At 33.0% G+C, this 121,896-nt stretch overlaps 10 protein-coding genes and 2 long non-coding RNA genes across 12 annotated transcripts in view; 5 read left to right on the top strand and 7 right to left on the bottom strand.

Annotated features, from left to right (window-relative positions):
- Positions 1–1,411: 1,411 nt before the first annotated feature.
- On the bottom strand, positions 1,412–2,458 carry LOC149901317 (uncharacterized). Its single transcript, XR_016457698.1, has 2 exons — positions 2,111–2,458; positions 1,412–1,709 (listed from the first exon to the last, which is right to left on the bottom strand). It is a non-coding gene; the product is annotated as an uncharacterized LOC149901317 (long non-coding RNA).
- A 56-nt stretch (positions 2,459–2,514) lies between these two features.
- Positions 2,515–4,472, top strand: LOC149901316 (transcription factor A, mitochondrial-like). The gene is made up of 5 exons (XM_090111598.1): positions 2,515–2,693; positions 2,861–3,074; positions 3,224–3,382; positions 3,598–3,794; positions 4,024–4,472. Exons 1-5 carry the CDS (start codon positions 2,620–2,622, stop codon positions 4,130–4,132), a joined length of 753 nt encoding a protein of 250 aa, XP_089967724.1. The 5' UTR covers positions 2,515–2,619; the 3' UTR covers positions 4,133–4,472.
- A 653-nt stretch (positions 4,473–5,125) lies between these two features.
- Positions 5,126–7,188, bottom strand: LOC149901315 (uncharacterized). Its single transcript, XM_090111939.1, has 2 exons — positions 7,054–7,188; positions 5,126–6,967 (listed from the first exon to the last, which is right to left on the bottom strand). Exons 1-2 carry the CDS (start codon positions 7,163–7,165, stop codon positions 6,384–6,386), a joined length of 696 nt encoding a protein of 231 aa, XP_089968065.1. The 5' UTR covers positions 7,166–7,188; the 3' UTR covers positions 5,126–6,383.
- Positions 7,189–7,771: 583 nt separating this feature from the next.
- Positions 7,772–14,026, top strand: Caf1-55 (chromatin assembly factor 1 p55 subunit). Its single transcript, XM_090111551.1, has 10 exons — positions 7,772–7,930; positions 8,072–8,249; positions 8,357–8,472; positions 8,726–8,930; positions 9,329–9,403; positions 9,885–10,067; positions 10,927–11,044; positions 11,476–11,606; positions 11,998–12,175; positions 12,755–14,026. The coding sequence occupies exons 1-10, from the start codon at positions 7,909–7,911 to the stop codon at positions 12,845–12,847; spliced, it is 1,299 nt and encodes a 432-aa protein (XP_089967677.1). The 5' UTR covers positions 7,772–7,908; the 3' UTR covers positions 12,848–14,026.
- Positions 14,027–14,568: 542 nt separating this feature from the next.
- On the top strand, positions 14,569–15,467 carry LOC149901313 (uncharacterized). Its single transcript, XM_090112010.1, has one exon. The coding sequence runs from the start codon at positions 14,571–14,573 to the stop codon at positions 15,465–15,467; it is 897 nt and encodes a 298-aa protein (XP_089968136.1). The 5' UTR covers positions 14,569–14,570.
- A 76-nt stretch (positions 15,468–15,543) lies between these two features.
- On the bottom strand, positions 15,544–19,135 carry hgo (homogentisate 1,2-dioxygenase). Its single transcript, XM_090111925.1, has 10 exons — positions 18,987–19,135; positions 18,668–18,840; positions 18,284–18,380; positions 17,844–18,024; positions 17,505–17,625; positions 17,153–17,283; positions 16,711–16,865; positions 16,406–16,532; positions 16,035–16,216; positions 15,544–15,756 (listed from the first exon to the last, which is right to left on the bottom strand). Exons 1-10 carry the CDS (start codon positions 18,999–19,001, stop codon positions 15,622–15,624), a joined length of 1,317 nt encoding a protein of 438 aa, XP_089968051.1. The 5' UTR covers positions 19,002–19,135; the 3' UTR covers positions 15,544–15,621.
- Positions 19,136–23,627: 4,492 nt separating this feature from the next.
- Positions 23,628–37,327, bottom strand: prd1 (pleckstrin homology domain-containing protein pruning defect 1). Its single transcript, XM_090111923.1, has 9 exons — positions 34,593–37,327; positions 34,300–34,461; positions 30,782–31,000; positions 26,926–27,080; positions 26,085–26,307; positions 25,436–25,613; positions 24,999–25,105; positions 24,622–24,738; positions 23,628–23,955 (listed from the first exon to the last, which is right to left on the bottom strand). The coding sequence occupies exons 1-9, from the start codon at positions 37,161–37,163 to the stop codon at positions 23,848–23,850; spliced, it is 3,840 nt and encodes a 1,279-aa protein (XP_089968049.1). The 5' UTR covers positions 37,164–37,327; the 3' UTR covers positions 23,628–23,847.
- Positions 37,328–37,623: 296 nt separating this feature from the next.
- Positions 37,624–63,171, top strand: Gp210 (nucleoporin 210). The gene is made up of 28 exons (XM_090111694.1): positions 37,624–37,861; positions 37,943–38,093; positions 38,183–38,303; positions 38,388–38,475; positions 38,804–39,034; positions 39,356–39,827; positions 40,143–40,228; positions 40,593–40,769; positions 41,123–41,254; positions 41,569–41,654; positions 42,214–42,377; positions 43,452–43,580; positions 43,869–44,011; positions 44,925–45,132; positions 46,238–46,357; positions 47,595–47,795; positions 48,462–48,704; positions 48,993–49,139; positions 49,486–49,596; positions 49,925–50,120; positions 50,485–50,585; positions 50,845–51,129; positions 53,634–53,806; positions 54,101–54,240; positions 55,348–55,529; positions 60,710–60,899; positions 61,208–61,675; positions 62,091–63,171. Exons 1-28 carry the CDS (start codon positions 37,698–37,700, stop codon positions 62,300–62,302), a joined length of 5,121 nt encoding a protein of 1,706 aa, XP_089967820.1. The 5' UTR covers positions 37,624–37,697; the 3' UTR covers positions 62,303–63,171.
- A 5,427-nt stretch (positions 63,172–68,598) lies between these two features.
- On the bottom strand, positions 68,599–69,678 carry OSCP1 (Organic solute carrier partner 1). The gene is made up of 2 exons (XM_090111882.1): positions 69,554–69,678; positions 68,599–69,462 (listed from the first exon to the last, which is right to left on the bottom strand). Exons 1-2 carry the CDS (start codon positions 69,663–69,665, stop codon positions 68,654–68,656), a joined length of 921 nt encoding a protein of 306 aa, XP_089968008.1. The 5' UTR covers positions 69,666–69,678; the 3' UTR covers positions 68,599–68,653.
- A 6-nt stretch (positions 69,679–69,684) lies between these two features.
- Positions 69,685–73,305, top strand: Smyd4-4 (SET and MYND domain containing, class 4, member 4). The gene is made up of 2 exons (XM_090111881.1): positions 69,685–71,096; positions 71,522–73,305. Exons 1-2 carry the CDS (start codon positions 69,685–69,687, stop codon positions 71,904–71,906), a joined length of 1,797 nt encoding a protein of 598 aa, XP_089968007.1. The 3' UTR covers positions 71,907–73,305.
- A 489-nt stretch (positions 73,306–73,794) lies between these two features.
- On the bottom strand, positions 73,795–99,624 carry LOC149901307 (uncharacterized). Its single transcript, XM_090111884.1, has 7 exons — positions 99,523–99,624; positions 87,754–87,977; positions 86,324–86,477; positions 80,986–82,266; positions 79,246–80,432; positions 77,003–77,969; positions 73,795–76,336 (listed from the first exon to the last, which is right to left on the bottom strand). Exons 1-7 carry the CDS (start codon positions 99,523–99,525, stop codon positions 74,894–74,896), a joined length of 5,259 nt encoding a protein of 1,752 aa, XP_089968010.1. The 5' UTR covers positions 99,526–99,624; the 3' UTR covers positions 73,795–74,893.
- Positions 99,625–120,214: 20,590 nt separating this feature from the next.
- The window catches only part of LOC149901306 (uncharacterized), a 3,230-nt gene continuing 1,548 nt past the window's right edge, over positions 120,215–121,896 (bottom strand). The window contains exon 2 of the long non-coding RNA XR_016457692.1: positions 120,215–121,896. This exon is cut by the window's right edge and continues 113 nt beyond it. This is a non-coding gene — a long non-coding RNA (uncharacterized LOC149901306).

Genomic DNA, 121,896 nt, shown 5'->3' with positions numbered 1-121,896 from the left:
GGCTTTTCTGTTCTGGCATCTATTAATAATTAATATTTATCTGTGGTTCTGACTTCTGACATACACCTCGACCGTAGAGGGAGAATGTACTAGAGACGACATCGGCGTATACCCGAACGAGATGGCGAATCCTTACGTCAATGTTGCCAACTATTACAAAAACTTTTTATCCGAAAAACTGGCAAAATATCTATAAATGTTTGGGTATTTTTTTGTAAGATAGGTTTATGAAGAAAAAGACAGATTTGAAAAGATTTTGTTATTTATTAACTTAACTAGCGACCCGCCCCGGCTTCGCACGGGTGCAATGCTGATACTAAATAGTAAATACACTACAGAAAAACTGTGAACGTTGTATATAAAAACATAGCGGCCCGCTCCGGCTTCGCACGGGTATAAAATATATAGCCGGGCGGCCGGCCGGTACAAGCGCGGATCCAGGGGGGGGGGGGTCATGGGGGTCATGGGCCATGCCCCCCCCTGGGCCATGTGCACGACCTAAGTGGACCACTAATTTAATATTAACTTTTGAAATTAACAAAGTAATATTGTTCAACATGATTTTTTATTAACTTTTGAAACATAAAAGTAATATTATAGAACAATGAAATCAATTTCAAACGGAAGAGAATATAGGTAACAAAAATTAGAGGAAAAGTTATTTACGATCGATCTGAGATCGGGATTAAAAAAACTATAACTGCGGAATAAAGTTTAATGGTAAAGTTGTAGGTATTTAAAATATTTATTACAACTTTTGCTTTTACACTTCTCGCAATTAACCACAAATATCGAAATATCCCAGTTCATATATTTTTTATAAAAAAACAAGGCTAAAGTTTAGATATCATTTCAATCAATGGTAAATAATAATAGAAAATACAGTAAAATTAGGACAAAAAAGGTCAAGTGCGAGTCGGACTCGCGCACCGAGGGCTTCGAACAAACCTAATTGTTTTATTATGTTGTATCTTTAAATGTTGCTTGTAGCAATTTTTTCTTTGTCTGTGCTATAGGACGTGGGGAGTACCTTGTAGGTTGTGATTCCCTTGCAAGTAGTTGCTAGTTTCAGAATATGCGGTTTTAATTGCTATTTCTTCTGATTCAGATTCAAATTGAATTTGAATCAGAAGACAGAATAATATCTTATAAAACAGATACGGGAATAATTACGAAAAACATGAATTTTTTATTACATTATATAAAAAAAAAAATTAATCTTATAACCCCTTTACTCATGAACGCAAATGTAATGTAGGTATTCAATAATTGATATTCACATCAAAAACTTAGGTCTATTATACCTTTAAGCAGTAATAAAATCAAATTTCTATGTCAACGCAATTAGAAGATACAGCCGTAAATGTAGTCTAATAAAAACGTACTGGAAATAGTTCAAATTAAAAGCAAATTAAACGAAATACATTTATTTGAAAATGAACAGCAAAATGACGGTAGAAATAAATGGGCAGAGGGTCCGCGATAATGTGCGCGCGAGTAGCAGACGAAAATGGACGACTCCGCCGCTCGTTCGTTCTTATAAAGGCGCGCCGCACCTCGGTGAGGAAGGCGCGGGGGGTGGCCTTCCGGATTTTACTCCAACACCGCCTCTCCTGACGGGGCAGGGTCCTCGCTGCCTTCAGTGGCAGCTGCAGCTCGTGTGGAAGGGCCAGCTTCGCAGTCTTCAGCGTTATGATGTGCATCGTAACCTGGAATATACAAAAAAACCGACATTGAAAAAAAAAAATACTTAAACCAATGCAAATGAGGAAAGCTGAACCGGAAAACCGAACCGTGTAACAAACTTTACACAAACATTAACATTTAATATTAAAAAAACATTTCACGATTTTGGGGAAAATTTTACCCTGTACTGGTATCCCTAATGTTAATCACATGATTATACCATAAATTTGAAACTACGTAAAAACAAATGGCGTCCTGAACAACAAGAACACTTCGTAATTTAGTCGGATAACACAAAAAAATGTTTACGTCTATTTCGATGAAAATATTATATATTTGTAGATAATTTCACATTAGAGTTAATGAAAATGTATCAACTATATCCAGTTCTATAAAGCAATATACTTCAAATAAGTTTACTTACGTGTGAAAGGTAATATTTGGTAATCTTCGTTCCGGCCGATTTTTACAACCAATCACACTACAACGCACCATATTTTCACTTAAAGTCGGATTAAAACAGATCACTGTCAACGTTTATTAAACTTTGAAGTCACTTAACAGCGAGAAAAAACAGAAAACTAGCAAAACAATGGACTGTAGCCGCTTGTTTGGGACAAACTGCCTTTGTCCCCAACAAAAGAAATCGCATAACATGAGAGAAACAAAAAACAATGTTTCTGTCTCTCTTGCTCTTAGCTTTATAGTCATAAGTGTATTTCTCTCACGCATTCCTTGTCATTTTAGTGCCTCCTCTATGGTTCATTCTCACTCTACGACCTCGACATACACTTTTGAGTTTTGACTTTTGTGTTTTGACATTGACATTCGAGTATTGATAATGAAAGCGAGTTTACTTTCCTACGGCGTCGTTTAATTTTTACTTGATTTGTATATGTAAATGATAACTTCTGTGCTTTAGTAATATAGAAAATGGCGTGTTTAACATATATTTGTCGATTAAGTAATAATATTATAGGAGGTTATCGGAATATTCTGCAGGGCAGGTAAGATTGAGGTTATGATGGTTTACTTTGTTTATGTTGTATTGTTCTTAATTTATAGCACAATTTTAATATAGTGGATGAATAACTATAGTGAATAATTATAATGCCTTTATAATTCAATTGTACATCTGGATACAGTACTGACATATTGATATATTTTAAAATAGGTCGAGTTGGTTATATTCGATCCAAACATTCGATTATTCAACCAAGAAGTCAGCGGAAGAAAGGCTAGGTATCGAAAAACCGAAGCGACCTCTTACTCCATTCTTCAAGTTCATGGCTCAGATGCGGCCTGCACTATTAGCTAAGAATCCAAGCATATCATCAAAGGAAGCTATTTCTTGGACTTCAAAGCATTGGCAACAATTGGATAGTGAAGTAAGTGATGTAATGGAACCATATATTATATACAATAATTATCACATTATTCAGGTTCATAATTCAATAAACAAATCACTTTGCTGTTTCTCTAAAGCTTTTAGTGAAATTCACTTTGAATTTTATGTTACCAATGTTTTTCTTTCTAGACTAAGTCACAAATGACGAAAGAATATGAAAAAGATTTAGAAGACTACAAAAAAATAAAGGAGTTGTATCAGGCATCTCTCACAGAGGAACAAAAAGAAGACATAAGAAAAATGAAAGAAGATATGGCTCTAGCAAAGGAAAAGAGGAAACTGAAACAAGTTAGTATTGTTGCCTTCTTGCATCTTGTCAAATATATACTTTATAGAATTTAGGATAATTATTTTAAGCATCATCTTTAAGCCTTTTGTTAGCTTTTTTCCATTTAAAAATTTTAATTTTCATGATTTAATGAAATATTTATATGAGTAAACTTTGCTTGATAGATGACTTTTTTTACCTTTTTGTCTTATAATATGTCTTTCTTTAATTTCAGGAACATAAAGAGTTAGGTCGGCCGAAGAAACCAATGTCTTCCTATATTTTGTACATGATGTCAAGAAATGACAAATCATCTGGATCAAGGGACTTTAAAACTCACCAACAAAAAGTCAAAGCAGATTGGGTTAAATTAACAGAATCTGAAAGAAATAAGTTTGAAAAACAAGCTGCAGACCTAATGGCCAAGTATAGGTATGTATAAGATATGTAGTTAGGTATTTCTGTATAAGATAATCCAGCAAATTATAAAATCTCCTGCCGTAAATATTGGCATACTGGCAACACCAGTATACATTTTACTTTTAGTGTTGTGAGTTGGTGTTGCCCTAACAGTTAATTTCATCATAATAATAGTTTATATAACATTTTAATAATGAATACTTTATTCTTATGTTTTCATGTGTAAAATTATTGATTACAGGAAAGATCTAGAGGCATGGGAATTGAAAATGATTTCAATTGGCCGTTCAGACTTGGTACGTCAGAAATCCACCCCAAAGAAGAAAGTGAAGGCTGCAAAAGACGAATAGGAACTCGGGTGCTCTGACCATTCAACTGATCCAGTCAAAGATAGTCATGATATATGCAGTGATAAAGTACAACCTTCCAAAAATATTATTATAAGTGAAAAAGTAGAATCCACAAACACTGAATCTATAAACAGTATTACAAATATGAGGTCAGAAGAATGTCAGAGCACGGGTGCCAATAAAATTGAACATCAGACTGAAGCAAAAGTGTCTATTGAGAAAGAGAAAAGTAAGAACTTTATGAATAAAGTTAAGAGCTTCTTTAAATTTTAGTTTTAGTTTATGACTTAGTTGCAATGTAAATCATGTCATTAAGTGCTCATTATAAGATTTGTGTACACATTTTGTTTTATTTATCCTTATTTTTTTAGCTGTGTATAAATCACAAACTTTGTGTTTATTTTATATTTGGAATAGACATTATTATTTATTTTACTTGTCTATAATAATTAATAATATTACAGTTTTCATCATACAATCACAATAGTTCATTAATTAATTTTCTTGCATAGTAAAAATATTTTTATATAATTATATTACATTCATATCATACAAAGCAGGTACAACAATGTTAATAAAAAGTTTGCATATAAGCTGTCTCACTGGTATATATATTTTTTTCTTTTTTAATTATAAAAAGTCTGCTTATTAATGATACCACTTATTGTATATAAATCCTACTATCCTACTAATATTATAAATGCGAAAGTGTGTGTGTTTGTTACTCTTTCACACAAATACTACTGAACCGATTACAATGAAATTAAGCACACATATAGAGGGTAACTTGATTTATAGGAACTATGCAGGGTTTTCTCTGAAAACGCGGGCGGAAATCTAGTCTTATTATAAGTAAAACTATATTATGTAAATTAAACAAGGAATCATAACATTTCATTATTTGTAACATAAACTAACCATATATTTATCAATCACAGTTTCAGATGTCTATCGTCCAGGACATAGAAATAAAACAGGAAGAAACATGAAAATCAATTTAATCCAAATTTTTTCATTCCATAAAAAACATTAACTATGTTTTTGTTACATTTTAAACAGACTAATTTAATTATTGCTTATTATAAGTTGTTTAAATAAAGAAAAATACAAACAAACTATAGGTGGTTATTTATTTAATACATATTACATACAAATAAAATATATAGATACATAGTATATTTTGTGTTATTGGCTTCATCTTTGGTTAATTTAAATGAAGATAAATTAATATTGAGGCATAAAATGTAATATATTGTATTATTATTTATAGATTTGAGACTATCATTGTGTTGGTTGAAGTAATCAAGTTACACATGCCAAATTAATATTCATATATTTTATAAAACAGAATCACAAATTAAATGTTTATTTTAGTATTTGAAATCATCAATTTAAAAAGAAGATAAAATAAATATGCACTATAAAACAAATAGCTCATAAGAAATTGTCAGTTATACATAAAAAATGGCCCTCAGTTTGCCATTTGTAGGAAATTTTATTTCATTGCAATAAATATGTACTAAAAATATTTTTTTAAAGAATGATTAATGACAAATTTGAGCAACTGAAAAAGCACTCTTTTATTATAGTCCAATTCCTAAAATATACAATCGAAATTGTTCAGTCACAGACTGCCATAGTATTTGTTAGTAACAAAAAATTCTACACAATTTAAATGCAATTTTTTTAAATTAAAGATAACTATTTTCATGACTTCAACACTTGCAAAGAACATTTACTAATATGAATAACATTACAAAGATATTTAACCAACTATGTATAATAATGTAAGTAATAAACTATTTAGTAACAATTTGCTAATGTAACAAAGTACAAAAATAACTTGGATTACTAAATCATTATTCTTATAGTAAATGCAATGTTATATTTACATGAAAACTTATACACACAACCCAATGTCGTTGTGGATATCTACAAATAGAAAAATATTGGATTCCTTCAATAATTTGCAATGTGGAGATTGTCTTTGTAAGAAGAAGACAAGGCAGTAATTCAACTATTTTATATATTACAAATAATTTTATTTGTTTTGTATATTATGTACAAACTTACAAAAATTTAAACTAAGATGGCAATATGTGACTAAAACGCACACATGTCACATTATATCACTTACATTAAAGGCACAAGCATAAAAACATACATTCCCAAAACCCTAGCTTACTAGTCCAATGAACTGCTCAGTCAAAACAGTCAATTTTCTTTGTGTATGTAAAAACAAAAACCGGTTCTATGTAATAAAGTTCTGCTTCACAAAAATACATAAAGTTTGCACACAAATTGTAGTGAAGACAAAAATACAGGCATCAAGGCCAATTGCACTAACAATTTGTGTTACACTTAGTAATTTTTGAACTCTTTGTGTTGAAAGCCCTTTAAGAAGCATTAATACATTTTCAAAATTGGAATTAGCTGGTTTTGGAAACCAATATATCTTCGTGCCCGCGTAGGTAATAAGGGGCAGAAAGAAATAAGTACTTTCAATTGTTAAAAGTGAAAAATTGTAGAGAATCTGAAGAAACAAAGACAGAAGTACTATGTCATACTTGTTAGCAACGAGTTTATCAATCAATGACGTTTTCGGTGGAGAATCAGTGTTTGCAGTTGAAATTGTTGGAAATTTAGGTGGCAATAAAGATGCCAAGTCATTGATTACCTCTTCTTGAATGGTTGGAACTTCTTCTGTTGTTGGGAGAACGGATTCTTCAGTTTGTATAGAAGAACTTATTACTCCGTTACATAATGAAGCTTTACTGCTGCACTCTGAAGGATTTATATCCTGATAATCTGGCGTTGAAGAATGAACAGGTGATTCTGCAATAACAACAAAGCATGTTTATGATATCAGTGTATAATTAACATTTAACAAGACCGTATATGAAAGAAGTTGAAATATGTACCTCGGCAGCTATCATCGTTGGCTTTTCCGGATATACGTTGAAGTCTATTATGAGAATTTTCTAATATTTTTCTTCTACGTGCTTCGCGACGTGCTAGCGCTGCATCAGCCATATTAGCAATTTAATTTGACAGTTTTTGACAGATCAGCAGTTAATGTCACGTTTGACTTGTGACTGTTAACCATAAATAATATTCTATAATGGTTAATTAACACTTTATACTAAATCTCATCCATAAAGTTTTGTTCTTGATGAATTTAAATTATTATAATAATTATATATTTAAGAATACTTATTTGATAATTAACATTATCTCAATCAATCATCAAATTATTTTGCCACTCGCTACACCATCGTGCGACTCGACCCAGGATAAATAATACAGCCTGTATAACAGGATTAATATCGCTATATATATTTGTGATGGATTACAAAATGATATTGGTTATAATGAAAATAATACGAATTCAATATTATGGGATCATAGCATTTTTTAAAATATCAATTTAGAATACAATTTTTAGTGACATTATCTTTCGGCACATATAATGGAAACCAACCTTAAAAAATAAATATCCAGACTATTTTTTATAAATATTTTATTAAACAATTTTAATACACGCTTTACCATTTTTAAAATATTGCAAAATAATTTTACTGTAGATCATTTAATTCTAATTTTTTTAAAGAGTTAATAAAAATAAAGAGCCATGCACAACCGGAAGTTTGTGTGTTGTCCACCCGCTAATAACGCCAAAGAGGATTATTGTTTGGCGCCTTTCGAGGCCCGGTCGGTTTTTTGTATTTAATATTATTGTAAATCGGCGAACTTAAAGTTCGCTTTTAGTTTTTAACATGGGTGACAAAGGCGATGGAGGTAAATCATTCATAACAAATAACTTACAGCATGTTTATATTGAATATTTCCAAAGGCACTATCCTGACAAGCGATGGCTTTGATTTTTTTGGTTATTAGCAGTTAATGAATGTGCTCTATTGGTTTAATTTATCGTTCTAGAAACATTTGATGATGCAGTAGAAGAAAGGGTTATTAACGAAGAATATAAAATATGGAAAAAGAATACACCGTTTCTATACGACTTGGTCATGACACACGCTCTTGAATGGCCCTCACTTACTGCCCAGTGGCTTCCAGATGTGACTCGACCTGAAGGCAAGGACTATTCTGTACACAGGTAATTAATCTAATCTAAAACTTGTTCGTTTACTTACTTTAGCTACTCAATGCTGTACAGGTCATTTTGTTTGCAGACCTTTGATGCAATTATTTTATTGTTTTTAGATTAATTTTGGGTACACACACATCAGATGAACAAAATCACTTACTAATTGCTAGTGTACAGCTTCCAAATGAAGATGCTCAATTCGATGCCAGTCATTATGACAATGACAAGGGTGGTATGTATTTATGTTATTCATCAACATATACAAGGTATCTCTAGTGTGCATGTAACATGAATGTATAGTAATAAAGTATTTTTTACATTATCATTAGCATCCAGCACTATATTTTAATATTGTCAACTGCATATCCTTTATGTTCAAATTCATTGTCTTCCAAAATCAGTTACATTTAAAAAATTTTGGTCAATAGCAAATTAATAGTATAAGTAGTAAGTATAAATATTACATTATTTCAATCATCTTTCAGAATTTGGTGGTTTCGGCTCAGTGTCTGGTAAAATTGACATTGAAATTAAAATAAACCATGAAGGTGAAGTGAACAGAGCTCGTTACATGCCACAGAATCCTTGTGTAATAGCCACCAAGACTCCTTCCTCAGATGTTCTTGTGTTTGATTATACTAAACACCCGTCAAAGCCTGAACCCTCAGGGGAGTGTCACCCAGATCTCAGGTACGGATTTTTAATCACTACATAGTATAAAACAAAGTCGCTTTCTCTGTCCCTATGTCCCTTTGTATGCTTAAATCTTTAAAACTACGCAACGGATTTTGATGCGGTTTTTTAATAGATAGAGTGATTCAAAAGGAAAGTTTAAGTATATAATTTATTAGGTTTTAGACAAAGCGGGCGAAGCCGCGGGTGGGAAGCTAGTGTACTAAAAAATATGTTCTTTATGTTACTTCTCTTCTTTCTAAATTAGTCCACAAAAAATATGATTGCTATTTCTGAATTCATTGATCAAAGACTTTTTAATTATGAAGTAACATCAAACATGTTCATTGTTCATAATTGTTATAATATCAATATTTATACAAATTAACATGAGTTAATTTTTTTTTATTTAATAGATTGCGAGGTCACCAAAAAGAAGGATATGGACTCTCGTGGAATCCTAATTTGAATGGATATCTTCTATCTGCTAGGTGAGTTTAGTATGATTTGTCTTGAGAGAACTTCATTGTATTTAAAAGTAAGGAAAATTTTCATAATTTCACATCTATAAAACAACTCAGTGTAGACTTGTAGAGTGACTGATGTTGTATTTTATCTTAATTTGATATTATAATGTATTTATGCAATCTGTTTTTAAAACTTAATATTTCCTTACCTGCATATTTGTATATTACTGACCCCTTTTAACTTGATCCACTTAACGGACATATTTATGTCAAACTTAGTACATGTATCACAGATGGCTTAAAAATAGATTACTTATAGATAAATATTTGTGTGATGAACTCAATTATTTGTTCTTGGGTCTGGGTGTTATCTATATATGTATTTATTAAATATTATATTTATCGTCGCCTAGTACCCACAACACAAGCCTTAATTGAGCTTACTGTGGGACTAGGTCGATTTGTGTAATAATGTCCTATAATATTTATTTATTTATTTATACAGTGACGACCACACAATCTGTCTCTGGGACATAAACGCGACCCCCAAGGAGGGGCGGGTGATAGAAGCCAAGTCGGTATTCACGGGCCACACTGCGGTAGTCGAGGATGTAGCGTGGCACTTACTGCACGAGTCCCTCTTTGGTTCCGTCGCTGACGACCAGAAACTGATGATATGGGACACACGGTTAGTGTCAGTTGATTTTGTTTTCTTTTAGTATAGGTATTTTTGATATGTATGTATTTATTATTAAGCTATTGCATAGCTTCTATCGCGGGCCTTGAGCGCGGGGACCGAATCCAGAAATTCCGTAACAAAAAAACCTCACGCTCCCCACTCCGACGGGCGCGGAGGTGTGGCTTGAAGGCATAGCATGCAATAGCTTTACCGCGGCAGTCCCCGAGTGACACACGTCTTTTTATTTAAATTAGCTGTTTGCTCAGTTTTACTTAGGTAGACTACTTTTTAATTTTTAACAGATAAATTCTTTACTATGCTAACCCAATGGAGATATCTAATCAGCAATGAACGATCTAAGAAATATTATACATATAATATAAATAGTCATTTTTAAGTTACAACTTTAATGTAACCGATTTCTTTGATATAGGAGGATTATAGGTTAATACTAAATATATAACTTTTAAAGTTGTAAGTACTACTTATGTAGTAAAATGTAGCTCAATACAAAAATAATTGTGAATAAAAATGTATTTGATAAAATTAAAGCAGTATTTTTAAATGAAATAAAAAATGGTATTTACAAATATGTATGTTTCAAAAATGTTATTTGAAATGCTAAGTGTAAAAGAAACCCTAAAATACATAACTATACATCTAAAATAGGTGATTCAAAATCATCTTGTAACAATATGATAAAAAATAGGAATGTATTAATAACTTATTCTTATCAAATAAGGTTAAATGTATTCAGCAAAGAATTAAAAACATTTAAAAAATGAATGATAGTTCAGTTTATTCAGATAATAAAATCTAATTTATTTTTTAAACCAGAAAGCAATTTTTTCATGTAACATATTTACAGGTGTAACAATACATCGAAACCATCGCACACAGTAGATGCCCACACGGCTGAAGTGAACTGCCTCAGCTTTAACCCATACTCCGAGTTTATATTAGCTACTGGCAGTGCCGATAAGACAGTAAGTTGCTTTTTATTATTGAAGTGAAAACTTCTTTGGCGGCGTTGAGCACTTTTTCTGTAATGGGTATAAAATCTTAAACTCGCGTCAGGACACGTGACCTGATCGAAAAAGCGTAAGACGGATACCATTCCAAAATATCAAACATGCTCAACGTTAATAATCAAGTTTTCACTTCTGCCGGCACTCCCGGAGTGATACCCGTCTTTTTTTTTCAAGTCATATGTTTAAATGTATTCAGCCATATAATACTTTGCGGGCATTGATTTAAAAAAATTGCCCTACATTGTGTAAATTACTTTGTTCACCCTCATAAGTCATATACCATATATAGAGTAAATAATAAGTATAGATTTGTTTGTTAATTACTTAATTCTTATTGTTACCAGTTTAGTCTATATGTTGTTATGTTGTCATTTTATTTGTTTTAGGTTGCATTGTGGGATCTTCGTAATTTGAAATTAAAATTGCACTCGTTTGAATCACACAAAGACGAAATATTCCAAGTGCAATGGTCTCCGCATAACGAGACTATTCTTGCGAGCAGTGGAACTGATAGAAGGTAGAGTTTTAATTTGTTAATTATTACCCTTATACAATCATAAAGCCTTTATTTTTCCGAAAAAAGTTAACATGACCTGAATTTTATGTTTATATATGTCAACTTTTTTCCCCTTACATAACTTTTTTCTAAATACTATTGATTGTAGATTTTGCTTCAATTTTCTAACCAAAGAGGTTATTTGTTATTGTAAATGAAAATTGTAATGTTGTAAATGAAAGAGGAACAACAGTTACCATTGAGTTTTAAAAGTTACAGTTTCCATTAAATAACAAACATATTAATAGATTTTTGAAAATTTTTTGACAAAATTAATCATGTTGCATAAATTCAGGAGATTTTTGACAATTTTTTGACAAAATAAACCATGTATAAATTATTTTTTTTTCAGACTGCACGTGTGGGACTTATCCAAGATTGGTGAGGAGCAAACAGCTGAAGATGCAGAGGATGGTCCACCGGAGCTGCTGTTCATCCACGGAGGTCACACAGCCAAGATATCAGACTTCTCCTGGAACCCCAACGAGCCGTGGGTCATTTGTTCTGTCTCGGAGGATAATATTATGCAGGTCAGTGTTTTCTGATTTCTATAAATTAATGTTACTTTGTAGGATTTTATGTGTATGTAAAATAACTTCTCGTGGAACCCCAATGAGCCGTGGGTCATTTGTTCTGTATCAGAAGATAATATTTTGCAGGTCAGTATTTTAAAGTGAAACTTTTATTACATCGTCTCAAAGTTTTTGGTCTGTGTAGCGCATGTCGCGTGACGGTCGAAACGTACGTAGCGTTTAGCTACTATTAGATATTCTGTGCCGTACGATAATTATCGTACAAATACGATAATTTTGTGCCTAAGTTTCACTTTTACCGTGGTTTCATAAAACCACACAACATTTTTATTTTTTTGAAAGTAATGTTTTGTAGGATTTTTTGAGTATGTTAAATATAGGCATGATGTTAATACCAAGATATAAAATTAAATTTTATACATATAGGTAGCTTGTGGTGAATGAAGGTGTTCATCTCTTTGAATGCAAAATGTTCTATTCTGATATCACAAGTTTTTAGTCTACTCATCAATTTATATTTTATTCAAATATTAAAAAAAAGCTTTATTATTTTTTAAATGTATTTTTTTCCATCAGGTGTGGCAAATGGCTGAGAACATTTACAACGATGAAGAACCAGAGACACCAGCTTCAGAACTCGAGTCTGGTGTCAATGTGAACCACGGCTAACTAAATCTGTGCCCATAATGATGTCTACATTTCTTACAAACTGTAAAATTTACATTCAAACTTGTTCGGTGACAATTGGTCAAGAAATTATTGTATAAATAAATGTAAAATTTTAAATTATAAAACTGTTGTGCATTCAGAATGTATTCATTGAAATCGTGGCGTCTTGTTTTCATATCGCGTTCGAGCACAAAGTATTTTTAACCGACTTCAAAAAAGGAGGTTATCAATTCGGCCGGTTTTTTTTATACTTTCATTTTAAATGCATGCTGGTATTGATATTATGATTTTGTTTTCTACGTAAAATTCAGTATTTTAATATCCTTAAGTTGGATTCCATTGTGTAATTTAGAAGTTAGTAACTAACCATTTCGTAAACCATATTTAATCTATATAATAATATTTTTGTGAACATTATTTCTGAAGTGATGTAGTTTTCAATTTTTATAAGGTTTGTGAAAGTGTGAGCAATAATAATAAACATAAGCTGTCCTTGCAACCTTTTATCTAAGAATATCGATTTATTTTTATTAAATAGAGCATGTTATTTTTTCAACATTTTTGTTCCTTTTCTTTGTAACCTTTATAATTTACCGTCTAACCATAGGTTGAAATATAGATTCTTATGTTGTTGTTAGCAACATGTGAAATCAGTTGTAATTTAGATATCTTATCACAGTAATTTCAAAGCTTATCATACTAATGAATTTTAAATAAATAAAATGATCTCTCGACTAATTTATTTCTAAGAAACGTCTACGGGATGGGACCTTACTTGAGGATATATCGGGAATTTTTTAAATTGATGTCAATTCACCCGTTCTTTGTTTTTTAGAATCTCGTTTAAGTTCGGTTTTTTCTTGCAAGTGAAGAAGTGCATTATGTTACATAAATGTTCACAAATTAAGTTACGGCGTTAATTGGGCGATCATTTAACATTTTATTGGATAAGTAGAATTTTTAAGGTAACTAATGTGTCTAAGGGTTCAGCATACAGTCATAGTTGAAGATTCCATTTTAATTTATTAAGTTATTGTAAGTCACACCATGTTATTTACCGATACCGTCACATCTATACCGGTGACGCGACTGACCGATTCTTTTTAATGTTAATGCAGTAATTGAATATAATTTTAGGTTCTGCTAATAATTATACGAAATAAAATTACGATGATAATATTTTTTGTTGTTTTATTGTCTAATTTCCTACTCCTCTGGACTCATACTTTTTAACCGACTTCAAAAAAGGAGGAATTTGCTTGCTTTCATTAATAAATTAATAATTATAAATGCATAATTATACATTTGTGTCAAATGATATCCATCCATGGATATGTTATTGGATTTATCAATATCTTCACGTAGTTACGTTATGACTTATGCCGTATATTATCCATTTTAAAATAACGGCATTACACAAGACGACAGAAAATATGTAGCTACAGCCTACAACAGCTATTATCATATTCATAATTAGAAATTCATTGGGGAAGGACAATTATAAAAACATTGTACAAAAGAAAGTAAATATGAGTTCACCAGGACACGCGAATCTAAAATTAACATAAAATCGATTTTTTTATTCATACTAAAAGTAGCTCTTCGTGTCGTCATATGCACCACACCTTTGTCGCTTTTATGGGCTTGGCTTCCAATTGGGATATAAGCAATTTAGCTTTCAAAATAATTAAGTTAGTTCACGATCGAGCGTTACAGCGACGCTATGTTATTCCGCGCGCTTTTTATAAACAGCTTTTTTATCTTTGTTATTGCAAAACGAAGTAGTAGTTATGGCGGTGGAGTCAGGTATCCACATCAGACCCATACGCAATATTCAGGTACCGGGGTAGGTCAATCAAACCGACACTCTTATCCTCAAAGTACAGGCTTATCTGGTAACAGCGCTAGTGGTAGTGGTGGTAGATACAACAGCTACCATAGAAATGAGGTGCATCATCATTATCACTATAATCCACCGCAACAAATAAACTACGGTTCGACTTACCATCCTGTGTATCATGGAACGCCACCTGTTTACGTTTATCAGTATAGAGATTCAGGAAGTCGCTTTGATACTCTTTTAACGGGATTGGCATTATACAACTTAGGCAGAATGAGTCAAAGCCATAACAATCACGACTATTATAATAGAGACTATAGAAGTTCACCGGGAGAGATCTGTAAATTAGGAATAAGTAAGAATAATGGTGAATATGAAGAGACTCGTATCGACTGTAAGTTAATGTCGAGTTTCATTTGGGAAGCCCAGGGGGATACACACAATACTGCATCCAAAACTGTCACTACTGTTCATTCTAGCAATGTTACAAAAATTGTTTCGGGTAATGAAACTAAAGAAACTATTGTTTCTCAAGATACCACTACGGTCAATGCTCTAGATGTAAAAGGACCATCTATAAAAGTAGTTGATGGAATGAGCTGCTTCATGATACGTATATCTAGAGATTCTTCGGTATTAAAAAGAAAAGTTGATTGCGGATTATTGCAGACTTATGCTACGCGCTCTTTATATAGCCATGCCGTTAGGTTAAAAATTTCAGTCTTTCTTGAATTTGGGTGTATATTAACTTTATATTATCTAAGATTTGTACTTTTTTAATTTTATATTTACTAAAATCAAATTTATGAAAATTATTAAATATATTATTTTATAATGTATTCTTAATAAAAAACCATTAATCTTAATCAGTGTTTTATTAAAAGACTAGAGAGTATAACAAACAAAGAGCATATAACAAAAAAATAATTACAATCTAGACGTTAATTTTATCGGAAAACAATTTCGGTAGATTTTGCCAGCATTCATAATATTTTGCATCCAATTTCTGACAAGTTTCCAAACCCCATTTCGTTATGGCCATGCTAAGTGATGACTCAAACATGAAAGCCTGTGGAAAAAATATGTATTAGGTATACTTAACTTCATCAAATAAAAATTGGTTGTCTGTAAATTCGGTTTACTGACGATAGTTGAACGTGACAACGTCCGATTGTGCTTCTTTGTCGCTCGTTCGGCGCTCTCGCTTGCACTTCAAGCCTTACATGGAACGCCTCAGAGCGAGGTAACGCCGCATGAGTCATGTTTTTTCGTGCGTGCAGCCGGCTTTATCGAATTATAAGACGTTGTCACGTCAAAATAAAAGCTTTAAAGCATTATTTAAAATACCTGAGTGCCAACAGCAATCTTTTGCGGTACTAATTCAGCAGAAGAAGCAGCTTGGAAACATTGTGTGTCCGGTCCGTGCGGAGTCATCATCGAGTGGAGAGACGCGCCTCCGGGAAGGAAACCACCTTCCTTGGCCTCGTAAGATCCAAGGATGAGACCCATAAACTCGCTCATACAGTTTCCTGTAAAAAAAGTTGTATTATTTAACTCTTATATCATTAATATTTTTTTATAGTAGTAAGTATGTATATACTATATATCAGGTAGCTGTACGTAGGTACTGCTGTAAGTATTGTAAATTGAAAATCTATTATTTATAATTTTATAGTAACTATGTAAGTTTTGAGAACACTTGTAATAAATGCACTTACTGTGATAGTACGGAGGTCTAAATGTATTTTCTTGAACGGACCACCTAGGCGGGAAAATCACGAAATCCGCAATGGCGACGCCTGGCTTGGTGGACGGACATGTTAAAACGGTAAAAATCGAAGGGTCCTAAAAGAGGAATAGAAAAAAAATCACACATGTTTAATGCAATTTTTTATGAACTTTAAGGCTTAGCCTTATTCATTAGGTTCTTATTGCCTTCAGTTGATATTTGATAATAAGAATAAATTAATTATAAAGCATATACCTCTATCTTAGTAATGAGTAAGTTATTTCAATTACTTACACAGTGATCAAAAGATACAGAATTGATGACCATAAACTTGCTCAGGTCATATTTGTATGGCACATAGTTGCCGTGCCAGGCCACCACGTCGAACGGAGTGTGGTCTTGCTCAGCTTCAAACAGCAGTCCATGATATTTGTTTATTATTTTGAATCCTAAAATTAAATAAATTTTCATGAAAAAGCCTGAATTTAAAACGTGGCACGCTCACACTATTCCATTATTAAATATCCAAGCAATTAATATCTATGTCACTACATAGGTATATATTTTAAATTTTTACGTTTCTTTTACCTATTTTATTGGTGATGTGGGCTCTATATTTTTTTAATTAAAATTGGGACAATTGATACTATAATAAAATCCAACAAATGTGAATAAAAAAACAACATCTGTGTTGAGATGAGGTTATGCAGTATCATAAATAGGGCTTTTTAGGTACCAGGAATTTCTTCGTCATGATAACAAGCCACGGGTGTAAGGAAGTCGCGAGGATTTGCCAAACCATTCGCACCGATAGGACCAAGGTCTGGTAGTTTGAAGTGACCATCGAATACTTCTAGAATATATCCTCTGAAATGTTTAATATTTAATGTAGGTACATTATTTTTTAGTAAATGATAATTTTAATAAATGATAATTAAAAAATTAAGTATTTTCATTGAGCTTTAAATATGTACGTGCAAAAGAGTTGCTGTGCGAAAAGCTGTATGCATCATATTTTTGTCTATTGTAACAAAGGCTCTAAAAATCAATGACGAGCAGATATAAAATTCGATTTAATAATATCATACCTAGTAGGTCCATCAACTGCAACAGCAAATCTCATTCCCATTTGAATCACTGCAATCTCATTGGGTGCCACCTCCATTTTTCCAAATTCAGTAGTTATCTTTAAAACTCCTTTTTGCGGCACTAAAGGAAAGATGTGTATGATACATACTTAGTTATCATGTTTTATTATTATTCAATTAACCTTTAAAGCGTAGGTACGTAGATATGAGATTAGTCGAGTAAGTTAGGTTAACCCTTAACGAACGAAATTTAAACTCAGAATATCTTATTCCCAAGCCTCTATAAGATAAGAATAGAAATTTTGCACTAAATTGAGCTATAAGATGTACGAAAATTACCAATAAGGAAGTCTCCATCGCTGCTGTAAAAGGCGCTTTTGTCCATAGAGGCATTGCAAAGGTATACATGAATAGCAATCCCGTGACGAGATCGGGCGTCTCCAGCTCCACAGACCGTGTGCAGTCCTGCTACGAAGTCCACATTCCCTTCAGATGGAATGTCGAATGGCTTCCAACGGGACTAGAAATAAAAAAGAGTATTTATACCCCTTAAAATATGTATAAGTAGGTACCTCTGGGCACTAAAAAATATGTATTTGAATTTTAACGATCTTTTAAAAATGCTGCCAGTAAAAATATGTCTTGTAATTTCAGTTAGATTTAGATATATTACGCAGAAATTTTGAACATTGGCGTGAAGCATGCGGGTTCGAATCCTGCCTCGTGATCGATTTTTTTCTATTCTTTATATATTTAAATTTATAAACGTAATTATTTACTTGATTTGGATCTGCTTCCACTTCATCCCAATTGTGTGTGAGATACTTAGCAACATTGGAGCGCGCGAACGGCTTATGGACCACTGAAGGACGAATCCTGAATCAACAAGACAATATACATAATATATAGATAGTAAATAGTCAGGCTTGGCTGTCGCCTGTCGTGATGTATGTAATCGGTTGCATGGGTATTTAAGCTGCATCGATAGTAAAAGCGCATATTACCTAAGTATATACCCACCGATTGCAGATTAAAAGTTTAGTCAGTTTTAAAGTGTAGAAATTCAAATCAATAGAGAGAATTTACAATATACATGAGAATTTCAGAAAAATAATTTACCTATAACCTTGGTATTTGTTGATTGAAAAATATAACCGACTGACCTATATAACCATGACCTCTTATTCTCAAGTCTTGGAGTGGTGAAAGCACTTCCCGAAAGCTGCTCAGCATATAATCCGTAGGCGCACTTTTGTGGGCTGTTCTGACCTTCAGGCAAGGCGCCTGGCCTACGAGGATCCTCACTTGCAAACTCCGAACCGAAGCCGGATAAATACTGAGGTGTAAAGAAAAATAGTTCTAAATAGCTTTATGTTATGAACTTTTATTCCATGGAACTTATTTGAATATAACGATTAAAGTAAATAAACAGTGCAAAAGTTAAATGAAAACAATATGATACATAATGATAGTTTAGCTTACCTTTAATCCCGACATTTTGTGAAGCTCGCGATAAAGATAATGCGAGAATGGTGTGATTTAGCTGAATAATAAAAACCTTTGCTAGTATGCTAATCAGTCCGGTTGGTACGATAACAGGTTTGAGTTCAAAACAACATCACAGGTACCTACGTAGTAGAACTATCCAGTAAATATCAATGCTACATTCCTGTTTTAACGTCGCCACATTATGTACTGTTGTTGGTAAGACTATGAGAGCTATCAAAGATCAAATACTTTGTATACCTACTGTTTATTAAAAACATACAGATAACCAGTCTCTTGAGAGACATAATTATCTGATAAAGATTGTTTTAGTTTATTTTACAGCTGGATACCTATTTTCTTTTTACTTTCTTATCCAAAAATGTTTGTTTAAAATTGCTATACCTTGATGAGTTATGACTTATGACGTCGAAAAGGGTGAATGGATTTTGATATGATTTTCGATATAACGAGCTTAATACTCTCGTTATTTATTATTATGTTATGAATTTCCTAATATGAAATAATAGACCTGAAGAACCCGTTGAGGATATGAACCTTCTAGAATTTTCGATAAAAATTGTAGAAACGACAATTTTTAAATAAATTGTAAACATAAATATAAAATTATATATATATTACATAAATATAATATATATATTATAAATTATAATTATACCTGTTATAAAAACAAAAACAACTTCTTCCGCAAATATTTATTATGCAATTCATGAACAATATAATGTCAAGCAATTAAATATGTATGATTATAGAACAATTATTATCCTGTACACTTTATTGATATTGAATGAGACAAAACAAAAACAACACAATCAAAAAAACAAACAACACAATAATTATATTCATATATATTGTACTGTATATCGGAATGCTATTTATGTAAAACGTGTATAACATTTAAAACAAGAAGGATATGTAAATTAAATGCTCCTAAAAGATTAGGACACGTCATTGAAATGAACAGGATTTGAGTATATGCAACACACCCCCTTCAATTTTACGGATAACAAAGTATTTTTCCTATTAAAACAAAAAAATAATCTCAATAATAAATAATAACATATTTCATTATATAAAATAAAATTCGTCTCATTCAAAAGCGATTACATATTTTGGTACACAGTAAACAACGTTTTACATGGAATAATATAATATTGTGAATTGCGAAGTTAAATCACATTTACATCAAAACTATGAGCGAGATATTAACATCATTCTTGTTCTTATTAATACTTGAAACTTAGTTCGGAAGATATTGTCATACAAATTCGCGCCTAAGTGATAGCATGTTGGCAAGAAACATAATCATAGCCGAAAAATAATAACTTGAATCAATAATGAAACAATTTATAAGACGACAAACCGCATATTACCTCCTTCACACAGTAGTTTTCTATTAATCTATGAGTATATTTATTACTTTAGAATACCTATATTTTGTTTTCTTTTACACAAAAATAATTTACTCAAAACAGTTTTTCTTTGTATTACTTGGAATGCTTGTAAAAATAATTAAAATTCTTTCCAAATATAGCATTATGACAAATTTTATAGGTGTTCTAAAAGTGTGAAAGTATGATTTACGATAAGTCGCTATTTTTATAACGTCCCAATAAGATTCAAATAATATTAACAAAAGCGTTTGAAAGTACTCCAAATAATTCGACACCAATAATAATAATTTCGATGCGAATTCGAATAATACCAAAACTGATGACATCGAGAAGCTTATAATTATAGCACAGTTTTACAAGAACATTTAAAAATGAATGTTAAAAAGGTTCATATTTTTTGCACAAAATTGTTTGGACATCTTTAGATTAAACAAATACCGATGTATCAAAGTATAAAAAGCGTTTGTATAGCAATTCCCTCTCTTCTCAAAATCATTAGTTTTGATCAAACTTCAAACTCAGCCAACAAATATTGCAATCACCATTTATAAACACCAAATAAGCTAAAACCAAGCTTAGAACAATTAAAACTTAATGGTAAACACGAATCACAGTCGCGTAACAATATTACATACAAGCGTACACACAAACAAATTTTATAATAACTTATATTAATTTGACTATATTTGTAGGCAGTAAAAATTAATGTGCACCTTGTAAATTAAATTTAAAGTACATAATCATAATTTGGAATAGAATCACTGAGATATTGCGTTTTACATATGAATTTGTTTCATTAAAAATAGAAAATTAGTTACAAACAAGAGATAGCACAGACTAAACAATATTCACAAAATTTCTCAAAAATGTTTGGTTTTGTCTTTTTATGCAATTCTCAATTTCAGTAACTTAAAATTTCATTTTTAATGAACCAAGTTATATAAATACATTATAAAAATCAAGTGCCCCACAGCTACCATAATGAAAATATAATATGGAGCGAATTTAACGTATTGTCACAGATTAAAAACATATACTAAATATTGAATCCGCGAGGCACTTTATCTAAACCCTACCTATACACAGATTAATATCACATTGCTGAAAATTCAGCCCCGAAACATGCACAATGATATTATACATTGATATTTGATCTATGATTATGAAATATATAAATAAATAAAAATATTAAGAGAAATTTGCGACTATATTACCCCATTCGATTTCTCACACGCAAAGTTTAGATCTAAAAACGACGAATCCATTAAATATAGCTTTAAAAACTAAAGCCAAAAAAGGTTTCGCGATGGTAAAATTTCACCAAAATATCTACAAAGCGCAGCCACAACACAAAGCGATCTTATTCTGCAAAACTTGAAACGATTTCATTCATAATTCATAAATTATTTCATTTGATAAAAGTCAAATCATAAAATCAAGTTTCAGAATAACTAACGTGCTGTTCTAATTAGTTAATATTCGTACGAAGTTTCAATTATGCTGAAGCAAATGGTAGCAATTATTAATTATTATCATTCAATTATTTATTTTCACGATCTATCATATTTTTTACTATGGAGGTTGCCAAAGAAATAAATTAATAATAATATAAGTTATTAACAAAGTAATACAAAAAGTGTCGTAACAACTTTTGGTCTTAATTTTTTCCCTCTAGCCTCCTTTCGCTAAAAAGATAGATAATGAGATTTTTAAAATAATTTACGACGTACGAATATTCACCCATTATGTAAAAAAACTCAACAAAAATCAGTCTCTTCAATCCACTCCATCGAAATACAAATGGGGATACTAAAATTAAGCAGTTACGAACCAGCGTATTCGGAAAATAACAGTCTATACGTTTACATATTATACCATACGCTCACTTGGAGAAAAGAGATCCGATATCACGAAAACAAATTACAAAAATAAATAATTTTAGCACATTATTATCTTTGGGATTACATAAACTACTGAGATATTAAGATTTCATTATAATAAGAATACTCTTTAATAATTCAAGTATAATAGAGAACGGATATAATACAAAACGTGAATGTTGTCTCTCAACAGGGTTGAGACAGACATTCACACTTGAGAATATATTTTAAGAAACATTTTTCCTCTTTATAGAGTAAGATGATATAATTTTCTAAATACATTCGCAAGTAATTACTTGTACCTACGCAGCAACACTAAGTACGTCGCTATTATAATATATCGACTACTAATAACCTCAAAAGCATATTTAATTAACTATACTACATTGTGCTCTGACCGTGGTTAAACAATCATAACTTTATCCAATATTGCACTTAATTGTGATACAATTAACGTCGATTATTGAATATATTACAATGTTTATTAATGTCAATTTGAGTAAAGTTGGCTTAAGAAACGCCAAAGGACATAACAATATTATAGATTTTCTAATATCAATTTTACTTTTCAATAATATTCAGTTCAATATCATCCATGTGATAGGAGAATGTTTCAAAATATAAAATGTAACAAAACGAACACCTACGCCGTTTTCTTCCTAAAACAATGGAGTGTAGTTTAGGTTTTATGATTATAACAAGTTTTTATTAATATAATTTTAAAATATAATTGAAATTCATATGATAAGATTTCAAATTTTTCACAATTCCAGTTTTTAACCATATTTTGAAACATATCCTTTTTACATGTACAAATGTTTTAAGAAAGTTTTTTGATTAACTTTTTATTTTGACGTTTTTATTGATTATATCCTTAATTAGGAAAACAGGTATTATTAACGTATATTGTTCTTAAACGTCTTTTAATGATTCCTATTCGCAAATATCCGAGTGAAGCATCAAATATGTCACATTATTTGATTTAAAGAATTTTTTGTGAAATTAAAAGGGTAAATGCTTATATTAAGTACCCTATAAGGCATAAGTATCTCACAATAACCAAAGAGTTTGAGTTTAAATAACATATAATTAAAATTGTTATATAGATGGTTAATTTTCTATTAGATAATTTAGATAGAGAGTTTACTAATTATTTATTGTTTCTCTACACGACTCTCTAGACACGACTAGAGTAACATTATTAATGACAATCATTTGTGTCGTTTCGCATCTTGCCAACCATTTTTTTACTGAATTAAAAAAAATCGTTTATTTAGAAACAATACAAAAAATTGTAAGTTACATTGAGTTTCAAAATATAAATATTAAATAGTACTTATACTATTTAATTTAACAAAAATTTTGAAATCTCAATCACCTTACTTTACTTTGTGACATTTAACCTTGAGAGCAACTCTAGTAGATAATTATTGCAACTCAAAATTCTAATTTTACTCAAACCTTGTGATACATACCTTAAGTCCATCAATTTGTTACTTCACTCGGATCTTGCGAAGCTAATTATTATGTTTTATAGAGTATTTTTGATAATTATTATAGTGTTTATTGATGTGACGGTAACATATGCGACCACGCGGTTTCGTATTTTGCATGCGCGGCACTACACGCTGACTTTGACGCTTCTACCACACTTAGCGGGAAAGGCTCACTCTGTAAAAAATAGGGTGTTAATTATGTTTTGTTTCTGCAAATTGAATTAATTTTTATTATTTAAGTTTTTGACGTGACAACGTCTTATAATTCGATAGAGCCGGCTGCACGCACGAAAAAACATGACTCATGCGGCGTTACCTCGCTCTGAGGCGTTCCATGTAAGGCTTGAAATTCGAGCGAGAGCGCGGAACGAGCGACAAAGAAGCACAATCGGACGTTGTCACGTTCAACTATCGTCAGTAAACCGCCTTTACAGACAACCAATTTTTTTTTTAAATAAAGTCTTCAGTTTCGGGTAAGTTAAAAAGACGCGATGTTTATTGATAGAGTGATAAGAACCATTGAAATCAATGGTCTCTTACAACTTCTTTTGTAAAAAATATTTTATATTTATAATTAGTATTCCATTATTGAAACCCATAAAGCGATTACACAGACACTCAAAACGATCACATATATTAAAAAAAAACATTCTACAGTACTCGGGAAACCTTAACTTTCTAATAAAACTTTAAAAACTTTCTGATAGTACAATCATGTTTAGACTCGTTTTTTTGAGATTTTCTGTTACATAATAAAATTAAATTCTTCTCTTCATAGAATTTGTGTATAATAAATACATTTATTATATTAAATATACATAATTACCACGTAGGTACATACCGTAAGATCGCAGTACGCTCGTTCCACAGCAGCAATGAGCCTCTCGAGCTCATTACTACTCGACAACACTAGTGCGAGCCCCGCGCCTCGCTCGCGCGCTTCGCATACACTCCATTCCTGGATAAAACATATAATAATAAAATTATTTGCTTACATCTAAACAATCAATAAATAATAATCAGATGCACCTTACTTATTATTGTAAATATATCATTGTAAATATATCATTTTTCAAGAAGAATTTGTATTGTATTTACATATTGTATACCTATATATTTTACTTATATTTATTATTTAACAAATGTATAAAAATTTACTTTCACGGTACATGTTTTATTGAATAATTTATGTATGTATTTAAATAAAATAATATTTACCAAACAACACCAATTTTCATCAGTGTCCGGTATTTTAAAGGCGGTCAAATTCTTGATGGAGCCGCACGCCAATATTTCGATATCTGCATTCATTTCTTCGATATACTCTGAAATTAATTATGTCACGTGAGTTATTACCTTAAATTATCTTAATATAATAGGAAGGAAGATGAAAATCGACAATATTTTTCGCAAAAACAAAAAAAAATTACTATAAACATTTAGTATCTCTATTTAGTATGATATTAGTACTTTCCCTACCAACTTAACTACTTAACTATCATCAAAATAATTATAAAATTACCATATCTACCTAAAATCAACATTCACAAGTAAGTACATAAAAACACCTCAAAAATAAGACGGACTAAATAAATTGATCATATTAGCGTTTACAGTCATTATGTATAAAACACAACTAGACATATAAAAGTTACCTTTAAGCAGCGCTTCCGAGCCTCTATCCTTCAGATACGCAGCAGCTCCCGCCACAAACGCGAGATCCAATGTATCTCGTAAACTGATCACTTCGTATGGCGTCACTAGTACTGTGCACGCTGGTGGGGGCCCTGTACGCGGGTCGGCTTTCTTTGGTGCGTCTTTTTCTTCTAGAGACTGGAAATGGCATTGGTTGGGTTAACCATTTAATAGTATAATTTATAAATAGATTGGGTTAGATTAGATCCGGCTCGAAGGACCATCATGTGCGAGGTTAAGAGAGCAAAATCCTTTGTATGATGTGTGATTGAGAACAGGTAAATGAATATAGTAACTATATTATAAATAGAAGTAGCTTCTTATATTGTAAATATGAAAATAAATAGTTTAAATTTTTAATGGATAATTATTCCGTCTAAAAAGCATCTCATTATGTTCGGTAATATTCTAATTAGAAATAAAACATGACAAAGCACTTTTTCTCCCGAGTTTGTGTTTTAGAAACCCTTTGTCTTATAGGTAAAATTATAATTTTGCTATGCACATCAACTGCTATTATTATATATTATTACATTTAAAAATAACAAACAACTTTTAAAATATCGTTTTAAATAGAAAAATATCTTACAAATCTTAAAAAAATCATACCTGTGCCGCATGCAACAACAGTGACTGCAACCACGAGGACGCAGTTGGATCATCAGGAGCTGCCAATAGCAATCTACTAGAATCATTTAGCGCTATTTCGAAGCAATGCGGCCGTTTTGACGCGTCCACGTGTCTCCGTACACCCACTACGGATTTCAGTGCTATGTTATTTGGTAGGGGTGTACCGTCGGGCGAATGTGGCCCCCAGTGGAGTACGCCCGCTCTGTAATAATTGTTGTAACGTTATAATGATGATAATATGTTGTATTATTGGAGTAAATTGTATCATAAAAAGGGTTCAAAATGAAATCGAACTCATTTAATTTTGCAAAAAAAATGTTTGACAGATCTTATAGAGACTCACAGAATATTTTACTTTTGAAAGATTTGTTGTTATTACACAAAAATCTGTGTGTATTAAACTAAAAATAGTTTATTTAGAGAGCCTATTACATCCAGCCATAAGTACGCACCTCGTTAACTCATTAATAACATTAACTCATGCATATCTTATGTTATCTATAATACATTCTGAAGTCCTTATTGTGTGTGAATAAAATATAACATTTATAATAAAACTAGCTGTCCCGGCAAACGTTGTTCTGCCTTACTCTTCATCATTTAGGGGTATGAAAAATAGATGTTAGCCGATTCTCAGACCTACCCGATATGCACACAAAATTTCATGAGAATCGGTCCAGCCGTTTTGGAGGACTATGGTAACTAATATTGTGACAGGGGAATTTTATATATAAGATTTTCGTGCAATACATGTAATTTACAAAAAAATATGCAATATCTCACTTCAACTACACTACATTTATAGATACAAATGACTCACCGCAGCAAAAAGTAGCAGGGCTCGAATCTCCGTCCCCTGTCGGTGCGGCACATGAGGTACCCCTCGAGCGGCGGGGCGAAGGCGCCGGGCGCGTCCACGAGCCGGTCCTCCGCGTCGCCCGAGCACGCGCGCCCGTAGAATAGTATGGGCGGCACCTGCGTTATGTATTCAATTTATTTTTATCTTAATACTATTATAAAGGCGAAAGTTTGTAAGTATGGATGTTTGTTACTCTTTCACGTAAAAACTTCTGAATGGATTTGAATGAAACTTTACCACAATATAGCTTATACATCAGAATAACACATAGGATAGGTTTTATCCCGGAAATCCCACGGGAACGGGAACTATGCGGTTTTCCTTTGAAAACGCGGGCGAAGCCGCGGGCGGAAATCAGTAAATAAATATTATAGGACAGTATCACACAATTTGAATAAAATTTTGTTTTGTGCTAAATGGAAAGATTATATATTAGTTTTATAACAAAACTATTTTTTTTAAATTTTTTTTGCAATAATTCAAATTTATTTCAAAATAAAAATTAGTCTTTGAATCCAGTACCGAAAACACACCGACAACTCCCGAAGCGTCACCCGAACGCGTGTGACGTCATAATGTTAGTTTTCACTCATTGCAGTTGATAGAAAAACGTATACAACTATAACATTTTGACGTCACATCTATCGTGACCAGTCATGGCGCGTTTATAGTCACGTGACTTTAATTTAAATTTCATCAATTTTTAATTGCTTATAATTAATTGAAAAATATTTTATTGGAGTTTTTTGCATGAAATATCAATATTATTAATAATAAAGTTTTAAAATACATTAAAAAAATATTTTTTTTTTATTATTCAAATACTCAATTAAGGCTTGTGTTGTGGGTACTAGGCGACGATAAATATAATATTTAATAAATATATATATAGATAACACCCAGACCCAAGAACAAATAATTGAGTTCATCACACAAATATTTACCCTGATCGGGGATCGAACCCGGGACCGTCGGCTCAGTAGGCAGTTACTTTACCACTGCGCAAACCGCGTCGTTTATAAATCACTACATTGTATAAAACAGCAACTGTTGCTGTCTGTCCGCTGTGTGCTTAAATCCTCAAAAATTACACAGCGGATTTTGATGAGGTTTTTGTAATAGATAGTGGTTCTTCAGTAGATATACAGGGTGTAATCGTTAAGTGTGCACAGGCGATTTTTCCGTAAGTATTACAGATAACAAAAAACTTTAAACTGATATCGAAAGTACTTAACCTAATGAGTAAAATGGCGGTAATAAATTTTTAAAAATAAATCGAGAAATATCAAAAAAATTATCTTTAAACCCTCCCATACATTAAGTATGAAATATGAATATCCCATATACATTTAATATGAAAGATTTTAGCTTTCTTTTTCTTTTTTTTGGTTTTCTGCTTTAATTACTTCGCAAATTTGAAGTGATATTTTCCACGTTTTTCCGGACATTTCCACGCATTTTCCGTACATTTTCACGCATTTTCCGGGTATTTTCCAGATATTTACCAGGCATTTTCCGGACATTTCCCTGACATAGCCTGTAAATGTCTAAAAAATGTCTGAAAAATCCCCGGGAAATAACCGGAAAATGTCTGGAAAATATCCGGAAAATGCCTGGGAAATGTCTGGAAAATATCCGGAAATTGCGTGGAAATTTCCGGAAAACCCGTGGAACCTGCCTGGAAAATCCCTGGAAAATGCGTGAAAATGTCCGGAAAATATCCGGAAAATGCGTGAAAATGCGTGAAAATGTCCGGGAGAAGCGTGGAAAGTGCTCGGAAAATCCCCGGAAATTGCCTGGGAGATTCCCGGAAAATAACCGGAAAATACCTGGAAAATGTCTGGAAAATGCGTGGAAAATTCCGGAAAAACCGTGGAAAATGCCTGGAAAATCCCTGGAAAATCCCTGGAAAATATCCGGAAAATCCGTGAAAATGTCCGGAAAATATCCGGAAAATGCGTGAAAATGTCCGGAAAATAACCGGAAAATGTCCGGAAAATATCCGGAAAATGCGTGGAAAATTCCGGAAAAACCGTGGAAAATGCCTGGGAAATCCCTGGAAAATATCCAGCAAATGCGTGAAAATGTCCGGAAAATATCCGGAAAATGCGTGAAAATGTCCGGAAAATGCGTGAAAATGTCCGGGAGAAGCGTGGAAATGTCCGGAAAATATCCGGAAAATGCGTGAAAATGTCCGGAAAATATCCGGAAAATGCGTGAAAATGTCCGGAAAAAGCCACTTCAAATTTGCGAAGTAATTAAAGCAGAAAACCAAAAAAGAAAAAGAAAGCTAAAATCTTTCATATTAAATGTTACATATGGGATATTCATATTTCATACTTAATGTATGGGAGGGTTTAAAGATAATTTTTTTGATATTTCTCGATTTATTTTTAAAAATTTATTACCGCCATTTTACTCATTAGGTTAAGTACTTTCGATATCAGTTTAAAGTTTTTTGTTATCTGTAATACTTACGGAAAAATCGCCTGTGCACACTTAACGATTACACCCTGTATAATTTGTTAAGTTTTCTACAAAGTGGGTGAAGCTGCATGTTGAAAGCTAGTAAATAAATAAATAAATAATTGTTTTAAGGCATATGGTTTTCAAATAGGTTCTATAAATATATCCTAGATTCTTCGCTTTGTAAATACCTATGTTCAACTATTATTGAGATTTGAAATGATAACTAGGTTCTAAACGACGACGATAGATGACATTTATTTACAAAAAACCCGAGATATATATTTACAAAAAATCCGTGTACAGATATCATACTTACAAATAAAAAATAACTTTGTACTTTTTATAAACATAATTCCCGGAACATGCAAATGTACGGAAGACGGAACTTAAATATGATCTAAACATAATTTCAGAACTAAATGATTAGCTAAATTTATTAATACTGATATGTATATTGTATGTGTACTATAGATTTGAACTTTTTAGAACATCAATCCCAAGTTTGTACCATTATTAATATACCATTAATCAAACAAAATTCTGACACATTAAATCTCTCTAAACTTCTAGCAATCAACATTAGCTTACACACAAACACGCAACAGATAATTGAGTTTAAGTTTTTGTGTATAATCACAGCGCCGCACGCAATCATGCGGAAATGTATGCACTATTGTGAGAAATCAACGTCATCTTTGCTTACTACTGTATAAAAATGTATTTGCGATTGCTTTCAATTTCGTATACTATTAAGATTTTTTAAGTATTCTAATTTGACCCTATTACCTATTTTTAATAATTCTAACAATTTACTTATTAGTTATTACATTCCTAATGCGTTATATTACGTTAAATATGGAACTTGCTTAACCTGTTCAAGAACGTTGTTAGTGTATTTCCATGAGCTCTTACAATGTTTAACTAAAGGTTGATTCAACACTACTATAGTAAACATAAGTTTTTCACATTATTACTCCACACAGTAGGTTGCCTGGAAGAGATCACTCTTAAGTGATAAGGCCGCCTTCTGTGCTGGACTAGTTATAAGTTTTAATTTTAAGGATTTATTTGTATGCCAGCACAATAAAGTGTAAATAAATAAATAAATATGATCATTGATAAGTATGTGATCGTAAAAGTGTTTATAAGTAAGAGCGAGCGCGCACGAGCAACTTTGTCTCCGCAACTATTTTGTCTCTCCCATCAATTTGTATGGGGAGTTGCGTCGCTACGTGCGCGCACTTTCATACTAGCCCATAGGTGGGAGAGACAAAATAGTTGCGGAGACAAAGTTGCTCGTGCGCGCTCGCTCTTAAACAATAAACAGAATTTTAAACAGTCAATTTACCCGTTTCTCATGCCTCTGTCTTGTCACAGCTGAGGCCAAATGGTGACAATTAAACGGCAACATCGCGGGTGGGCGGGGGATCCGTAACGGGGACGTTCGCGCGCTCCATTCCAGTGATGACGCTAGCCTCGCACCGAGCGTCGACTCGCCCGTGACAACCGAACAGGCGATGTTGCCAGCTACGTCGATTATTTGGATGTATTGGGCCTCGGGACCGACCTGGAAATTATTTTTTTATGTAAACATTTGTATTAACACACAATGTTATGCCATTAATCATTATTATGGGAATATTTTTTTGTTTGTTTGAAACAAACAGTACAAAATTTCATTAGAATATCTGCAGGATGTATGGAGATATAGTAAGCTTATTTTGCTATCGCACATCAGCAGTTACTAAGTATAGGGGTAACATAATTTCGAAGTAGGGGATTTGAAAACAATGTAAATTTATTATCTGTAAAATTCTTTCAATTTTCAAAGTGAAATGTTATTTGAAATAAAAGAGAAGAAAACCCATAAATTTAAAATTTTGTAACATGAAATATTTAATCGAAATGAAAAAACGGAAGTTTTGGGCAAAAGTCCAAACCATAAAACATCCCCTTTCTGCAAAAATAAAATCAATATTAAAAGGATGCCAAACTCAAGGATGTTTATTCTTATTCACTTTTCTTGGCACTGGCAGAACATCATTCAGGCCTAGGCATTGAACTTCCTAGATTTACTACAATGACGTCACTGAAGCAATGGCCTTTCAAGTATTGATGGAGGCTACGCAAAGTACGAGATCCCAGTAATCTTGTTACACAATTCTCTACAATTGTAAAAGTATTTCTCTAACAAGTATACAAAAATATTTATTCTAAAGGAACTTATGAGAAAATTTTATTTCATTCTATAAACTATTGGAAAAAACCGCCTTTTTATTTAAATCTAGCCTAAATATCTTTGTTTTAAGATTCACATTTTGAAACAATCTCCAGAGCAATCAAAAGGTACCCAATTGGGAGATTACGTATTCCTAACTTTTGCCATGTTTTGCTGCTTGAAGATACTTGAAATTCTTAAACTAATTGTTCAAGAGCAAGACACATAAATAGAATCTCTGGAAATGGCTAGCCGTATAACTGAGTCACCACATTACTTATTATTCATTATTTCTTTAGTATACCGACTTCATTTACAAGTCGCGCAATAGCAGTTGCGTGTTTCCGTCGTTGACACTTGTTAATGTAGGGATATATGGATGAATAATGCTGAGTATAAATGCGTTTAAACGACGCATAAAATTATACCATATCATTTTATAATAAAAAGCTTATACAATATACAATCTTCATAAGAACTACTTGGTTAGACTTAGAACTATACTTTTAGTAAACTTAATTAATTGTATATCTGTGAATATTTAACTAAGTCTGGACCGGATGATATATTATAAGGTTACTGCAAAAAAAGTATTTTTTAATATACTTGATAGGTACATAAATTTAATGCGCAATTTCAATGTATCTAATTTTATAATGTGTTTTCATAAACAAACTGTTTAAAGCTATTTATATCAGAAGTAAATATTTTCATTTACGGCATATATCTATGAGCTTTCGCTATCACATTTACTTTAGTGAGTATTTTTGCCAACTCTTATAAAGGAGGTCAACTCATTTCAAATAAAACCCATATATGCATCAGATCTCTATAAATAACTTCCAGATGTTATTTATAAAGACTTGACACGCGTATGGTTGCCCTTGTTTTAAACTTCATTCATCTATTCTAGAAACGCAAGAATGGGCATTACTCGTATGAAATACTCTTTAATACTATTACGATTGAAAGAAAACGTTTTACAAAGATAATTACTTCTTATTTCTCCTTCAAATCGTTAAGCCCATAAGCACATAATTATACAATACGTTCACATTTCGCGGTCACTTCAGAGTCTAGTTAAAGGTTGGTTAAGCAGGTTAAGTACTATTTTTAATTATGGCAACCTTCCAAATAGCTCAATTAAGGAGTCCTTTACAGTCTTTTGGCAAAGGTGCTTTTGCTAAGTCATCACTTTACCTGAAACTTTTAAATGCCTTTGTTTATCGCACCTCTTGGATACGACTGGTTTAAGTATATTTTATGGTTAATTTGGCGAATTTGAATATAAGTTAACTATGGAATCGGTTATGTACAATAGGGCGGGCGCGGGATTATCATTGCAAATTTAAATATGGTTTTCCAAGTAATGGTTCAGTTAGCATAAAAATCAGTCACCAGATAAATACAGTTTAAAAGGCTAATGGTTACATGAAACTTAATACTAACTGATATTATGATATAGAAGATATCAGTACAGTGATTAATGAGGCAAGGAATATGCAAAGTAATGCATGTTGGATTAGAATCCAAGCGTAACAACTAACAATGTGGGTAATTAAGCCAGTCGGAAAGTATGCCGACCGTTATATTACTAGGTAGATATTACATGTATTATGGAAATGAAGAGCTTTGAAGATTTACTACATGTCGAAATAAATTTTATTTTTTGCTATAATAGCTGCCCCAGCAGATGTTGTCCTGCCCTATTGGCCCTATTTCGTGTTTTCTATTTAACCTTTCCTTGCGCTTTAGCAAATACGCTTAGCAACACATTTGGCAAATCCTTCTATAGTTTTAGTTAACTCCCGGTCAAGAAATGATATGATGAAAAAACAAATGTTACTTAATTTACTGGTTTTGATCGTAACTCGTACCTCCATGATACAATCAGTTGGATTGCTTTAAATGTTAGCCCTTGGAGATAGAGAACGTTCCTATTTTCATAATCTTGCAAGTAATAACCATCCATCATTTTTGAGATCGAAAATATTTTTAGACACAAAATTCGAATAACGATTTACTTGCAAATTTTGTTTGTAGCATGCATACCTATTTGATTTATATATTGTAATGATCATATAATTTTTTATGAGATAATATGCAATTTATGATACTAAATAACTGTCTATTATATAAGCTAAATAAGATCTTTGCAATAATAATGTTTCTTATAATGACTAATAATGGTCCTACTATCTTTTAATGTTTTTATGTATTTTTCCAATGAAAGTACATTGACTGACCTGTATTAATATATAAGTAATGTTATAACCTTTGGTCCATTGATATCAGAATCTTTCAACAACAATAAATGGAAAAATAAAGAATATGAAATACAAAGTAAAACTTACTTTTACTTTACATATCTACCATTTGGTTTTGACCTACTTTCTAATGTGCGATGGAGTTATTTAGTAGAAATTAAAATTAGAAAAAAAAAATACTCATTTAAAATTGAATAAGTACAATGGAAATGTCTTGATTACTAAAATGAAAAAATGTAATTTTTTTGGCTCTTTCTAAAACTAGAAAACTTAAAAAATTACGATTTAATATAAGATTCGACTATAAACAAAGTGCAGCAGTTCGTAAACGGAGATAATAAAAAGTAAAAGTCATAATAGGCGAGCATTTTGCTCACTTACCGCTATCGCATCTAATTCGTTATGTGGTAATCTGCATAAGATGTCGTATTCGGTTCCGCCGGATTTAACGCTTGCTACGTAGAGAGCGTAGTCCGTTATGAAAACAAGAAGTGGGGTCCACGATCCGTCTTCCATGTTATACGGTGATTGCACCTTCATCATCTGAAAGCATACATTATAGTTTAGCGGAATATGGAAATACGCGCACCGTATAAGGTTAACGCGATAGTAAGTACGTTCTAAAGAATTACGAAAGACCGTTAAGGTTTACGCAATAAGTAGTCAATTCCTACCCTGTTCAATGTTTCATTGGGATGTGAAAATATCTGCAGCCTGAGTTTCTCGTTACATTCGATTGCGACATTGTCCTCGAAGCTGTCGAAGTACGAGGGCTCCTCGGCCGTCAGCAATCTAACAGAAAGCCTTTTATTCTCTATCACCTCCTTGTCAATGAGACGGGACATCCGTTCGGCGGAAATGTGGTACGTTTCCGACGCGTCTTTGAACGGATATATAATACTTGGAAAATGCTTTTCTAGCCGCAACTTGGTCTGATAAAACTTATTGTTCCTTATTTTCAATTCAAGGTCTTTTCTCTGACACACATTCTTTAAATATCTATTTAGTAGAGCTGACTTATTAGATTGCAACTTTTGATTTGATGGGCTGTCGAAAAATTCGTCATTGAAATCATCCGCACCCTTCAAGGTCGAGTTATCTGTGTTGGAACAATTATCGCTAATTGCCTGCTGCGTTTCGTCATTTTTCTGTACGGTTGACGCGGATTTTCGGCTGTATCTATTAACATTTTGTTTTTTCGGCGACGACAAATGTTTCGAAACACCATTCTTTTGCTCAGTTTCATCTTGGACATTTTTATTGAATTGTCGTTTTGGCGTAGACGTTCTGCTGGAAGAATCGCCATCCGGTTTTTGATTGAAGTCCGATCTACTCGAACTATTGACTAATTCATTCACTGGTGTAGATTCTGGTATAGGCACAAAGGATTCCTTTGGTGCCTCAAAGGCTGTTTGGAATGTATCATGGACATAACTATATGATACGCCTTTGTGTTCATAAACTGTACTTTCACAATTTACAACATATTTGCTTAGAGGCGGTAAAGCTTCAGGTTTAATGTGAGATTTCTTGTCATTTTGAGCTTGCATATTAAGTGTAAGTTTATGCCTTGGTGAGCCTTCTGGTGTTCTTTCATGTTTCACAGGATTTTTGGATGGTGTTAATATATCCTTTGGCTTTTCTACATCTGAACATTGAGAATTGAGATTTATCTCTACAAAATCATCTTCATCATCAATTTGAAATCCAGAATCTAGACTTTTGGAAAGCTTTTTATTTTTGTTCACATCACATGGTAATGCTTCAATTACATTATTTAATTCAAAGCTATTTTCTGGCAATCCTTTTTCAGGGGCAAAATTGAAATTGAAATTTTTGTAGAAATTTTTTAAAGAGTCAATTAGATTATTGGTATCCAAAAGGTTTAACACTTTACTGTTTTGTTTCCTTTCTTCAACAATATTTGTTGTGATGTATCGTTTCTTTTTCAAAACAGATTTCACAGTAATAGGACTCTGGGGCACTTCAAGAGGTTTCTTCCTCCGATCATGAGATTGATCTATATCAGCTTCGGAAAAGTAGGTTTTTCTCATAAAGGCAACATGTCCATTGTTTTCAAATTCATCACATGAATGTGATTTTTGAGTTTTTTCACACTTTCTATTACCTACTGGAGCTTCAGTTTTATTAGAATTGGAGGATGAAGATTCACTGCTGGATGATTCAGAATCGCAACTAAAATTTGAGTCTGAACTATTGGAATCACAGCCATACAACTTTCCATTTGGCCTAGTTTCATTGTTATTGTCTTTGTCTTTATTACCATTGTTGTCTTGATTGCGTTTTCCAAAGTCTTGGCAATATTCAAAGATTCCACTTCTATCCTGTTTGCAATCGCCATATGTGAGGATATCTGACATTGTTTGCTGTGCCACATCTGCTGCATACTTTGGAGACCTGTCTCCTGAAGCACACCATGAGAACCTATCACTTGCATTGTTTTTCTGTCTAAACCTATCACAATATGCACTATCTGGGCCATAGGATATAAAACCTCGCTCAATGTGAATGTTATCAGTTTTGGTATTGTTCAATATGTCTTCATGAAAAGATACTCTCTTTTTTTGTGAACTTGGTCCACTTTGAGACTTCTTCCTGCATCTCCTCCTGTACACAATGTCCTCTGATAGTGATTTCTTTGGCTCACTGGTTCTTAATGCAGACTTTTTTACTTCCTCTGTACACACTTTCTCACTTTCTAATGCTTTCAGAACAACATCTGGTAAATTTTCATATACAGGCTTTTTATTTGTTTCAACCAAGAGCTCAGGCACAATATCATCTGGGGCACCTATATTTTGATTATCTATGTCACTTCGAGTCATGATACTGCTGTTGGTGCTCTTTATCATTTCCTGTGAGCCAGAAGGAGCAGCATCGTATATACTATCACAGGCTAACTCTTCAGCACCAATTAAACTATGTGACATAAGAGCTTGGCTTGTTGCCTCTGAATTATCACTGTCCAAACATTGCACACCAGAATCTCCAGGAGTATCAGCCAAACTACTGGTTGTACTTGATATGAGATGGGAGTTCCCTTGAAGGTATAATTCAGTTGGCTTCCCAGTCTTATCACTTAGATTTTCCATTTTTGCAAAACGAACCGTATCTTCACTACCATTAAATAACCCTGTTGCAACAACAGTGTCGTCAGGTTTATGACGACGTTTGATTTTATCGATCTCCTTGCTTTTAATATCAGCAGCTTTGTCGACAGACATTATTGCTAAGGGATACGCGTCAGTTTATAACACAATTTCTATATTTGATCTCTTATGTTGCTGGTATTTCATTGTTTATTGCACACATTTTGATTTAATTCACTTAATAATCGCGTAGAATACTGCTCAAAACAAGACAAACACATAGCAGCCATTTGTAAACTTTTGACAGTTGTCAGATTTGATTTAAGAAAATAAAAATTAAAATGCAATTTTTTTTTAACTGAATTCCATCGACATGGTTACAAGTAATTTTAGTCCATATTGCATTTTAATTAATAGATATTATTTGAAATAAACATATTTCATATTAAATTACGTTTTAAGTTGACATGTTCTATTATAAAAATAATTTAGTTTAAAAATTATTCAAGGATTATCTTTTATGAAATGGCAATATCTTGCTTTGACAAATGAAAGGTAAAAAAAAAATTATAAATAACACTTTTCAAAGTTCAAACCGGAGTCGTTTTTGAGGTTATCGTATGAGATAATTAATATATTGTTATTTATGAAATTAATTTGTTTAGAAACATGGGTACATCTGTAAGGACGCTGTCCTGCATGATACTAATACTAGCAAGTGGATTTATATGTGAAAGTGCTAAAATAAACACCCCACGAGTGTTGCTACCATGGTTTGAAAATCATTACGTGAATTTTACGTTTGAAATAATTGAAGGAGGCTGTTATACATGGTTAAATTCATGAATATATAATTATTGTGTTAATTATTAAGTTTGCTTTGATTTTAAATAACACACTCAACAAATTTTCAGGAGTTTGTCTCGCGATGACATCATCGATTTGGAGCCTCTTTACGACGATGCTTGGGGTCATTGTTCACGCAGTGCACGAGTATCTGTTTCCAAAACATGTATACCTCCAGGTTCCGTCATAATTCTAGCGGAGGAAGTGAGCACTGGCGAGGTAAGATTATCGAAAAAAATTGGCGGGAATAAATTTATTTGTATCTAATTCAATAGCGTATTCTGTATTTATATTTGTTATGTTTGTAGATTTTAAGAGGTGACGTTGATATTGATAAAATAACCTCATTGAAAGTTTTGAGTACTACATGGAAGTTATATTTGGAAGAGGCACCGGAAGCATTTGAAGTTATAGCGTATGATGATTCAGGTATGTCTTCACAAAGTTGATTATTTATTAAAAGAGGTATTATTCAATATTTACATGTTTAAATAATCATTCTTATTTTTGCAGGCAATAAGTTTTCAACATTGGAAGGAATAAGTTTCAGTTGGACAGTTGAAAATATTGGAAGTACTTATGGAGATGAACCTTTAGTTATGTAAGACTATTTTCCCTTTTTTTCACATTTGTTAGTACATCACTACTTTTTATTACTAATAAATGATAATTTATTGAAAATTCATTGATTTTCATAAGTTTTATATATAACAAAAACAATTAAAATTTAATGTAACTAGAAAAATAAATGTTATCCTAAGACTATAATGCTATATGCTATATACTTATAATGCTATATACTTATAATGCTATATACTTATAATGCTATATACTTATAAGTTATAATGCTATATACTTATAATGCTATATACTTATAAATGCTATATACTTATATTATGTAAAGTTTCTGAACAATATTTTCATTTTAGGCTAGTTCGATGGAGTGACACAGATTACGAAGCTCCCAAAGGCATTACAGAAATAGAAGCTAAAGGTCAAAGAGCACATTCTGTACTGTTATATGGACAGGCAATGGGAGAGTCGAGAGTTACAGCGTGTCTCGGTCGAATATGTACGGACTTTAAACTGCAAGTAGTTGCTAGTGTTGTGTTGACTCCTGCAACGGCTTATATTGTACTTGGTGATGCTCTACGTTATAGGTAAGATCTTTATCAATGTGGAGTTCATATTATATTAATTGGCCTATGTAAGGAGTGTAATAATTGAGAATGTATTAATGCAGATGAAGACGAACATGATTTGATAGCAAATTTAAATTTACATGATGCTAGATTAATTTTCTATAGTAGTTTAATGTTACAAATTGAAAATTTCTATGAAAACATGAAAACTTTAATTTGCTCTGGTAGTTTAATGATTTACCTAAATTAAAATGCTTCTGGGTTATGTATTGCTATGCATTGATTAATAAACATAATCATTTTGAATGGAAGTTGTAATTAAATTTTACTTTCTTTCAGAGTTGTCAGAGCTAGAGCTGGAAGGCTCACAATCCAAGATGTAGCAGAGACTCTATACACAATGGCCATACAAGATTCCTCTGTTGCACAATTAGAGGACACAATAAGCCTTGTAAGGGGCACAGAATTGGGCACAGCTCCCATATACCTAATGTCTGGTTCTACAGAAGTCACAACCGCAATCCTTACAGTAGTTGAACCATATTCTATAAGAGTGAACATTCGGCCGGCAAATTTAATCATACAAGGGGACGAGTTTACAGTGCAATGTGTGGTTTATGATCAGGATGGTCATGCTTTAACTGCGGGACAGGATATTTTGATCAGATTATCGGTAGAAGGAGAGGCTAATGTTGATTTGCTAAGGTCTACAGAGAATGGCACTATTACTGATGCAATTGCACACAGTTCAGGGACGTTTACAGTGATGGCTAAGCTTTATTCAATAGCTGGAAGGAGTGTGTCGAAAAAGGTAAGTTATTTCTTTATTGACTTGTTTTATCATGACATTTCAAAATTATTTACTAAGTACTTGGTTTTTTATTTGTGTAGGCAAACTTAAAATAAAAATGTTAAGCTATTGCATAGCTTTTATCTCAGACTTTGAGCGCGGCGACCGAATGTAAAAATTCCGTAACGAAAAAACCTAACACCCTCTACTCCAACCGGCACAGCGATGCGATGCTATGAAATAGCTTTATGGCGGCAGTCCTCGAGTGCCACACGTATTTATTTTTTTCATTCTTTTTGTTTACTTTTTTGGCTCATATTCTGGTTTGTGTTCTAGGTGGAAGGACAAGCATCAGCTGTTGCTGTTAGTCGAGTAGAGATTGTACCTCCAGAGCTTTATGTTGCTTGGACAGATTCTATTCAGTGAGTTTTCATATAAATATATATGTATATTGTTAGATGTAACTTTTGATTTAATATTTTTGTGGATGAATAATTGTCACTGTTTCCTGTCCGAACATGTTTAGCTGTCAAATACTATAAATTTATTGTCATATGACATTTTCTAATCAGATAAACTTGCTATGTATATAGCATACATTTATTTGTAGAAATTATTTTTTTAATTAAATGATTTAATTATATGAAAGTAAACATTGTTTATTGCATTTTTATCTTATGATATTTTATTCAAATGACATACATAATTGAAATAATTAATTATTGTTTTTGTCCAAAACTCTGTTTTATTATCCAGTTAGATGAAAATTATCTTAAAATTTTACAGGGATATAAAACTAAAACATCGCGGCGGTGGTGACGAAGAAGTAACTTGGACAGAAAATGAAAGCGGCCATAGTGCTCTGTCTCTGTCTGACACGGGTGTAGTGACCGTGCGCGGAGTGGGACAGATAGATGTTAGCGTGCACTTGACTAAATACTCGTATATACGAGCGACGGGAAGGTATGGAATAATTTTTGTGTACATAAGATAATATATAAGATTTTTTTAGTCGGAAGATATGGGAAATCTAGAGAACAAATACAATTATTTGTTGTACTTTTTTTAGGAAACAGTATCTTCCAACAATATATAATATTTATAGTTTTAATTTTCACAGGTAACATATTGGTCAATAAGTTAATAGAAAAAAAAAAAGAATACTTCATTGATATTCTATGTAATTTAACATCAACACTCAATATTTGATTTGCTCCAAAATTGCCAATTTCAAAATTAATTAATGTGTTCATTAATTAGTTCTTTGCAGGGTTTGAATAAGATTCTTTGCAGTTAAATTATAAATTTTTTGCCAGGGTCTGGTCAGCAGTACCAGAAATGGTGCAAGTATCGAGTTCTGGTCACGCGCGAGTCGGAAGACCGCATTATTTGCACATTGCACTAACAGCTACACATCCATCTACTGGCGAACTTTATAATTTCCACACGTAAGTCATAAATATTTTTTTTGAAGTGAAAACTTCTTTAGTGGCGTTGAGCGCTTTTTCTGTAATGGGTATAAAATCTTAAACTCGCGTCAGGACACGTGACCTGATCGAAAAAGCGTAAGACGGATACCATTCCAAAATATCAAACATGCTCAACGTTAATAATCAAGTTTTCACTTCTGCCGGCACTCCCGGAGTGCAACCCGTCTTTTTTTTTGTTTTGTTCATTTCAATCGCAATGAGAAACATTTTAAACAGCTTTTCAGTAAAAAATTCTATAAATTTCACATATTTTTTTAATATTCTCTTCTCAGGTGTGATTGCAACTCATTTGCAGTATCTTTATTGGAAGGGCCAGAACCATTCAATGTAACTGCAGTGCCTTGGGTGCAGCCTGTTGGTAAGTTATTTACTATTTATGTAAATATTTTTATCTGAACTACTGATAATAACTGAAATAATTTATTTACGAATATATTGTACTGTATTATTAGGTGCAAAGCTTTTTGAGGAGTTTTCAAAAGCTAACACCACGGAATAGTGCAATTAATTTTGAATTAAGTAGTGTTCAAGTATTATGTCTTTTTGAATCCCAGAGGTAGATTTCATGCACAACGTTAGTGTTTTCGACAGGCAAGACATGTCAATAGTGTTTGACGACGCGGTTGGCGCAGTGGTAGAGTAACAGCCTACTGAGGCGACGGTCCCGGGTTCGATCCCCGGTCATGGCAAATATTTGTGTGCTGAACTCAATTATTTGTTCTTGGGTCTGGGTGTTATTATCTATATATTATGTATTTATTAAATATTATATTTATCGTCGCCTAGTACCCACAACACAAGCCTTAATTGAGCTTACTGTGGGACTAGGTCGATTTGTGTAATAATGTCCTATAATATTTATTTATATTTATTTATTTAGTGTTTCAAACATTAAAAAAAAAATTTCCATTTCCCAGAGGGCGCGTGTTGTGTAATAGAATGCTATTGGAAATCCCGCGGCGTATCCGCGGTACGCGTGTCCCGGGGACGCGCTGGTGACGTAGCACGTGTAGCTGTGAGAGCGGCACCTTCACTGCTCTGGCCTATAAGAGCAGCCGCGCTTGTTGGTGCCACGCTACCCGTGAGTGGAAAGCTTTATGTTTTTGTTTTTTAAATTTGGAGTGGATAGGTGAGGAAAGTGAGTGGCGACCTTTACATGTATTCTCTTTTAAAATAAAGCATGTCGCCGCGCTCGGCATCGCTATGCTGACCATGAGTTACTACTCCACAACAACACATCATCTTAGAGCGGCCGTACACGGGCAGCTCGAGCAGTTAACGGCTGAGCGACTTACACGGACGGCTCGAGCAGTCGGTCGTTGACTGCTCGAGCTGTCGCTACAAACCGCGCAGTTGACGGTTTGAAGCCGTCACGACGGCTCGAGCAGTCCGTGTACGACAGTGAATGATTGTCCATAGTTCACTGCGCGTTCGCAGCTTCAAGCCGTCCGCGTCGGTCTCAACAGCTTGAAGCGGTCCGTGTACGGCCGCCCTTATTATTAAACTAGCTTCCGCCCGCGACTCCGTCCGCGCGGATGTCGGTCTTCGCGTGGATGGTCTCCATTTTGATTAACTCTGACAATGACATCTTATAAATATCTATTGGACCCAAATACCTAGGCCTATAATAATACGCAACGTGTGTTCGCGGTTCTACAGAACAACGTCTATGGATAAAACTGAAAAATTAAGATTAATTTTTTTTCTACGTATTTTTCCAGGATAAAAAGTATCCTATTTTACGCCCAGGATACTAAGGTATAATTATACCAAGTTTCATCGAAATCGAACCGTTAGTTTTCACGTGATGTCTTCACATACAGACAGACAGACAAAAAATTTTTTAATCACATATTTGGGTTCGGTATCGATCCAGTAACACCCCCTGCTATTTATTTTTTCAATATTTTCAATGTACAGAATTGACCCTTCTACAGATTTATTATATGTATAGATAATATCGAAGTTTAAACATTGAAATGACATGCAATTAATTTGATAAATATCCAATAATTTTAAAACAAATGAATTCAGTAATTCTCCACCCAGATATTGAACTAAGTTCCTATAGTCAGATATTTTATTGACTAACCAACAGATTACAGATTAGTTTTTATTGACACTTACATAATTATTATGTTATAATGAATTGCAGGTACTCGCGGAAGGAGAAGCCCTAACGCCTCTATCACTGGAGCCCCGTACGGCAGATATTGTAACCAGAGATGGTCAGCCGCCACACAAGTATCCTGATGTGCAATTGTTTACAATGAAATGTCGTAGGGTATGTTGAATCTCGATTACTATTTCTTATAACACATAATTTCGATTAATGTTATCTCACTTCTCTTATAAAATAAACTTTTTAAACTATAAACCTTTTTATATTGATAATGTAGCAACACCGCCTCTTTGAATCAGTTTTACAAACTTTTAACAAGCATTTTAAAGTTTTTTTTTTTAATGCGGAGGTATGTGAAAAAAAAAGAAAAAATAAAGTTTTTTGACTATTTTACCCTACCAATAATTGGTATAACACGCATTTTACATTGTAATTATTTTTAACCCACAGAAAGGCGAAGCTCGTCTTGAATTGAGTTCAGAAGTGGAAGGCGAGAGAGAAGTAAGCGAATTGGAAGTTTCATGCGCTCCGCATGTATCCCGGGTCAAGTTGGAGCCCACAGAACCGCCGGGCAATTGTTCTGCTAGTACTAGGTAAGTGTGATGAATTAAAAAAAATGTGTGCGTGTTCTAGTGTACACACGGAAGAAGTGAAACTTCTTTATGACCTTATTTTTCAAAAAATAATTTACTATACAGGGTGTCCCACTATTGGTATACTAAGCGCGAAGGAACTTGTAGTTTTGCATACACTGATCACGTAAAAAATACATAAACAACAAAATTACGTTAAAAAAATTTTGATAATTTTTTCCTGAAAATCCATGTTTTCTTCTCTAGCTTCGCGCAGCCGTCATATACCGCTTCTCTAATGCTTACATTTTGTCTATGAAAACCTAATCATAAACGATAGCTCACGTGCTAGTGGCAAAAATGGGCGGGTTGCTTGCTAAGGGTGTACACTGTACACATAGAGTTTAAGATTTCATCTATTTGAAAAAAAATGCGTAATTAAGTATTTTTTACGTACTCAGCGTATGCAAAACTATAACCTCCTTTGAGCTTAGTATACCAACAGTGGGACACCCTGTATATGCAATTTTACAGAAATACGTCAATCACGCGTGGTAGGGATAAAAACAAGATGGCGCGTAACGGAAAAATGTTACACGAAATTTTTTTCCAACCCCGATAAAGAAGTTTCACTTCAATAAGATTTTTTTAGGATAATGGAATATGTATGAGTAATTTTCATATAAACTGCACTATTCATCTATACATACATTTGTCCTTGTTGATTTAGTTGCCTGCCAAAGATCGCTGTTAGCGATATGGCCGCCCTAGTACATTGTTAAATATATTTTAATTGTTTCCTATATGGTGTATAACAAAGAATTTTTAATTAATTAATTCATTTAATTTTTTATCCATTATAAACTTTTGGTCCATGTAAAAGTACCTTCAAAGTTCAAACGCAAACTAAAATAATTTAACATTTTTTTCACAGAGTATGGATACGCCCCGGCCAAGAAGTGTCAGTTAAAGTGACATTATTCGACGCAATTGGTAGGGAGCTATTAGATGAACAAGGTCCGAGGATGTCATGGGAAGTTCAACCTAATCACATTGGAATAGAGTACAAAGCTAGGGATAGAATGTTTGTGGAAACCAATCCGGAGTATGCGCCTGTGCCTGTACCTATGAAATATTTTCAGGTAAAGAAGGGAAATTATAGACAAATCTTTTTTTGTATAGTTAATTGGAAACAATGACAACATTTATTCCATTAATTAATTAATAGTAAAAAAAAAGGTAAAAAATTATTTATTCTTTAAGACACGTACATCAGTCATAATACATACATTATTACATAGTGCTTAATACAGTTTCTTAAAGAAAAACGTTAAAATACAGGAAATAAAATCATTGGTTCCCGCACTAGGCAATGCCTGTTCTGCGGGACCGTGAAATGTTTAACATTAGAATTTTATAAACAGAGCGGCGATTATGTTATGATAAATATTTAAAATTCAGATTTAAATTTAATACATAAACATAATGCAGATTAAAAATTAAATTAGATTAAAAATTCATACAAACAATAATTAAATAAAAGTGAAAATAATATTAAGAATAAAAGGAAGGTCATAATATAAAAAAAAATGATATGATTTCATAGCAATAGTCAATAATTAGGCCTGTTTCATACCGATTACAATCACACTGGCTTAAACAAATGCCACAAGAAATATTCAAAAAAGTTGAAGACGAACAAATTGCTCAGTCTTAGCATAGTCCCAGGAAAGAAGCAATTTTGTTAGCATGTCTTTAGTTATGCAAGTATTTTTAGATAGGTTCAAGTGTCTGATTATTTTATTATGTAAGAGTGGCCACATATAATTAGGTGCACGTTTTGCAAAAGAGGTTTTTAATTTGGGAAGTGGTAAGTAATTTCGTCTGCTATGGGAGTCTTGTGTAGATGCAGTTGCTTTATTAATCCTGAGGACTGAATTTAAAATGAAAAGGCGTCTAACACTAAGAACTTTACATTCAGAATAGAGGGTCGACGTCGGGTAAATTAATTAAAATCCATGTAACTTCTTCCTTTATGAAAATTATAGGCATAATTTTCGATAGCTTAATATCCTATAGCTACAACTATGAACTAGTCTGTTACACAACACAATATTAATTCCAAAAACAATCATTTTATTGTTGTTGTATAAACTTTGATGTTGTTGTATAAACTTCAAATATTGTGTAAAACATACTTATACAATTTTTTTTAATACCGCAGTAATAATATGTATTTGTTAACAGTTAGTATCAGCGGAAGAAAACGCGATTGGCTGGTCTGGAGTGTTAAAAGCAGATATTCCAGAAGCATCTGCCACTATACAAGCGAAGGTTGTGGCACCACTCAAATGTGAACCTAATAAGGTATGTAGTTAATCAATTAACGAAACTTACAGTCCCCGGCACGTAAGTTGGCAAGGTTTTGGCGTAGTGGGGGCAAGTTCGCGCATCCTACACTTAGTGGAACAAAAAACTGGTCACTTTTATTGATTGTTATTATGGTTATTGCCATCATTTATTTTTAATCTTGTAGTTAAACAAAGTGGAGGAATTCGTGACATTTAATAGGTGTTATAAATAAAACATAATATTAGATATGCATTTTTTTATTCAGTTTTATGCATTTTCAGTTTTATGCATTCAGTATTATGCATTTTTTTATTAAAAATTATAAGTTCTCGTCGTCACTATCGTATACATATATACACATCGTATACCATTTTTCTGGCATGTCTGCGTAAAACAGTATTTGGTCCTGGCATTGTAATACACGTTACAAAAACTAAAGTTAAAACAACAACTATAACACTAACAAAGCCAAAACAAAATCAAAACTTAATTTAAAACTGAACTCGTAACAAAAAGTCAACAAAAACAAAGGGTACAACTTTCGTGCACGCAAGTGTAATCGGGAGCGAACGTAACGTAGACGCGGTGCGGGAGGCAAGGGTCGACTGACGCACCAATAGCGAGTCGTGATCGGCGCTACGTTATACCCCGCGTCCCGCTTGACCACCAAAGAGACCTAAAGAACGACTTCTGCGCATCTAACGACTCTTGCCAAGTTACGTGCCGGGGACTGTACATAGAATCCTTATAGAATTCTTTTATATGATACATTCAAAAGTGTAACTAAATTGTGTAGACAATAAAATACTACTATCCTACTTCGTACTAATGAAGTTTGAAAAAAGTGTGGATGTATATTTGTGACCCTTTCACGTGTAGACCGCTGAACGGATTTATTATACTTTTGCCCACGGTTTCACGGACGAAACCGCGAGCAAAAGTAAGCAAAAGTAAACCGCGGCAGAGCTAATAAAAAATCATTCAAATAATTATGGGCTATTTTTTCATGTAATGTATTATTATTACTTTTTAAAGTGAAACTTTTATTACATCGTCTCAAACTTTTTGGTCTGTGTAGCGCATGTCGCGTGACAGTCGGCTGCCGAGTAGGTATAAAGCAGTGTTCGGAACCGTACGATAATTATCGTACAAATACGATAATTTTTTGCCTAAGTTTCACTTTTACCGTGGTTTCATAAAACCACACAACATTTTTTTTAGTATTGTAATTGTTATTTATTTTAAAAAACAGGTGAACTTAGCTTGGGAGAGCGAAGTGGCCCCAAACATAGCCACTATAAGCGGGGGCAGTGGACGCTATGCAGTCGACAGTCCCAAAGGAGTGACCGCTACAGTAGATAAAGGAATACTAAACGCTGTGTTACCAGCCCCTGGGTCTTATGATTTGACCGTGGTTGATCTGTGTGTGCACGGCGAAAGGCAGACTGTTGAGGTGAGTTAAACTCAAACTCAAACATTCATTTATTCAATTAGACTACTATTTAGTAGCACTTTCGAATCGTCATTACATAAGTATCTTTAACATTTACCACCGAGTTATAATAAAACAAATTGTTTTTGACGATTAAATGTTTTCATTTGTTAACATGTCTTGTTTGTTATTGTAAAATTATAATTGAAATAAATGTTTCTAAACCCAATTTTAAGATAATTGATTTGAAGATATTTTGGTGTGTTGTTTGTTAATCAATAAGGAACCTTTTGATTATTTTTTTAAACTTTAAGTAATTTATGAAAAACTCAATACAAAAATATTTATTCATTCATTTACTCCACCATGTGATAGAAATGCGACGACGCAATATACTGATAAAGATAAAATAAAGTTCTTTAAATTTTAGTGATAGAAATGCGAGGTAGCAAAATAAAATACATCTTATTACATTTCGCATTTTAATAAAAAAAGACGTGTGGCACTCGGGGACTGCCGCGGTAAAGCTTTTGCATGCTATGCCTTCAAGCCACACCTCCGCGCCCGTCGGAGTGGGGAGCGTGAGGTTTTTTCGTTACGGAATTTCTGGATTCGGTCCCCGCGCTCAAGGCCCGCGATAGAAGCTATGCAATAGCTTAAAAAGTGATAACAAATAAATGTTTTCAGGTGAACATCGAAGAAGTGCTAAGCGTGGAGGTATCAACCGCACGCGCTATATGCGAAGGCGCGTGCGTTCCCATCAGTGCAATTGTACGCGGAATATCTCATAGATACTTATCCAGTAGCCGGGATCCCGAGTGGAGGACCAGCGGCAATGTGGTTGTGAAAGGAACCAGTTTGTGTGGAGTGAAGGAAGGTTCTGGAAGGGTCAGGGCATCGCTGGCTGGTGTGTGGAGCCCGGAACTTGAGGTTAGTGTTCGATAGATGCGAGAAATAGATGATAATTTACTGAATTGGCATTTGAATTCAATGAAAAGAATAATGTTATGGCAAGACCACCACAATTTGCATAACTAAAAACATGTGGAGAAATTAAGAAAGCTGAAGATGAAACAATTTTTTTGTGTAATTCTGCATCTACACAGGCGAATTGGTCTTTTGAAGTAAAAACTACTTGATAGTATAACATCATAAAAAATATTTTTTTTTTTAATTAAATAGCAATAAGTTATCCACTAAATATATATTTATACGCAGGTCACGGTGTTCCCCAGTCTTCGTATAGTGCCGGAACGATCCCGTTTACCTCCCGGAGCGAGGTTACAGCTGCGCCATGCGGGCGGACCTCCCATGCACCTCGCTAGTTTGACGTACAAACTTAAACAGGGAAACACGTTTGTTGAGGTAAATATAATAATAATATGTTGATAGTACAAAAAATAGATTTTTCACTTATATTTTTTCCATATATTTAACTCGAAGGACCAATACGAAAAAAATTGCATGTAATAAAAATTTAAATTTTTGTATTGCATGAAGATTATTGTTATATTTTGTAGCATTTAAAATGCTGTATAAGTCGCGGGCTTGAATACCGCCTCGTGATCGATTTTTTCTGTTGTTTTAACATTTCTCATTATTGTCCTACTTAATAATCGAACGAACAAAGCTAAATAAGAAAAAACAATAATTATATACGGAAATTTTAACACATGAATCTATACTTACGTTGTGCCTAATTTTTTTGCAGGTATCGCCAACAGGAGCAGTGCAAGGTGTAAACTTAGGTTCAGCGCGTATCGTTCTTATCGCCTCCGATATAACTAATGTCGAATTGGCCACTGCGGAAGCTGAAGTTGAGGTATTGTTTTGACTGATTATATTGTTTATTGTAACAAATATTATTTTTAGATTTTTTTTTAATTTTTAATGAATTAAAATGTTTAATTTTTATTTTTTTACTTACATGGAGAGTGCAGCGGCTTTTTTTAAGCAAACTCATTTTAAATCTTATGCATGTGGTTTTAAAGTTCATAGTTGCTTGAATGGCTCTGCGACGCTGTACGGAGCGACATTCACGTTATGTTTTAAAGCGCCTTTGCAGCCGCTACGCGCCGCTGCTTATAGGTGTGAATTGACCCATTGTCTCGCGGAAAGCGACATATTTAATGTATCTATCTTTGTTTCAGGTGGTACCTATATCGAACCTTCGCTTGCGGGCTTCAACTCAAACACTGTTGGTGGGCAAACCTGGTCGCGTATGGATAGAAGCGGCCGGGCTGAGCACAACAGCGCTGTGGGCGCTGCACCCGCCGCCGCGCGCCACCTGGACCCTGCGCGACCCCAGCGCTAGAGCCGCCACGCTGTACACCACGCACGCTATGGGTGAGTGTGCGTGTGGATACAAGCGGCCGGGCTGAGCACAACAGCGCTGTGGGCGCTGCACGTACGAAACGTCGTCGTGACGTAACAACCGCTGTTAGCGGCAACCTGGGTTGCGCACGTGTTGCGCCAGGATCCTGCGGGATCCTGACTAGACTCACGACATTGTACAATAGGCACGTTAATATTTAAAACTACGAGTTACCATAAAAAAAATTACAGCTAACCGCACTTTTTTAACGACTTACTATTACCGTGCCAATCGATTAAAGATAATCGAAAAAAAAATACTAAAAACTGCAATATTTCTCTTTGCAGGAAGGAAAATCTGGTTTTAAACATGAATATTTTTATATCGATATTTCAGATATGTTGGAAAGAACAGCCGCAGAGGGATTGTCGATACGCGTCGTGCCTCTGAAAGCGGGCGTAATTACCATCGACGTTCGAGTGCGGAATATGGGACAGGTAACATTGGTCATGATTTATAGCTTCAATAAATACATTTTTACAATGAAAAATGTTTAAATGTAGATATTTAGTACATGTGCGCTTATTAATAAAATATATCGTAGTGATTATTTGAATAATTTAAGGTAAAATAATGTGTAGTGTAACACTACACATTTTTTTACCTTAAATATCAATATTACTCTTAGGAATAAAAATATAAAAGTAATATGTGTCACAATTTTTACGCATATCCATAACATAAAAATCCTTCCAGGTATCCGAAACACGTTCCTGGGATAGCACAATCGAAATCCTCGGCATTACCGACATCAAGACATCCGTAGACGGTTTATCCCGAGACATGGACTCTGGAGAACGCCTGGCTCTAGCAGTAGGAGCCACTGTGAAGTTACATTCAGCACCCAGAAGTAACTGGGTGTCGTATGACGATGGAGCGTTTGATTTGCGACCGAGCGGTGAACTGGTTGCTATGCGACCGGGGTATGGGGTTGCTGTGGCAAGGCATAATGATGAGAGGAACGGAATTAATCGGGAGAGTGTAAGTTTTGTTGTGCTTTTTTATTTTTATTTAGTAACTAGCGGTCCGCCCCGGCTTCGCCCGTGGTACATATTTACGTTTTCTCTACATAAAAACCATCCTCGTACTTCAAGGAATATAATAAAAGAAGAATTATCGAAATCGGTTCAGCCGTTCTCGAGTTATGCGCTTACCAACACATTTTGCGATTCATTTTTATACAGGGTGTCCCGTAAGTAGTGGACCAACGGGTTATGGGGAGTAGAGGGACTTATTATCTAACAAAAATACTAAAATTTATTGTCCTAAACCATAAAGTTTTTGATTTATGCTTTATTTTCAAAATTTGATAAAAATATCATCCACGTAAGCTTAATATGAACTTTTACCATTTCTGTTTTTATTTTATTCTTATTTTTTTGTTCAAGGTTGTTAAGAATACATAAGTCTTCCTAATTAAAATGATACTCAAGCATAATTAACAACAACAACAAAATTAGACCAAAAAATAGGTAAGATTTTACGTTTTAAAAATTTACGGACTGAAGTTTGAACAAAGCTGGTGTAAAAAAAATGTATGGTGACCCTGTGGAACTTTATTTTAAAAACTTCTACATCTCATACAAATTACAAAAAGGTATAATTGTGTGGTATAAAGTATTTAAAAAAATGTTAAATTGGCGTACAACATTCAAATTAGAAATTATCAGGTAGTCAACTCATTAAGTTATTCTGAGAATTATTGCCTTTATGGGCGCGCGCTGGAATTCTTTTGTATTGTTTCTGGCCAATCATAGACGATACTTGAACCCACTATTATTTTCTTTGACTTTCAACTATTTCAGTGATTTGCTTATAGCTCGGAACTACACGCGTGTTTAGCTTGAATCCGTCATTACGATATTATTCTTTGTTGAAGTGCGATTGATTGGACACTGATTTTGCTTGTGATTTGGATGTTGTTCGACTTTGGTTTTTTGAAGAAAAATGCCTAATACATACACTCCATGTGAATATGCAGAAAAATGTTTTTTTATTTATGGACTCAGTGATGGAAATGCTCGACAAGCAACACGTGTTTATCGTGAGCGTTATCCCAATCAGGATTGCTATCCTGATCACCGATTTTTTCTCAGAGTAAATAACGCATACCATGAAGGTCGTATTCCTGGAATTAGAAATCGAATAGGAAGGCCTAGATCAGTCGATGATCGTCTAATATTGACAGAAGTAGAAGAAGATCCTTCAACTAGTACTCGCCGTATTGCTAGACGCACTGGTGTACCAAGAAGTACAGTGCATCGCATATTGAAGAGAAGTGATTTACACCCGTATCATGTACGAGTGAGCAAGCATTAATACCACCTGGCATTAATCACCTGATTATCAACGACGAATTAATTTTTGTCGAGAGATGCTTGATTGGATCTTTGCTTGGATCAAAATTTTTTTAACTCAATAATTTTTTTTACATTTCTGCATATTCACGTGGAGTGTATGTATGAGGCATTTTTCTTCAAGAAACCAAAGTCGAACAACATCCAAATCACAAGCAAAATCAGTGTCCAATTCAATCGCACTTCAACAAAGAATAATATCGTAATGACGGATTCAAGCTAAACACGCGTGTAGTTCCGAGCTATAAGCAAATCACTGAAATAGTTGAAAGTCAAAGAAAATAATAGTGGGTTCAAGTATCGTCTATGATTGGCCAGAAACAATACAAAAGAATTCCAGCGCGCGCCCATAAAGGCAATAATTCTCGGAATAACTTAATGAGTTGACTACCTGATAATTTCTAATTTGAATGTTGTACGCCAATTTAACATTTTTTTAAATACTTTATACCACACAATTATACCTTTTTGTAATTTGTATGAGATGTAGAAGTTTTTAAAATAAAGTTCCACAGGGTCACCATACATTTTTTTTACACCAGCTTTGTTCAAACTTCAGTCCGTAAATTTTTAAAACGTAAAATCTTACCTATTTTTTGGTCTAATTTTGTTGTTGTTGTTAATTATGCTTGAGTATCATTTTAATTAGGAAGACTTATGTATTCTTAACAACCTTGAACAAAAAAATAAGAATAAAATAAAAACAGAAATGGTAAAAGTTCATATTAAGCTTACGTGGATGATATTTTTATCAAATTTTGAAAATAAAGCATAAATCAAAAACTTTATGGTTTAGGACAATAAATTTTAGTATTTTTGTTAGATAATAAGTCCCTCTACTCCCCATAACCCGTTGGTCCACTACTTACGGGACACCCTGTATATAAGAAGATGATTATTTTGATAAAAGTAAAAACTGTATTAAAGTGATTTATTGATTGTAATCGATTAAACAATTGCTTCATATTCTTTTGATGGGAGTGGTGTCTCAGTTCATACTTAACCATTTACAAAAATGTACATTATTCCCCTTTAAATTATAAGTATAGATAATAAACGTAAGTTCTAACTGGAACTTTTTTTTGAAATAGAAATACATATTTTAATTTATATGTATACGATTCACAGATAATCCACGTAGAAGTGGCAACGCCGCACTACTGCACCGCGGAACCGTCCGGTGAGGACGAAGCCGGGATACGCGTTGTATTGCGCAGTTCTATTGGACGAGAGCTGATTGGTCCTCAGGCTAACTGCTCTGTGTCGCCGCCGATGCATGCGCATGCTAGACCCGCTGTGAGGTAAATTATAAAAGAAATCAAATATATACACGCACACACGCACGTACGTACGCATACACGCAAGTGCGCACGCACACATGTACGCACGCACGCATGTATACGCGCATGTATACAATAATACCGATATTTACACTAAGACAAACTTTTGCTTTAATACTTGATCAATCATGTAACATAGAAATTTTGTTACAAGAAACGGTAATCATTATTTAAGCCTTGTATCTAAATTGCTATTTAAATTTCGATTTTGAAGATGATTTTGCTTTCCATACATTGAATTGTTTTATATTTCAGTGGTCTCGGAACGGAACTTTTACTGTCGAATATAGATGGTACTGGTGCGTTTATGGGATTCCATAGTACTATTGGCGGACACACTGTCTCCGATGAAGTATGGGTTTCCGCTACGGACGCTAGCGTTAACAGGATATTGGGTAAGTTATAACATTTATATTACTTATTTATTTTTTTATGGCAATGTAAATTAAAATATTTATAATTTGTACTGAGTAAGTATTGATAATATTGATTGAATAATGATTATATAGTTGGTTTTGTAGTGTTTTTATATAAAGTTGTTGTATTATATTGTTCGGTTAGCTTTTGTTGAACAAAGTTGTCTGTCTTCGTTCTACTATACTATGCCAGTTGTTGATAACATAGCGCTAGAGAATCGAGTGTCGATATAAATTAACGATGTTATTTAAACGAGAAGCCGCACGCTTTGTTGCGTGCCAACTGGCAACGTCGCATCGCGCCTCATGTTGCGCGTTATCTGGCAACGTCGTGACTCGTGACATGCACATCAGCGCTCGACTTATTACCGTGCAAGGTTGTCGTGCATGTTGAGCGTCACGTGTTGCGATTCAAATGTTGCTTTGTGCAAACGCGGCTTTAAACAAAGATTCTAGTAATATGTTATGAATACAATATGGCTAAATCCATGGAGGGTTATAAAATTTATTTTGTAGTGAAACTTCTTATTTGTCTTCAAACAAGGTTGCGTTAAAGGTTTAATGCTACCATGTCTCCTACATGTGATGTGATGTGTATGATGCACTGATGCACTGATGCGTTACGTTCAACGCTTCTAAGAATAGAAAGAGTCAGAGCGAGAGAGAAAGCGTTCATTTCACCTTGCACTATTTTTTTAAATTAAATATTATTTGTTTAATTTAATTATTATTTGAGAAAAATTCCAAATTTTTAATTACTAGCAATCTAATATTAAGTTGTAATTTGATTTGATTTGATTTTTTGTTCATATGATGTAATATAATTTATGTAATGTGCTATAATTAAGGTAATTGGTGTAATACCGTTTTAATTATAAATAAAAAAAAAGACGGGTTGCACTCCGGGAGTGCCGGCAGAAGTGAAAACTTGATTATTAACGTTGAGCATGTTTGATATCCGTCCGTCTTACGCTTTTTCGATCAGGTCACGTGTCCTGACGCGAGTTTAAGATTTTATACTCATTACAGAAAAAGTGCTCAACGCAACTAAAGAAGTTTTCACTTCAATAAATTGTTATCTTCCAGCGGTGGGCAGCTGGGTAGTGTGCCTGGAGGGCGTGGGTTGGCGCGGCGACAGCTCAGTGCGCATAGCGGCGGGTGCGGGCGCGTCGCTGGCGCTGCTGGCGGGCGCCGCGCCCGCGCGCCACGCGCTGCGCCGCGACCGCCCCGCCGCCACCGCCAGCGTGCACCAGCTGCCGCTCACTGAGGTATATTCTTAACTAGCTGTGCTCTGCGGTTTTACCCGCTGTGCTCCGCTCATGTTGGTCTTAGCGTGATGATATATAGCCTATAGCCTTCCTCGATAAATGAGCTATCTAACACGGAAAGAATTTTTCAAATCGGACCGCTAGTTCCTGAGATTAGCGCGTTCAAAAAAATAAAGAATCTCTTCAGTTTTATAATATTAGTATAGATAAGTTGCAATGGGGCTGCCATGAACATTCGTTCAAAAGCCCAGAAATAAATGATTGAAAAAAAAAGTATAGATAATTTATAATAATACGGGCATGTTTCCACAAATCGATGTTAAAACCTATTTTTCACGGAAAGAAAAAAGAGAGGGGGAGGGCAAAAGGTTAAAGCTGCAAACACAGTTTAACGTTAAATTTTAATACCTAAAAAACGTACACACGAATTTAAAGATTCATTAAGGTCTGTAAAGTATGTAAGCTCAATGTCATATCTTTGAAACCGTCTCTTTGTGACTCCGCCGTGACATGCGCTGCGCCACGATGGCCTCGCTGCGCGTGCTAATGTGCAATAGCGTGATGTTATTGCATTTCTACATGACACATAATATCTGGAACGTCAATGAAACAACGAGTGTGGAGTCTGACTGGTTTATTAAAAACTGTTAGAACTACCGACAGTGAATTATTACCAAACCACCCTCCATTTTTCCCCTCTTTAAAATACATACATATTTGAATACAAAATACAACTTTAAATAAAAAGAACTTAACAAACTTAACATTTTAATTTTTTTTTTACTCGTTACTAAACAACTTACGAGAACGCTCGTAAGCTCGTACAGCTCGAGCGGATGCACCGTCAGGAGGAGGGGTGGGGGAGCGCGTGACTGAATTTGCGGTCGATTTACCTGTATCCTTATCGGTCGCGTCCTGGTCCGCCTCCTCCTCCTCCGCCACATCAGCACATGTCCCGTCAGCACCATAGCTTGCGGGGGCACAATCAGTCGATTTATTCAAATTCGGCCGGGATAAAGAGAATCGACTTTTACGGTTCCCGCTATCCAGTGAAATAATTTGATCTTGATGCCTACGCCATTCGACCCCGTCATCAACCTTCACCTTATAAGAAACAGGGCCGGTCTTTTGCGTCACATTACCCTCGACCCATTTAGGCGACTTACTGGAATAACTACGTACAAGTACGGGATCCCCGTTCTCGAAATTCCTATCCTGACCTCCCTTGTTAGCCATCTGCCGCTGCTGTGCCGTGCGCACCTCTGCAGCGACGTCCGGACGTAACGCGTCTAAGCGACCGCGCAGACGGTGGCCTAAAAGCGCTACGGCCGGCGAAACTTTAGTCGTGGCGTGCTCCACGTTACGATATTGAAATAAAAACTTCGACAGTGCTTTAGAAATATTTTCGCCTTCATAAATAGCCCTTTTAATTACCTTCTTTACCGTCTTAACCGCATTCTCCGCGGCCCCATTACCTTGTGGTCTGTACGGTGCCGACGTTACATGTTGTATACAATTTTTATTACAGTAAGTTTTAAAATCTATAGACGAGAACGGGGGGCCATTATCAGTAACTAGCTGTGACGGTAATCCGAATCTAGCAAAGATAGACCTCAACACTGACACCGTGGATTCAGTGTCTGTTCGTTTCATTGCAATTACCTCAATCCATTTCGAGAAAGCGTCAACTAATATAAAATATTTTACACCCCCACATTCAGCAAAATCCGCATGAACCCTTTGCCAGGGCCCTAGGGGAAACTCCCAAGGATGTAAAGTGGCGTGGGGCGGAGCGTCCCGAACCACTCGACATGCCTCACAAGATCGACACAAATTCTCTATATCTGCATCCAAAGCAGGCCAATAAACGTAATTACGAGCCAGACTTTTCATTTTGTTCACTCCTAAATGCCCTTGGTGAATTTCCTCCAGGACCCTCGCGCGTAGCGGAGGTGGAACAACAAGCCTGTATTTAAAGATCAGACACCCCAATTCGTGTATGATTTCGTCCTTACGTGCGAAATAAGCCTGCTCCTCCTCACAGCTGGCGCGAGCCGGCCATCCAAACAAAACATATCCTTTGATTTTACATAATAATTTATCTTTATATGTCTCCGCCGCAATATCTTTAAAACTTACAGGCAATGAATCTTTAACTAAATCTACATAACTTAACGCTTCCTTGGGGCTCCGCTCACACGGAAGGGGCAGACGAGACAACGCATCCGCGGGACCGTTCTCACAAGATCTCACAAATTCTACCTTGAAGTCATAGGCTGATAAACGCACGGCCCACCTTTGTAAGCGGCTTGCAGCTGTTTGTGGTATTCCACCCTTTTTACCGAAAATATGTGATAAGGGTTGATGATCGGTACGCAATATGAACGATCTCCCATACAAGTATTGATGGTGTTTAATTACCCCAAAATAAATCGCGAGCGCCTCCTTGTCTAACTGACTATAATTCCGCTCCGCCGAATTGAGCGACCGTGAAACACAGCTGATAGGGCGCTCACTCCCGTCTGAGTAGCGATGCGCCAGGACCGCGCCCACCCCATACGCACTGCTGTCCACTGACAACATGAGTTCCCGACCGTCTTCATAATGCGCTAATACTTTATCACAGGTGAGAGCATTTTTAGCTGCAATAAAAGCCTCCTCACATCTCGAATCCCATGTCCAATCGATGTCTTTTTTTAAAAGTGTATGCAAGGGTTGTAACATAATGCTTAAATTTGCAATGAATTTCCCATAATAATTTAACATTCCTAAAAAACTTTTTAATTGTGTAATATTCTGGGGCCTCGGGGCCTCTGTAATAGCGGCTAGTTTATTTGGATCGGGACGTAATCCTGTTTTATCGATGATAAAACCTAAATATTTTACACTTTTTTGTAAAAAACTGCATTTTTCAAATTTAACAGTAAAACCCATAGCCCGTAACCGTTCTAATACTGTACGTAAATTTCTTAAATGACTTTTCCTATCCACCCCGGTAACACAGACGTCGTCCAAGAATACAACGGTATTTGGAACACCCCGAAGGGTTTCCTCCATGATCTTTTGAAACTTCTCCGGGATACACGACAAACCGAATGGAGTGCGACGATATACAAATGTACCGACGTGCGTAGTTATAGCCGTATAACGCTGTGAATCATTCGATAACAAGCATTGTTGATAACTATGTTTTAAATCAATTTTTGAATACTCTTCTCCCCCACTCAGTGAAGCGAACAACTCCTCGATCCGAGGAAGTGGATATGGATCACGCTTAAGAATCGGATTTATAGTAATTTTATAATCACCGCATATTCTTATATCGCCGCATTCTTTAACCACGGGTACTATCGGCGTCCCATAATCGGATGACTCAACACGGTAAATAATTCCCTCTCGCTCTAACCGCGCCAGCTCGCTCTCAACGCGAGCGCGCAGTGCTAACGGCACGGGTCGCGCGCGCACGTATACGGGCTTCTCATCCTTTACATATAACGTTATTGTTTTTTTACAAGTTCCTAACTTATCCGTAAACACCTCCGGAAATTCACACATTAATTGACTTACAAATGGATCGCTCTTTACATCCACATTAATTTCCTGTAAATCTATGGCTATATTTTTAACTCCAAGAGCGCGTACCCACTCTCTGCCTAACAAAGGACGTCCCCCGTTCTTAATTACATAAAGTTTACAATTATACACGGAGACCTTACCGAGGGTTACATTTACATTAATAAATCCAAGCGAGTTTATCGTCGAACCGACATAACTGCGTATGTTTATATTATTAGATAATACAGTTTTATTACAAAAATTACGCCTAAAAAAATCTTCGCTTATGGTCGAAATTCGGCTGCCGGTATCGACTTCGAACTCGATTGGACGTCCATCCACTTTAACCATAACTAAATAAGGTTGGTCACCTGTACCGTCCACTTGGATGTTGAAAAATTCCTCGTCTCGCTCATCGTCACTCACGTAATTATGTCGGGCGTTCGCCCGCCCTTTGCCACTCACTGATTTACACATATTTTTTAAATGGCCACGCACACCACACTCATCACAATTATAATTAGCAAACCGGCACTTATCCGGCCGGTGCGGCCTCCCACACCGCCAGCAGCGGCCGGTGCCGCCGGCCCCGCCGCCCGCGCCGCTCCCGCCGCCGCCGTGCTGCGCGGGCGGGCGCGCGGCCCCGCGAGGCTGCGAGCGCCGTACGCTCGCCTGGTGCAGGCCTTCGCCCGCCGCCGACCCGCTGCCGCCGCCCACGCCTGCTGCGCTCGGGGCTGCGCTCACCTCTGCGTGTCGTTCCGCCGCCTCCAAGGCCAGAGCCAGCTCCACGGCCTGTTTATAATTTATGTCTTTTTCGGCAAAAATTCGCGATCGCATCGCCTCACTCGCCAATCCAGAAACGAACTGGTCACGTAAATTCTCTTCTAAATTGCTGCCGAAATTGCACGTAGTCGCCAAATGTTTTAAATTATGTAAATATTCTGTGAGCGGCTCGCCGACGAGTTGTCGACGTAAGCGAAAAACATGGCGCTCGGCTATCTCAGAACGCTGTGGTTCTAGGTGTTGTCTCACGAGGTCAACGAGCTCTTCAAACGACTTTGATTCGGGATGCTCCGGCGAACATAAATCGCACATTAGTGCATATGTTGTCTCTCCCACAACAGTAATTAGTAATGGCACTTGCAATTCATTTCTGATTTCGTTCAACAATAAGAATTGTCTCACACGGCGAATATATGCTGGCCATTGTTTGGAGTTAACATCAAACGGCTCCAATTTCCCTATAGGCATGTTCACAACACTTTACTCACGTCACGCGTAGTTCCGACTCGTCGCCAATGGAACGTCAATGAAACAACGAGTGTGGAGTCTGACTGGTTTATTAAAAACTGTTAGAACTACCGACAGTGAATTATTACCAAACCACCCTCCAATATCGTTTTTTGTTTTTATTTTATAAAAATAAATAAAATGATACTTCACCCCTTATACAAATTACTTACTTACTCAACCATTTATGGCCGTTCATAAAATTCGTAATACGCATTTCATAATTTTTTGCCTTCGCACAAAAATCAATTCACTTTTGTGCTGTTTGTCATCACGATTTTTTTATATAATTTCGAGCACTAACAAACAATGTTAACAATAACATTCTCTCACAGATGGAATTCATTCCCGGCGAATGGCCGGCATCATTCGTGCCGTTGAAAATAGACTCCGGTCTGGGAACCGGGCCGGTGCTCTGTACGGAGGAACAGAAGTACGCGCTTGAGGGGGTGGAAGTCGAGTTGCCGTATATATGCAGGACTAAACCCCCGCACACGGCGCAACCGGTTTTGGATCTTAAGAACGGTTAATTGTTATTTTGCTTTAATTATTAAAATATAAAACTAATAATCACATTGACAATTACATATATTTTATTTTTATAGCATTAAATTACTTTATAAATGATAAATTTTTAAAGAATAAAATAAATTTAATTACGAGGATTGATTAAAACCATCAACGAAAAACGAAAGATACGGGTTCAAATCTAACCTCGTAATCGATTTTTTAAAATAAAAATGAAAAATTTGTCATTTCGACAATTATTTATTTTTTAAAAATTTTTGTTACAACATACTTAAACAGCATTATATAAACAAAATATGTTTCAGGTCAACTTGGCTGTTCAATAATACCAGCCGTACAGGTCACGCAATCCTTAGAACTCGACCTATGCGCAGAATGGGAAACATTCAGAACATGCACTAAAGTCCTCCTCCTCCCGCTAATACACGTCTCAGCGAGCAAAGTGTCGCTACTCAACCCTCCAACGCTATTCACTATAACGGGACATCCGCAAGCGATGAAACACGTCAAAATGACCGCATCTCCTGGACTAAAGATAGAACCAAGCATAAAGGATACAGAAATTGTAGTGACAGTGAAAAGTGAAAGTGATGATTGTGGTCTTGGTTGGATTAACATTGTGTCGAAGTTAACAGCGCAAGAGATAAGGGTCGATGTTGAAAGGGAGTGCGATATTGCGTGTGGCACGCTTTTGGGAGCGCTGTTCTCTCTACTGAGACCATACTTATCAACGATTATTACTGTAGCGGTTATGGCTGCTGGATATTGTTATGGTAAGGATTTGTTAAATTTTATAAGTATATCTATTGTTTTCAGATATTTCGAGAATAACAACTTGTGAGTTGTACATAAGTGTAAGCTGTAACATATATTTGTAGTCTAGACTATAGGTAACAACTTTGCTTTCATTATATACAACATGCATTCTAATCTTTTATACAGATTTTTGTAAATTAAATTAATTGAATCGGTGTCATAGATGCCCTGTTTATTTGTGGGACAAGATTAACAATAATTAATCTGATATTTTTGGTTTTATAGTATTCAAACGCTTTATAAATATAAATTTATCACGAGGCGGGACTCGAACCCGCATCCTTTCGCGCCAATCCGGGGCAGGCAAATTTAAATTTATATTTGAATTGTTATTAAAAAAAATAATCTTGTGTTTAATTAAATTATTTACAGTCCAATCGAAACTACAACAGAAGTCGCCAATCCGTTTACCAACCGAGCCTGTACAAACGGTGCTCCCGGAAACGCCGCCATTACGCCAAAGGAGTTGGTCCAGAAGCCCATACGCTTCTAACGGACCTAGCTCTCCCATATATGGAGATGCTAGTATGCTTCCAGATTCAAGTTTCTCACCAACTTCAAGAATGCACTCAAGAATTCTATAGCAGTGAATAGTGTTGACCAAAGACAATAAACTGACTGACTTTTAAAGTGACTAAGTGATTTTTATGTCAAAAGACATAGTGTGGTGTTTGTGACTCCCTTTTAATGTGGGAAAGGAAGAAATGGATATTGAACATGTGGTAATATCGGATTTTGTGGTTAATTTAGGTTGTTTACTCGTAAGAGGTTTTTTCGTTGTGTGTTGTCAGTCATTAGTTTTAGATTTTGTTTGTTATTGGCATAATAAAGCACATGAGAATTTGTCCCAAAGCATATATTAAAACTTCAGACAGGCAACGAATTGTTTTTAATTATTATAATAAAAAAAGGCTCATGATTAAACTTGTTTTGAGTGAAACTAGGCTGTAACACTAATTCTTTTTCATAAAATATAGTATTAATGCTTTAGTTTTTAAGTGGAAGGCACCTTATTTGGTTTTTGAACATTAAAAGATCTAGTTTTTGTTTTTAACATACGTAACTCTAAGAGCTTTTTTGTATATAGTTAGTTTTTACGTATTTAATGATGTGGTGATAATAAAATCTGGAATATTTAAATTAAGAAAACTTCTTTAAGAAGAGGCTCCCTAACATACTTTCTGGCAATGAAAGACCGGTTACGGTACTAGACGCTAACACAGCCGTAATAAAGTTGAATATCGCGTGCGCTCTTTGATCGCGTTCGAGCTCGAAAAGTAAGTCTAAATTCATTATTTCGTTTATAACTAAAGTAATAATTGATCTAGAGAAAAAATATCTTGTGATTCAATAGTAAGCTCTATTTTCTTACTGTTAACATTTATTTTAGACATAAAGTCCAAGTAAATATTAAAAAAAAATGTAATTTTCCTTAAAAAAGGCATAATTTTTGAATAAAAAAGCGAAAATGTTACAATTACGTAACTGTCTGGTACATCGAAAGAAAAAGACCTAATAAATCATATACTTAAGTTTCATTTTGATTGTATGTGTGCCTGTTTCAGAATATTAATGCAAATTCACATAAAATTTAGGGAGCCTCCCCTTAAATGTTTACAGACTTATGTACATTTTATAAGGTTATAACATACAGACATACAAAAAACATACATAATTTGAATAATTTGTACTTATGTTTTTTTATACATTTTTATTATTATTACTACAAAACTATTATTAATGGTTAGGGAGCCAGGTGCAAATTTGGTTAACTATTTCCTCTCAAGAGATAATTCGTCAGACGCATGAGAGTATAGTATTATAAAGCCTCGTGAACGTCAGCTGGCGCTCGGTTGGGGGGGGTGAGCGGTTGTAGCCTCCCACGCACATAGGAAAAAAAATACATTCATTCATTCATTTCCTCTCAGCTAAAAATTTGTCAAATTGTAGCTAACCCAATATCTCAACGAAAAAAAATAGTCAGCTGGTTACAACATGGTGTATTATACCAGCTGGTGTCTCGAACATGAAAGTTAAATTTAAAGAAAAATTTATTTTCCGTTATTTCCTCTCAAACAAAAATTTACCTGATGATAGCTTATATTTAACTGTGGATAAATATATATGTCAGCTGGCTGTATCTTGGTGGAAAAACCGTCAGCTGATACGGGAGGCTACAACCGCTCTTCCCCCCAACCGAGCTCCAGCTGACGTTCACGAGGCTTCATAATACTATACTTTGATGCATTTTACTAATTACCGCTTGAGAGGAACTTGGTCATAAAATCTGCTGCTGGCTCCCGGACCATAAGACATGTCTAACAAATATTTTGACTAACTACTATTATTGTAATTAACATGTAAATTTACTAATATTTTAAATATAGAGGTGTTATGGACTTATACATGTAGATTATTTCCAAAACATCCAAAGCTTAGGAAAGAGAAACCCAAGGTATCTTTCTCTTTCTTACAAAGACAAAGAAAGATAGGGTTTGCGATATCCTCTCTCTTTCTAACCATTGCATAAGTCAGTTATATCTATGAAATAATTACCTCTCAACAATTTGTATTCAAAATAGTAATAGTTAAATGTTAAAAATAAAGGTTTTAAGTTATATTAACTATTAGTTTATAGTTTAAGTCTTTGTATGACTAAATATCTAAAAAGGATACGCTTTTTTACCAATTAATAAAGATTATTGTGAATTTCATAGACCAATTTTATTGGTCTGTGAATGTTTTCTAAATTTGAAACATTATTTTTTTTCTGTAAAATTACAATGTTGTTTTGATAGGACATGTTTTTTCATGATGAGTCAAGAATTGTTAAATATCTTTAATTAAGTATTATTAGTAATTTAATTCGCGACTCATGGAACTGGTCCTTTGAAAAACTGATAAATAGAGTATTTATATATAAGGTTTTTTTGTTTGAACAATCATAACATTAAATGTTGGCAAATTTTGTACAATAAAATATTTTTGATACAGAATTATGTTGTTTGATTTCGAAAATAGTTTTTATTTAAGGTTTGTGTTTTATTTAATGTTATTTGGGTAATTCTGGATGAAGGGGTTTAATGCAATAACGTTAAATTAATACGTAACTAGTGATTGATTAAACAAAAATGAATAATATTTGTTTAGTCACATCAAGCCCGTTTATTTTCATTTGACGCCTTCACGATAAAATAAAACGATGCTCTGAAGTATTCACAATAATTTTCCGAATTACCCGACATCCGGAATGCCTCGAATGCACTAAATATTAATTTATTCTAACAGGTGCGAATTTTTACCGGTTCTTAGTTTAAGCTAAAGCGAAGTTAGTTAAGCTGCCGTATCTTTTATATAAAAAGCCGTGCAGCTTGGCCATCACTCTAAAACCGGTCAACAATTAGTACGTAGCCGCTTTTTTTACCGACCGCCGTAAAACTATTTGAAGTAGGTACCGTGAAACCTGCTTACTTTGCCACTTTTTCATGTGTTAAAAAGTTTGAGTCGCTTTAAAAAAATATAATTGTATGAAAACGTAATGAGTAACCTGCACCTAGACGTAGTAAATTTCATGAAAATTTACATTATTACTAAATATTAGGGATGTAACGATACATGATTTTGCCGATACGATACCGATACCGATATTTGTAGTAATGTATCGGCGATACCGATACCGATACCGATATCGATGGCTTGGTAGAAAAATAAATAGTGAATTATGCATAAAAAGTTACCAACATTTAACAGAGACAACTGTTAACCCATTGACCACCGTAAGGGACGATCGGGGCGCGACACAATAGATTTTCTATTGTGTCTATGATTGCGAGGACTGATGGATTAATCGTATTCTTTTAAATAAAAATGCCAAATCAAAAAACAACAAAACCATTTATTTTAGTATTATTATTTTACGAAGTCAGTTAAACTTTAAGTAATACACATACAATCAGTACCTAATAAAAGTTTACTATAAATTGGTAGAGTTTTTTCAGAAAACAAAGTGCGCACGCGCGGGCGCGGGCGGCCTCCCGCATCGTTCATTGGGCGCGGATTTTTGAATTATTTGATATCGAAAAAATTGGTTGTTTGTAAAGTAGGTTTACGATCGAGATGTTTACGTGATAACATAATGCAGTGGCAGCGCTCGAGATGAAACGGGAGATCGGTCCGTCTCTCTCTCGTTATACCTGCGATCGCGCTCGTGAGGTTTTTTTGGTGTGACACAAGTTTATGAACATGTCACCCGACTAAAACAATTTTAAAAACGTTATCACGTTAAAAATTAAAAAAATTCAATATTATTTATTTCTTTCCTTTACATAAACAAATTTGTGATTGGAACACTCCTAGTAAGCAAATAAAATGCTTGTGTCAGGAGGTTCCGCTCTTCCTTAACACTATTACAGAAACAGAAATATAACAGTATGAATGAATACAATGCAAAAACATAAAAGAAAAGAAAGAATTTAATAAAAAAATATCGGTATCGGTTGATTTATTATCGGCGATACCGATATATCGGCCGATATATCGGTATCGGTATCGGTATCGTTACATCCCTACTAAATATCTATTTCATTTTTGTAAATTATAATATTTTAAGCATATAAACAATTATGGCAAAGTTAGCTGTCACTTCTGGTAAATTTGCCATATGAAAGAAAAAATGAAATTTTTGGAGTTTATGAGGTTAAAAAGTAATATATTTGCACTCTTCCTATATCCCGTAAAATAAAGTAAAAACCTTATATTATTTAGCACTTTTAATTTAACTCTCTAAGAAGGTGGCAAATTCACCAACCTTTCCAAAATATTTCCTATATAAGAAGAAGTTAGGGTTAGGGTTGTCAAATAAAAATGTTTTCGTAGTAGGAACAATTTAGTAAAAGTAAAAAAAAACATAATCAATTACTTCTAGTTAGTTTCGTAACTTTGAATTGTTTTACATAATAAAACAAAAAAAAATAGTATTCATTAAACTAACTAACTTTTTTTTTAATATCACACATTACACGACATTCCTAAAAGATTTAAACAATGACAAATTCTTATTTATATGATCTTGATTGAATATAAAAATTGTTGTTATTTTAAACTTGATAAAATATTCATCAGAAATTTTGTGGCAGCCCTAACCTCCAACAAAACATGGCAAAGTCACCATCACAGACGTTGTGATTGGGGTTGTTGAATTTACCAATACCAATTGCGAAGTAAAGGTAGCTTGTAGCACAGTAAATCAGCTTTTATTTAGCTAAAGAACATTATGTTAACATAATATCAAAAAAAATACTTACGTAGGCAATGCTTTTCCCGTTTGTTTTTGTAAAAGTTCCGGAGCACTAAGTTTCATACCGCCAAAATTCGAAAAAAGTAACCGCAGAAAATTACATCTCAGTGTGCGTCCACACTGAATGCGCGGTGGCGGCGGCCTAGGCGGGCGCGACGAGCGGGCGCTCGCGGTGGCCACACCGACGCGCGAGCTCATGTAGCGGTTCGACGTTTTTCGGGTGTTGCAAACTTTGGACGATTTGCTATTTTTACTGGACAGTCCGATTTTGAGATGAGATCATTATAGAAGTTGTACACGAAATAAATAAAACAGAGTAATAACGGGTGAATCTTATATGAAGAATTGAGATTATACCCTACAAAATTACTGTGGTGTATATAAGTGTTTTAGATTGAATCGCACTTATAAATAAAGAAGTTTCACTTCAACAATTAAGTATTTACCGCTATTTTACGAAAAACAATAAAGGATATAATATAAGAAGTCGAGCGACAAGACCGAACTGGTTTGATACCCCCGCCGTCCGCGCATTGGGTCGCTTGCTGACTAGGCCCGTAGTGTGGCCAGAACGCGCGGATAGGAGAGTTTGAAAACTACGCGCGCTGGCTCGCTCATTACCGTCGCACTAGGCTTCCGCCATAGTCATTTCAATGTGGACGCAAAGGCGCGTTTCATACGTTTGATATTTCGCGCCCGCCGTCGCAACCGCGCTAGGCTCGCAGTGTGGACCTGCACTCAAAAACAAGCTGGGCTGCCACATCTCATTCGGTTTTGCCATTTAACTCATAAATTTTACTATAAAGGCATGCATACATGACAAAAAACTGATATTAAGATGTGACTACACTTTTCCCCTCAGAAGTTGGCTATGGCAAAGTCTGCAACCGTTGGCAAAGCTAGCAGGTTTTACCGGTATATAAATATTTTTAGGAAAATCATGAGCTTCTAAAATTATAAGTACTAGGTACTTATAATTTTACGTTTAATTCAGCAGCAATTCAGTATGAAGGAGTTTGGGCGTTCGGCTTAACTTACTTCGCACCGAGAAGCTTCTCGAACAAACTCAACAAGTAGGTATTCTTTCAAGGCCAAGTGGTCTCCCCTCTCTAATCAAATCGAAAAGAAATAAAATTTTTATTTATTTATTTATTTAAAAAACATTGTACATGCACATTACAGGACAATGCCCAATCCGTCATAGCTTTGACATAGATACAATTTTATTTTACAAAATAAACTTAATTATGTAACTAACTTAAATACTAAATTAAAATTACATACATAAATAAACATAGAAAATTTAAAGAACATTCTAACATTAACGAATTCACTCATAGGACAATGAAATGAGTCCGCTCCTGTCCGCTCCTAATATATTATTATTTATTATAGTTATCTTTGGTCCGCTCTTTCGTGCGCTTCATTTATGATAATACATATATGGGGATTTTACTGTTGATTTGTAATATAATCGGGGAATCACTTTTAATAGAGTAAATTATTGCCAGCTAAGATGAATTTGACCAATAATCGGAGAAGTAGAAACTTAAGATACTAGAACAAAAATAACTGATGAAGTGATGATTATGATGAAAAGTATTTAAATGCATGACTTTTTAATGTGTTATACGGACATTTAGTTAAGGGATACATTTTCCAACATTTCAAGCAGATCCTCCTGTGTCGTTTTTGGTACATTAGCTGTAAAAATAAGATCATTACTTGGAACATTTTTACGACTCAAATCAATATTTTTAAAATGTTTGTACTTGTGCAATGCTACTGGTGAACATTTTTTGGTTCTTGATTCAATATGATTTTCATATAAAGCTTGCTTTTGCGGTGACGCAGTTTCCATAGGACCCAATAAACAACGGATTTCATTATCATCAGCACAGTGAATGTGATAGTCATCAATAGATTTCTTTTTCTTATCGTGCTTATAAATATTTTCCCCTAGATTTTTAAGAAATTTAAGATTAACTGTAGCAGGTAAATTAAAAGTGCCATCATTGCGCTGCAGTCCTAGTCTTAAGAGGACGGAAATTTTTGAATGATATTCAGAAAACCAAAGTATTAATGTGTTACAAAGGCATTTATAATCATTCTCGGTGAAAATCATTGCTAAATCGTCAAATCTTTTGATTGTGTCTTCAATTATTTTTCTAGGGAAATAAACCGGTAGTAAAGTGGCTACACATTTTAAATGTCGCCGGCTGATGTCAAAAATACTCTGATTTGTCGCTACAGCTAATTGCCATTTGAAGATCATTGTCATTAAATCCCAAAGTTTATTCATAGAATAACTATCAAGTCTCATAATCGATGAGGCAGATATATCTTCTAAGAGTTGCTTGATAACGGCATGAGGAGCAACGGGCTGTGGTATAAATAGTTCTTCCAGGAGCTTTGCATGTAGAAGGACTGTTGTTATATCGGTGAGTACTGAAAAAATAAGTTAAACAAATTGATAACTGAAAGCTCTGTAATTTATATATAACTGATAGCTTTCAGGTTAATATACAACAGTATTTACCTATCTCGGATTTGTCCTCTGGTATATTTTGCATTTTCAGTCTCTGCTCGACGACATAAACCATTTCACAGCCGAGATTTATCACAATAAATGGTGTTGCAAAGTGAGACATATTCAAATAAATTATCACAATGATTATTGACGTTATTTATGCAGATGCTATAAACAAACTCACTTCTCAGAGGAAAATTGCAGATATTTCTCGCAAATTATTAGTAGCAGATAATAATAGCGATAGAGTTTTATTAGTTTACGATGTCTTTGAAGAAAGCAAATTTTTCCCAAGTATTTTACAGCACCATAAAAGTGAGGAAGTGTCTACACATTATCGTAACCTAGGCAACCAATGCTATCAAAAGAAAGATCATTATAAGGCATGGCAATATTATAATTTATCATTTCTTTATGCCCCTTTGGATTCAGAAAGTTATGCACTAGCACTATCTAATAGGTCGGCTGTATTTTTTTCATTAGACAAATATGCTGAATCTTTACAAGATATTGAACATTGCTTTTCCTTAAATTACCCTGAAAAAGTTCGGGATAAATTGATAAAAAGGAAAGAGCTATGTAAGGAAGCACTAAGTAGTATTCAAGATGAACCAGAAAACCCAGAAGGAAAAGATATATTAACATTTAAGGGGGAAAAAAGTGAAAGATATGTTGGTGCCAGCACAAAACTTGAAGTTGTTTATAACAAGGAAATGGGTAGACATGTTGTTGCAAAGGAAGATATTAGGGTTGGTGAAGTACTTGTTGAGGAGCAACCTTATTTTGCATTACTTTTAAAGCAACAGCTCTTATTTGGCTGTAGTTATTGTCTCTCTAGGAAACTGAATCTAATTCCTTGCAAAAATTGTTGCTTTGCTCTTTACTGCAATGAAGAATGTAGCTCAAAGGCCTGGAAAGAGTATCATGAAGTAGAATGTCCATTGATGGCTACGTTGGTAGATATGAATTTCACCAAACTTGAATTACTTGCTCTAAGAACTGTTATTAAGGCTCGCACTGATCATCCAGATTGGGAGTCTTTATATAAGACAATCGAGGAAGCCGAGTCAAATGTTGATACAGAGTTTCATGGTCATGTAAAAGTTGGTGATAAATGGGTGTATGACTCAAAATACTATGCCTCAATACACACCTTAGCAACCAATGTGGAGAGAAGATCTATATCTGATATATTTCAAAAATCAGTTACTGCTGCTGTGTTTTTGAAATTTCTTTTAGATGAAACAAATTTTATGGATGCTGATACTGAAGAGGCCAAAGAAAAGATATGGCGATGTGTGGCTGGTTTACTTTTGCTTCATAGTATGACTAGTCCAACAAATATGCATGGTATAAGTGCTAATACAGAGGGTGGCGGGAATGGGAAATTTGGAGATATAAATATAGCCAGTGCACCTTATGCATTTCACAGCCTTATAAATCACTCATGTGCCCCAAATGTAGTGAGGTACAGCCAGCTCGGTACCAGTAACATGACATTGTTTGCTTTGCGACCGATTAAAAAAGGAATGCAGTTATATGATAATTATGGGTAAGTGTTAAACTTTTCCTATATTAAAATTTAAATATTTTATTCTATGTTTCCACCATTCTAGTATGTCATATTTATATTTAAAGTAAATGAGATTTTTTGTTAATTTTGGTAATTACGTCAGAAGTAGGTTAACTATTTTTATGGAAAGGATATGGATAGGATTTTGAATAAAAATAGGTTACCTACTTCTGACAGATGTTTCTTATTAAGTGTCTGTAAATTAATTCCTGATTCCATTTTATGTTTGTCTGTCTATTAAAATCCCAATACCTTGATGCTTCTTACACAGAATTTTTTTTTCTTTGCATTGAGCAAAAAATTTCGTTCTTGGAGCGTAACATGTACATAAGGATAGATTCAGCAAATTGTTTTCATCAAAATTATGATTTTAAAGTCTCTAATATCTTCAATTTCATTTTCAGTGCCCATCATGCAATAGAGGACCGCATGATGAGGCAGACTTCACTGCAGTTCCAATACAAATTCATGTGCATGTGTGAGGCGTGTGTTAACAACTGGCCCACATACCTGACTATGCGACAGAAGAAGATTCCGCCGAAAATAACCAGAAATAAAAATAAATTTCTCAATTACAACATTATTGATAAGCTACAGCATGGCGATAAAGAAACGGCAATTAAAATATTTCGTAAGCTATGTAGCCTTTGCGAAGAATTGGAGAGTTACGCTCCTTGTATTGAGCTATGCGATTGTCAGGAAGGTCTTAAACAATGTTTGGTTATAATGGAGGGTATCCTACCTTTTGGTTGCAATGAAAGCGTAGACTGGCAAATGAATGTATTGTGACTGCAGCGTTTGAGGAACTGTTGCAGATTCTTTCTTATATTCTCAGTATTGCAAGCAACATTACTGTATTTTTATAATATTAATCTCACGGAAATATTGATATCTTTGCTACTTTATATATTTGATTGTCTTAAGACAGTTTTTGAGTATAATATTTATGAATTTACTTTTGAATAAGATATATTATCTATACTTCTACTACCTATATTATTGTATTTAGAATACAAAAATTAGATGGATAAATAGTACTAAGTCATTTGCAACTAGTATCTGGTAATTTGTAAGAGAGTATTAAAGGCCATAGACACTAATATAAATTTAAAAAATACTGGCATGGCAGAATAAAGTTATAGTAACTTTATACATTATAACTTGTAAGTATTCAAATCAATATTAACCTTTGTATTACACTGATATTAAATGTGTTAGCATATCTAAGATAAACGTGTGTGTGATGTTATTATAATATAGTCATAGTTTTTATATACCACCTTTACATTTGCGATAAGTAATATACATACTTACGATTAGTAGGTAGTAAGTTATAATTACTCACTATGATGCTACGTTTTCAGAAAACCCTTAGGGTATTTATTTAAATTTTTGTCTCTGAAAAGCCGGGTCCGCTGCGCCTTTTTTTCTTTCGGCTTCGCCTGCATAGTCATAAACTTAACAAATTATGTACTAACTCAAAACTTGGTCGAGGATCACGCAACTATTGGTACATAGTTAATGCAAATCTGTGCAGTAGTTTTCGAATTTACCGCGAACAGACACAGACAGTGAGACAGACACGGCGGAGAACTTTCAATAAGTTTCGATCATGAAGACATAGTTACTGGGTAGTAACCCATAGTATATATTTTTTTATTTATGTTATTCATTTCTAGTTGTAAACAAGCCACGGCTATTTTAGAATTGTAAAACATATTATACGCGTGCGTAGGGGACCCGGCTTTTCATTGGCGAATAAGTTATAAGCAGTTACATTGAGCTGCCTAGTTATTTTTAAGATGCTCAATAATATTATATCATTTGAGAATTGTGTATTAGATAGTGATGTACGCTATATAAGTTTATCCGTGGATAAACTTTGTAATAGTTACATAAAGTACTTCTGGACTTAAGTTCTGTAAGTAAGGGCCTCCCCTTACATTTTCTTTACAACCTATTACATTTTATTTATTACCTAGGCAAAGCCTAGAGTGGCCTAGACTATGCTTTGTTGGCGCGTGTTTTCATTTGCAGCTATCTCCAGTCTTTTAAGTTTGTTTGAATTATTTAAGATAAATAGAATTCATGTTTTTTATTGTTTTGAAATTTGATAAGTATGAGTAAGCATTTAAGGTGGACAATACTTTTATACTTCAAAATTATTATTTATAGAGTACTTTTATATTTAAACTAGGGATGTAACGATACCGATACCGATACCGATATATCGGCCGATATAATCGGCAAGCCGATATATCGGTATCGCCGATTATAAAACAACCGATACCGATATCAAACAATTCAAAAAACCGCGCCCAATGAACGATGCGGGAAGCCGCCCGCGCGTGCGCACTTTGTTTTTTGAAAAAACTCTACCAATAGTAAACTTTTATTAGGAACTGATTTTATGTGTATAACTTAAAGTTTAACTGACTTTGCAAAATAATAATACTAAAATAAATGGTTTTCTTGTTTTTTGATTTGGCATTGTTATTTAAAAGAATACGATTTACAGTTGAGTCTCTGTTAAATGTTGGTAACTTTTATGCCTAATTCACTATTTATTTTTCTACCAAGCCATCGATATCGGTATCGGTATCGGTATCGCCGATATTTGATTACAAATATCGGTATCGGTATCGTATCGGCAAAATCATGTATCGTTACATCCCTAATTTAAACGAATCTTGAATTATAATTAATGTATCAGTATTTTGAACTTTGTATTAAAAAATAGGTGAAGTAATTAATCTTTTAATACTTCCAGTAAGTTGTTTAATTCATAATTAAAATAAGTAACTTTAATAGAAATACCACATGACAAGGAACTAAAAGCTGTGGCTCGTAGGATTTATACACTTCCAACTTATTACGGATTTAATATAAGCGAATAAGAAATGTAATGCCAAATATAAATCATATTATTATAATCGATAAATCGATTACCTAACATATTAGATATAAGTTAGTTGAAGTGGTTCAAGTGAATGTAATTCAACATAAGCATTTTCAAATAAATTCTCTTTGTAGCAAATGTAGAGTTTTCTTTATTTTCATTATAAATCTTTTAATATCCTTTTCATGGTGTAACAATGCTCAACAGATTTTTAATATTATAAGATATAACGACCCACATATAAGTCACAATAAGTATAAACGTAGTAACTATCTTTAATCTGTGGTATTAAACATATTCTAAATTAAGATTCTAAATACATAATAATAAAAAAATACGTATTGTATTGAGGTACTACGTTAACGTACAGATCTATAAATTTATAATTTCATTTGTTATGATACTTTGTATCTTTATATAACGAAATATACTAAATAATCACTTTGAATTACAACTAAACGCTTTGATTTAATCAAAATAGAGGAGGATACTCGGCGAACGGATAGCGTACCCATCTTATTTATGAACTCCGCTTTCCCCTTGTGTTGTGTTGAAAGTTGAAACCGTAGATGCATTTAATATCCGTGTACTGATCGTTTTGCTTTACAGACAAGTGGGTAATGTGTCTTCTGTGTTCTGCCAGACCAGAGACTTAGACAATTTTTTTGACTCCAGGTTCGCTAGTGGCTAGGCATCTCCACGACATGTTTTTGATTGTGTTTCAGTCGTCTCATCGTAGCTTTCAATTGATGATTAATGGGAAGTATGATCAGTATCATCAGCTAATTTAATTTTATCAAAGACTTAATATTATATTATCTGAACTTGATTGCAATCGCATGTCATTTTATGGCATTCAATCTTCATTAAATAGTGCCTATGAGTAAAGGAAAACAATGCATATTATTGTTATAATTGTTGTTACTATATCTAATTGTCTTCTCTCTGTGCCTGAAGGTAAGAGTCTGTCTGGCGAACCAATTTCAGCATCAATAAGAACTGGTATATTAATAATCTTATCTTCATTTAATATTTTAATGCGTCCTGATACTTTGGGATTGATTGGACTAAATTTGCTTAAGTAATCAAGAGCGCAAGTAACTTCATTGTATGCCACAAATTCTTTTTCTAGTCCTTCGAACATAAAATAACCGTCTCCTCCGTCTGCCAAAAATTCTGACATAATTATTTGGTATTGTAAGCCATCTTCTATATTTTGTAGTGTATTGCAATCAGTGCAGATAGCTTTTGCTCGAATGACGCGGAATCCCGCTACCTTATTTAAATCATACGTTACTTCTACACCAGACATTTGCAAAAATTGGCCCGTTGCGTCAATTTTTCTCCATGTATCTACAGAATGCTCTAAAGCCTTCATTAACACACTTCCATTCATGTGGACTATACAAAGTGTATCGGAAAACGGTATGACTGTAATCCAATCGCCTCTTGTTAAATTGAAGGGTTTCTTTGGTTGATCTATCGACGTTCTTATCCTCCCACCTTGGATAAGTGCAATATTTACTTGAGAAAATTCAGCGTAGTAATGTTTTGTGTAGTTTATCATAATGTCGCTTAAAAAGTTTCCTAAGTTACATTCGTACAATCTACAACTTTCTCCATCCAAAAATGTTAGAGAGCTCCCTACAACTACGTTATTTATACGATCAATTTCACTATGGTATGTCTTCACGATATTTAAAACATCTGGGTCCTGTGGTACTGCATTATTTAATAAAACTGGTTTCCCTTCGTATTTTATAATATCACCATTTTCATTAAATGTTAAATATAAGCTACCCATGTATTTAGTATATGCGTAAGCCTGCACCACAAGGACCTTTCTTCCTGATTTTTGCATGACAATAGTTGGATACGGTCCCTGTGGAAATTCGGGTATTTCAGTTGTATTAAAATTTGATAAAAACGTGTTTGAGTGTCCGCCTATGACTATATCAATATCCTCAACTTCACTGGCTATCTCCAGATCCTTAATAAAACCAGAATGGCCTAGAGCTATAATTATATTAACGCCATTTTGTTTGAGCTTTTGGACTTCTCTTCTTACTGCGGGTATTTCATCCTCATAGTTTACTTTATTTCTTGGAGCGAGAAATTTTGTATCAGGCGTTAAGTAACCGATAACCCCAATTTTTACATTATTCTTATTTATAATAATAGATTTGTATAGGTTTTTTTCAGCCTCTAGATCTGGTACTTCGTCTAAAATGAGATTAGCAGCTAATACCGGTGAAGTTAAATTTCTTATAAATGGTATTACTCCATCCACCGCTTCATCGAACTCATGGTTTCCCAGCGACTGGAAAAAAATAATATTAAAAGAATTAATTACCCTTAACGAAGTAACTTAAAGTGTTCAAGGGAAAAAAAAACACTGTTTTCAAATCAATTTTTTTATTATAGGAACATAACTAGGAACTTTGTATAACTTATCATCTAAACTTACAATATTAATTTTTAAGTACTCAATCAATATCAATATTACTCATATAAGTTAATAATGCTTAATTATATAATGTGTTAAATTTTCTACAATTTACTACAATAAACTAATACCATATACTAATACTATTGTGAGAATCATAGGCGGTGTTAAATTATTAGAATCATTTTCAGTTAGTTTTTTGTCAAGTATAATTACACGTCCTTCTATTTCTGGGAGAACTGGACTATGATGTTTTATATATGCATTTGTACATTCTATTTCGCCATAATTTAAAACTTGTATTGGTAAGCCTTTTAACATTGAATAGCCATCCCCACCATTGGATACAAAATTAGGCATGATGACTCTATATTTCCCGCTTTCGACAATTTTCGAATATGTTGGTATTGAACAATTCCAACACCTGGCAGTGGCTTCAACTACTTTAGAACCAATGGGTTTTGTGATGTCATAAACTACTTTAATTCCTGATACTTGTAGAAATTCTCCAGGATAATCAAATTCATTCAGATTAGCGACAGAGTGTTCTAACATCTGCATTAATATAGTGCCATTCATTGTTACAACTACCAATACTCCTTCAAATGGTAGCACTGCTATTAAATCTCCTTTGGTTATTGCGGTCGGTATTTCCCTAACTGCGATTGCAGATCTAATACCCCCACCTTGGATTATAGCTATGGGCGCATCAGTCCAATGTTCTCCTTTATATTCTGTAGCATATTTATAAATCATGGCATCTGCAATTAAATTACCAAGATTGCATTCTTTGTGTTGACAGCTATGGCCATCTAAGACAACTAATGTTGTGCCGATCACTTCTTCTGTTAAATTTAGAACTTTTGCTTTATACCCATTTATTATTTCTAAAACTTCTGGATCTTGAGGTATGGAATTATCCAACAGGATTGGATTGCCATCTGCGCTTAAAAGTTCACCGTTTTTGTTAAAAACCATATGAAGTTTACCTAGGTATTTAGTGTAAGCATAAGCTTGAACTACAGGTACTTGTTTACCTGAAGCTTGTGTCACATATGTGGGATATGGACCTATTATTTTCTCAGAATCTGGGCTGGTACCATTCCAGAGAAAAGTATTAGTATGTCCTCCAATAACTAAATTCAGACCATCTACTTCTTTTGCGATTTCAATGTCTTTTAAATATCCAGAATGTCCTAGAGCTATAATTATTTTCACACCTTCACTTTTTAGATTTGCCACTTCTTCTTTTAATGCAATTATTTCGTCTATATACTCGACATTATTTTTTACGGCTAATTTTTTTGTCTCTGGTGTTAGATAACCGACAACTCCAATAGGCGTTCCAGATATGTTAAATACAATTGATTTTCTTAAATTGGGTTCTGCTTCTAATTCGGGTACTTTAGTGAGTACGAGATTAGCAGCTAATACTGGAGATGTTAGATTTTCTATAAATGGTGTTAATCCGCTAACTCCATGATCGAACTCGTGATTTCCAAGAGACTGTAACAAAAGAAAATTATTGTCAGTATATGTTTCAAAAATACGAAAGTAAAGATTTGAATGTTTATAAATAGAAATCGATTGTATATGAATGAGTAGTCCCATAAATATAGCAATAACATACAACAAAAGCTATCCAACTACGGGTATGTACATAATATAACCTACGCACCAGGATTGTAAAATATATGTAAAGGAATTTTCTTGTGCCAAATGAATAAATAAAAGTGCATTAAGAGGTAACATTGATTTATTATAAAGTAATTTTAACAACTACTGAACTAATAACTACATTAATTAATATATTGTACTTAAATAAAATTATACGTACTTATTAGATTTGTTCCGAATTGTGAGGATAGAAATATTAAATTCGCGAAATTAATTAACACCTACTTACATATTGATTATAACTTATTATTATAAATAATATTCAAATAACAGTTTGAAAAAATTGTGAAAGCTGTTTAAATATGCTTAGATGGTAACGTTGTAGGAGAAGGGAAAGAAAGCAGTACCGGGCTACCGCACACGGGCCACCGGCCACCGGCCACCAAACGCCGCCGCGCCACCGGCATATTTCCTGCACTTTTCATACATTTTATATGGACTCGCCCCACACGGTTGACGCCTGTGGCGGCCACACGCTACACGCTTCTAGCTTCTCGTGGCGGCGTTTGTGGCTGTGGCCCGTGGCTCGTGTGCGGCGACGGTAAGCAGTAAGCAGTAAGCTACTTACTACTAATTCTAAAATTAATATAATTAAAAATTATGATTGATTGATTAAAAATCTCTCATTTGACCTAGCTAATCGATCGAAGGAAGATAAAGTGTGCCTTTATGAGACAAGACCTAATCAAATCTTCTGCGTCTCGCATTAAAAAAAAGCGAACGGAATATATTTTAATGCCAATATATTAGTAACTGACTTACCCAATTTTTGGCTTGATAAATCATTATTTATGACATAAATATTAATCATCTATATTTAATAATACTGTTCCTGTTTGTTTTCTTATTTGAATGCGCTAGCCGCTAACCCAAACAACATAAGAAAATTGAAATCTTATAAGGAGATTATCGAATAAATTATAAAATTTATTATTATAACAATGCTTGATATAATTTTACGATTCGCGAAACTTATCGCATCTGCATTATGTATAATAATCCGACTTTCTAATGCGGGGTATACAGGACTCGACTTATTCACGTATTCAATTGTAGCTGAGAGCTCGTTAAAGTTTAAATAAGTAAACGGCTGCTCTGTAAAAATGGAGAAACCATCGCCGCCCATCGACAAAAATCCATTTATGAGTATATTATAAGAAGCGCTGTTATTTATAGGTGCAAACATAGGTATTTTGCAATTACCACATAATGTTAGAGCTTTTACGACTCTTTGGCCAGGTTTCTTTTTTAAGTCATATTCTACTCGCATACCAGAAAACTGTAGAAATTGGCCTGGAGCACGAATAAGATTATATTCAGCAACTGAATGCTCCAACATTATACGAATGTCTGAACCGTTCATCGTGACTCTTACAACCCTGTCATCAAAAGGCATCACAGTAAGTAGATCACCTTTAGTTATATTAGTTATTTTATTGATATTATTTATAGATGCTCGTATACCACCTCCTTGTAAAACTGCTATTGGAGTGTCCGTCCAACCCTTACCCGTGTATTCCGACGCATACTTGTGAACTATAGCATCAGTGATTAAATTACCTATATTACATTCTCTTAACCGACATGACTGTCCGTCCAAAAAGACTAGTGTGCTACCCACGATTACTTCAGATACTTTCATTACATCTCCGCGATATTTATTTACGATAGACAAAACTTCCGGGTCTTGAGGGATTTCGGGGCTTAACAACACTGGATTAGTGTCACCTATATTAATAATATCTCCTTCGGAATTAAATGTCAAACGCAAGTAACCTAAGTATTTAGTATATGCATATGCTTGTACTACAGGAACGTTTCTTCCAGAATTTTGTTTAACTATCTTTGGGTAAGGCCCGATAGGAACTTCAGAATCGGGAGGAGGTCCATTCCATAAAAAAGTATTTGTGTGACCTCCAATGACTAGATCTATACCATCTACTTCTTTTGCTATTTCTAAATCCTTCGTAAAGCCTGAATGTCCTAATGCAATTAATATTTTAACTCCTTCACTTTGAAGTTTTTTAACTTCATTTTTTATTGCAGTGACTTCACTTATATACTTGACTTTATTTCTTATCGCAAGGAATTGTGTATCTGGCGTTAAGTATCCAATAACGCCTACTTTAACACCATTTACATCGAAAACTACAGAATTTTTTAATTTTTGTTGTGCCCTTAATTCCGGTTCTTCATCGAGGACGAGATTTGCAGCAAGATTAGGACAAGTCAAGTTGGCAATAAACGGCACTAAACCAGCGATTCCATTGTCGAATTCATGATTTCCAAGGGACTGAAACAAAAAGTAAATTAAATGTAAGATATCATAGGTAGATTTTTAATAGAACAAGGATATATCCGTTGAGCGATATTAAAGAAAAACATGCTTTAATTTATAAGCAAAGAGAGTACCATAGTGTTAGAGATAGTAAAATATATGTGGTGCGAAGAATAAAACTGTTAAAATAATTGTTATTTTCACAAAGTGGAAATAATAAAGGAAAGGCTTTATAAAACTAAAGTTGTAAGATTCATCAGCAAGTAGTCCCTGGAGCAGTAAGATAGATAAAACGAATCATTTTATTTATTGAAATAGGTCATGCAAAGGGTACTTACAGAAATATTTCATAAGATGAAATAAAATACAAGTTTCACAGATTAACATATAATATATTTTTAAATAATATACGGTTTGCAAATATCATAAAGCCGAAATAAATAAAACATAAAAAATAAAATGTATTTTACATAAATTACAAAATTAAATATCTGATAAGTAATGTAATTGTTAATAACATTGATGATTTAATGATATTAGCGGAATCTGGAACTGCATCAGTGTTGACTAGAATTATGCGATCAGCTATTTCTGGGTATACCGGACTTCTTGTTGAAATAAATTCCGTAACACACGTAACTTCGTCATAATTTAGATTTACTTTTGCTAGATTTGTAAACATAGAATAACCCAACTCTCCGTTAGCTAGTGAAGAAGGCATTATTACTTTATAGTCTCTGTCATCTTCAATTTCATAAAATTCAGGTATAGCACAATTCCAACAACGAGCTAAAGCATTTACAATCCTTGAACCTGAGTCTTTCTTAAAATCGTATGTTACTCTTATACCAGAAAACTGTAGGAATCCTTCTGAACCGGCAGTTGTGTAACTAGAAACAGAATGTTCAAGAGCTTCATTTAATATTTTTCCATTCATTGTGACGGCTACTAAATTACTGGAGGAAGTAATAACGGAATTTAAATCATTTCTTGTCATATCACCCGGTCGCTTCTCAGGGGCAATCCTACCGGTTAATGCGCCCCCATGGATAATAGCAATTGGTGCGTCTGTCCAACGCGCGCCTTCAAATCTGCTAGCATAATATTGTATTATAGCATCAGTTAGTAAATTAGCGAGATTACATTCTTCCCTCCTACAGGAGCTACCATCGAGTACTACAGCTGTCTGTCCAAGAGACATTGAATTAAATGATAAATTGTTTTCCATGTGGTTGGTCATACGTGAGGCTTCAGAATCTTGTGGTATCGAATTATCAAGAAGAAGATAATCTACATTAAAGTGGATTAACTCTCCATGATTATCAAATGCTAGATTAATTTTTCCTAAGTACTTCGAATAAGCATAGGATTTTATGACGGGGACACGTTTGCCGGAACTTTGTGATATAATTCTTAAATTTTCATCATCTTCTATTCCATCATTCAATGTAGTTCCATTTGTAAAGAATTTGTTTTGATTTCCGACTATGACCAAGTCAATACCGTCTACCTCTTGGGCTATTTCAATAGTTTTGGAAGTTGAGTAACCTAAAGCTATAATAATCTTAACGTTTTGTTTTTTCAGCTTAGTTATTTCCTCTGTGAGTGCCAAAACTTCATCTATGTATTCTATTTTTCCCTCGCTGTCTAAAACTGACACATCGGGTGTAAGAAATCCAACAATACCAACTTCAGTGCCATCAATGTTGATAATGGAAGATTTCTTTATTTTACTTTGAGCCTCTGGTGTGTTGACGATCACATTTGTGGCAATAATGGTTGAATCCACATTTTGTAGAAAAGGTGAAATACTTTTCTTTTCTTCGTCAAATTCATTGTTGCCAAGAGACTGAAATTAGAAATAAGTGTGATATAGTTTACAATGATATATGTACAAATTAACCTTTGTTAGGTAATTTTGTTAGATAGACTTTTGAAAGGAAAATGAAATTTTGTGCATTCATTAGTTCATTATGATCCATAGTAAAGAATTTGATAAGAATAAGACATATGAAATAAGTGTATTGTAAATAGATTAAGCAGTGGTTAGGAACATGAAACACAAAAACACATATTATGAATAAAACATGCATTAATGAAAACCACCACCCCTGTGATTAATTAGATGAATGACATAAGGTCTGTTAAGCATTGTATTAAAGTAATATTTTTTATTATGTTAGTAGGTAGTACCATGGAAGTACTCTTTATTTTTGTGTTGACTGGTTAGTAGTAGGTATACAGGGTGTCCCAAAAAGTAGTGATGAACGAAAGCTGGGAGGTAGAAGACCAAGAGGGCTATCCGAATCACCCCCATGTGTGTTATGCGATTTTTCGTATTTTCGGAGTTATTACATTTTTTTCAATTTTTCATCTATCGCCGAGTACGATGAGATTTTTATTTATGGTAACGTGAATTATTGCGCTAGATGCTTGATTTTTTTTGTGTGCTAAGCTGAAAGATAGGCCAATTCAGTATGGTAACATTTACTATCGTTAGATCTTCGAATGGAATAAAAAAAATAATTAAATGCCAAGAAAGATAAAATTACCCAGTATGTTCATAACTTCAAGGGCCCATAAAAAAATAAAATCACATAAAAAAGGTTTTCCATTTGGCTTTTAAAAACTTGCTCTATCGATCAGGTAGCTACCCTAAAAATTTCATTTTATTATTCTGAAGGCTTCAATCGAAAAATTGAAATCTAAATGTGGTAAGTGCAAAATTTTTAGTAACATGATGATCATTAAAACCAATAAATAGGTGTTTAAAAATGATTTTTTTTTTAAATAGCCCCGCTGTTGCTCAATGCAAGTGCGACATCACCGTAAAAAGTTGTCTTTTTAATGTCTGAATGCTCTTTTATCATTTTTAATGGTTTCTTCTGCTACTATGAATTTCCGGGTTATTTCGTCCAAATTGTGGCAGTCTCTCGTCTTTGTAGTATCCCCACGGAAAAAATTCAATAGGGTTTATGTCCGGAGACCGTGGAGGCCAGGCTAAAGGGCAAAAATACCCTGAAAGATGGATTGGTCGTTGCAGCCTGCGCATGCGCCGGTGACGCCTGCTTTAAAGCCTGGCCTCCACGGTCCCTCGACCTAAACCCCATTGATTTGTTTCAATGGGGATACTAAAAAGACTTCGGCTACTTGAGAGAATGCCCCAATTTGGACGAAATAACCCGGAAATTCATAGTAGCAGAAGAAACCATTAAAAATGATAAAAAAGCATTCAGACATTTAAAAGACAACTTTTTACGGTGATGTCGCACTTGCACTGAGCAACAGCGGGGCTATTTAAAAAAATTCTGGTAATTAAACACCTATTTATTGGTTTTAATGATCATCATGTTAATAAAAATTTTGCACTTACCACATTTAGATTTCAATTTTTCGATTGAAGCCTTCAGAATAATAAAATGAAATTTTTAGGGTAGCTACCTGATTGATAGAGCAAGTTTTTAAAAGCCAAATGGAAAACCTTTTTTATGTGATTTTATTTTTTTATGGGCCCTTGAAGTTATGAACATACTGGGTAATTTTATCTTTCTTGGCATTTAATTCTTTTTTTTATTCCATTCGAAGATCTAACGATAGTAAATGTTACCATACTGAATTGGCCTATCTTTCAGCTTAGCACACAAAAAAAAATCAAGCATCTAGCGCAATAATTCACGTCACCATAAATAAAAATCTCATCGTACTCGGCGATAGATGAAAAATTGAAAAAAATGTAATAACTCCGAAAATACGAAAAATCGCATCACACACATGGGGGTGATTCGGATAGCCCTCTAAGTCCTCTACCTCCCAGCTTCAGTATATCACTACTTTTTGGGACACCCTGTATATTTAATCGAGACTTACAAACCAACTTACATTTCCAATAATTTAAAACTTCTAATCGGAATCCTTTTTTCCGAAACTGTTTAATCACCAGTATTAAGTAGTAGGTACCTACCTATACTAAAACTCTAAAATTACAGTCAACATTATGTATAGCCATAGGTAGCCATAGTACAATTGAACTAAGATCTATATCTACATTACTCGCGTCTCTAATGAGATTCAAAGGCATGATACGAACACTGATTAATTCTATACATCTTGTTTATACTGTCATTTCACATTATGTAACCGAACATGCAACAAGTCCAGTATTGATTTTCAACTGTACATAGTACTGTTATGTAGTTGTGCATGTAATAAATATAGCTGAACCGAGGCGTGTCAGCGATAGAAAATTTCTGCTATGAAAATGTCATTTCATTTTGGTGATTGATTTAACCGGCCTTTGTGCGCGACGTTGAGATTCATTTTGATGTGAAAATAGATAAATTGGAAAACGATTTAACATCAAAGTTGAAAAGTGCTGCAGGTATTCTACCTTTTGTAATAAAAAGACATCGTCTCAATTTTTTTTATATTCAAACATGAATACTATAAAATCTATCGTATCTGCCCTAAATTTACATAAATTTGGCTAGCCTATAGGCTATTATGTATAATATATCGTACAATTAACGATTTCTTAACCTCGGATTTAATCACGATTCAGTTACTATAATTATTAATTAAAGTACAAGGCAAATATTACGCTTAATGACGTGTTTAAAAACAGATCTTGTCAGAAAAATAAACAATGGCGAATTGTTTGTTATGTAAATCTCTGAAGATGTATGAACATATGATATGACATAACTGGAACAAAGCATATTCTATTTTACTGTAATTTAAATGTCATGTGCATTAGTCTCTCATATTTTCTATTGCATTTGTCGGTTGTAGTTTTACTAACTCAAAATAATACGTTGATTTAAAATTTACACATTACTTAATTTCAAAAAATGCCATCGGAATGTCTCGTAATTTCAACCTATTTAATGCTTCATCAAGTAAACAAATTTTTAATTAGATATATTTTTATAATAAATAAAAAAAGTACGTTCAACTTCTTCAATTTTGTCCTATTTTCCTGAAAAAATAAACACAAAAACGTGCACAAGTTCACAGTATGAAATACGTGTATGTCGAGGAAACACTATAAACGGACATGTAAATGACATTGACATGTTTCACATCACATAAGCAGGTTCTACAAAGCAACCGCAATTCGGATCAACACGCCATCTCAGGCTTACCGATAACTCCGGTCAATAAGACCTTAGCAAATTAGGGGCGTTGACGCAAAAACTCGTATTCGTACATATCAAGAATTAACTTCCATTTACTGCGTTTGTATACGCAATGTACAAAAATAAGCATTGACGAACGTGTGCTTGTTAAGATTTCCAATAAAGCATTTTTTTGCGATAAATTGCCCCTAAGCTCCTTAAAAAGCTTAACGAGCTCCCCAATTTGTGTCTCTCTTCAATGAAATAGGTCTAAATTTTATTATCGAAAGAGCTTATTCGTAGATCTTTTCCTTTTCGTTATAAATAATAAATATGTGACAACATCTGAAATTTTAATCGCCAGAAAATATACTTGACGTTATCAATAATAACATATTTCAGAAACAGCCACTTATTACGTAAGTTGAAATTAAAATTACGCTCTGAAACTTGTATCAAGAGCTTACACCCATACAAAAGCTGTAACAGAAAATTGGCGTAGGTTGAAGTCTAACAGAAAGATCTCAAAGGATGTGGGAGGGACCACCTACAGCCTTTTGAGTTCATTAGCGTGAACATCGCAACTATAAATAAATCATAATTCCGCTTAAGTACCGCGTTTTTTCATAGCTCTTGTTGATGTCTTCTAATTATCTATGCTTTATGGTTGCGCCTTGTAAAAAATAACAAGACAATACAACTCACACACACATGTATAGCAATAACGATTTCACAAATACAAAAGGAACATGTATATGTAGTATATTAAATACATATAAAGTATATACTTACTACAGCATCAGGTTGTAATGCATTAAGGAATTCAGCAGCAATTTTCCATTTGTATATCGTGAACCAAGCGGTCCCCGTGTAAGTGTCACCAGCATTCAGATACAATACAGGCGGACCTTCGCCGGAGGCGGCTGCTTTTCTGGCCTCTTTTACTCTGAAATTTGTTAATTTTCAACTGTCAGTACGTTATTACGCATTACATTAACGTTATTTCAATAGCCATTTTATTGCTTGTGATAAAATTATACCTACATCATTAATGACATGAAAAACAATTACGTTTTTAAGACACATTGTCTCATGTTTGTTTTATGTTTTTGTTATAATGTCTATTACTTTTATATGTTTTTGAGGAGGTGTAAGAATGCACATTTGGCTTATAATGTTAATCTGATTAAAGAGTGTCAGTAGAGCTTTAAAATGTGCATTTAAAATGTAAATTAGTACATATTGACATCCAAATAAGACATCTACGTTGGAAATATTTAAAATACAGCAAGTGCAACCTAATTAGGTAAACGTTTTTACGATGTAATTAGTAGAACGTACTTAAACATGATATAGTAATTTACTATTCCGTAACATGTAATGTAATAAGTAATATTGCGAAAATATATTTTAATTTAAATATCCGACTGAACAATTGTATCATGCGTTCTTGCAAAAGTCCACAGTTGTAAACTACCTTGGCCCTTGATTTTCTATCATTGCGTTATTTCGATTAAGGGTTTTGTTAATGTTGCCCAATCTATGTATGTAGCAAAAAAATAAACATCGCCTAATGTAGAGTAAAAAATCACGTTTCAACCAACAAAGATAATTAGTAAGTTTTTTCATACGTTGTCAAAAATTATTATGCAAATGTAAGAATAGTTATTGGAACGCACTAACATGTCACGGTATTAACCTGATTCCATTAATCCATGTTACGAAGCAAACTACTAAACTAAGTCCCGAGGGTATACAACAATGATAAGCTGATGAAAACTAATAATATTATAAGGTTCTCGAGAGTCCTGACCGAATTTTGGTCACGTGAAAATGTTATATTTTCGTTTCGCAGTCGTAAACACAAAATGTTTAATATTCTACACTTCTTTATAAGAATCACTTTATAAGAACTAATCTGGATAGAAAAGGATCCACATTGACAATATTTTATCCTTCAGATGACTTTAAACTGACTTCATCTCTTCTTGGTGTAAGTTGTTAATTTATATCGTCATAAGAAAAAATAAATTTTGTAAAGAGTTTAAGAATAACATCCCTCACTTTTATATAATATTTTTAGCTGTACAATAATTAACGTTTACCTATATTAGGTATAAAGTTGTGAAGATTAACTCCAATGTTACCTATACGTTCTATACATTCCGATACAAATGTGCGATCTAATATAGATGTAAAACAAAAGAAAAAGAACTACTCACACATGAGCAACCCTCGGGAAGCCTCCATAGCATTTCCCCGCGTCCCTGTCCGCGGTGGTACAAGCCCCGCTCAACTGGGAGGTCTGCTCGAATCTTGCGTGCATGTCATTGTTGTGCAGAATCAGCAGCTCGAAGGTGCCATCCTTCTTCGGTGGTGTGACGATACTGCTGGATGATATGGATATAACCACAGCTATGACTGCTGCGAGTTGTGATAGGCGGGCCTGGAAAGGATAGAGACATTTTAGAGATGATGAAGACAAGACAGAGGTTAGATTTTTTTCTCTGTATATAGCAAACTTTTAAATTTCTTATCAAATTGTAAACAATTTATTTTCTTTGAGGATAATACTAATTATATTAATACATGATAAAGCAGTTTGGATAAACCGTATTACGTTTTTCCACAAGCCAAATTCGCACGTGGATAAAATTACGTTAAAAAGCCGTTCACGTAGCAAATATGCTATAAAACTGATGTTTTAAGTGAGTTAACGATGTGACACCCGAATTTTAACCAAAACTCGTTCTAAGCTTTATCCCTTCATGTAGTTTTACGTGAATTCTACCATCAGATTTCTAGTTAGTGTATTTTGAACATTGTGTTGAATTTACTGATATTTGAGTTCCGGAAAAATGGTAAATGAAATCCCTGGAATGAAATTTACAAGTACATTTAAACGTTTCCATGAAGCTTTTTATCTGGAAACAATTACAACTGATGCAATATCTCTGTTATGTATTTTACGAATATGATATTTGATCAATTTAAGCACTCATAATTATTTCAGCTGGATGTTTTAAGTCTTAACATTGGTAAAATAATTTAGATACTCCCGCACTCACATGGAACTATGCCAAAAAGATAAGTTTTTATTTTAGTACAGGATTAAGAATTGATGCAATTAATTACGAAGTTTAAATACTTAGTATAAATGACCAGTCGTTAAAAGTTTAAATATCCAAACAACACTCATTGGAACGTAACATTTTTTGTGGTACGAGAATTTTAATACTGACCTTTTTTGATTAATTTGTTTACGTTTTTTTAATATCTATAGTTAGTATTGCATGTTTCTTTACGATTAGTGGTAAGTAGTTCTTTACTTTAAGTTTATTCTATAAAAATAATAATTTCATTTATTATAGATCATACGATTTACCCAAATACCGATATCAAAAAATCTATGAATAAAAAACCTAAAACATGTAACTACTTATATAAAAACTGCATTTCCATGAACTTAAATCTGGCTAGAATTTTAAATGACGATATATATAGAATCTAATATCGATGATATCTTTGAAGAAGATTCAATTTGTTGGCGGATGTAGATTGTAGATATCATAGGGAGACCTCCGCTGCGCTTTCGATATTATCCAATAAAAGGCTATTAAATTGGATACATTTGCATCATGCATGTACAATTCTAACAACTTATTTTTGCCTTCACTCATATTAGTTTATATGTTGGTACATATAAGATAGGTATAACATATAATTAGAAGGTAATTGCTTAAATTTTGATAAGAAAAACATTTTAATTACAGACTACAGTCGATGTGGTCTTTAACAATTTCACTTTTTTTATAATGTAAGAAAGAAAAGATACTGTTGTCATAATTATTTTTAACTTTGAAGACCTACCAAACACAAAAATAATTTCATTTCTGAGATAATAGCAATGTGGGAAAATACAAATACATATACCTACTGAATTTCAATCTTCGAAACTAAGGATTAAAGGATGATATAATCCAGGAAAAAATATTAATATAGCAACAAAACATTTATTAATTCAAATAAAAAAAAAAAATACATAGACATCATAATTCACAACAACCTTACAACAACAACATCATAAGAATACAACAGCATAAATTTTCCAAAATGTCAATTTCGAAATGGGAACTTATAAAAAAAGTTCATTCATGTGTTTATTATATGTATTATATTGGTTTTTATTAAATGACTGCATAAGGATACCTGTGTTTTTATACAATACAATCGTTATAAATTTAAACAATATTACTCTCGGAATGTCACAGATTTTTTCTCTACTTGTACTTCTGAGAAATTAACTCGAACAATGAAGTTATCGAAAAGACGTGACGGAGTACGTAAGGCCAAACACTAATTTAACTTATCGACACGACAGAAAATGTGTTCTAAGAATTTTAACTTTTTTACTTACCATAATAAATTTGAATACTTTTAATATAATTATATAGCTTTTATAGCAGTGAAAGGATTTTACGGGCAGGTAACTAACTAGGGATGTAACGATACATGATTTTGCCGATACGATACCGATACCGATATTTGTAGTAATGTATCGGCGATACCGATACCGATACCGATATCGATGGCTTGGTAGAAAAATAAATAGTGAATTATGCATAAAAAGTTACCAACATTTAACAGAGACAACTGTTAATCGTATTCTTTTAAATAAAAATGCCTAATCAAAAAACAACAAAACCATTTATTTTAGTATTATTATTTTACGAAGTCAGTTAAACTTTAAGTAATACACAATATACAATCAGTACCTAATAAAAGTTTACTATAATTGGTAGAGTTTTTTCAGAAAACAAAGTGCGCACGCGCGGGCGGCCTCCCGCATCGTTCATTGGGCGCGGATTTTTGAATTATTTGATATCAAAAAAATTGGTTGTTTGTAAAGTAGGTTTACGATCGAGATGTTTACGTGATAACATAATGCAGTGGCAGCGCTCGAGATGAAACAGGAGATCGGTCCGTCTCTCTCTCGTTATACCTGCGATCGCGCTCGTGAGGTTTTGGTGTGACACAAGTTTATGAACATGTCACCCGACTAAAACGATTTTAAAAACATTATCACGTTAAAAATTAAAAAAATTCAAAATTATTTATTTCTTTCCTTTACATAAACAATTTGTGATTGGAACACTCCTAGTAAGCAAATAAAATGCTTGTGTCAGGAGGTTCCGCTCTTCCTTAACACTATTACAGAAACAGAATTAAAACAATATGAATGAATACAATGCAAAAACATAAAAGAAAAGAAAGAATTTAATAAAAAAATATCGGTATCGGTTGATTTATTATCGGCGATACCGATATATCGGCTTGCCGATATATCGGCCGATATATCGGTATCGGTATCGGTATCGTTACATCCCTATAACTAACACTGAGTTTTTCAATAGGTGTATAAAAATTTTTATTTAAAAAGAACGTTTACAAATAATTACAAAAGTAATATTGACTTTATAAACAACAGTAAAACATTATATGTAGTGTAGTAATTCAGTTTAATATTTCTTTTAATCTTTTATTTCATAATTTGATAAGATTAGGACCAAAGGAATGTAGCACGAATATTAAACTGTGTGTGTAATTAAGAAAAAAATTATCTAAATACATCATACGATAATTAGGGATGTATGTATGTATCACATTAGTCAATTGTTAAATCGTTTAATCCAAATATTAGTTAGAAATCAATTTAAAAAATAAAATTAAGATTTGGAAATATTTTAAGAACCTACAAATGATAACTTTTTTCTGAATTATTTTATATTGGGTCACGGAGTACAATAATTTGTAGTATTCGTGTTTGTATTAGTGTCTAATTTCCTACGTGTTTATGCCTTCTTTCGATTTTCGATGAATTATATAAAGTACTTAGATATTATATTCAAGTTCTATTTTCCCGTTAAAAATAAAGTTTTTTTATCTATCACGTAAAATGCACAAGTAAATATATGTACGTACAATAGGAAAAATAACAGAAAATTGTTCGCGATCACGTACCTTTTCTTACATACATTACATGAGCAAAATAAGACAATTATTTTGCAACTTATAATACGCAAATGAAGGCAAATGCATTATCTAGTAGGTAAGCACAATGTAAGACAGAAGACGCGGTTTCGAATCGCGCCTAGTGATCGATATTTTCTATTATTTTTTAAAAATATTTATAGCATTTGAATGCTATAAATATATACCGTACGAATAGTTATGTCTTAAAATTTCGAATTTGGACAAAATATAGTATTGTATTTATCTTGAATTTTATAAGAGATTTCACAATAATGGAACGTTAGATAAGCAAATTTTCATCACGTATTACATTTTCTTCAAGATTTCGCGACAAAATAATTTTATGTCCTTGTCTTAGTACCTTAGTACGTTTCTTTAACGAGAATAACTAAATCTTACTTATCCTGCCTTGGAATCAAGAAAAACTAATAAAAGATTACAGAATTCATACGTAGAGTTATTTCCTATGTGCAATATTTCTAAAATTTATGGATGTTTTTTTTGCATGGGTGATTGTTTCAAAAATTTTCCTATACATCAATTATAAAAGCATACATAATAACTGCTCTTCATTCACGTTTGGTGGATGTCGTATTCATAACGTTATTAAATCAAGATATATTTGATTTATTGCGTGCATAATATTATACAGGACTAAAAGTAGAAGCTATCACGAGCCTTGAATGTAAATTAAGGTGTAGATTGCCAATCAATTAGATTAGTCGATAGCCATGTTGAAGCCGGAAAACACCATCAAATTGAGACGTGCTCGTAAACTTACCGATTTCTATTCCACGGGTGTATTTTATATTGATACGGTTTGATTCTTATGTATTATTTACTCATGCTGAAAACGGTCTGTTACCATGGCAATCATTTTTATTCTTATAGCTTGTTGAGTGGATATAAAACTATGGTACAATTTTTATTTTGTAAGTACTGATATTGTTATCGTTTATGCGTATAAGTTTAATAATAATTGTATCTGTATTTTTGTTAAAAAATGATGATATATCTTTTATAATAAAAGAATTAACCGAAAGTTAATCAGGCTACAATTCAGAAATAAACTAACTAAGGATTTCCTAATTTCACAATGTGTGAAAATACCTATCTGGGGAGTCTATCTTAAATTTAATGTTTTATTGATTAACGATAAGAAATCAGAAAGTCTATCTTAAATTTAATGTTTTATTGATTAACGATAAGAAATCAGAAACAAAGTACCTACTATTTCAAAATATGAAGATGGTATTTAAAATAAACTACATATTTCAGAACAATGCTTGCAACAGCTTGAATAGTTTATACACGTATTACCATAAGGTTGAATATTGGCAGCGGTTTTGCTTCTGTTTTTATCTAAGAGGAATTAAGAAAAATATGCACATTTCCGCGTTATCTGTAACAATAAAAAACCCACACAATTTGGAAACGTACTAAAATTACGTGGGCGCTACATTTTATAATTAAACGAATGAGCAAATTAACAATAGTAATTGTGATCTACTGAATGGTAGTAACATTGGGAAAAAAATTAAAAAGATTTAAGAGCACATCGGCGAAGCTAATTTCTAGGAAATGTGGCAGAAACTAGGTCACCTAGTAGTCTGAGTAAGACGCATCGATCTCGTCTCCTCCGTACCGTGGGAATCTTAGGAATCAATACGTGAAGGTAGAAAACTTTTACGTATCTCTGTATTTGTTACTTGAAAGTATACTGTGACTTTTTGCAACTATTCTTATTACTCTGTGGGTTATCATTCGGTTATGGAATTTACTTTTTAATATTTTAGCGGAGTTCAAAATAGCGCAATTTGAACAATAGGTACCTATGTAGGTACATGTCAATATCGATTCACATTAAATTGCATGGACATCATAACTATATCCACAAGGTTATTTTACTATTGTTTAGAATTTATCATATAAGCCAATAATATTAACTATGGCCTATTGTTTTGCTTAAATTTAGAATTTCGTTATTTAAAATTAACTCCTATAATACAGCTATATTACAAGAGATAATTTAAGCTGATTTCAATCCGTGAAGAAAAATTAACATAAGTATGAAAAATGTAATTATTAAAAACCCTCAACATTTAAACGTTGTATTGTTTGGTTTGATTGAGGATATCTTACCGTGAACCAGTGTTTCGGAAAAAACTTCTTGCAGCAAGTAGGTATTCCAGTCGTTTCTTTTGTTTAAAAGGTTGTTCACGACAAAGACAATTAAGTATTTAGCAGAGGATAAGTATCAGCTTGGAGATTAGGTTTGTAAGAAATAAATCGGTAAATATCCTATAAAACGCGTAACATACAACCTTTCCGATGGGATATACATTATGTATATTTTATTAAAAAAAAATGATTGTTATACCTCCGCTCCGTTCCAGATTTAGTTGTAGGCGTTGGTAATAATACCAATATTCACAGACAATATTTACTACGATATTTACTGTACAATACATCTCTATGCTATAATTGTTGATGTCGTGTACGGCAACTGCTTATTGTTATTAAAATTTAACAACCTTGAAATTCTCTATTTCGACTAAATTGGACGAATAAATTGCTAAGGAAGTCAAATATGTCGTTGTATCGTAATGTACCATAACAGTTTTTGTTTCTAATATAGAGTTATCGTAGTTTTATAATCACAACGCAGACGCAGACGAGGCAATTAAAATAAGAATGGTTTAATTGGGGAGGCGTGATTGCGTATATTTCGATCGACATTTAGTGACCATGATTGTCGACATGGCCGTGAATTTGTTATTTCGTCAATAAAAACTGACGGCGGATCACGGTGCGACCGGTTCATCGGAACAACTGGGAACAACCGTGTCTTGCATCAAATTTATTATTATTCTTCGATTAGCTATCTAACTGAATGAACTTTGTTTAGACAATCTTTACGAAACATCTCTCTTTGGTCTTTTGAGTGTTGTATATGTGAATTTGAAGTACATTTATTTTTTATTGAAGCATTCTTAGTTATTTAAGTTTTAATTATCATCCATCTTATTAAAAAATAAAGTTCTTACAAAGGAAATACGTAGGTAATATCAGCAAAAAACAAATAGGTATGTAATAACATTGACAAATGAGAAACAAAAAATATATTATAAATGAAATTGCACTAACACGTAAGCCTTTTTCCAAGCATCGCAAACAATTCCAATAACTTAATGTATTATTCTGTCTAATAGTCGGTTATTTTATCCGAGCTTTCAATACAAAGAGCTAATTTGTATATATGGACAAAGCACTAAGCAGTCAGACGGCTTATTGTATCATGCTCCATTTTACATTTTAGCGGTAATGCATAAAAAAGGTAAATTTGCGAGTGCTTTGTTAGTGACGTATAATTACTGAAATTGAAATAGCGAATATGAAGGCATAAAAGCAGGATTATTTTGAAATAAGCTCTTGATAGTGTGCAGAGTGTAATATAAGTTTGATTTGTATTTCGTTGGATAGCGGCGCGTTTGTGATTATCAACCTATGAGACAATTTATGGAAATTTGATCAATAATATTCCTAATTATTATATTGAAGTAAAGCTTAAGAAAGTCTTGTTTGATTAGGACATATTAATTTCCTTCTTTTGGATGATAAAAGATGAAGTTCTAGAATTTACTTAAGATTTTACAAATTGATAATACCGCGTCAATGGCTCTACCATGTAAAATATTTTGTATATACTGTATCTATACTTTGAATATCGGCATAGTTTATGGTAGATACTAGCATATAAACTAAATTCTTATAAAAAAGGATGTATTATAATGGATAAAAAATAATTGAGTCAAACCTAGAGTCTTCTCCTTACACTCATTGGTATTTAACTCATGTAGACTTACAAAAAAATACTTTAGGAAATGAATTATAATTTTAATCAGATAAAAACTGTAAATAATTGGATACGTACAAATAAATGATATGTTTCATATCAAACATTATAATATATCGATAAAATGGAAATGTAGATAAAAAAGAAATAGGACGAACGGTTCGATTCGTTTGTAATTTTTGTTAAAGTTTCTATATAACACTCTTACATAAGGAATTGTATACAAATAACGTAGGTATATTATTAATTATTATATGCAACTTGAAAACCTATTAGTTGAAGGTTAAGCTGCAAATAATTGGAAATTATATGCTGCTTGGAATTTCAAATGTTTAATATTTGAAATTAAACACGAAGAAGTATTTTTTATAGCTGAAAATATAGTATCAGTGCACTTGTTATTTAATACGAAAGGCACAATATACAACAATGGAAAATTAACATAACCATTTTATTTGACCGTTTTAAATTGGTTTGATAACAAGTCGTGTCAAATGTAAAATTATAAGTATAATAATATAATTGTAGAGTTTATGTAAGCAATATTTTCAATAGGTACTTATTTTTAGTGTAATTTTTCACGGCTATTGTTTACTTCTTATGTGTGTTTCGATGTTACTCATTACGATTGGTTTAAATGCGTCATAAGAATTTGAAATAAATTATTGAGATTATACATATAGGTATCCATCTTTCGTTCTTGATTTCTCACTGCCTGGACTGGGAAAACAGTCTCATTTGAGGAAGAAACAGTATCAACAACTTTATTATCAAGTAGAGTCGACTCTACTTTAGCATGAATTATCATTTTTGACATGAGCAGTTTTGATCCTTGTGTTGAATTTTTTGGACCATTGCCTTACATATTTTATTGCGGCTCTTCCTAGTGTTAATTAGAAGCACGAATGGAGGGCTTCTATTTTGACCCTAAATTCCAATGAAAGTGACATCCATACCTATACTTTTTTTAGTAAGTTAATTTATAAGTCGTGTTAAATCCATGTAAACTCTATAACAGAATGGTCGTACTTCTGTAATGTACAGTGAGGACTTTTAAGTATTACAAGCTTTTGCATTAGAGAACCTTTAAACTATTACGATTTCAGTAAATCACACCGCAAAGAAAATATTTTTTTTAACATCACATGCGTGTTATTTGCTTGTCATAGCATATAACAGACATAGATAATAACGTATAATTCAGATTCAGAATCACAATCTATGTTTGCATTTAATTTGTTCTACATTCTTAGATTTGTTCTAGTGACGGTTGCATATTTTGGAAGACACTGCGTTATCTCAAACAGCAATTGTTTTAATGTCTTTATCATTTTGTGCTAATTATTTCATAGTCATCTTGATGTCAGTTTTAATTGCTTTGCTGTCAATTTCTTGGAAGACTCATTGCCGTGATGTTGTGGACTCTTGGACTTATTGTTTTCTGAGATTTTCTTTGACTTTACGAATGAATTTAAAATAAATTAATAATTCAAGATTTGTAAATAGCTCTTTTAATAGCCACTAAAATATTACAACTATTAATTATGCTTTATAAGCATATAATAAGCTGTCTTCTTAATTCCACCAATTTGTTGTTTATGGAGTTTCTTGCCGATTCTTCTCCGTAGATAGGTACTGCTTTACGAATCGGTGGTAAATGTTAAAAATATGTACCTAATGACGTTTCAAAAGTGCTTCTAGAAGAAGTCTCATTGAATAAATAAATGTTTGAGTTTGAGTTATTTTGTCTTTATGATTTCTTTTCAGATTTCAAAATAAAGTAATTATTTTAGTGTATGACCATAAATCAATCGGGTATTATCTCTTTTAAATATATTTTTATCTTAAAACCAGAATCAACAAAACGTAGTTATGCAATCGTATATAAGTATCTAATATAATACATTTTATTATATAATTTACTTAAACGAATACCTAAATAATTTATTTTTTTAATAAAAAACTGTTTGCAAAACGTCAGACTTAAGATGTTGTAAAATTAATGGTAAATTCCAATGTTTACGTTTTTTTTCAAAATTTAAAAGATCTATTTGAATTAAAACTTGTCAATGAAGATGGAACAAGTACAATATTGGCATTTGGCAGGTAGTTTGGATACAAAAGAAATATCAATGATTCTAACAACCGTTACCTGTTCATTCATGACTTTTTAAAATATTAAATGGCAAAAGCAATAGAGAAAGCTATTGTTTATTTATGCTTTTACGGTTTCTAAGTAAATACAAGATACAATTATGCATTAGAATAATTTTAAACAAAAAAATTCCACTTACTGAGATCCGCCTTTTTAAAAACTCATTACTGTTGGTACAAGAGTTAGGTTATAGGTAGTAAATAAATTATTTATTTTATTACAAGTATACTGTATAATGTAAAATTTAACGACCTCTTATAAGTGGATATCTCTAAGCAGGCATTCCCTAAAGGACATTAAGTGATTTTAATATCCAATGTGTACTTAAATACCACATACAAGTACGACTAGTACATAAAGATACAGAATAGAAACTAGAAACCCGTAATACCTAATACTCCGTAATACGTAATCTAAACGTTAAAAACATACAAAAATTTATTCACAAAAATTATTTTATTTGCAAGTTTATTAAAACGTCAATAATTATTGATTGAACTTGAGAATTGTGCAACGAGTGAGACGATTGAATCCATATTCAACCTCTAAATGTTACACAGTTGCTACAAAACTGTTGTTTATGCAGAACAATTGAACAATTCAAGTAGTGAATCGATCGACACTTGTAAACTAATATTTGGCGTTATAAACACTAGTATTGACAAATATACTTCCAAATAAAAATTCGAAACATCTCTAAGTTTATGTTTTGTTAAGGGTTATCAGAAAAATGTGTACTTATATTTATTATTTAGGAATAAATGTTGTACTTCATTTAATAATGAACAGCTTTATTTAATCCTAATGTTAATGTTTTTAATTCAAATTAAGTTTATATAGGAACATAAAATACATAAAACAATAGAAACTAAAGTGCTTCGATTTTTTTGATGAGGAGTATGTATTGTTTACAGTTACAAAGATAAGTCGGAAAGAGGAGTCGGAAGTCGGATTGTTTCACTAGTATAATTAACTATCAGTTTGTGAATCCGAAATAGATTTGCATGAAAAAATAGCTGGCCTTTTGCGTTTAATTTGCGATAATGAGCATTACGATAAAACTCTATTACCATTTCTCAAAACCCTTTATCCTTATTTAATTTAGTATACAGCTGGACATAATTGCAACAAACTTGAAAACGAATAAAAATCTTTTCAGCATTTATTTCCGACCACTTAAATATGAATGCCAGTTGACTCTTCTATGAAACCATAAATTTTTTATTTATATACATATTTTGTCTCGTTGCTCTTTAAAATAAATAGGAGCGTTAATTAATTCAATTACATGTTGCTCTATTTACAATCTCTTATCAGGTAATACACAGGGTATTACGTCGCTATATAACACCTGATAATATCAATACATCACTTTATTATTTGATGAAAATCATATTCAGTGCTGAGTCGAACGCGTGAAAACGTAGACTCTAGATAAAAATTATGCACGTGTTGGTAATTTGAAGAACACGTATCAAGGAGTATTTTTTATATCATTGCAATTCTATTCATTTCACTGATTTTATCGACGTACATAAATAAAATCAATTTAACACATATTTTATTCATAGAATTTGCCAATGCACCGATTGAAGGGTTTGCTTGCACTCAACTTCGTTGTTTTAAAATATATACGTGAAATAGGCTTGACTCTTAAATTGTTTATCCGATGCTGAATATTTTTGCTAAATAGTAAATTAAGTTATTATGTTATGGTTCACTGAATTCAAAATCGCGTGCATATTAGTGCAATAAATTAAGACTAAACGATTTCGGTTATAATGTAATTGGAAACGTTTTTTTACCGGTACATAGTACATACTGCTATTATATGCGCTTGTTTCTTATTTCAGTTACAACCTGTTTAGATTTTATTCTACACAAAACCATTTAAATATTTGTGTATGTTATAAGTGCACTGTCTATTATTAAGAATATCTCACTCACCATAATTATAACTTTGTGATGCACGCGGTCAGACCACGAGGTATTTTTTAAATAAAACAAAACACGTCCGCCGTCTTTGGCGGTCGGCACGCGACTGCTTGTTTTAGGTTACATGCACGGTAAATGTATGCGCGTGCGCATCTCTGATAAATATTTGATAACGATAACGATTTGATGCAGGAGCATATTATAGAGTAATAAGGTAAAAGGTTGTATTAGAAAGAGGGTGAAGAATGAAGCCTGCAGTGAAATGTGAAGAATAGAGAAAGGTAACTCTATCTTTATAAATTTAAGGTAGGGATTTTTTAAATCCAGGTTGTACGTAAAACTAATTAGGTCAGCCCAGTGCGTCTTTTTAAATAATTTACTTTTTTCTGTGGGCATGTATATTTTCATTAATATGAAGAATTAATTAGCACAATCGAGACAATTTCTATGATGACAACGAAAAAATTTATTAAAATAAGAGTGCTTAATATCATTATTTACTAAAATATTATTAAATTGTGCACTGAAATGTTTAGAATATTAGTGAACAAGTGTCTCTACACTTGTAAATTGTAATATTCCATAAAGAAATATTCTCTGAGTAAATTCTTTTCTATTTGTCTTAAAAATGACTGTAAAGATATGATTATTTATTTGTATCTATGTCCAGGTGAAAGTACGCATACTTTCACAAGTGAATTTATAATTTATATACTCTTTATAATTTATAGAAAATGATATCATAATGATTTATCGTTACCATTTTCGAAATTTTTATAGTTTCCTATCCAAAACCTAATTTTTCGTTTACTATAGTAGCATATGCATATATTTATGTGGGAGATAGTCTGAGCTTGAATTGGGTCATCTTATGACCGGGATTATGGTAAGATCATATGAGGCCGACATAATTGTGGTAGAAGATTTAAAATATATAGTTTATAGTCGTCTATCCTTAGGTAAAGTTGATACTTTTTAGTATATTTACTTTCTTATTTCTGATTTTAGTCTGGGAACACGTTTACATAATAATATGTCTTGATAATGATGGCAATAAAATGCTGAACCACGTTTGAATAAAAAAATATGAGTTACAAATATTTGGATCTAATGGGCCCTCTTCACAATGGGCAGCGTTGGGCGAGTAGAGGCAATCACGAGTGTAGAGGGCCTAAATGTCTATGATCGATCGATTGTAGATGTTTATTCATAATCGCCGTAATGATGAAAAACATCCACGATCATTTGTTGGGCCAACGCTCTCGATTGTGAAGAGGGCCCATTATAATATTGATTCTGTGCTAGTTATTAAAGTATCTATTGTCTGATATTAGAGGTCAGCTGTTTTTGTTTCAATTTCAAAGAATCGTATCTCAAACACGAAAAGTATTGTTATTCATGAAATTATGTCTTATTTTGCAATTTACAATCAAAGGTATCCCGTAACTTTGTTATTAAATCATTCGTTATCGTTCTCTACTTTATCTTTCCTAGAATGAAAATATTACAGTTAATGGAAGGAATTTAATTAACATCCGATGAAACTGTATACAATAGCCTCCTTAGTTTATTTCGTCAGTTAATAAAAGTTGTTTAGTCACTGTGAGTTGGAACTATCAGCTCACACTGTAATACGAAGTTTGTTTGGTTTAACTTAGTCGGAATGTATTTTAGTTTCTGATCGAAATAAGCAGTATGTAAAGTTGAGTTTCGTGGAAGTATACAAGCAAAAATTGAATACAATATTATAAAATAACAAGCAAAAATTGAATTGGATTCATAATTTAAGTTAAATAGGTTGAAACATTATTGAGTTTCGTTTAAATCGAAATAAAACTCAAAGTCAATATTTGATTTCAATTTAATAAAACAATCATTTAAATAATGCAACGCTTTGTTATACGAACTCTACACTTATTTTTTATTTTATAACCTCCCTGGAAATATTATGTTATTATCGCTTTTACTCATGCTCGTCAATATTTTTCTATACATTTTTGTATCAAACATTATTTGATAAGATAATATTATTTTTAACACCTTACAACAAGAAAGTTCTTCTAGTTCTACTATATTAGTAAAACCGACGTCGAAGAAATTTGAAATAAAAAAAAACAACCGTTAAAGCTTGATATAGAGACTAAAAGGTTTTACCACATTTTATAAAAATGTACGATGCATTATTAAAATTAATCTATGCTTCATATATTTTATAAAACGTGTCACCCATTTTCAAATTATAGTAAGTGTCGAATAAGAGGTTTTTAAGCTATTGCATGGCTTCTATTTTTATCTGTATTGATAGTAGCCAATTTGTAAAAGCGATGCATGAACAAAGATAATATCTACTTTGAGCTTCCTTAGTAAAGCTTTCACATTAGTAATCTTATCATTTATCTTAGATTCGAACAGAGACACGAGGGTTGATCAGTAGTGAAATTAGGTAGAGTGTGTAGAGGCAGAAACTAATAAATATTTAAGAGAAATTAGTAATTGAGTATAATAAAAAATTGGTAAACTTTCAATCCTTAAATATGTATCATGATGTAATTGGTACCTAATAATTATTATACTTTCAATTGTTTGAGTCGATTGATTTTTTTTTACTTTATTGATAGGAAAATGCTTTCACAGATAATTCTAGTTATTGAAGTTCAAAAATAACGTTTTTGATTGAATCTTACATTTATTATACTGAAGGCAGAAGTAAGGTAGGCGTAACACGCTGTATTATTCGATGTGTCCACGTGTATGTTAAATCATTTTCCATATCTGATGTGATATAAATACCTTTCTGAAAATAAAGGGATGGGAAATTTAAAGCCAAACAAAATTAGGGTTGCATTCATCTGAGTAAAGGAACCACGTTTTAATTAATACAGATTTTGGAATCCAGTTGGCTGGAAAAGGATTTTACGAATTCGCAAGAGGTTTGAAACAATCCCTAAAGTACATTATTACTATGTCAGTACAGTTAAGTAAGAATGTTTTATAAATATAATACTGTATGAACTATGAACAAAGGGTGAAAAAGGTTTGTTCTTCGAACGAAATAATACGAAAATGTATAGGTACCTATCTACCTTACTTATAGTGTTGTACCATTCTGAATAGTGTTGTATATATATATATATATAGTCGATGACGTAGACGTTGTGGGTGTGTTAATGATTAATGACGCTAATTAGAGGTGAATAGACGTTTTAATTTTATCTCGATCAAAACGTTTTATGTATAATTTTTTTAATGTCAAAATATACAATCGTTGACATTTTAAACTGTATTAAATTAAGAGTGGATCAAATAATAATAATTATGCAAAGCATATTACGGCACTAACTTCAAATATCAAATTCCGGATCCATAGTTTTGATTAAGCATTCAGCAGTGTTTTTTATTTATATTGAAACAAAAATTAATCACCAACACCAAACAGAAAATAGAACAAAAATAAAACCTATTGAATCAACCTCAAATGGTATAACGACGGAAAAATAATGAACCAAAAAGGAAAAAATGGATATCGGATTTGTACAAAATTAATTGTATTGCAGATTTACTCTCAAAATAACTGTAATTAAAATACAATTTGTCTATCTAACATCTACTGCGAGAACAATAATAATTCGTCGTATTATTGTTGTGAGAGCCATCAAGTCATTATTTCCTTTATTTAGCAAGATACAATATAATAATATGGTATATTAAAGAACATAGAAAATTTATGTCTAGGCATACGAAAACGATTAAGATTTAGACCAATTAGGTAAGGATATATAAATACTAAATGCTCATTATCAACACATAAAATGTTATCTATTGCATATAATTTATATATTTCGACGAATTATATATTATGTAGTTAAAACTAGGCGAGGTTTTTGCACGACACCCGATCATTGGCCCGGAAGATCTGAAGATTGACAGACTTAAAATAGATTGTCTAGCGTGACAAGATCACATCGTTTTGTTTTAAAAGAATCAATTTTAACGACTATGTAGTTGCTAGACGTTCGTTTAGATGAATGGGGAAGCGAATATTTCAAATTGTTTTTTGTTGTGAAACTTCTTTTTAGATAAATTTTGTTAAAACAAAGATTTTTATGTTATAGTAGTTATTTGAATAAAGGTACAATAGCTTTATTTCATTGTAATAACATTAACGGTCTATGCTTAAAATGCAATAATTTATTATAAATAGATTTATTTCGATGAAGAACTAAAAAATTGCGTGGTCCAGTTAGTTGTATGAATTTTAAATGAGTTATGGACACTGCGTTCTTTAGCCTAGGTCAAGTCTCGAGTTGATTTTAAAATACATTAATTTTGTTATAATAGGTAGAGTCGTGCTTAGTTACGAGTTTATCTAGTTAGAAATAAGAATCGGGAAAGTTACTAAAATAGATATTGATTGATTTTAAGCCATTTTAACATAAGGAATAGAATTTAAAGCATTTTAAAATATTTGCTATTAAAATAAATTTAAATATGATGCAACACTGTGGATCGATTGAGACATCAGACGCCAAGAGAGTGTAAAATTGCTCAGGGGTAACTCGTACTACTGAAAATGAATTCCGGAAAATGTTTTATATTATTATAGTGTGTATATTAAAACTATATAAATGTTGTTCTTGTATTATAAATATATTAGCGTTTTAATTTAACTTGTAGGTTAATAGCAATATTTGAAAAACAATTTAGTTTGCGTGTAACAATTAGCGCGTACAACGTAATTTGTAGTTGTTACTCTGGACAATATGTTATTGTTCATAATTTGATGTAATATCTAAGAACATATCGATACACGATATTATTATAATGGGGTTAATGAGCGACTAATTAATTAGTTTCATAAGAATCGCTATTGTTTTATTCTGTTACTAATGTAGAGAAAACTTTACATAATTCAGTGATATAAAACCTTTCTTCTGATATTTTAGCTTATAAATATAACGTAACAATTACCCTGTAATTCCATATGAAAATTACCGGAGTAAACGATAATGATGCCACACGTGTATTGAAAAAGAATATATTTTTTCATACAATGCTAATACCTACCCACACAGTAAGAAATTGGCAAATTGGGTGGGTCACAACTCACATGCTATGTTACATCAATTTTAGCATGGACATCCAAATCCCTTGTTCAGGGCCAATCCGCTTATAAAGGCAACTAGGCTAATACCTCGAAATCTAGGCTTTTTCAACGATTTCCCAAAAATACATAACGATGGAAGTTTGAACCTACTGTTTTGTCTTTTATTATACGCATTGTTTGATTGATGTCAATACTGACAGTAAATGTATTGTCAATACTGTACTAATATAATGGTCCAAGATCCCAGAGCGATAAGACATAACTTATTTTCTAAAAGATGAAACCTTAAGTTCTCAGTAGTGTCTCATGTACTTTGTATACCTGCGTGTTTGTGAAGTTTGCCCAGTGACACCTGGGCAGGTACCAGGTGAGAAAGGTGACTAAAAATAAGAGTTACTTTACTTAAATTTAGATGGCTGATTTTAAGATATATTTTATAGAATATCATTCTCAAATGGTATCGCAAGTATCAGACACATTTCATGGACCAAAACTTTTGTCAGACGCTTTAAAGCTCCACAAAAATAAATAATTTGGAAAATCCAAAAGTGCACGCCTCATAATTTTTTTTTAATAAATATTTATTAATTATTATTTTTGTTTATTTAATAACAATTAAACCACATCGAATCAGACCCTGAAAAATGAAAGGGTTCTATTCCTGAGCATACTCAAGCGTAAGAGAAAAAAAAAGACTCGATTAGTAAAGTATTTCGGTCGCTATCGTGTTAACAAGAAAAAGGATCCGCACATACAGACACACGGACGTCCAAGACAGAACTTTTTTAAACTGTTTTTTAACTAGTTTAAATAACAAAAATGACATCAAAAATATCATGAACGTTAAAAATAGTGTTTTTTCTTAATATGTGTGTGTATGTATTATCTTACAAGTGCAATGTATGATACATAAAGACATTTTAAGTTTGAAAAATCAGATGTTTTGCGCGAAGTGACAGTAGTACCCACCTCAACGCTTCGCTTATGAGGCGTGCAATAAACTTTACTTATTTTTTAATGTCTGATTTTTTAATATGTTATCAACATAACTATTACAAAATTATATTTAATCAGTCAGACAAATTGGAATGACCAATCTAGTTTTAATTTTAAATAAAATAATATAATATTATATACTTAATTATAAAATATTAAATAATATATTATAATATATAATTTTCAATTTAGTTCGTCTTAGTGATTGCTCGTATGATGGGTCGTGTCGATACTTTACTATTTTATAGGCAAAGGCGTGATTTGCATTCAGCGACGTTGGTAAACATGTTTTTACAAATATGTATTATAAAATTAATTTTAACTAAAATTTTTGACGTCTATTATGTTGTTGTTGTAGGTATTAATTTAAGTTTTTTAACATAGATTAAGTAGGTAAGTAAAACGAAAGTTTTCCAAGGCATAAAAATGCGCCTTATCATTTTCACGTAATTTTTAACCCGTTTAACACAGTGTATATTATTTTATCATGAAAATGGAAGCCCCCATTTAATTTGTCTAAAAAACTTATATTATCATAAGTAAGTAAATTAACGCGAACGGTAATTAATTAATTAATTACGCTGCGATCTTCTGTTCCATTCAAAAGTGAATGAACTAAAGCTTAAGCATGGAAAAAATGTGAACTCGTTTCCATTATCGAAATTGGTTTATCGATACTTTCCGCACTAGTCGATAAATACCAACAATGTAAGTTTTGTAGGACGTAAACGCAAAGTCAGATTGATATAATTTCTCGTAAATGTTAAGAATGGTAATAATTCCAACGGAATATCATTGTTATGGCATAAAGCTACGTAAAAATTAATAAATGCCATTTTTAGACGCCTCCAATACGTTTCTTATTTAATGGTGACGCCATTACAAGTTTGTCTCTTGAGAATAACTGTCAGTGTCATAGGAATCATCATTCGCCGCGCCGGGTATAATGTATACTATACATTGCGCGCACATACACAGTAGACTGAAATAGAATGTGAGTTAAAGAAGGAGAACCGGGTTACTATGGACGTCTCACTCGCTTTGAAACGCATGCATAATGATCTCGCGTTCGTACTCACGGCCGAATATTTTTTGTGTTTAGTGGATTTTTGGTCATTCCAATTTGTCTGACTGATTAAATATAATTTTGTAATAGTTATGTTGATAACATATTAAAAAATCAGACATTAAAAAATAAGTAAAGTTTATATTTTATTTTTGGTGGAGCTTTAAAGCGTCTGACAAAAGTTTTGGTCCATGAAAAGTGTCTGATACTTGCGATACCATTTGAGAATGATATTCTATAAAATATATCTAAAAATCAGCCATCTAAATTTAAGTAAAGTAACTCTTATTTTTAGTCACCTTTCTCACCTGGTACCTGCCCAGGTGTCACTGGGCAAACTTCACAAACACGCAGGTATAAAGAGCACATGAGACACTACTGAGAACATAAAGTTTCAACTTTTAGAAAATAAGTTATGTCTTATCGCTCTGGGATCTTACTCTATAAAGTAGATAATAATTGGTGAAATAATCAGAATTATGTAGGGTAAGGTTGCTCAAGTCGTACCCCCTAAGGAAATTATGCTATAATATTCACGACAATTGAAATAATACAAAAAAATCCACATTTACTGAATCTTTATTTAGTTGTCTATTATTAAAAAATCACAGAAACTAACAATGTTAATATTAAAATATATATTTTAACGTTTTTCAAAAACATACCTTCGGTACGATTAAGGCGCCTAGTTGCCTAATTCGTACCACATACAGCCTAAGTCGTACTTAGAAAATACACTTTAGTGAAGATATAATAAACTATATAGAAAAATTCTTAATAATAAGAGATCAATTTTAAGTAAGTTAAAATTACAAATAATTCAGTCTGAGATTAACTTAAGCATATTATTTGGTAATTATTTTAGTGAATAACAAAATCTTAGACCTAAATAGAAGTACGAGTAAAGAATTTTTAACAGGTACGACTTAAGCATACTTATCTTTGAGGTTGAAAAATAAAATTACTAACACAACCTAAAAATTTTCTCCTGTTTGAGTATGCCCAAACGATTGACAGATAAGCATTAAAAATCGTTGTAAACAAAGACAAAATATAAAGATTACATTCCTGCCGTAAAAAGCTTATGAATGAGTCGTTAATTTTACATGAAAAGTGATAAAAAACTTACTTTTTGAATTATTTTCGCTGCACGAAGCCGACCGCCTGACCACTTCTTTACGCTTGCTCGCGCGACTAAATAGTTCACGTTAACAACACTAGATGGCCCAATTCAATGGTATCAGACGAGATATTGGTGGGGTACGACTAACGCCGTGGTACGACTTGAGCAACCTTACCCTAACAATATTAGTGAACAAAGCCGGAGCTTAGCCTTTGTTGATTACGAGTCATTACAACGCACTGACGATGTATCAAATGTATCGAACAGTGTTATTAATGAATCTGTTAGAGATAAACTAAAAAATATTTGATACAAAATGTATTCAATGTTTTGTATAAAAAAATATATCCATGAAAATTGATTTAGTATTTTTGATTTTTCATTGATTGAAAAAGTATTCCTATAGCTATTGCATATTTAATTATTATTACAATTCAAAGATATTGCACTTTATATGAAAGCTCTAAAATCTGAACGTATCGCACGTCCTCAAAAGCGTTGCTTATTTTAATTCGTATGGCTATAAAAGGAACTCCCAAGATAGACGGGTGGAATTGTCACTCCTATCAGCCAGTCGGAGTTATAGGTCAAGTGTCAAAGTTTCTATTTAAAGGGCAAATCAGAATAAAATTCTTGAAATCAATACCAGAATTACAGTTTCATACAATGTGACCAAAACTGGCGCATGCAATTAATCAGGGTTTATAAACTTTTTATATTTGTTTGAACGTTATGAATTAATATTATGCAATGTATGTTAATTGCACGCCTCATAAGCGAAGCGTTGAGGTGGGTACTACTGTCACTTCGCGCAAAACATCTGATTTTTCAAACTTAAAATGTCTTTATGTATCATACATTGCACTTGTAAGATAATACATACACACACATATTAAGAAAAAACACTATTTTTAACATTCATGATATTTTTGATGTCATTTTTGTTATTTAAACTAGTTAAAAAACAGTTTAAAAAAGTTCTGTCTTGGACGTCCGTGTGTCTGTATGTGCGGAGGATTTTCTTGTTAACACGATAGCGACCGAAATACTTTACTAATCGAGTCTTTTTTTTTCTCTTACGCTTGAGTATGCTCAGGAATAGAACCCTTTCATTTTTCAGGGTCTGATTCGATGTGGTTTAATTGTTATTAAATAAACAAAAATAATAATTAATAAATAATTATTAAAAAAAAATTATGAGGCGTGCACTTTTGGATTTTCCAAATTATTTTTAATTGTTATGTTCATAATTTATTAAAATATATAATAACACTTCTAGATCATATACTAAAATAAACGGTAATTGTTCAAACATACAATATTTATTTTTCCTGTACAAAATTTTATAACAGAGGTGTAAATGAGTTATTGCTTTTATTAAATGACAGGCGCTTAAAATTATTTTATAAAGTATCGCTGTATGTAAGTATCACGTATAATGATTTAATCGAATTTTAAATGGAAACTAAATCTTATTATGCTATAAATACAACCATAATGGCGACATGCGGATATGACGCTATCAATGAAATTTCCTCCGTACGGAGTTATTAACGATTTATAAACTGATAATAATGTGATATATCCCGTTACATTGCAATTTTATTTCGATTTTTTGTAAGAATTACGATTAGAGAACTTTTGAGAGGAAATACATAATATTTGTATTTACTGAATGAACTTAAATACTATAGATATAGATTATCAATTTTACATAAGAAAGCTTAACCGAGTAACATAAGTATGTCCACCTATAGGTATTTTCATTGATCTATGATTATTGATTTACTTCTTATTATAATATGCATAATGACGTTTGTCACAAAATATTTAAGTAAGAAGAAATATGGTCTGAATACTGGTCGATATCATCCAACATGAGAATTCGTGTTCATGCTTACTCCAGCACTACAGACATAAGGTAAGCATTGTATCCGCGCAAATTGTCTCATCAGATAAGCTTGCTTTTGGGTCTCAACTCTCAGTGAATGGTTACATACTGAATGACGATTCAATACCAATAGGTGTTCGTCCAATAACGTATCTATAGACAATCTCCTTACATGAGTTCCTCTTCGTTTTGAAGTGAAACTAGGTAGGTACTTTAGGGGCGTTGGGGGTAAAATTTCAGGGCAATACAATCACGTTCTGAAGTACGAGTAAGACAGTTTAGGTATCTTTGAATCTTGCCAAAGAATTTAACACGTGTGCTCGGCACACACGCTCTTTTGATATTACAAGAAATTACATTTGGTCTAATAAGTAATCATAGTAGAACCTATCGCTTTCATGTCCACAAACATTCATTCGAGACTTTGAATTCGTTTACTCAACCAGGTAAATACCAAGATGAATATGTTACAGTAAACATTTGCCGATTCAGCGCTTAGTTACTTGAAGTTTGAACAGATTCAATATATACTTAGTGTAGTGTAACTGTTTGAAATTCATAACTGCAAATCAGTCATTATAATTGTGTACACCTCTGTACGTTATTAGATCCTGTCGCTTGTGGGCGATTAATATTGTGGCAAACATTGAAATGAAATGCGCGTAACACAGTTACGAGTTTTGCATTTGTCAGGGTAATGAGTATTGATGTATGAGTTCGTATTCATTGCGGGCAACGACGATTTTTATTACTTTTATTATTTTATAATTTTTTCAAAGTTAGCGATAACAAGTAATATATTATCTGTGTCGATACTAATAAATGACAAGGTAAGTCTTGAAGAGCTTTAAGACACGGATAAAATTTTGAGGTAAAGCTCTCCGACTCTACATATGCATTTTTTCGCTATCGTGATGTTTTACATATCTAACAACGTGGTCATTATAATATTATGTACTTATACATTATGTTTTATTCCATAGGGCACAAGATAATTGATTTTTGTATGAAAATATGTTTGTAAGCGCTTGTCAAAGTTAGTATGAAATCAAAAACAGAACTTGAGAACTATTAAGATTTATATACATAAAAGACTTTCAACACAACGCTACGTTTCAGTTGCATAAAGGGATGTCTGAAAGTCCGCAGCGGGTTTTGATCTTATTTAAATGATGTTAAAGCAAAGCTTGTGAGATACATAATAGACACAGATACAGGAATAATATGCTGGTTCCGATCATTAATTATATTATGTGTCCTTTATTGTGTAGATTTAATATGTATAAATATAAGTGATTCATGTGATATTGTATATTCTGCAATTATTTATCCTTATTTACCTTTTGCAACTCAAATTACATGCACCATTATAAGTTACGATTTATTCAATATGATTAGAGTTAAATCATTAAAAGTTTCCCGTATGTCTAAGCTGGGGCGTTGTACATTAAGCAAAATAAGACATATATACATGATGTTCAGGCGATATCTCCTTGACAACATCGACCGAATTACGCATGACGGGACAATTTCTACCTAAGCGTGAGCTTAGAGCAGCCTAGGTATACATATCTAAGATTCTGTACTGTCTTACGTCTATCTTGCTTCAGTTGAGGACTTAAATACAATTATGGTACACACAGTTAGACATAAGTTACTGTATTAGATTTGTAGGTAACGTGTTGTTTGCCTAATTGGATATTTACTCTTTCAAGAAAAGAATATGCGAAATATCAAGTTCTTCGAGAAAATAAGTATTTTTTTAAAGACACAGTTAAACATATAAGTTACTTTATTCGATTTGTAGGTAACGTGTTGTTTGCCTAATTGGATATTTACTCTATATAGATAAAAAGATGAGAAATATCAAGAGTTCTTCGAGAAAATATCTTAAGGAATTTTCCTTTAAAGAAAATCGATACAGGCGTAGGTAGCTTTCCATCGCTTATAATTGAAATCCTCTTCAATGCGAAATATTGTAATTATAAATCTTTTAGTTTATCATGAAAATATTATCTTTTTGTTTTACATTATGGGCTAAATCGGCTTTATAAATACCTCCTAAAATTGTAATTGCAATTTCATTGTATGTCTATGTGGATTGTGGACATCCCTCGGCCAAGAAAAGCGTGTCGACCGACGCTGTAGTCTGTAGTCAGTACTTTGATATTCCTTATATATATATATATATATATATATATATATATATATATATATATATATATATATATATATATATATATATATATATATATATAAAACTCAAAGGTGACTGATATAGTGATCTATCAACGCACAGCCCAAACCACTGGACGTATCGGGCTGAAATTTGGCATGCAGGTAGATGTCATAACGTAGGCGTCCCCTATGAAAGGATTTTAAGGATAGGTTTTATCCCGGAAATCACACGGGAACGGGAACATTGCGGGTTTTTCTTTGAAAACGCGGGCGAAGCCGCGGGCGGAAAGCTAGTCTTAATATAAAATCAAATGTAGGTAATAATGTAGAATTATTAACCTTGTCTATTATGATCCATCTCGTGCAAATAGTAATGATAGGATAATGATGACGAATGATTAGGAAAATATTAAAGTGGTTAAAAAAAACAATGCAGGTTCTAATTCTCGTCCATTTTCTCTAGTCTCGACTCACAATTATTGGCAATTTACTCGTACTAGAAAGAAGAACTTGCAAATGGGTAGGTGTCAAGTTAAAAGCAATCTCTTCAATTTTGAGATGCTAGGAAAATTTACGATAAGAGATATTTCTTCTTTTCTTTGTTTAAAGTAAATTCTTCGCTTACAAAGATTTTACGATGAAAATGTACAGAAGTAGGTATCGTCGGTATCAACAGACTATCACTTGTTTTTTAAAACAACCTATATGATTAACACCAAAGTTTTAAGTTTATAATATTTTATATGCCTCACAGTTCGCTCGCATTTACAGGTTTAAGCGCAAATTAAATACGTCATTTAGAAGGTCGCTTAACTATCAGCGTAATAACGTTATGTTTGCCTGCACATCATAAAGATATTACATTTGATTACCTGCGCATTTGACTGACGTTAAATATATATTTGTTCGTCTATTTTTAAACGTAAAGTTGGAGGTTCTCAATCCAATAGACTACAGGCCCATGTTGAAAAAGTTATGGGTCATTTGAACCACCAGGTCAAAAATCAAATAACCAAATTTACCCGGGCAATTGTCGGAAAATAAAAATAAATTCCGACTTTGTGGACCACCATACTTTTAATCCATTATTCCGCAACGCCGTACAAAAATCATGGAGACAAGGGGAAAAAATCTCTACCTGTGTACGCCATAGTGCTGAATCTTATTATTTTATGCTTTTATATCGTTCTAGATAGGTCACCTGGTGGTTAAAATGACCCATAACTTTTTCAACATGGGCCTGTAGTCTACAAGTGTATTTTTTCCTATTGACTGACCGACTAGATGAACCAATTTTGTTATCTAATTCTTTTTTACTTTTGAAAGTTAGTGCCTGACATGATCCTATAAATATTTGCTTTAGTTTTCACAATTCGATGGCGGTTTTTAGTTTCTTTTTAAAAAAAGATATTGCTTCGTTAATTGCCGTTGTAGTATACTAGCGCTCTTATGGATTATGCTTCATGGAAGTGAATTTTTCAGGTAGGCTTACGTCGAGCTCAATCCGAAACAATGACGAGCATCGGCAACCGTTCAAACGAAAACGATAATTTAGTTTCTGAATAAAGTCGAACAAACAGGGTTAAAATTAATATACATTTTATGCTTTTGAACTTGTAATTTGAATATTTATTATATTGGTATAATATGAAAATGTATTCACAAAAATACGCTTTTTTTAAACCATAATCGTAACGAAAAGCTTCGTTTTGTCATAGATACTTAGATGAAGTCACTAAATTAAGCATGCTCAACAATAGCACGTGTAAACCCACACTACACCCGAAGGTTTTTCTAAAATCTAGCAAAATATTACTGGAAATGCAACCATGGATCGATACAAATCAGGTTACTATCGGACGAGGCGAATTACTGCTCCCCTCATGGTCGGTGTTGAAATGGTAGCATAATTAGGCGTGTTATCGTTTCTTACCGACTTGCGGAGGTTGGAATCTAATTTCCTTGACCGTTCTTTATCTGGAATATTCTCTGGATTCTAATAATGTGAAATGATGGTTGGTTGGAAGGAAAAGTTATGATATTTTTGGTAGAGTTTGCTGGTCCCTGGTTTCTATATATTGACGAAAATAATGTGTGATATGAATACAAATTTATTGATTGCGAGAATTTCAAAATAATAATTACACCTGTACCTTTAATACACTACCGAGAAATTTGTCCTATAAACTCCATACTTTCTTTCTTCTTATATAAAACCATTTTTTGATGAGAGATGGAATAGTTAAATATTGTAATATTTAATGAGTCTGTTGACGACTTATTATAATAAAATGAGGTAATAATTAGACGCTAATGATAATGAAGAGTAAATAGAGCGTCTCAAGATAACGAACGGAAAATATCGTCCTTTTTCATAATTATTATGTAATAACGTTATTACTTTATTACAATTAACTTACCTGTGAGCTAAGGCATACTTTTTTATATGTTTTATTTTATACTTACGTACTTGGTTAGTAGAATCAAAGACTTGGAAGGGCGATTCACTTTACACATTAGGTACTTCAAATTGCAGAAGTTTGTGTCGTCAGAATACTTGATCCATGTTCTTTAAGATTCTATACTACACTATATATTAATATAGTCATTATCAGAGCATTAGCAGAGCATTAGCTCTGGCTTTACCTGCATAATATACCACTTTTTAATGAAAATGGTAATAATTGGATAGTAATTTCAAGTAACGGTATATTTACTAAGTCAGCTATAGTCTACGAAACTTAATACCTATGTTTATTGCATTATAAATTAATACGCTGGTTAATGAGTACTTCATTAATTGTATTAATATTTAATAAATAAACGCGTATCGTTTTTCATGCAAAATATTCAACATTTTATTACAAGTTCATTAAGTCGTATTCACGCTACAGTGAAACCCTTTGATATAAAATACGCAAATTAATTCAATTTTAATTGGAAAATTTATTCACATGCACTTTAAATATATATTTTACGTAAGTGCTCTTAAATAAGTTTATTAAGAACGTTGAAATATGTTTGATAAAACTAGGGATCCTTAAGAATTCAATTGAGAGAAGAAACTCTTTGGATAGAAACCTCTTTAGCCTTTGTACTCGTACCTATTTATTGGCCCATAGAAACGCAAAATTAATCTAATCAAAAGGTCAACTTAAATAATAAGCCAGATCATAAATATCCTGTAAGTCCTACCTACGATATTTTCTTGTTGTTAAGTTGATTTTCCTTGAGCGAGAAAATAATATCAAAATTATCTCTATAAATTTTACCATTTATTTGTACAAATAATTATTTAAAAGAAATTGTAGATACGCCGTAACAATAGGTTGATATCGGCGTCATATTATTACACTTACAATCGAGTGTGAAAAATTGTTATTGCAAGTAAATGTATTTACCTACATACTATATTTTGTACCTCGTTATTGTACTACGATTGGTTAAAGAACTCATCATCAAATCAAAGAAAGAAGATAAGAAAACTAAATATTTTAACATCTTTATAACATCTTCCGTTGTTTAAAGTCGGTCAAAATCATTTGAGTTAGTAGTTAGAGGTAATATGGGTAGTTTTATTGTGGTAGAACGCTGGAGTTCTATAGAGTGTGCTTGGACTTGCTCAAACTTTAGTTGTGTAAACTTTGAGTTTGTGCAAACACCAAGTTTAACAGAATCAATAGACATATACCGCGAAGATTATGCTTAAAGCTTTATGTATTCTATGGACGAGTACATTATGAGGGTCTACTGCAAGGCAAGAATGATCTTCTAAGGAAGCGCGCTGCACCAAAGACGTCATTTCAGCTTACCAGTTGGCGAGATCGTAGACTGCAAGTGCTTCACTACATATCTTCTTATATCATCTTTAAAATAACCCAACGGATTTTGGTGAGGTTTTTTTAATAGATAGATGATTCAAGACGAAGGTTTATAAATTATTACGATTTAGACAAAGTGAGCGAAGTCGTGTGCGGAAAGCTAGTTGATGAAAAAACAAATGAATTCATATTTTTTGCAATGAGTTGAGCTTAAATTCAATCAACGTGAGGTAATAGTTTTTATATCTAGTGGTTTAATAGATGCCTTGGTGGAGTCTAATAAAGATTGATCTAAGATAGTGTAGACTGTATGACCCACTTCCTCCCACTTACCTATAAGTATGGCGTCTGAAGCGCTAGAGGCTGTGTTGGAAATTTACTTCTTGAAAACTATTGTGTATTGAGCGATGTTTTTCTAACGTCTGGAAGTTTCAGTTATCTATACTTACTGTTATCTATTATCTATTATAAACTATCTGTACCGCGCGGTTTCACCCGCTGACAAAATCAACCATAGTCCATAGCCCATATGTTATTCTGTTGTATAATAATTTGTATTACAAAACATCCAAATCCGTTTAGTAGATTTTTCGTGAAAGAGTATCAAACGTACATACTTACATACATACAAAAATACATCTTCACAAACTTTTAGCATTTAAAATATAGGTAGAATTTTAAAATGGCAAGATTGTTTTATTATTTGTTTAAACGAGCTAATCTCCGGAACTATTGGTTTGAATTGGAAAATGATTTGCGATGGATACTCCAGTTATCGAGGAAGGATTTATTACATCACGCTACGATTAAAAGCCGAGCATCAATAAAAAACTGTTTCAAAAAAAAGGAAATAAAGGAACCAATGAAATTACGTAGGTCAGTGCGTGTGTTATAAACGTATTTTTTGTTCTTGTATAGATATTTATTAAACAATAAAATTATCACTTGTTCAGTTGCCAAACTACCTTTGGTCAGGTAGCGTTGTAAAATAACCAGGATCACATAATATATTTATTACCATCTTTAGACTTTAAGGCATAGATCTTCCTAATCATAAGTTAGAGAACTCACGTCTGAGGACAGTCATAATTAATTGATGTATGCCTTACTCAGCAGTCAACTATTTGACCTCACAATATTATCTTGCCGGAGTCTAATATAATGCATAATATGTATCCAAGAGAATTGAACAATACACACACAAACAATATGCTACGAAATAAAAAATGTGAGACAAATCATTGCATTGATTTTATTTTAATAATTTGTTATCATTATGTAATGTATTTACAGCAATAACTTATCATCACAAAAGCATCACATATTTTTATAATTTTTATCATATCACTAGCTGACCCAAGCAAAGTTGTCTACTCTAAAAACGAATATTTTTTCCCCATTTTCCGACATTTTCCATTGATCCCTGCGTATCGATTGCATGGACCACACCGTGATGTTACATAGCCTAAAAAGAATTTCAGTTTAAACCAAAGATCACCTCGTTAAAACAATGAAACATATTCTGCAGGTTAATATTATGACCTATAACATCTATAAAGTTATTTAGTAATGGTATTTTAAACCAATGAGACATGACTCAGATAATTTGTAGACAAAATTGGAAGCAGGATATAGTAAAAACTCTGTTGAACGTTTTTAACGATGCCAAAAAATTTAAAATCCTTCCACGTTCCATATGTATATTATTCTTTAAGAAAAATATATTCTACTATAATTGCATGAGAAAAGTTAAAAACAAAATCAAGAAACACGTGTCAATATCTACAATCACTGATACTACAATTTAAGTCATAATTACAGCCGAGTTACATTAATATAATAAGTGTGTAATTAAAGTTATATTGTTGGAAATAAACATACAGTTGCTGAGTAACATGTTTTCCACGCGTCGCTAATATTATTAACAATTAAGTTGTATTCATTTCTAGATTGTATAATTTTGTATATAAATACAAGATAATTAAACTTCGATAATGCAAATATTGGAAAACTATAGCGGACTTTTGTATGCGCACTCTTGTCAACTGTACAATATTTTTGTTTTTCCAGTGTTTGTTGTGATTGGCCAAAAAAATAGGAAAAAATAGTCTTAAAAAATGTAATTTGAATTCGTGCGCAATTAATGTGAATGTATTATAGAATAATGTGTATCATAATATCATATTTTTCCCGTAAAGGCAGCGAATCGTAGATAATATATTCTATCCAATGCGTTATCTATGTACGAGTATCTTTCGTTTAATGTGATGGTTTCCTGGTGATTAAAAATACTGAATCCCAATCCCTATCTCATATAGAGTAAAAAAATTGCTAAAGAAAAATAAAAAATATTTGCAAACGCGGTAAATTGAACGCAGGTTACGAAGTCACTCTGTAATCAATGACACAAACTACCGCGTGTGGTACTTTCCGCGCCCAAAATTTTGTAGTGTCCGCGTCGCTATAAACATTATAATATAGCAGTGGTTTTGTACTGAGCCCGTCAGAAATTCACAAAAGCTGTGCCATATTTGTTCGAGAATTATTTTGGAGCTCGTTTAAAATGCGTTCTATAAAATTCGCGACACGTTTTGCCTACACCGTTCTGCGTAGTTCAAACATTGATGAAAAAATACTGCATACGCAATGTATTGACATCAATATATGGCCGCTATATCGATGTTTTTCGTTTGCATATTCATATTGGTTGTATATCAGTTTTATTGAAATTATATGGCTAGGTTTTAATTAAGTTATGGGTGAAATTAAATATATTTTATCAGATGTTTGTTGGATGGTTGGATCATGGATGAGCGTATGCCATTTTTAACGGATGTCCTAATTGATACACTAAGGACAAGATTTTGTAGGGACATATTGTCGCAAAACAAGAGCTGAATAATTACGGGATAATGTCATTGATTTATCAAATGAATTCATCATCAATCATACTTCATACAATTTCTTACTAAACATTGCTCTACACTCTATAATATTTGAATGTAATATGTTTAATTGTCTGGATGAACTATCTAATATAAACATATATATAAATATTATGTTGAATTCGTGGTTAGATGAATTTCTGTTTACCGTGTCTATAAGCACGACTTTTAACGGATTCATTAGACTGGTATTCATATTATATATATACTTTATATGTGTAACCATGGCCTCGCCTCGATTTCCCGCGGGTGTATTGATACTAATGAGGTATAATTAATAATATTATTTCAACCATGCGCAACCTGGGTGCTTTACTAGTATGTTTACAATATTAAATCTAGATTAAAGATAGGTTAAATATTAATTTACAAGTGCAAAAGTAGAGTTCATTTACCTTTGTGATTGAATCTACAATGATCGATTATTATAGATTTAAGATATAACAATTATAAACAAATATTAGTTTATTAATACCAATAATGCTTTAATGGAATAGTTTAAGTTTTAACTTTATTATATCTTCATCACAGTATTATCAAACAGTATCTTTGACACTTTCGGATTTTTAAGCTTACCTATAGATAAAGGATTGAAATTGACAAGATGTGACTTTAATCTTTTAATACCTGAAAAATATCGCACTACGAATTATTTAAAACATAATTCTCTATAGTATATTTTCTAAATTAGCGGGAATCGTGACTAAAATATATCTATTGACTTATTAAAACATTGTTATAAGTTAACATCTTAATTTTGTAGTTTTTACAATCGTTCTAGTATAATCTGTTGACGACGTTTTGTTTCCTTTTATTTATGACTGCCGAGATAATCATTTATTGGCTTTAGATAATACAAACGTTTGCCGATACAGTATCTTGATCACGGTCGGTGAAATAGAATGACATTTCAATGTTTTCTTTACAAATTACATCGTTAAGTTGAAAGTACTTTGAGCTTTAAAATTTTGGCGAATATATTTAATTTATCAAAATAATAAAATTTGTTAAACATACTTTCATTTGTTTTTCATTCATACATAAGTAATTTTTAAAACTAATACTTCTAGAATATAGAAACTGCAACTAAATGATACAAATGCAATAGTTCCAATATGATTAATCTCATATCATCGATATGTAGATAAGAGTCATCTCCACCGTGGAGACTCCACGCATAAATCGGGTCACTCACATTCGCACGAATTCGCAAATCCACATGTGAAGGACGATATTTGCAACTTTTTTCATATGTGAGCGCAAACATTTGTACATTGTATGAATGTTTGCATGCAAAGTGAGTGACCCGTGTATAATTTTCGATTAACAGTAGTTTTGTTCTTTAATTTTATGAGTTTAGTTCATTCGTTTGGTAGCTACGTCTAATGGGCAAACAGGTACACAGATTAAATTCAGACATGTTTTCTTAGGACAATTAGGGAGTTAGAGAATAGGCTTGAAGAATAACGCTCTAGATATTTTTTATTCCTGTAATAATAAGTCAATGATCACAATGGATACGTTATTTTAAAATCGTCAGATCTTATGTAAACTATAAAAGGGAAAATTAAACACAGAAATACATGTAAAAGTATCTATTTAATAATAAACAAAAATACCATATGTAGGTACTTACATTTAGTCATCTTAAGTTATTATATTGAGACATCGTTCAGGAACTACCATTTATTATGCATTCACAGCTTATTAATATAAAAACCCAATACACAATTTGCTCACACATCAAACATATAAACTATCTTTGTTCACGTTGACTAATCTGCCGTTCAATATTGTATGTACATTGTACAACCTTGTCAATTAATTAAATCCGGCAACAAACATACATACGAGTATTCAGCGTAATGTAATGCTTTTCATAAAATTCAGGTTTTAATTAAATGTTGCATTTTGATATGAAGCATGGAACTTAATAACTGAAACATCCACTGACTCAAATATTAAACCGATGTAAAATATTCGAAATTGTACTCTGTTTATGTTTACAATTCGGTACATTATGGTGAAATGATTCCTGGGATTATTTACATTTAAAACTGTTAAATATAATAATACTTCGCTATGACATGAAATGTTCTAAAGTTAACTAATCTATACTAATATTATAAAGCTGAAGAGTTTGTTTGTTTGAACGCGCTTTTCTCAGGAACTACTGGTCCGATTTGAAAAAAATCGTTCGGTATTAGATAGCCCATTTATCGAGTAAGGTTACAGACTATAGACTATAATATATAATCACGCTAAGACCAATAGGAGCGGAGCAATGCGGGTAAACCCGCGGGGCGCAGCTAGTAATCTATAACCGTCTATTACACATACAACTAAACAGGTACTATGATTACGTAATATGAAAAGTATCATAAAACTCGTTAATGAACAAAATAAGCAACTGTAACAGTACGTTAACTAGAATATACAGGAAATAAACTACTACCTTATCTAAATATTTTAGAATAAAATTACTTTGTTTTATATGGCGCTACCAATATGACGGCAAAAACAATGCCACGATATTATATTATCTTCAAACATTTTTCTTTTAGTCTATCTTTGTTCTAATATTCTTGCATATTGTTTTATAAATTAATGAAGGAAGAGATTTTTTGTTTAAGTCGACGTCATTAAATTCATCATATAATACTTTTAACATAACACTTCTAGCTATTATAAACTTATTCCATGTTCATAATATACTTTAAATCGTCATAAATTTAGTATCGTAACCAATTGGAAATGCAGTAATTACCTCCATTACATTATCAAATTCACCTAAATATTTTTTATTGTCTTACGAAAAAATTACGACATTTAATTTTAAATTAGTTGTATTTTAAAACAATAATATAGAGCCTCTTGTTCTTTTATTAAAATATTCGACATACCGTTTTCCAAGCTTCACACTTCACAGCTGCATAGGAAAATTCTTTTTCATCGTGACAAAAAATATGTAGATAATTATTATGGTTAATAGTAAATGGTAATAAGACGTTATCACAGTATCGAGACAGGCTATTACTAAGTTGAATTAATAAATTGGTCAATTCTAACAATGATAATTGGGTACCTATAGTTTACTACATAGAATACGGACAGCTATTTTTTTGTTCATATTGGCAGCGCCGTATTTCTCAACTTTCTATCATAGTTTCGACAGCCTTTCGGGCATTCGATAGAGAACTATATAAATGGAAGAATAAATACAGCAACAGGCCAACGCACACTATAAAAAATAGAATGCAGA

Source organism: Colias eurytheme, chromosome 17 (genome assembly GCF_061535395.1).
Source record: "Colias eurytheme isolate Ceu_HAF_F1 chromosome 17, ilColEury1 Martin Lab GWU primary, whole genome shotgun sequence".
In the NCBI taxonomy this organism is placed as follows: Eukaryota; Metazoa; Arthropoda; class Insecta; order Lepidoptera; family Pieridae; genus Colias; species Colias eurytheme.
This window is presented reverse-complemented; position numbering and strand designations above follow the sequence as displayed.

What these genes read in the sequence shown, in the direction of transcription:
- LOC149901313 (XM_090112010.1), top strand. Translation starts at nt 14,571, where the DNA reads ATGTTATTCCGCGCGCTTTTTATAAACAGCTTTTTTATCTTTGTTATT.
- prd1 (XM_090111923.1), bottom strand. Translation starts at nt 37,163, where the DNA reads ATGTCTGTCGACAAAGCTGCTGATATTAAAAGCAAGGAGATCGATAAA. An exon ending in CTCGGAAGCGCTGCTTAAAG is followed by an intron (nt 25,106 to 25,435) that starts GTAACTTTTATA and finishes AATTAATTTCAG; the next exon opens with AGTATATCGAAGAAATGAAT. An exon ending in GAGCGTACTGCGATCTTACG is followed by an intron (nt 23,956 to 24,621) that starts GTATGTACCTAC and finishes TATTTTTTACAG; the next exon opens with AGTGAGCCTTTCCCGCTAAG.
- Smyd4-4 (XM_090111881.1), top strand. Translation starts at nt 69,685, where the DNA reads ATGATTATTGACGTTATTTATGCAGATGCTATAAACAAACTCACTTCT. An exon ending in CAGTTATATGATAATTATGG is followed by an intron (nt 71,097 to 71,521) that starts GTAAGTGTTAAA and finishes TTTCATTTTCAG; the next exon opens with TGCCCATCATGCAATAGAGG.
- Caf1-55 (XM_090111551.1), top strand. Translation starts at nt 7,909, where the DNA reads ATGGGTGACAAAGGCGATGGAG. An exon ending in GGATATCTTCTATCTGCTAG is followed by an intron (nt 9,404 to 9,884) that starts GTGAGTTTAGTA and finishes TTATTTATACAG; the next exon opens with TGACGACCACACAATCTGTC. An exon ending in CTGATGATATGGGACACACG is followed by an intron (nt 10,068 to 10,926) that starts GTTAGTGTCAGT and finishes ACATATTTACAG; the next exon opens with GTGTAACAATACATCGAAAC.
- LOC149901307 (XM_090111884.1), bottom strand. An exon ending in CATTACAACCTGATGCTGTA is followed by an intron (nt 82,267 to 86,323) that starts GTAAGTATATAC and finishes TTCTAATTTCAG; the next exon opens with TCTCTTGGCAACAATGAATT. An exon ending in TAGCTGATCGCATAATTCTA is followed by an intron (nt 80,433 to 80,985) that starts GTCAACACTGAT and finishes TTTTTGTTTCAG; the next exon opens with TCCCTTGGAAATCATGAATT.
- OSCP1 (XM_090111882.1), bottom strand. Translation starts at nt 69,665, where the DNA reads ATGTCTCACTTTGCAACACCATTTATTGTGATAAATCTCGGCTGTGAA. An exon ending in AGAGGACAAATCCGAGATAG is followed by an intron (nt 69,463 to 69,553) that starts GTAAATACTGTT and finishes TTATTTTTTCAG; the next exon opens with TACTCACCGATATAACAACA.
- LOC149901316 (XM_090111598.1), top strand. Translation starts at nt 2,620, where the DNA reads ATGGCGTGTTTAACATATATTTGTCGATTAAGTAATAATATTATAGGA. An exon ending in CGGAATATTCTGCAGGGCAG is followed by an intron (nt 2,694 to 2,860) that starts GTAAGATTGAGG and finishes ATTTTAAAATAG; the next exon opens with GTCGAGTTGGTTATATTCGA. An exon ending in GGCAACAATTGGATAGTGAA is followed by an intron (nt 3,075 to 3,223) that starts GTAAGTGATGTA and finishes TTTTCTTTCTAG; the next exon opens with ACTAAGTCACAAATGACGAA.
- hgo (XM_090111925.1), bottom strand. An exon ending in TGGAAGCAGATCCAAATCAA is followed by an intron (nt 18,025 to 18,283) that starts GTAAATAATTAC and finishes TTTTATTTCTAG; the next exon opens with TCCCGTTGGAAGCCATTCGA. An exon ending in CGATGGAGACTTCCTTATTG is followed by an intron (nt 17,626 to 17,843) that starts GTAATTTTCGTA and finishes TCTTTCCTTTAG; the next exon opens with TGCCGCAAAAAGGAGTTTTA.
- Gp210 (XM_090111694.1), top strand. Translation starts at nt 37,698, where the DNA reads ATGGGTACATCTGTAAGGACGCTGTCCTGCATGATACTAATACTAGCA. An exon ending in AGGAAGTGAGCACTGGCGAG is followed by an intron (nt 38,094 to 38,182) that starts GTAAGATTATCG and finishes TTATGTTTGTAG; the next exon opens with ATTTTAAGAGGTGACGTTGA. An exon ending in TTACAATGAAATGTCGTAGG is followed by an intron (nt 43,581 to 43,868) that starts GTATGTTGAATC and finishes TTTAACCCACAG; the next exon opens with AAAGGCGAAGCTCGTCTTGA.
- LOC149901315 (XM_090111939.1), bottom strand. Translation starts at nt 7,165, where the DNA reads ATGGCTGATGCAGCGCTAGCACGTCGCGAAGCACGTAGAAGAAAAATA. An exon ending in CAACGATGATAGCTGCCGAG is followed by an intron (nt 6,968 to 7,053) that starts GTACATATTTCA and finishes TTGTTATTGCAG; the next exon opens with AATCACCTGTTCATTCTTCA.